The 103,227-nt window shown below is 38.9% G+C and overlaps 11 protein-coding genes across 16 annotated transcripts; 5 read left to right on the top strand and 6 right to left on the bottom strand.

Moving 5' to 3' along the window:
• Positions 1-5,386: 5,386 nt before the first annotated feature.
• On the top strand, positions 5,387-9,073 carry cox6a2 (cytochrome c oxidase subunit 6A2). Its single transcript, XM_081387068.1, has 5 exons — positions 5,387-5,601; positions 6,647-6,795; positions 8,239-8,316; positions 8,527-8,669; positions 8,813-9,073. Exons 1-5 carry the CDS (start codon positions 5,558-5,560, stop codon positions 8,900-8,902), a joined length of 504 nt encoding a protein of 167 aa, XP_081243194.1. The 5' UTR covers positions 5,387-5,557; the 3' UTR covers positions 8,903-9,073.
• Positions 9,074-9,294: 221 nt separating this feature from the next.
• Positions 9,295-18,783, bottom strand: armc5 (armadillo repeat containing 5). The gene is made up of 7 exons (XM_081387053.1): positions 17,820-18,783; positions 17,663-17,693; positions 15,411-15,521; positions 14,032-14,929; positions 12,480-13,276; positions 12,259-12,391; positions 9,295-11,163 (listed from the first exon to the last, which is right to left on the bottom strand). Exons 1-7 carry the CDS (start codon positions 18,240-18,242, stop codon positions 9,924-9,926), a joined length of 3,633 nt encoding a protein of 1,210 aa, XP_081243179.1. The 5' UTR covers positions 18,243-18,783; the 3' UTR covers positions 9,295-9,923.
• Positions 18,784-19,004: 221 nt separating this feature from the next.
• On the top strand, positions 19,005-21,535 carry LOC308703511 (uncharacterized protein). The gene is made up of 2 exons (XM_081387043.1): positions 19,005-19,325; positions 20,607-21,535. The coding sequence occupies exons 1-2, from the start codon at positions 19,232-19,234 to the stop codon at positions 21,239-21,241; spliced, it is 729 nt and encodes a 242-aa protein (XP_081243169.1). The 5' UTR covers positions 19,005-19,231; the 3' UTR covers positions 21,242-21,535.
• On the bottom strand, positions 21,466-25,065 carry LOC308703503 (uncharacterized protein). The gene is made up of 4 exons (XM_081387025.1): positions 24,955-25,065; positions 24,299-24,613; positions 23,595-23,835; positions 21,466-22,910 (listed from the first exon to the last, which is right to left on the bottom strand). The coding sequence occupies exons 2-4, from the start codon at positions 24,611-24,613 to the stop codon at positions 22,189-22,191; spliced, it is 1,278 nt and encodes a 425-aa protein (XP_081243151.1). The 5' UTR covers positions 24,955-25,065; the 3' UTR covers positions 21,466-22,188.
• A 929-nt stretch (positions 25,066-25,994) lies between these two features.
• On the bottom strand, positions 25,995-31,253 carry elob (elongin B). The gene is made up of 4 exons (XM_081387017.1): positions 31,113-31,253; positions 29,893-30,027; positions 27,484-27,592; positions 25,995-27,406 (listed from the first exon to the last, which is right to left on the bottom strand). The coding sequence occupies exons 1-4, from the start codon at positions 31,113-31,115 to the stop codon at positions 27,294-27,296; spliced, it is 360 nt and encodes a 119-aa protein (XP_081243143.1). The 5' UTR covers positions 31,116-31,253; the 3' UTR covers positions 25,995-27,293.
• A 596-nt stretch (positions 31,254-31,849) lies between these two features.
• Positions 31,850-37,217, bottom strand: LOC308701128 (uncharacterized protein). Of its 6 annotated transcripts, none has more exons than XM_081383233.1 (13): positions 37,006-37,217; positions 35,912-36,110; positions 35,736-35,762; positions 35,397-35,464; positions 35,219-35,315; positions 35,042-35,125; positions 34,874-34,948; positions 33,551-33,790; positions 33,303-33,409; positions 33,051-33,216; positions 32,339-32,426; positions 32,203-32,249; positions 31,850-32,100 (listed from the first exon to the last, which is right to left on the bottom strand). In XM_081383233.1, the coding sequence occupies exons 1-12, from the start codon at positions 37,092-37,094 to the stop codon at positions 32,218-32,220; spliced, it is 1,272 nt and encodes a 423-aa protein (XP_081239359.1). In that variant the 5' UTR covers positions 37,095-37,217; the 3' UTR covers positions 31,850-32,100; positions 32,203-32,217. The 6 variants fall into 6 exon arrangements, with proteins under 6 accessions (XP_081239359.1, XP_081239361.1, XP_081239363.1 ...); XM_081383235.1 differs by having other exon boundaries at positions 32,207-32,249; XM_081383237.1 differs by having other exon boundaries at positions 33,303-33,343.
• A 1,932-nt stretch (positions 37,218-39,149) lies between these two features.
• LOC308690082 (uncharacterized protein) lies at positions 39,150-42,339 on the top strand. Its single transcript, XM_081364349.1, has 2 exons — positions 39,150-39,452; positions 39,648-42,339. The coding sequence occupies exons 1-2, from the start codon at positions 39,377-39,379 to the stop codon at positions 40,859-40,861; spliced, it is 1,290 nt and encodes a 429-aa protein (XP_081220475.1). The 5' UTR covers positions 39,150-39,376; the 3' UTR covers positions 40,862-42,339.
• A 1,584-nt stretch (positions 42,340-43,923) lies between these two features.
• Positions 43,924-47,505, top strand: LOC308691315 (uncharacterized protein). Its single transcript, XM_081366390.1, has 5 exons — positions 43,924-43,974; positions 44,159-44,836; positions 46,676-46,837; positions 47,019-47,220; positions 47,340-47,505. Exons 2-5 carry the CDS (start codon positions 44,729-44,731, stop codon positions 47,450-47,452), a joined length of 585 nt encoding a protein of 194 aa, XP_081222516.1. The 5' UTR covers positions 43,924-43,974; positions 44,159-44,728; the 3' UTR covers positions 47,453-47,505.
• A 385-nt stretch (positions 47,506-47,890) lies between these two features.
• Positions 47,891-57,034, bottom strand: arl6ip1 (ARL6 interacting reticulophagy regulator 1). Its single transcript, XM_081366379.1, has 6 exons — positions 56,831-57,034; positions 55,803-55,936; positions 51,616-51,735; positions 50,868-50,985; positions 49,814-49,898; positions 47,891-48,772 (listed from the first exon to the last, which is right to left on the bottom strand). The coding sequence occupies exons 1-6, from the start codon at positions 56,864-56,866 to the stop codon at positions 48,654-48,656; spliced, it is 612 nt and encodes a 203-aa protein (XP_081222505.1). The 5' UTR covers positions 56,867-57,034; the 3' UTR covers positions 47,891-48,653.
• Positions 57,035-57,914: 880 nt separating this feature from the next.
• Positions 57,915-94,811, bottom strand: smg1 (SMG1 nonsense mediated mRNA decay associated PI3K related kinase). Its single transcript, XM_081371616.1, has 62 exons — positions 94,552-94,811; positions 92,085-92,242; positions 90,672-90,824; positions 90,405-90,541; positions 90,253-90,311; positions 89,640-89,853; positions 89,431-89,556; positions 89,273-89,345; positions 89,095-89,192; positions 88,841-89,014; positions 88,452-88,673; positions 88,197-88,298; positions 87,847-88,116; positions 87,549-87,679; positions 86,267-86,428; positions 85,606-85,724; positions 85,363-85,450; positions 85,150-85,251; positions 84,879-85,019; positions 84,426-84,625; positions 81,546-81,742; positions 81,269-81,430; positions 80,789-80,943; positions 80,548-80,684; positions 79,873-80,071; positions 79,663-79,772; positions 79,225-79,369; positions 78,983-79,139; positions 78,764-78,884; positions 78,035-78,280; positions 77,670-77,939; positions 76,816-76,960; positions 76,574-76,712; positions 75,996-76,217; positions 75,731-75,911; positions 75,463-75,624; positions 72,921-73,141; positions 72,674-72,828; positions 72,331-72,553; positions 72,003-72,249; positions 71,042-71,271; positions 70,626-70,874; positions 70,394-70,532; positions 70,209-70,318; positions 69,888-70,106; positions 68,198-68,391; positions 67,878-68,050; positions 67,501-67,780; positions 66,603-66,875; positions 66,236-66,470; positions 65,920-66,146; positions 65,675-65,831; positions 65,354-65,543; positions 64,756-65,228; positions 64,542-64,679; positions 64,129-64,461; positions 60,989-61,216; positions 60,651-60,862; positions 60,465-60,565; positions 60,205-60,381; positions 59,535-59,641; positions 57,915-59,193 (listed from the first exon to the last, which is right to left on the bottom strand). The coding sequence occupies exons 1-62, from the start codon at positions 94,626-94,628 to the stop codon at positions 59,116-59,118; spliced, it is 10,923 nt and encodes a 3,640-aa protein (XP_081227742.1). The 5' UTR covers positions 94,629-94,811; the 3' UTR covers positions 57,915-59,115.
• Positions 94,812-97,971: 3,160 nt separating this feature from the next.
• clec19a (C-type lectin domain containing 19A) lies at positions 97,972-102,050 on the top strand. The gene is made up of 5 exons (XM_081363563.1): positions 97,972-98,126; positions 99,160-99,337; positions 99,437-99,530; positions 99,986-100,118; positions 100,717-102,050. Exons 1-5 carry the CDS (start codon positions 97,973-97,975, stop codon positions 100,791-100,793), a joined length of 636 nt encoding a protein of 211 aa, XP_081219689.1. The 5' UTR covers position 97,972; the 3' UTR covers positions 100,794-102,050.
• The last annotated feature ends 1,177 nt before the right edge of the window (positions 102,051-103,227 follow it).

Here is a 103,227-nt window from a genome sequence, read left to right as displayed (position 1 = left end):
TATCGGACTACGTCAGAAATATAACGGCCGCGTCGCATCTGTCTGGGATTTGTCATGTCGCGTCAGAGCATCCAGTGTAGGTAATGGGGTCTGTGTTTTGTTGGATCGCGACGTTCGTGTCTGGCCCGGGGAAGAGACGGAATTCACTTCACCGAGAGAGAGATCAGCAAGCAAGGTAAAAAAAAAAAAAAAAAAAAAACCTTCTGTGTGTGTTGACAGGATTGTGCCCAGTTTAACCATAGACAGTAAAAGAAAGAGTTTAACCTATGATATAACGTTAACGTTAGCCTAACGTTACTCGTCGTCAACATGGCGGTAACGAACTTTACCATGGTAACGTTAAACTGAGCTAACGTTCAATTTTACACACTTTGTTAGATTGAATTGTGAATATGCCAACGAGCAACGCGTTTACATAAACAATAAATGTGAATAAACTAATGTGAAATTCTGTTTATAGCCTAATGTTGGCCTACTGATGAGAACCTTTATAGTTTTAGCATTATTTTTCAAACTATACCATATTATAGTTTTTTTTTTTTAATGGAATTTAATATTTACTTCCATTTTTGTGTTTAAAGGCAACTGCAACAAAGCGCCAATTCGCGCCAGACTTCTAGCAAGATTCCAGAGGTAAGTTAGGCCAGCCCAGATTTGTGATATATTTTGAGATAAGTTTGCTGAAATGATTAGCATACGCTATGTGAAAATTGCTTTGAGCCACTGGTGCAGACTAGGTAGCTTACAATATCTTATAAAATCTCTATAAACTTTATATCAAATAAGTGACCTTTGCATTATGTCTAATTTTATTACACAGCAAATGAACCAATCAGAAGATGGACCATTGTCTTTGTTCAGTCTCACCAGATAAATGTATCCAGGTAAACACTGCAGTAAAACTCTCACTAATTCATTCATACCAAATCTAGCATTCTAAACAACTTAAGTTTATATTTTTGCATTATTTTGATATTTTATTAGCCAGAAGACTCTACCATTGCAGTCCCACCTGACTAGGAAGGTCCTAATATCAGCGCACAGGTGGGTTATACTGGAGGAAGGAGAACGATCATCACACAGTGATTTCTTGCATGTATCTTACTGTGTATTTGTCTCAAACAGGTACTCCTTCACTGCAGACAAGCTAAAATGGGCTAAAATCATCGATTTCAGTCGTTTTTTCTATGGATCTCAGCATTTTTGGACGGAATTTAGGAATTGTAGTTCATTTATTCACAAAGGTGGACAAAAACATTGTGTTGGCTTTTTAAAGATTATTTTGATGATGATTTTTACTCCTATGCTGTAGAAAAGATGGAGTAGACAGTCAGACATTGATAATAATAAGAAATGTTTCTTGAGCATCAAAGAGACTTCTTTCAAAAACATTAAGACACTTAAATACTTCTTTTGGCCACCAGTGTACATGAATCCAACACATTTTTGGAAATAAGTGAAATTATTTTTAAGGTGGGGTTATGTGTCTTGTATTGTGAAAAGAACTGTGTTTTGTCCTGTTTTGGACATTTCCTTTTTGAATGCTTAATGTATTTATATTCTGCAGTTTTATGAATGTAATGGTTGATATTTCATTATAATACTTGTATAAGCTAAACAACCAATGAATCTACATTCATTTAGTCAAATGCTAATGTTTTGTTTATGGTTTTATGTATGTTTTCAAAAATGTTTGCAGTGAAGGACAGCACATAATGTGTTAATTTAACACGTTTACACATCTTTGTGCTAACCTCTCTGACATATTTACTTTGTTAAAATCATTAACACAATGAATGAGTTAAAATTAACACAAAAAAATGTTGTCTCTAAACTCACCCATTAATGTGTAAAAATTTCACACATCATTTCCAGCATTGGCATGTTTATTTTGTGATATATCCGAAATGTTTTAAATAAAAAAATGGTATTTTGTGATAACTTTGTCTAATTGGTTTGTATGAAAGTAGTACTTATGTAGGATAAAAATAAAATTAATCATATATCAAAATTATCAAATCTAATTTATATTTAGTACAAATAAAAATAATTACAGTAGTGTACTGATTAGCTTCGTTTTTACAGTAATGCACTGTACTGATTAGCTTCGTTTTTACAGTAATGCACTGTATTTACACAAAACTGAAATACGGTTTGGTACTGTAACTCTTAATTACAGTAACTTACTGGCAACAGTGTTGCCAGTAAGTTACTGTAAAAAACCCTTGAAAAGTCTAACAGTGTAGGAGCCAGTGTAAAGACCTGAGGACTGGTGTGATATGTTCATATTTTCTGGCAGCAGCGTTCTGTATGAGCTACAACTGTCTTATGGTCTTTTTGGGAAGACCAGTGAGGAGTCCATTACAATAATCCACCCTGCTGGTGATGAAAGCATGCACAATTCTTTTATGGAAACAAAGCAATATTTTTCAGATGATAGTAGCCTATGCTGATTTAGTTATTGCTTTGACATGACTTCTGAAACTAAGGTCTGACTTCAGAATCACACCGAGATTCCTGACGTGATTTTTAGTTGATATAGTTGATATACACACTATCATTCAAAAGTTTGCGGTAAGAAAGATTTTTTTATATTTTTGAAAGAAGTCTCTTACTCACAAAGGCTGCATTTATTTATGCAATAACGTTTTACAATTTAGAATAACCGTTTTCTATTGTAATATATTTTAAGAATTGATTCCATTGATGTCAAAGCTGTATTTTCAGCATCATTACTCCAGTCTTCAGTGTCACATGATCTTTCAGAAATCAGTCTAATCTGATGATTTGCTGCTCAAAAAAAAAAACATTTCTCATTATGATCAATGTTCAAAACAGCTGTGCTGCTTTGAGACTCTTTGATGAATAGAAAGCGTTTTTTATATCATCATAAATGTCTTTACTGTCTCTTTTGATCAATTTAATGCATGCTTGCTAAATGAAAGTATTCATTTCTTTAAAAAAAAAAAAAAACATTCCAGGACACAGCACATATCACTTTATAATCCTGACTTTCAGTATCCCTTTCCTTCCCATCCCATCATCACTTGAATGTTTTGATCCCCGTTTCTTTTCCTCTGCCAATCTGCCTGCCAGACGGTCCTATGACAATGGCCATTACACACAGGAATCCTCCATCCCACCTTAACAACTACTGACCACATAACGATGTTGATTTCCTTTATCACCGCATGTGCAGCCAAACAGACTGGAAATGAAACGTGGATGACCAGTAGGTGAAAACAGAGTGGGTGTGAAAATATTTAAAAAGAGGAGGAAGGCAGTGAAAAAGAGTCTCGTAAATACCTTTCAGAGCAGATATTAGTTACATTCACCCTCTGAAGACACTGACCACGGCCTCCTCTGAGGGTGGCAGCATGTGCCAGTGATGATATAGCGTCATGTTTCTGACCAGTTTCATGGTTAAAGATTTCTGTAGTTTTTACTGTGGATCTAGTCAAAACCAAAGAAATCTACTACTCTGTTTATACACATATTCAACTGTGTTGAGTCTACATGTCTCCTAAGACTCAAAATTGTGCCAAGTTTACAGAAACAGGTGTATGCTAGATTAACCCAGAGAATGCAAGAGAAAGAAAAGTTGTTTTCCATATGAACTTGCGAAATGGCTCTTCAAACTCGCATAGCAAATCAAATGCTGTTACTCATGCGGATATTGTGTTAAAACACGCTTTTTACAAGCTTCTCTCTGCATCTGTGTGTGCATGCAGCAAGACGGAGATTCTGCCCACAAAAACATGGGAGCAGACGCTCAGACGAATATCCTCTATCCCGGCCTGGGCTGCAGGATGACTTCATGCCTGGCACTGATGTCTGTTTGTATTGCAAACATAGAAATGGAAGTTGTGCAGACAGCGATGTGCAGACGACTCTGGAATGAGATTCACACATTTTTAAGCAAGGCAAGTTTGAAAGAAAAAATATGCACATGATTTTCAAACTTATTCATGCACATATACAAGAACATATAGGATCTACCAATAGGCTTAAATATTAAATGATTATTCTGATAGATAAACATTTCACAGCTAGTTTTCATCACAAAGCTGCCATGTTTTGATAGTTGTATTTTAGTCAGTGCCTGCATCCAAAGCGCCATCTGTATGCATGGAACATTTCTAAAGGTTACATGATGCTCTTGTTCAAACAACATGTCTTTGAGTTGAAGAGACAACATTAGGAAATGTTAAGATCCTATTCTTGGTTTATGGTGGGCAAATGCACACAAACTCCAAAAATAGCCAGAACACAATTTCAAACAGCCCTGAAATAACAAAAGAGGTGCAAAAGTACATTCGCAATTGTGAAAACACAATCAGTGAAGGTGAGTTTATTCAAGTGGGAGAAATTATCAATTGAAACTCCTATGAATGAATTCCTATGCTATGATGAGCAAGACTATCTTTAGAACAACAGAAGGGCCTTTTCCTTTTTGAAGTATAGGCTACGAGCAAGCTCACAAAGGAAAGGAACTTCTATTATTCAGATGGCAAGAGGATTTAAATCAGGGACCACTGAATAATAAAAAAAAACAATCAACACCAGTAATCCAGCTTTAAGCGCAAAAAAAAAAAAAGAGAAGGGAAGTGGTAACAAATATCAGTCACATGACTGTATACAGTCTGGCCAATGATAAACACTCAGTGTAAGCACCAATTTCCAAACTATAGAAAAAAATATATAGATAGATTATGTATGATAATATAATATATAATATTTTTAATCTTACAGTTCAAACTACAATCCGGCCTCTAGTTCATAAATGCCAGAGGAGAACTGGCCCCCGACTGAGCCTGGGTTCTCCCAAAGATTTTTTTTTTTTCTCCATTAGGTCACTTGATGGAGTTTTAGGACACCATTAGGTCACTTGATGGAGTTTTTCTCAGTTGGGGATATTTTGGGGATATTTAATTTTATTCTATCAATCAATAAATTCCACTAGAAACAAACCTTGTTGTATTATTTTAATTTAATACTGTGAAGCTGCTTTGATACAATCTGTATTGTGAAAAGCGCTATACAAATATACTTGACTTGATAATATGTTATATTACATTTGTTAATAATTCTAATAAGCTACTATAGGACAATACATCTAACAATTAGGCTTACAATATTTGTAAGATGATTCTCATTGTCGTGATACAGCTGCCAGCAATGCAAGACTTACAGCGCCACCTTGTGACATGTACGTTTTTTACATAGCTACTGGCTCATTGTTTTATGAGAACATAAAAATGATCCGAACTTAAAAGTTACATACCTGGATTAATTCGGTTCGGTAGTATAGATAAAAGCACCCCCCGCAATGACAATTGATTGGTTGGGTCCTTACATGCGCTTCGTGGGGCACACACACACACACACACACACACACACGCAAGGTATCTCGCTCCCTCTCTCTGCCGTGCGCGCGCTCTTGCTCGCTCGCTCTAGGTTCCGGGAGATTTTAACTGATTTGCGGGCATCAGGGAGCCGCTATCGACATGCGGGAGACTCCCGGAACTTCCGGGAGACTTGGGATGTCTGCATTACGATGTGTTTACGACGTGGTTGCCAATCCAAAATAATTAAGGAGTTGTGAGTTGTTACATGAACATACATGATCAGTTTCCTCCATAGCCTACTCTCCTTTGCGATTCATTGCTGTATGGTATTAGGCTTAACTTACTTAACTTGCCGTGTTTTGGTCTGAGGTCAGTATTGTCAAAGACTGTTTCTGTCGTTTTTTTTTTTAATTAAAAGCTGCTATATTAGTTAACTTTTAAGTTGATATAATCTACATAAGGGAAATAATCCCTTCAATGTTGTTTACAGAAGACAATAAGGAACATAATATGCATTTCTGCCTAGACTATCTGCACTTACATGAAGAAAGAACTACAAACAAGTCTAGGGAAACGTTATAGACTAGACACTAGACTCGAGTATTTCAAACTGACAATGGCCTTTTCTACGCATGCGTAGAAGGACGGATCGTGCAGGTGGAACGGATCGTGTACCGACAATGCTTTTGATCAGTTTTTTGACATACGTACGTCAGCATGACATCAGAGCAAGTCGGACCGCACTCGGACACATTTTTAACCGGCATGCATCTCGCGGTGATCGGTTCTGATTTTGCTCATCTCAAACAAGCCTATTCATATTTATAATTAAGCAGTCACTACGACAGAAGTGGGACTCGTAAATTCACGCTGTGCGGTGGCTGAGGCGTCAGAACCTCGGAAGTTGAACTAAACCGTTTGTCAAGAGAGAAGTGTAGTAGGCTAATGAACATGTAGAAACAAAAAGAGAAAAACGTAAAGAGTGAGGTGACATAAGGTCACTTACGGTCACTGAGTCACGTACACACAAACATGAAGAAAGTAACCCAACTCCTCTAGCTGTCAACTGACAGCTACAATTCCTTACTTCATTAACTACTTGTGCTTGTCTTGTCTACATATTCATACGTCCAAACCTATACCTGTGAGCTGACATAGTCCTAAATACAATGAAAAACAGTTTGTGTTTTTTCTTCTGTAGCCTGTCACTTATAGGCTATACTCACAGCTCCCTCTATCTCTCCATTACTGATCTGCCCATGCACTTGACCAAATATAAACTTCATGATTCTTGGCAGACAGACAGATTTCAGCAGGGAGGAGTCTCGTGCTTTTAGGCCAGGACAGACCAAAGGACAAACAGACAGAGGTGTAGAAAGAGAAAGTGGCAAACAAGTGAGGAACAAAGAACAAAAACACCTGACCACCCTCTTTGAAAGACGAGAACGTAAGTGTCCTTTGCATTAGATGTATCGTTTTAGCTGCTTTGTAATGTTGCCATTAAATATTAACAGTATTGGAGGAGCATTTCATTCTTTTAACAGCAGTAAAGCAACACATGACCCACGGCTGAGAGCTTGTTTGTCCTTGTGCACGGGACATGAGGCTGATCGAAATAATCGAATCTAAATGTATGACATTTTTTTCATTTAATGCTACATATGAAAAGTTTTAAGGGGAGTTAAGATATCAAATAGCATTCAGTGATGAAGGACAGGAAAAACTGCAGAGGTTTTAAAAGGGACGAGATAAGCAACAGGCCGCAGCCATGTGAAACTATCTAAAAGTATTTATTTAATTAATTCACTCCTCATTAATTTTAGACAGCATTGTAGAAGAACATTTTTGTAACATTCTCTTCTAATTGTATAAAGAGACCATACAAAGTTTACATGAATGTAATGGATATTCATGTCAGGTTTGGTCATTATTTGACCTTAGACTTTTTCCATCAGCTTCGCTTTTACTGCTGTTATAAATGCGCTAACATTTTTTGCCGTGCTTCCGTTTTCAACTTTTTGATGAGGGCTCTATAAAGATTTATGTTAACAAATATCACTGAGACTGAAGCCATTTTCACACTATGATTTTGGCCACGACTGTTGACATTTCATGGTTTTGTGAACAAGTACAAAATTGTTACATTTGACTTTTGCCCAACTTCTTTAGCATAAAATAATCTTTATCACTTTTTTATCTGTAATATTGTGAATGTTTTATACTATATATAAAAAGTTAAGAAATGAATACTTCTATCCAGCAAGGATACATTAAATTGACTTACCCCAAGTGACAGTACATTCAAGACAACATTCGTTCATCATGTTACAAAAGATTTCAGTTTCAAATAAGTGCTGTTCTTTTGAACTTTCTATTTATCAAGGAATCTTGGGGGGAAAAAATGGATCACAGTTTCCAAAAGAAAAAAAATGATTAAGCAGCACAACTGTTTTCAACATTGTTAATAATAAGAAAATGTTTGCCACAATGCATATATGCATTTGAAAAATAGTGCGATCATCAACATTAAACAAACATCATATAAAGTGAAGTGCCTAATGTTACTGAATGAAACGTCGACCCAGGACGAGTTATGGGACTGTGCAAGCATTAGGGGTGTTGATAGACTTGATCTACTCCATCTATCGTTCTGAATCCAAACTAGATGGTAGTCTTTTACAAAAACGCTGGCGGGGAAAGAGTACATACAGCCTAACTAGAAAACATGCATTTTAAAGTGTAACAATATTTCAAAACATTACTGTTTTTCCTTCATTTTGAATCAAATAAGTGCAGTTTATAAGGCATAAAATACATTACCGACACCGAGATTGATATCTTCTCTGTAAGTATAAAAAAAATGAAGTCTTGCTTACTGTCTTTGCTTCAGAAATGGCGATGTCACCCACTGCTATGGTGGCCCGTCGGGCTCTCGCGGCTGCGTCGCAAGGGAGCCACGAAGGAGGAGGTTTGAGATGGCTCATGTGTTATATTAATCTTTATCTATAAATAAAAATAAAGTCATTTCAGGTCATTAAATTCCACACGGAAGTCAGAAATACTGACACAAAATCAGATCATATTATTAAAACAAAAACATTGCACAATATTCAGTGATCATTTTGTTAAATTCTGCTCATCAACAGTAAATGAGATTAATGATTTGAATCAAACACAGCAAGGACCTGGAAGATCCTGTCCTTCGTATTGGCCCTGCCAGGTGTGGGTGTCTGCATGGCAAACGCTTACATGAAGATGCAGGCCCATTCCCATGATACCCCGGAGTTTGTGCCATACCCACACCTCCGCATTCGAACCAAGGTGCCTATATTCTTGTTTTTAGTTTTTTTCAAAGTATGCATGATGTGACTTCTCTCTGATCCCTGTACTGACTAAATAAAATGTTGATGCCTTCAACGGCATATCATAATTCTTTTTCAAATAGCATCATCTTTCTTTCTCAGCCATGGCCCTGGGGTGATGGGAATCACTCCCTCTTCCACAACTCTCATACAAACGCTCTGCCCACCGGCTACGAGGAATCTCACCACTGAGTGCGACGGAACTGTCGGTCACAGATGCCAATCAACAGAGTCTCCATTCAGCAGCGACGACGGACACGCTTTTAACATTTTAAACAGAAATAAACAACTGTTTTTACATGAATTCATTGTATGCACCTCTATAAGAAAAGTATCTGGTCACTCCAAATAAATGGTAAAAAGTATTTCAGTTAGTTTTCTTTAAAACTGCTATCAGATTTGTCATTAGAGCGATCTTTTATTTGTTTCCAAAACGTTTTACTCAATGCTGCTAAGGAGAAGCTACACAGACAGCCCAAATAAAGTCTGGGACTAAAAAAAAAAAAAAAAAATGAAAAAAATGCTCAAAATCCAAATGAATGAATCAGATTTAAATTCTTGAAGAAGACATTGTAGACAACATTAATGCAGAGCTCATTTATTGAGAACCATCCTCTGCCTTCCCCAACATTTGGCCATTTCCACGATTCAATTTCTCATATATACAGAGAAAAAAAAAAAGAAAAAAGATAGCATTCCAACAAACATCATATATAATCTAGATTTCTATAAATGAATTGTACAGTGCCATATACAAAAAGAAAAAAATATAGCAAACATAAACAGCTCTTTCTCTATGACATCTTATTCACATAACATACTGTACAAAATCACGTACTATATCTGGATGCACCATGATGAATGTGGTATCAGCACTAAACCCTTTTTTGGCAAAATAAGATAAAATGCAAAAACAAAAAACAACTTCTAAATAAAAAAAGAAGTTGGTCATTCTACTCCATATACAAACATGTCTGGGGGGGGGAAAATGTGAGGACGAAAATATTAGGAATTAGAATGTTCTAAATATTTTTCAAAATATCTTGATAGCTACTTGCTACCTAAAATTTAACATATTTTTACTTATCCCAAATGCCCCAAAAATCCAATGATTCCCAATCCCTTTCTGTATGTTCTGTGTGCATTAAAGCAGCAACTAAATTTGTGTACACAATTTATTACATTCATTTCACTATACACTACTGTGTCCCCTTTAGCTGAGGGCTGTTTTGATGAGGCTTAAGATGTCCTGCCTCAGCCCTTTGGCGCAGTCCGCCTCTCGCGCCAAGCGCAGGAAGCAATCGACAGACAGAGAGGGGTGAATGGGTGCAGAATGGAGCCCCTGAGGTCGCAGTAGTATAGCTAGACAGGCTTGGCCCAGTCGCAGGTAAGAGTAGCGCTGTGAGAACCAGTACACTTGTGGCAACAGAGACCTCAGCCAAGTTCCCTTAGTGTCACAGTCTGAAGAATATGATGACGATGGAACCGGTTTGGAACTCTGAGAGGGTTTGGAATCTTGTTTGAAACACTTTGACACTTCAGTTTTAGTCAAATGTGCTGATCCTTCAGGACCCTTGCAGACTGAGCCCACATCCATTCTGCTGGTCGTTGTAGTGTTATCATTTGAACAGCAACGTTTGCTCAGGCTTCTTAGGACAGAATAGAGAAGACCAACACACAGGTCCTCAGCTGCCCTTTGTAAACCAGGTACTAAAAACCTACAAGCCCCACTCATCATTTCAGCAAATGGGGTTTTCTGGAATTCCTTCTCTTCTGCCAAGCATGAATTAAACTCGTCCTGTGGTCTACCCAGCCCACCAGAGACTAGAGAGGCCAAAACAAGACAATTTGTCTCTTGCTTTGACACGTGGTCTTTGTTTCCATCCGTCAAACGACATCCGTGCAGGTAGTGGAGAACTGGTAAGAGCATCCCACTGTTTACATCCTTGATCCGGATGGCTTCACCTTCAGCTTTCTGAGCCTCCCCAAACCCTCCCATCAAAAGGGCTCTGAAATACTCAGACCCGACGTCATTGGCTTCCTCTTCCCCAGTGACAGCCTTATGATTGGCTAGGAGAAGGGTTCCATCATCAAGAAGGAAAGATATGTCATGAGTTGCTTTTAGGTAGGGGCATGATTGGCTCTGTTGCGGTTGGGACTTATCTAGAACTTGGGTTGTTTCCATTCTGGAATCTATGTTACAATTCTTTCCGTCCTCCTTGGAAACTGACAGCAGATTGGAGAGGCAGCCAATCAGAAGAGAGACGTAAAGGAATTTAAATCTCAAAGAGGACACTTGCTCAAGAGGATGCAACCAGCCGGCAAGAAATGTCCTACATTTGTCAGACTGTCCATCTTCAATATCATCATCATCACTGTTACAGCCAATCAGTTCAAGAGCTGCAGCCAGCCCACCACTATCCAGCAACAGCTTCTTCAAAAGAACTCTGTTGCTGAAAAAGGAAAAAAGGAGGTTGTCAAATTAACAACATGGGTCAAGGGTGTAAAGATACCAAATAAACTTCATACACCTCTTACATGATGAACAGGTTTTTAATTTCTGTATTAAAATTTGGTATTCAAAATTCAGTTAAAATGTAAATTTTTCTTTTTTAAATAATAGTTCAACAATGGAATTCCTTGTTACCCAATATTACGCCAAGAATTGTCTACCGATCAGAGAAACCAAACTAGAAAATCACACCAAAAGATCCTTTAGCCTATGAAGCATGACGAGTGACTCAGAGTCAGTTGTCAGTACACCTACACGTACAACAAACATAAAATATATTTTTTCTATCTACATAGTCAACATCTTTAAATCAATATTTCTCAATCGTTGTTATTTTGACTGTCATTCACAGTGCTTCATTAAGTTCTTTCCCTCATTAAAGCTGTTAAGTACAGTCTTGTAGTTTTGTCTAACTTTCTAATGCTTCAAATGAAAGTCTGTAATCTTTTGATGCACCTTTTAGCAGTTTGGTTTGGTTTAAACTAGGGCTGTCAAAAGATTAATCGCGATTAATCGCATCCAAAATAAAAGTTTGTGTTTACATAATATATGTGTGTGTACTGTGTATAATTATTTTGTATATATAAATACACACACATGCATGTATATATTTAAGAAATATTTGCATACATATACTGTATATATTTATATATAATTTATATTATATATAAATATAATTTTTTATATAAAAATTACACATTTTTCTTAAATATATACAAGCCACAATCCTACTAGCCCTTTATTTAGACTAAAAACCCTTCTCATTAATTTGGCGAGGAACATGTCGTTTTGAGCAGCATTTGCACAACCTGTCATTCTGTAGGCTTTATGCCACTGCGGTAGACACATATTGCAGCATTTAGGCTAACGATTAATTGATCGTTAATTTAAATGACGATCGATCATGGGAGTTTGTGTAAATTGACATCCCTAGTTCTAACCTAGATTTTTGCTGATACACCTATTTGTCATTGACCCACATACATTAGACTATAAAAGGATTCAAAAAATCCTGAAAGGCAATAATAAATCATACCTGTTAATCAGAGGCAGAGAAAGGACACAGTACAGCTTGTCAGATTCGGAGCCTGACAGCATGATATGTGTGAGAACTCCAGAGCCGAATCCAGACTCACTCTGAACCCTCAGGTTACTGAGCAGACACAAACCTGAGGAGCCAGAAAACACATTAGCCTTAAATGAACAGCAGTTTTAAATATAATATGCATCAATACTCTATATTAAAAAGTCTCAAACCTAGTTGTGTGATTTTGCCTCTGACTTTTTCTGATTGTCTGTCTATTCCTCCGTTGCATCCCCCGATCTCCTCTCCTCTCACACACAGTCTTTGTCTGATCAGAGCCACGGCTCCAGTTCTAACCAAAGCCTGCAAGCAGTTTGGGTTGCAGCTGAGCCGCCCTAGCATCCGAAAGCACCGCCCGCTGGGGTCATGGTGCTGGGTGAGGTAGTACAACAGCCCGGAGAAAACGTTTGTGTTGATGAGCGCTGTGCTGGGGTCTGAGGCATGGGAGAAGCGTGACAGGAGCAGAAAAATGGGGGATTCTGGAGCCCAGGCCTCGGGGTGATATGGGTGATGGTAGACTGGGGTTTTAGACATCACAGGGGGGCTCTCCAGGGCGACCACACCATAGCAAGTGGAGGATGCAGAAGAGGTCGAAGACGCACGGAGTCTCTTTCTGGGGGGAGAGGAGATTTGGAGGGGAGATGAGGGGGTGATGGAAGGTTTTGTCACTGAAGACTGTTGCTCAGATTGAGGGGTGGAGGTACAGGAGGGCTGTAAAGAGGAAGGTGACCCTGGTATGTTTCGTGGAGATACTGGAGTGGAGGTGGAGGACAGTCGGACGGGTTTAGAGCGGGTGGAGGGAGAGAAGTGGGGCGGACGCAAGGTCGGGGTTTGGGAGAGCTCGGAGCAAGGTGTAAGTGGTGACGATGAGACGGAGGATTGAGGGCTTCCACCAAAGACATCAGATCCAGCAGGAGATTCAGTCAGCTCACCCTCAGACGAGATCAGACCCTCAGATACCAGCCAAGACCTGGAGGAAGGAAAACACACAGATGAAACTGTATAGCAACATACAAGCTATACATTTCATATAACACAAATATCAATGTGAATAACAGACATTTATCATATCACTTAGGGTCAAACTGCCAAGTGTAAAAATTATATGGTGGGCATGTTCATAGTTGCAAAATTGCTTCTATCATTTTGTACTCCCTGATTTTGTTAACATGACTTCTTATATTAAACTAACACTTTTAAACTACAATTGTGTTAATAATATGGCTAGAAGAAAAAAAACACAACAAGATAACAATCCACTAACAAAGTTTTTGAAGAAGAAAAATGCTCAAATCTAGAATATATAAAAAGTTTGGCCTGATTGTGCCCTCTCATCAACTAAAATATGTTCATTTAATAATTTTGTAAACTAAAATAAGATGCCATTTTATTCAGAAAAGAATAACTAATATTAACTGAAAAATTTGCCCGAGTCGTCACAATGCCAATTGTGAAAATATGGTATGATTGGGATGTTCATGTGTAAAATTTCAATCAACATTGCATCCATGATTTCACACTCTCTGATTTTGGTCATCCAGTAGTCAATGAAATCACTGACAAAAATGTTTGATGATCACAGTAATGATCATACGCTTTTAAATTTTGTTGATGCCTCATAGGAAAGTGAGGTATGAAGGGCATTTTCATTTGCGCAAAACTTTCATCATTATTACATCCATGATTTTGTGCTCTCTGCTTTTGGTAAAGTTATGAAGAACTGACCTGAGGCTGAGGAAGCTGGAGGATCCTGACGTCTGATCTTTACTCACATCTTCCTTCTTGTTCCCTTCAAGGGCTGAGAAGTCAAACGAGTCAAAACACGTGGTCATCAGTTCAGAGCATGGAAAGCTAGAAGACAGGCTGGTGTCCATCTTTCCTGCGGTCAGTTCTTCTCCTTGAGCAAGCTCCACCAACCGTTTGATCAGCAGCGGCACCAACCCAAGCTCCTGCAGCTGTTCAAGAGCCGATTCATCGTAGACGAAGTCCACACAAGCTAGAAAGGCGAAACGAGTGAGCGGATGGTTTTGATGGGTGGATAAAAAGCTGATCAGCACCTCCAGTCCCCCGCTCTCCTTTATTTTAGCCCTGTTCACAGCCTCTCTGCAGCACAGGCACAGGGCCTTGAAGAACACACCCGATTTCAGAGGATCCTTCTTCACCTCCTCTGCGAACTTCTGAATGACTCCCAGTGAACCGACCAGTGGCCTCAGGCAGCCTTGAGAGCACAAGTTAGCCAGAATCTTCAAAGCTAGCTCTTCCAAAGGCCGACCACATTCTCCTGAGGCGAGGACTCCCAGCTGAGTCAACGCGCCGGACCTGGAAATCTCCCTGGCGCACTCCGCACTGCAACCTCTGGTGAGCTCATGAAGGGCACGAAGAGAAGCTCGTCTCAGGCCTAAAGGGTACTCTGGAGCAATGAACAAAGCAAGAGATGGAAGAGCCCCTTGTGAAAGCAGCAGGAGTCGGTTTGCCGGCGTGTCCGAAAGGTAGATGAGCGCCCGGGCGGCAGATTGGAGACATTCCACCTTAGGAGCGCAGAGTTCAGGGGTTGGAGGAAGTGAAGAGGGAGAGGATGGAGGTGGAGAGAGAGACAGACAGAGCAGGAGAAGTGGAACACCACCTAAGAGAGAGAGAGAGAGAAATATAATGATTATATGGCTCAGAGAAGTTCTTGGAAACAGTTCTAAGAAATAACAGTTAAAAACCATGCATGCTCTGTTGCACATAACACAGGAAACATTAATGCATATATAAGAAAGAATATTTGGCTCAGCTTGAAAGAAGCTGTTTGTGGCCTAAATATCCTTTCAGACATGAAAAACCGACTTTAAATTTAAAGGGAAAAACTATGCAAAGCTTAATACTGCATATCAGATTACTGATCAGCACTGTTTGCCTGTTGTGAGAGAGACAGAACATATAATGATTTCATGGCTCAGAATGCTTTACAATCTGTGACTATATAATAATGGAGTAAAATATATATATATATATATATATATATATATATATATATATATATATATATATATATATATATATATATATATATATATATTTACTATTATATTTGTATAACCTCAGGAGATTCTGGGACTAACCTGCAGAGTGGACCTCAGCAGAACCCTCCGGGTCCATGGCGAGATTTCCCAGAGCTCGTGCTGCTCGATTTTGCAACGTCTCCACAGAGACATTCCTCTTGAGAACATCCACTACAAAAATAAAACATGAGTGAGCAGACCACAAAAAAAAATGTACACTCACAATGACAGTGATCTACAGAAACAAAGTGACCTGAAGTCACATGACATGAGAGAGAGTGACCCCTGGCAACAGGACTTGGGCGTGTCCAGTGACACAATTACGATGAGAAAAGTAAAATTTCAGTGAAAGGTTCTTAAAAGAACCATTTTTTAGTGTGAAGAACTTTTTAATTAATATCATATTAATAATGTATTTTTTCTATTGTGTTATATATCTGAGTGAAACAGCTTTGTGGCATTTGATTCTGTCCATTGGGAATTGATTGGATCGATTAAAGAGTTCATATGATGCTATTATACCATGGGCTGTTTAAATACTCGATTCTGATTGGCTGGAAGGTGTGCAGTAAAACCGTTTAATGCACAGGTAGTTCCAGTCAGTTTGATTACAGTTCGAAATTAATCCGCTACATTGGTAACCATAGTAACACAGATACACTTGCAAGCAGAGTGAGAGACGCATATGAAAACGTTTAGGTAGGCTAAATGGATGATTTTTGAATATCGTTTAATTTGTATCAGTGTTGCCTGTCATTCATAAATAATTGTAATAAATCCATTAAAGAATCATTAAGTTAGCTATATGCTTAAGCAACGAGGGGACTGTAGCTGCTAGACTTTAAAGAAGAGATCGACGCACACAGGTAGGCTAACGTTAACTCGCGCACGCATCTCTCTCTCTCTCTGTTCCTTCTCCTTCAGTTCTCTGTCTCTCTCTTTTAATAATGAATTTAAATAAATGTGAATTCATTCAAATAAAAGCAATCTGATGGCTCTACTTTATTTAAAGCGGACGGAGTGCAAGAACTGACGAGCCTTAACTTAAGAAATAACCGTCATTTTTACACGTCTGTTAAAAATATACACTGTAAACATCAGTTACAGCTTTAACTTATTTTTAACTTGGCAAATAACCAAGGTATAAGCGGGATAATCCACGGCTAGCCATGCATTAAAGAATTTTAATGCACTTCGTAGAGGCAACCACCCTCCGCTTCGCGTCGGGTGGTTCTTCGCCTCTACGTCGTGCATTAAAATCCTTTAATGCATGGCTAGCCGTGGATTATCCCTTACTTATAAAAGTTCATTATTTTGATTAACTAGAAATAGAATAGGTTAACATACTTTCAAAAAACACATTATTGCAGCTCCTCTATTCCCCATCTGTCTGAAACACGCTGATTTCTACAAAGCTCAGAGTGATCTGATTGGCCAGCTGACCCACTGCGCTGTGACTGGCCAAACACCTCAAGCGTGTGTCAGAAGTGTAACGCCCTATACCATAATCGCGAGCTTCAGCCTCCAAGGCTTCTAAAGCATTTGCAAACAAACAGTTATTAACAATGTTGTCGGTTTTACCGTATCAGAACCAACTTTGCAAGCACAACTTGATCTGAATGTTTCACAGTGGTAAGTAGTCTTTGTATATAAGACTTTTGGTTTATACTGCTAAGAAACAGCTTTATGAATTAATCTTAAACCCTGATTAACCTCTGAATACGGTTTTGCTTTCTCATCTAAACACACAGCGTCTCCACGACATGACAACAATTAGCTGAAACCTCGCCTTCTTTCTTAGTGTAAGCCTTTGGGCGGGCATTATGCTATCATTTCACATTGTGACGTGGACATTTGAGGAAGTAATATCCGGACTTCGACAGAGGCGTTTAAGGCAGGTCTGGATCAGTGTTCTCTTTTAGATGGAATAAATCGCTTTGTGGGAGACTATGAGCTTTGTAACTTTGCAGGTCTTACATTACACACTAAAAGCATCATATGACCCCTTTAAAGATTACGAGGGCAAGTGAATTTAAATAAATAAATAATGATTTGCACAGATAAATCTTTTATAATAAATACTGACTGAAATAAAAAAAATGTAAATTTTTATTTTATGGCCACTTTAAGAAGTTAATGTTCCTGAGGGATTTCACCAACCCATATGTTCCCCCTGAATATATAAAAAAATATGAGTGGAAAATCTTGTCAGATGGTGGTGTGTAACAGGGCACACAAAAAAAAAATCATTTTAGAGATGTAGTTTAACAAATTAACAGAACTGATCTTTAAGAAGCCTTTGGGTGACTTACCAACAACAGATACGCCATCAAGCTTTCTTACCTATTAAAAGAATAAAAAAAAAACATTAATCAGAAAACATTAAACAAAAAATAGAAGCAGTATATAAAATCAATGCATGCTTTAAACATTAGAGCAAAATTCTGTCAATGTCAGCATGTTTCTTACTTCTACCCGTGTGCCTTTTTCAGTGCAGCAGTTGGCCAGTATGCTAAGTGCCAGGTCCAGAAACTTTCTGGAGCTTTCTGGTCTCTTGAGGAGATCCAACAAAGGAGGGAGTCCTCCTCGTGATTGGTAGCGGGCTATCCTGCCGCCACCTCCCTTGATGTGCTGTGTCCGAATGGCCACCAGTGCCCTCCATTGACCAGCTCTGAGTCTCTTATCTGCATCCCTGGCTTTGTCTCCTCCAGTGATGAACTTATTGTCTGCTCCTGTTAGTCCACTGCTGGGACTGTCTGCTAATGTGCTTGTTTTAGACAGCTGAGACAAACACCATGTCAGAGAGGATTCTGGGAGAGTGGCGGCTGCCTCAGAGATGCCGTTTAAACTTTTTGAATTTAGTTTAATTCCTTGTTCTGAGGATGTAGACATGATGAACCAGGAGTCCAGAACCACCTCCCCACCGCCACCCCTCTTTTGAAACTCAATTATTTAATCTTCTCAATATTTAAGGTAAAATATTTGAGTGCCTTTAAATAAGTTTGCTACGATGCCAAACACATTTCTAGAATAAAATAAATAAATAAAAATTAACTAAAACAACACAGAAACTAATACAAAATGATTCTATGACCAGAACATTTCATCAACAGAGAAACAAACATTTGAAAACTACAACTACCATGTTCACCAATCAAAGCAAGCCCAAAGCAATGACTTCTGGGAAAAGAAGTCTTTTAACCGTGCGATATATTTCATAACGGCCTACAGTGGGTGGTAGGCCACAAAAAAATAAAAAACATTGACAGTGCTGCCTGAGAGTAATCTATTTGGGTGTATTTTGATGTTTCGATGAAGAGTGAGAAGGCTTCGTTAACTGTTCATCTTACTCACGTCAAGTTTCCTACGCGCTACAAAGCGCAATCTCCTCAGATTTGCACAGGCGCCATCTTTTAGCAGAGCGACAAACAGGAGGGTTTTCAGAAAGGGAGGGGCATTTGCAGACTCGACCTAATGAAAGCATTTGGGAGTTGTAGTTTCAGAACATCTCAATTAATGTCTTTTTTTAATAATACTTGAGATAACGGAAAAATAAAAACGGTATAAATTCATAAATGCAGATACTAGTTTGTTTTTGATAAGGAACAAAACAGGCCGTGCGTTTTGACGTTCTAGCTTGCGGGAGAAAGACTTGGCATGAAAAACAATAGCATGCATTTCCCACAAATCCTGCATCACACGCGATGTTCATTTCCGGAAAAAAATACAACAACACCCTGTCCAGCGCTGTCTGGTGCAAACGAGGTCGTTGTTATTATCATCGCTGTTGTCGACGCTCGAAAAAAACGCATCGCTGGAGTTGTTAAAATCCACGATTAGTCGCCATAACGTTTGACGATTTAAATACAAATAAATGCAACATGGAGGTCATTGAGTCAATTGTCACAGACGCCATTGAGGTGGAGGATTTAACAACTACGGTTACGACTTTGGAGAGCGAAAAGTCAAAAGCAGGTGAGATATGTAAGTCGGTCAATGAAGTAGTGTGCAGTCTGTGCATCGCCACAGCGAGGAGGACACGATGAGCCTGATGGAGGAGAGGCTGATTGGCCCTCACGCAAGTTTAAGTTTCTTAGGAGAGTTTCAGACCTTCGAAACAATAGATTTATTATGGTATATTTTAAACTAACAACCTCGTTTTCTAGAATGTAATATTGTAATTGATTATTTTTGTAATATGAATAAAAATCTCTGAACATGCAGTAATGTACATTTAATAAAATTATATATGTATATATGTTTTATTTGATCACATATATTGTGATATGTCCTCATTCTTTAATTATTCAAAATAATTTTATGCACACATCTAGAAACTTTAAGCAGAAGCTCGATCAGATAAATGTATTGAATACTCTTTCCCCAAAAGGTCTTAATTCATAGTTTGATCTCAAACCTTTTTTTTTTAATTGCTATTTTTTTGTGTATACTGGTGACATTTTGTAGTCTGTTTTTCTGTTCATTGTTGTTTTTTTGTTTTTGTTGAAGTTATTCCCCCGGTTTCACAGACAAGGCTTAAGCTAGGCCCCAACTAAAATGCATGTTTGAGCTGTTTTAACTAAAAGCAATTTGCACTGGCATATCTTAACATGTCAGTGCCATCGTTCGGTCTCAAGATGTCAGTAATGTTTTTTAATTTTTTTATAAGGCACATTTAAAAAGCTACTTAAACGCTCTAATTGAACTAAGGCCTAATCCTGGCTTAATCTAAGAACTGTACTGTGAAACCAGGAAAAAAAATTCCGCTTACTGGATGATTGGGTAATTAGTTGAATTATTATTAGGCCAGGTGTGATGCTCATGCTGATATAAATTGTACATTTCAATTCACTTTTATGTGTATAACGCTTATCACAATACAATATAATACATATTGTTTCAAAGCAGCTTTACAGAAGGTGCATGTGTCTACATTACGATTTAAAAGTGATCTGTTATCAGAGATGTACATATACAAATCATGCAGTTAGCTAACAATGTATTAATTTACACAATGTATTAATTTAAGACAGAAACGGTGAGCTCATTAAAGTAAAGAATACATGTTGTTAACAAATTATTAGGACTTTACTATGTGTACCTTTCTGTGTACTTGTTGTTTGCCAGACGAAGACCTTTGGGTCGAAACCTTGTATATTTGATAAATTAATTTGAATAAATTACATTTCCTTCCAATCCTAAATATTTGGTTCAATTCTTGTTCTGAAATAACTGTAACATTTTTGTTTTATTCAGAGTTTGTGTGGACAATACAAGCCACATGGCATCTGGTCCACGTTCGTTTGGACATGGACCCAGAGTTTGATCAGCCTGTGTGCAAAAAGAAGAAGCTGTGGGAGACTGTGGCCGAGAGGGTGACCGCAAAGCTACGAGCCGAAGAAAGCACAGATGTTTCAGTCAAAGCCTTCGAATGTGACCTGAAGTGGAGAAACATGCTAGCGACGTACCGCAAAAATGCGGAGCGAGCCAAAAGACTGGGAACCAGTAGTGTTCACTGGGAGTTCTTCAAGGAGATGCATGAAGTGCTGGGAAGGAGCTACGAGGAGGTTGAGGCTCAGCGCAAGGCAAAGCTTAACGGCACTAAACTGGGCAAGGCCATAGCCAGTAAACGATTTACCCCAATTCTGCCCACACCCACAGCTACAGCATCACAGTTACCCAACGCCAGGCCTCCTCAGGATTTGCTGCAGTTGTACCTGGAGCTGCAGGAGAGGAAACTGAACATGTGGGCTCAGCAGAAAGCTCTGGAAGAGAGGAAGATTGAGGCCATCAATAATCTGGCACGGGCCATTACTTGTCTGTCCCAGAACAATTCCATGCAAATACCCAAAGAGTGTGTTGCGTCGGGCACCCCTTCTACCCAGCAATAGGAATTAATCATGTTTTTGTTATCGTCTTTTCATATAAACAATTAGATTTTTATTTTTAGAGAAATGCCTGATATGTTGAACCTTTTTCAGAGAAATTAGTGACTTGAATTGAAGAGTAACTTGTTAAAAGTGTGCTTGGTTTTCCTTTCCTCCAATAATTGTAAAATATTACAGAGCAGTTTAAATTGTTGCATTCATGTAAAAAAAAAGTAAAGACAAGTTGTACATTGTATTTATGTGTTTTAATAAAAATCATACATCATGTGTTTATCAAAATGTTTCTGCAAGCCTTTTTTTAAACCACCAAATATCCATTAATTACATATTTACAGAGTTCCAGTATGAAATTTTGCAGGTCTATATCAGAGCTTTAAAGGGTTAGTTCACCCCAAAATGAAAGTTCTGTAATTTACTAACCCTCAAGTCATTCCAAACTTATGAGACTCTCGTTCATGTTGAAAACACAAATAAAGAGATTTCCGTCCCCCATTGAAATTCCAGGTAACCAAAACTTTGATGGTTCAAAAAGTTTATAAAGACACCAGAAAAGAAATCTATATTAATTTAGCGATTTATCCCACATATTCTGAAGAAACAAGATCACTTTATGATGAACAGGTTTAGTTCAGGTTTTTATGTATTTTATTTGTTAGCCTTAAATGAATTATGTTATGTCTCGTGTCTCTTCAGAAAACTTTAAGTCTTCTAGGTCTCTTTGGATTAGGTTTACAATTGTTACGTTGGACATCTGATGCATGGTTGCATATACTTTTTTAATGCATAGACAAAAATTAAGAGAGAATATTAAAAATATCTTCATATGTGTTCTGATGGTGAATTAAAGTCACAGGTTTGAAATGAAATAACGGTGAGTAAATTATGATAGATTTTATTTTTGGATGAACTATCCCTTTAAATATGCAAATTTTGACAACAAGGTCAAAATCTTATTGTGTTCCCGCTTCCAATGCACTGTAAAGAAGATTCACTACAGTCTCCCTCATTTTCACCCCTGCAGCATCTTCGTTTACCTCCTCCACATCTTCCGCCGTGCTTCTCTCTACCAGTCCCTTTGTCACGTCCCCCATGTCCAGAAAAACATTGTGTAATATACAAGCGGTCAGAACCACAGCTTTTGCCCTATCGTAGTTCCCCATATCCAAATATCTCAATTTCTGGAATCGCTCTTTAAGGTCCGCCACAACCTGGTTGAATCGGCTTAAATGGGTTCCCACAGATCTGTTGTAGAGGTTTTCCTGTGGGCTTCGACCTGTTGAAAAAGGAGTGAGTATTTGTTCTGTGAGCGGGTATCCAACTCCGGCTATCAGGCAGGTCCCTGGAGGCACCGTCTCGGGGTGTTGCTGAAGCCTTTCAGCTAAAGCACTTCCTCTGCCTCTTTCCGAGCCCTTGCTGATGTGGCAGTAAATGAAGCGGCCCTTGTCATTGCAGACCAACTCCAAGTTCAGCCATGAATCTGGATGTGGTTCGTTCTTAAGTCTCTTGGCTTCTGGAGCCTCACTCTCGCTGTCCGGTTTGCCAGCGGGAAGGCGGATGGGGATGCGTGTGTCGCCCAGCACCCCGAGGACTTGAGGAAGACCTCTCTCTTCCAGACCCTCATTGCGACTCAGCCAGCTGGAGAAAGGAAGCAGATGCTGTAGGGCCTCCTGTCCTACACAGGGAAGCAGAAAACAGCTGTAAACCTGCTGATCCTGAAATATTGATATTATTGGTTTTTTCTCATGGACGACAAATCTTGCTTAACTGGAAGGATTTGGCTGATTAATGCTGTTCCACCCCAGCCAGTATATTTCACATCTACATCATCATCATAATCAAGATTTATAATACTACTACTTTGTCTGTCTATACTTGTACTTTTCAGTGTTCTATTGCCATGTGTTAATTAGTATGTATTTATGCATTTAATTACTTTAATCATTACCCTTCGTAATGTTTATCCCTTTTTCTGCCCCCTAAATGCATCATAAAAAAAAATGTTTCTAGTTTACATTCTAGTACTTAAACTTAAACTTAAAAATGAGAAATGCTGCCTTGGCAACTAGCTTTAAGTTTTTCGTATTTTATTTCTTTCATTTCTACTATGTTCATGATGACTATGATGAATTAATGCTTCTGGATGGTATTTTGTGTATTTTCATTTAAAATTAAGTAAAAAGCCACTATGTGTACTACCCTAAAAAAAAATCTAAATAAATGCTATCCTTCTGTATGTAAATTATTTATCAATAATTTCCTATTCATGTATCTTTTTTTAAACAGATTTTACCCTGTTCTTGCCATGAAAACAGCTGTAGATTCTGAAATGAACTCATCAACTCTTATTAACTCATACCTGTGGGCCACTGAATGAGCCGATCCTTTTGTGCAATCACTTGATCACAGAAAGAAAAGAAGATCCTGTGAATATTTCCCTTCTCTAGGTGGAAACTAGAGGACACACTGCGATAGCTGATGCGTTTGGACAGGAGGGTGAGGGACAGGAGGACAGTGTGAGACAGGGACAGTCGAGCTCTTCCAGACAATCGGTTCTTGCTGTAGCTCTTGTTGGAGCTTTGCAGAAAATTTGTTACATACTGCAAGAAATAACAAGACAACATAATATATAAACCTTTTTTAAATTCCAAGTCCCCATTATTTTTGCAGTTGTTCATGATTTACAGAATAAGGATTAATGATATTGAAATGTTTTAACTCACAATTCTACCCGATAAACTATTTTAGAGCTTGTTAAAATAAAATACCCATGGATCTAAAATACTTGATTAATTTGCATTACTTTTCCAGGTCTTTACAATTAGGCTACCAATATATTCAGGTTTAGGAAGCGACAGGAATCCTGGTTCTTCAATGAAACAAAAAATAAAATAAAATAATAACTTGATTTTAGTTGTTTTGCCTTATTTTATCCATCTAGTCATCTCGACGCCTCCTTGGAAGTTGCTGAGGCCCCCCTGGTTGGGAACCACTGATGGAAATTAAGCATTACAACTGCTCTGTGATATAATATGATGAAAGTGCATGAGACACTTGACCTACCTGTATGGCAGGATTTGCCTCCATCGCTTCAGTAATATGTGAACGCTGCAATGCGCAAACAGACTCTGTCAACCGAGGAGGAGTCTCTGTTTGCGCCTGATCAGGAGGCGCTGAATCCTCCTGTTGAGAGGCTTGCATGGTCTCAGAGGCTGACTGCTCCTGGACCTGGGCCACCAGGTCAGCCTCTATCATTTCTTCCACGGCACGGTCCAGTCGCTGGTCAAGCTCCCAGTGAGACAGTGGCTCCCACTCAGCCTGGATGACGTCCATTATCACCCGTCCTGCGGCTGCCACCTTCTTTTTACGAGCCTCCATCTGAATGCAAGTTTAATCGGATTAATGTGGGAGAAAACGGATGATTTCGGTCAAAGCTAGCCTAGCCAAATAAGTTTGTCTCTTAAACGTTGCTATTACAACAGATTCAATTGAGTAACCGGAGTAAATATCTAAGTTTAAGCAATAATGAGGGTAAAACCAGTTAGATATGCAAGTAGCTAACTTCACCGTGCAGAATTAGCACTAATGTAACGTTAAATTACTAACTGAAGTGGTGGATAGCTTAACTTGCGATTTAGTTAACAGAGAGATTCGACTTTGAAATTCTTAAAACCTAAATTCTTAAATTACTTAGTGGTAAGAATTTGATAAATTACAACCTGAAACCAAAACACGCGGAAGATATTTAAACAGAAAGGTCTTTAAAACAGACGATCCTATATCCATTAGCTTCTGTTGCTGCTACACAGATGGATCTACTGCGCATGCGCAGTCAACGGTGTTTGGTCCTACTTGATATCCCCTTTGGTATTGTTTTTTTTTTTTTTTTTTTTACTTAATGAGTAAATTAAGAATGAGCTACATTCATAAAACAAAATTCTGAATTTGACACTGGTGATCGGAGATTCTATCCATTTCTCTCATGACGCAAACTTGGTCTCTGACATCCCACTATGATTGTGATGTTCTTTATTGTTAAGGATCAGAATTTCATGCGTCAACTGGTTTAAAAAATTAATGGGCAACCTATAAATATAATAAATACGAATCTCTCAGCTGAATGTTTAATACACATTTTAGCCTAATATATAAACCACCGCTATTCCAATTTCCATATGCTTTTTGATAAAATTGCCACACAATCAAGTAGTCAAGTCCTCGATACATTTCAAATACTATGGTTCATTGCTTATCAGACAATACGAAAACCACTGGAACCGAGCACGCCTGAATCGCTCAGGTTTTGTGAACCGGTTCAACTGATTCACCCAGCTATTTAAAAGTATTTGGGAAAGTTTTTGCATGTACGTGAACTTTCCGTTGTCTTTATTTTTGAAATAGGTGTTGTTTGGTTTAATTTCTACATATAAAGACATTTTAAGAGTTTAGTATTTGTATGACAATAAGTTTCGGATAAGTTTCACATACATGCACAAAGGACAATTCTCCAGTCATAACCCACAATTGAATGCATTTCTCAACAAATTTCAACGCTTTGTATCTGAAAACACACAAGCAAGGAAAATACAGTTTTTTCTTCCAATTTCCTTTTTTTTTGTCATTTACTTGTAATATTATTTCTTATTTTTCTTCCCCTTGCCTTTTGTTCCTTTACTTGTTATATTGCAATTGTATCTGCATGTTATAAAAAAATTACAAATAAAACAATACTATCAATAAGCAGACATTGAACATTAAACAAGGAGTGGAAAAGGGCTGATTTTAATTCATTTAAACGCAGTTACAGACACTGCAGCATGATTTTCTTTTCAGTTTCTATTTTTTGTTTTTGTTTTGTTTTGCAAGAGCACTGAGAAGGATAAAGGTGAGTTCGCAAAAACATTAGGAGCGCCTGTTTTTTTGGGATGAACACAATGTCAGTGTTTGTGTTAAATTTAAAACATTCACTTGTTCAAGCAACTATGCCCAACTTCTTTCTTATTGATCTTTACATTTTAGTTGATTCTTTCCACCATTTTAAAATGCCACACACACACACACACAAAAGAAAAAGAAAAAAAACTCACTAGCATTTACACTCCCCTTTGATTTAAATACAAAATCAGGGAATTAAATGTCAATACTTAAGCTTCCAAACAAAAACAAGCAGACACTAACTCCAACACAAAAATTGTAAAGAAATGCAAAACACTTCAAGAAGCAACAATGTATGTGGAAAAATGTATTTACAATGAAACCACTGTATGTCAGAATTCACCATAACCATGTGCTGGGAATTAATCTGCAGGTATAACCTGATGGCATCCATGCCCATTCTGATGTTCAGTCAGTTCCATGTGCATTTACACTAAGTTGGTAACATAAAACGCCTATGGCCTTTAGCGCCCCAATAAAATTATGAAGGATCTAAATAAGAATAATTATAATATCAAGTCATTAACACACAACAGCGTACTGTAAATGCGATCAGTAAAGTGGGCATTTGTAAAACCTCACAACCACTTACACAAACCCTACCCCGGCCCTAACAGATCATAACACACAGAAAAGCACAAATTGTTTAACTCTCCAAACATAACATTTGCATGAATTAAATAAGGAGCACAGGTTTAAACACTCTGATATCTAACCACCTTTGACGGGTGACTAACAAATGAGCAATTCATTCAGAAATGAAGGGAAACATTACCAAATCAAAATGTGCCTGCGCCAAAAAGGGTGTAAATGGTGGATTAACCAGTAGATGAGCACTGAGCAGACACTGAATATTGGAAGGGTTTGCGACGATACAGTGAGAGTAAGCTGCTAGTGCTTGATGGGATGTGAGGCGTAACAGGGAGAGCGGTTCAAATTCTCAGCAAAGTTACAATATCACACAAGATCACTCTCACTCATGCTTCCCCCTTCTTTATGTAACTCGATACACACCACCATCCTAATACACACACGTTTTGCTTGTCCGCTGTTTTGGACACTCTTTGCCTCTGCCTTACCCCCCCTCCCCCCCTCCCAACCCCTTTTCTCGTCGGCTCCTCCTTCACTGCACGGCTTGTTCGTTGGCGGTGCTGCCCGAGTCTTGAGGCTTCATAACATCAGGAAGCTCAGGAGGGCTGGAGAAGGCCTCTATTCTTAGAGGCTCAAAAGCATCATCTGTGACAAAAACAGACACAGTAAGCAAATCCGAATCACCAAAATACCACAGGCAAGTGTTGGAAACGGGAACTCACCACTGATGCGAAAAGCCAGCCCTACTGTGGCCGGAGCCTGAGGCCTGGCTGTCTGGTTTGTGAAGCCACAGTCTCCAAGAGTCTTACTATCTTCAAGCAGCATGTCCTCCTGTGGGACATGGACAGATTGTTTACTAAAGTGCACCACTTCAACTCAAAGGTCATTGATAAATTGGTAATTCCTGATTACTATTAAATGCAATTTAAAAAGAAAGAAATACTATTAGTTTGTTGTATTCATGTACAGATGTTGCCATTTTCTCCCCATGCTGCCAGATATGCCTTCGTTTTTTCCTTTCTATAATGTTCAATGTACAATGCGTTCAAAACAAAACACGTTTTCTTGGAAATGCTGTTCAAATTAATTCAAAGGTACACTATGTAACAAGTGCAAATACATTACCAACCAAATATAAAAATCTTAATTCACAGATTTTTCCATGAGCAAATGATAACTGGGCTACGCAAGGTGACATAAGCCCCTTTCACACAGCGTGCTGATCTCGGGAAATTGCCGTAAAATTGCTAGAGTGCCTTCTGTGTGAACGCAAACACGTCCCGGATTGATGCCGGGATGGGGACCTAGTAACATTGCCGGGATCAGTCCCTGAACGCCCTGAGTGAACAAAAGCCAGGACCAATGCTGTAAGGGGTGTGTCGTAGTGATGACGCACGTGCCATCGCACGACTCTGTTGCTCTTTGAAGAAAGTTTGTGTTCGTCATCAACAAAGAAAGAACGAAAAAATGTCTGCAAACTGGAATGAAGCCGAGACCAGGAGCTCCTTACTATCTGCGCTGAATGTGAGGTCATTCGCCAGCTTTGTGGAACAGTACGCGATGCGATGCGTTAGTATATATGTTTTCGACGCGTACGTTACACGTCACATCCTGACGTCACGTGTCTTTACGGGATGCGTGTGAACGCACACACAGTTTCCGGAAAATCACAGGCAGCGTGAATGAACCAAAATCAAACGATCCCGGGCAAATCCTGGGACACATTATCTGTGTATTTTCCAGAATCTCTGTGAAAGGGGCTATATATGTACGCAACAAATGCCCCTTAAAACATTTTACATGCTCGTTAATTAATTATAATTGACGCTAGTCAAGAGTAATATCTTTTTCTGTACTTTATGAATTCATTACACAAAAGTTATTAGTACATCGCAAATAGAAACAAATGGACAGCAAATACATTACCGACCAAACAAAAACACATTCTTTTCACGAGTGCTATTGCGAGTTGCTCTCTCGCTAATATACCTGATAATTTTGGAGTTAATTATGTAAAATACAATTTATCATCATGCAAAAAAACAAAACAAAACAAAGCACAAGATTTTGTGTCAGTTTATGTTGTAGCGCTAAATATAACGGTAGAGTTGTGTGTATTACGACCCGCCGGGACATGATATGAGATCCACCAATGAGAGAGGTTTCTGAATCTCAAACGATTTTTTGACTGGATAAAATGAATGGAGAATCTCTCATTTTTTCGTGGGGATCAGCGCCTATGTCCTGAAACACTATGGTACGTGTTTATATTCTGACTATTTTAGACCGGTGGGACGACAAGCGCTGTGGAGTAGCCCAGTACCCATGTGACTCATCATATACATAAATAAAACCGCATGCGTCTTGCGGAAGAACTTTGTAGCTGGAGCTACTTCTCTGTTTATTAACTGCAAGGCTCCAAAAGTTACATAGTGTACCTTTAAGTCTTTCACTTTCTATTCTGTTAATCTTGTAAAAAAAAAAAAAAAAAAAAAAGAAGAAGAAAAAAAAAAAGACAGCAGCCACTCACATTTATAAAACCCTGTTTTAATTTGAGAGTATTTATTTTATTTTATATAGCTGACAGAAGGGGTTTTAGCTATTATTAGCAATGGATTTGATTAATTCTGTGATAGTTTGTGGTATTAGTTGGCTACACACTCTACCATTCAAAAGTAAAAAAATATTATTGCAATTTAAAACAACTGTTTTCTATGTTGTTATGTATTTAAAATGTAATTTATTCCTGTGATGGTAAAGCTGAATTTTCAGCATCATGACTCCAGTCTTCAGCGTCACATGATCCTTCAGAGATCATTCTAATATGACGATTTGCTGCTTAAGAAACATTTATTATTATTATCAATGCTGAAAACAGTTGTGCTGCTTAATGTTTTTTTTTTTTTTTTTGTGGAAACAAGGATTCATTTTTTCAGGATTCTTTGATGAATAGAAAGTTCAAAAGAACAATTTATTTGAAATAGAAATCTTTTGTAACATTAAATGTCACTTTTGATAAATTTAATGCCTCCTTGCTGAATAAAAGTACTATTCCTTTAAAAAATAAATAATTATAAAACGATTTGACATATACATCAATGAATAATAATATTAAAAACTTTTTTGTTGACCTTATAAAGCCTCTGATCCTCCGGTGCTCGCTTTAGGATGCCCTCCACAATCCGCTTCAGCTCGTAGACTGTGGTAGACTCCTTAGCATCTGTGAAGATGGTTGTCTTGTGACGTCTGATCATCAAAAAGACATCCTGAAGAGAAAGAAAAGCAAGCCACTTTCAATCCCATCTCATTATTACAACTTATCTTTGAGATGTGAGTCTATACTGTGTATCCACTCAAGGCTCACAAAACATAGGGAAGCATCAATTATTTTAGGAAAATAATCCTGAACATCGAAACGGGGACAAAATAACAAACAACTAACGTCGATATATCTTAACCCTAAAGCGGTGTTTGCAACTTACAACTAAAACAACCACTGGTTTATTAAATAATGAAAAGAAAAGCAGATGGTGAACAGCTGAAACATGTCAACTGCACACATGAAACGCCGACAGCTGCAGTTGTGTTAAGTTGTTGTTGACTTAGTTACTGGCAACACCTAGGAAATGTAGCGCGTTGTTGTGCGTTTTGTTTAACTTATACTGCAAACCCCTAACCAGCATTATGGAGAGCTGAATTATCGGCGAGACTAATGTTGAAGCGGCTGAACAGAGTGTATATATATATATATATATATATATATATATAATCAGCTGACGCCAGTTATCTTTTAGAAATGGACGTGCAAACTGGAGCAAGAGCTAGTAACGACGGCAGGCTAGAAACATGTAGCAACCGATCTGCTCTCGAAAATCCCTTTACTGTTCATCTACTTCAGTATATGTGGCTAGATTAAATCTCTAGATGACCATCTGAAAGGCACAGCCCAGAATGATCAATGACAGGACCAGGACCAGGACCACGAAATCAACACCGCGATTAACAGCCCCGTTTCGGCCACAGGGACTGCGCAGCGCTTATACGAATAAACAATACAAAACGGATTGTACATCGATTCTCCATATTGGCTGACCATGTCCGTCGTCGAGCGCAATTTAGTGTCAAACTAACGTTACCAAGTTACACAATACATCGGGCGGATTTAGCAGGGAACGTTAGCCGGGCTGCTAAAAATATTGCGAAACAAAGAGGTCTGTGAAAAAGGCTACCTTTACACAAGCTAGCCTACTTCATCCAGCAGCTAGTATGGTTAAAACATTTATAGTTACGTTTTCAAACGACAAAACGAATAAATACATTTGATCTAGCTTTCGTTTGCTTGCTCACTCACCATTTCTCTACGGCTGTTTCGCTGACTTCTTCCACTATCCCACGCTGCACTGCGGAAATCAAAGCGCCCGAGCCAGTCCTCCACAATCCCAGATGTCTTTGCGCGAGAAGCGTGAACTCTTTTCTGTCCCGGAGACGGTCGCGCTCTAGTGGCCTCACATAACTCATTACATTTATTTTTAACTAACACTTGTTGCTTAGGCACAAACCATTTACATTTTCCAACTATTTAGTGTACTGTTTTTGGCGATTCCAGTGAGAACAAATCTTAATGCATTTAATATTCGTATGAGTATGAAATGTATGATGTAGCATTAACATTTGTTTTTACTGGGATTACTGGAATAGTCAAATGTGTTAATAAGAAAAGGATATCATATTACTTTTGGCTATTTAGTGTATGTTCTAGAAAGTACTTGGGACTGTGTGGCTTGGGATTACAAATGGGCATGAAATACACAATGATCGACATCAAAAGAAGTATAAACCGTTTATTCTGAATAAGACTTTGCTGGAATAAACTGTTGAGTCAACAGTATAAAAAGGTTTAAGTCAGGCCCCCACAATATCCTTTAGGATTGCCTGCAACTCACAGGAATATTTGTGGCATCATTAGTTTATAATGGCATCACGGTAAACATAGCTGTAGGTTATTAACATTAGATTATCTTTTGCTGGCTCAGTCTGGTGGAATCAGTTATTTATAAACCGTTAAAAATGACCAAAGAAAATTCCCACTCCTTTCAAAGCAGTTTATTTTACAGTTAATACTATTCTCTTATACCTTTAACGGTATTTATTCACAATGCTGCATAACATTTCAATATGAAAAAAAAATTTTGAACAAAAAATTCACAAATAAACAACACCTTAGTCTAAATGGACTTTAACGTCATTATTTTCCATCCCTTCATCAATGTGGTCCGTACGGAGCTTCCTCACTCGACCTTCAGTTTGAAGTCACACACCAGTTACGATATTCAGGCGCACTAGCAACAGAGGAAACAAAGTAAAACAGCTGAATATGCAGTAGTAGTTTATAAATTTATAAAATTTCATGGTAAGAAATAAAAATTTTAGAAAACAAATACTTGCTGTTTTTTGCCTTATGAAACGACAATGCAGTCTGCTGATTCTCCTGTGTTAACAAAAGTTAATTGATAATGAGCACTGATGTGAAGGAAAGGTAAACTGATAGAGATTTGGACATGAGGTGATCATACTCACGGAATATTTGTTTCAGTGCCTCAATTTCTTTGAAAGGGTTTGGTTTCTGTATTTTGAAAGTGTACTTTGCAAGGTCATCTTCACTAAGCTTGATTGAAAAACAAAATACATACTCAAACTTACTAATATACTATGTATACAGTACCATTCGAAAGTTTGAGGTCAGTAGAATTTGTTTAGAAAGAAATTAATACTTTTATTCAGTAAGGATACATGAAATTGATCAAAAGTGCCAGTAAAGACATTTATAATGGCTTCAAATTGCTGTTCTTTTGAACTTGAAAAAAATATATCACGGTTTCTACTGTTGAAAACTCTTGTGCTGTACTTAAAGGGATAGTTCACCCAAAAATGAAAATTCTGTCAGTAATTACTCTCCCTCATGTTGTTCCAACCGCGTAAGACCTTTGTTTGTACTGTAGTTTGTACTGTAGTTGAGCACAAGACACTTCTTATAAAAAATATTTCTGACCCCAAAGTTTTGAACGGTGTATATCAATTATTTTGTTGTGCATGCATGTGTAGAATCACAAAACTTAACTTTACTAACCACCGCATTTGTCCATGTCTAAACAAAATGACTAAAATAGCAGTGTAATTCTGCTCATGATTCTTGACATAATCATAACCAATAATCAATTGCATTTGGGCTGCCAGTGTGGACAAAGCTGTTGCAATGTCACAGTAACATTTCAGTAAATACAATACATACGGGCTGATCTCTGGGTGACGTATAAGGTTTAGTTCCCGCACTGCGATGAAGAGACAGAGGTCTGTGTTTGGTTTCTGGGTGCACACTGCAGTTGAAGCGCAGCACGCTGACAGGCAAATGAACGTGCCAACTTTCTGGATGCTTCTTCACCAGATTTTCTACCATACTGTAGACAAACAGCACCACAAACGTTTCAAAATAACTCCAGGCTCTGGAACACGGTGATTCACATCCAAACAATTCCAAACTCACTTGACGATGTGGTATTGTGTGTGAGGCTCAAGCTGTGAAGCCTGATGATGCCGAGAGACAAGGGAAATATCCTTTATCATCAGAATGTTATTGAGCGCTCTGTTAACCTTGACAAAAATAAGCAAAATGTGAGATGATCACAAACTAAACTGCACTGAGACATTTTAGAAACTTTTCAGCACATTTGAAAACATAAAAATACAATTCACAATTATAAATAAATAGCCAAATCATAATGTAGGGCTTACCGTTCTGACCTGAATCCCTCTGGCACCCCAAGGTGTGAGAAATCCCAGAGGAAAACCATACCGGGAAATGGCATCACACATAAGCAGGGCAATGGAATCAGAATTAGGCTTTTCCGATGGAAAGATTTCAATCCACTTGGTGTAATAGTCACAGATGACCACAATGTGGCTATAGGCGCCTTTGCTTTCTTGAAATGGCCCCGTTACATCTATACTCAGCCATTGCCATCTCTCAGTCACCTGAAAAATAGAGACATTAAGGTAATAGGGGTTAAACGTAAAAATGATTTCAAGGCCATGACACACCAAGCTGACATTAAAGATTAAGCGGCGACGAAAGCTAACTGTGTTGTCACCTTGCGTCAGCTTCATCTGGGACAAAAAGCTGTGTTTGAACACACCAAAAGGACTAAAGGCGACTGTCAACTTGCACGTGCGTTCTGAGTCTGCGTGTAAGTAAATATCTGTCCATATCAGCAGACATCAATAGTCTATATTCGTCATTCAAAAAAGTTTAACCGAAACTTGGACCTCAGATTTACAAACCGTAAACAAAGTTTTGAATATCAATCATGCTGATCACTTTACAATCACAGTGTTCGCTCGTCGGCTAGAGGGGGATTGGCCCCCAGACTGAGCCTGTTTTTTTTTCTTCTTCTTCTCTCACTGTCGCCTCCAGCTTGCTTAGTTGGGGACACTTATATTCAGCAATATTATTGATTTGACTGCACTGATACTATCAGATGAGAACTGAACTGAGCTGGACGATGACATCGCTGTTTTCTGCAGAACTGCTTTATAGATGAAATGAACTAATAACTGATGATCTGAATCAACACTGAACTGACTTGACTTGAGCTGAACAATGACACTATTTGAATCATTTTTCTGTTATTACTGTAAAGCTGCTTTGAAACAATCTGTATTGTATAAAGCACTGTATAAACATACGTGACTTGACTTGACTTTCTTCATTCCAGACGGCTGAAAATAATGAAAATATTTACATATTGGAATGCTCAGGAAAGATGCCGTAAAATTAAAACAGCCTTCTGTCTACGTCATCTTGACTTGGCTCGCTTTTGCTTTTATTCTCATACTCGTTTGCTAAACTGAATCAGTCACACTGCCACCGCAAAAACCAGCCCAACGGACGCTCACTGACGGCCCAAAGTCCGACCGTCGGCTTGGCATGTCATGGCCTTCACAGAAAGTAACCATAACATTTCCCTTTCATAACTATATTATGACTACACTGTCAAATCTTCATGCAAAACAATAACAGTAACAGAGAACTTAAATACAAATCTGTAAGAGGCATACCCTGATATACTGAGTGTTTGGATTATCAGGCGTGTCAAGAGGTGCATCATCATAAGCGACATCATTTCCAGGATCCTGTGTGTAAAAAAATAATTCAAGAGATTTCCAGATCTGTCAGGCTGTCAAGTTTTACTTTTACAACCTGAAAGACTGTAAAGGTCTACATACACTAGTGTCATTGCCATCATCAACATCATCATCCTCCTCCTCCTCCTCATCATCACCCTCTGATAGCTTCATCCATTGAAAGCTCTGTGAAAACACATTGTGTGGCATACAGTGCACAAGTGTATAAGGTGCTCGACAATCAGAAGCCTAAAAATAAAAAAATCAACAGTTATGAACCTGCGGTTTGCAGTAGTCGTCGTGAAAGCTGCCAGCATGAAAGGGGCCACTGGAACCATCAGAATCCACAGTCACGCGAACAAACTTTCCCTGAAGCCTACCAAACCATGACCGAGAGATGTTCAATTAGATAGAATAATTTATATGAGAAAAATTAAATCAATTGCAAATACCCTACCGTGGTGTTACTGGCGCTGACACTGGGGTCGGTTTTGGTTTGATAGGCACTTCAACTGGCTTACGATTCTGGTTTAAAACATGATAATGAAAGGTAAAAGACTTCCTTAAAACAGTGGTTCTCAACTGGTTATGATTTGAGGTGTGGTGTCCCAAAATACCCCCTTAGATTAAGGCCATTTTTAATAATTTAACAACATTGGATGTTTGCTAATGGTCTCATTACATGTGTAAGTGTTTATTTGTATTGTTTTTATTTTGAAATTATTTATTGTTATTTTACATGTTTATGATATCATTAATGATTAGCTTTTCATCAACTCGAACCTCCAATACATACCAGAGATCGTCTCTTGACAGCTGGTACCTGGGTGTAAACATTCACAAAGAAAGGTACAAATTAAAAAGAGTTTATGAAAGGAAAATCTGCAGTATGTAGCAGCGACACAAGAATACGCACATGTGCATGATAACAACCACAACATTTACAGACAATCAAAAACTGTTTTGACTTGCCTTCCACTGGAGATGTTTAGGGAAATTAAAGATGGTCGGGACAGCGTTTTTTCGCAATCGTTTGTGGCTGCCCATTTGTTCAAAGCAGTCCTTCTCGAAATGATCCGAGCACAGGACTGAATTTCCAGTTGGCCACCAGTTCTGCCATCTCATCCGACGGAGCCACTCTCTCACTCTCAAGCCATCAGCTAATGGGAATCTGCATGTTTTACACATGAATGAACAAACAGACACATATAGAAATGCATAAGCGTTAATGGAACTGAATCAGCATTGAATTTACTGAAGTGCATGATCCTCCTGTTATCACTGTAAACCTGTATTGTATAAGCACTATATTATTAATACAGTTGACTTGACTAATGCATGCGTGACAAAACTGTACAAATATTGGACAAATGTGCGTGTAAATTTAAATATGAGATACGTTTTTGTATGGTTGTTCGAAACTACGAATATGAGATATTAAACTTACTTGTGAAAGGAAAACTCGCCCCTGTTGTATGCCTCTTTATACTCTCTATCTGAACGCTTCTTGCACTTATACGCTGAACACACAGGCATTTTTTATTTTATTTTTACGGAAAGACAGAATTTATTGAACTTCAATGCAATTTTACACGTTGTACATTACAGACATCATTGAAAGCGTATTTAGTATTTCCGGAAACTGTCCTTCGAGTGGGATTTTAAGACAGATTGAACACTGATAGTACTGCCACCTACCGGGTACTTCTAATAATAATCCCACTTTTCCTTCTTGCAGAACGCTGTCTGTTCTGCTCTTGACTCACTTATTTTTCAGCTCTGAATTAAACAAAACAGACTACCTTTACCCTCCACCTTCACGGGATTCGAGTCACTGGAACACATTATGTTCCCCATCGCGACCTAACAGAACGCAACACACACGCCAACGTTGTGATGACAACAGTCCCTTAAGATGGTTACCATTACAATACTTTGTCAAAACTGTGGCATGTCTGATTGGCAACTAAGTTACACAATATTGAAACAGTTGTCATGTGTGTGTAAATTTTGATTAGTGGACTTTCCATTTGAGGTTGACCTGGAACTTGCAAAAAAAAACTTACGTGTGAAAAGAAAACTCGCCCCTTTTGTATGCCTCTTTATATGATCCATCGGAGCGTTTCTTGCATTTATAAGCTGAACAAACGGGCATTTTTTCTATCCGAATATGTTACTGCTCCTCTCAGTTTCACCAGTTACCGTCGCACAGGGCAACAGCCGAAAACGGCTCTGTCTGCTGTTGTATTTCCGGATGCTGTTGATCACAGAGAGACGCATTACCGCCGTCTACCGTACACTGTATGTAGTGTCAGTTTTGACACGCGGTGATCTGGAAAGACATTGGCTTTAATTGTGTTTTTTGAAAAAGAGGGAAACGAGATCATTGTCCATTTATTTTATGTGGCTTTTTTATATATATAAATACAAACTTTGAAATGCAACTTGTTTTAATTTTCTTTGATAAAATGTTGAATTTAAAATATGGCATAAATGCACTTATTATTTATGGAAAATCACCAAAAAACTACCTTTACTCATTTTAAAATATAAATAGGTCACTACTTTCATACTTCAACAGCTAAGAAATAACAGCAAAAATAGCCTACTGTAAATCACTGTAAAGCCTTAGTCTTCAATTAATTCTTATTAAATCTTAGGCTATTATTAATTTATCTTAACTTCTATTCATTTTCTCTTACAGTAACATTCTTATGTTTATCTCAGTATTTGATTTGTTATGATTGATAGGTAACACTTTACAATAAGGTCTCAATTGTTAACATTTGTTAATGTATTAACATTAACATGTAGGCTTAACAATGAGCAATACATTTGTTACAGTATTTATTATGTTAGTTAATACAAATAGTTGTTCATTGTTTGTTCATGTTAGCTAATAGTGCATTAAAGGTCCCGTATTATGCCCCTTTTCACAAGATGTAAAATAAGTCTCTGATGTCCCCAGAGTGTGTATGTGAAGTTTCAGCTCAAAATACCCAACAGATAATTTTTTACAGCATGTTTAAATTGTCATTTTTGGGGGCTCAGAAAAACGACCTGTTTTAGTGTGTGCCCTTTAAATGCAAATGAGCAGCTGCTGGACGACACAGGGGGCGGAGCTTCATGAGCTCGCGCTCAGTCTGTCAGGACAATTTCATCTCACGGAATGTGATGATAAAGTGTTCATTTCGAGTCGGACAATAATATCTACAGAGTCAGAGTGCTGTATAGAGATGGAACAGGTATAGTTTAGTAGTTTAATTACGGTTATTATAACGTATTTGTCATCTGCTTGTATGTATCCATTATTTATTAATAGCCTACAAGTCTGCTGTCTGAATGATGATCAATTATACTGATGAGTTTAATAAAGTTTATTGTACAACACACAAAAGATGAAGCGTCAGTTTTACTTCAGAAAATCACCGTAAAGAGCTGAGTAAACACAGTAAGTTATTAGAAGTACATAAACGAATTTCGGTAGAGTTGAGGGGGCATTCCTGTGGGCGGAGGTTAGTCAAAAAACGGTTTTAATGACGTCACTAAAGAAGGAAGTAGAGGGGTGTAGTCCAAACGAGCCGTTCGTTGTAGTCAACTTCTGTTAAATAAAATATCTCGCTTGGCATTGAACTTTGAGCTTTATAATTTTACAGATATTATTTATACTCTAACAACAACATTACACACTAACTAAAGTTTGAAACATGGGATCACGAAGAACGGGACCTTTAACTAATGTTAACAAATAAAACCTTTGATTTTAATTACGTTTTAGTAAATGTTCAAATTAACATTACGATTAATAAATTCTGTAGAAGTATTGTTCATTCATGTTAACTAAAGTAGTTAGCTAATATTAACTAATGAAACGTTTTTGATAATATATAGCCTATGTATCATTTTGTTTTTCATGTTTTGTGTGTGTGTGTGTGTGTGTGTGGGGGGGGGGGGGGGGGGTTGGGGGCGCACGTGAAACTGTTGACTATGAATTGTATATAAATTTATGGATTTATGAAAAGGCTGCCTGCATTGTTTAAATATGGTTTACATTATAGTTAAAGTATTGTTTAAATAACAAGTCAGTAGAAACAGACTTTCTTACGAGTAAATACATAAATAAATGAAGCTGCAGAAAAGTTTGTAGTCCTCTCATGTCCGCACTCCGGTCCAGTTAGTGGCAGTAATGCGCCAAAAGGTGCTTTTTCTTGACAACCAAGAAGACGATGACAACAACGCAACCCAGTAAATGACAGGTTACATCTGACTACAAACTTGAAACACATATTTTTACATTCAAACGTCTTTTAAGTCCATAGTAGAAAGACACGAATGAATATTAAATACAATAAAACGCTTGCAATATTACCGTCGTCTCAGACGGATCGACGTTTCCAAACAAGACGAAATATCTCGAGGTGATATGCAACTTTAAAGATGATGTTTATTAAAGAGGAGAGAAAGGACACGTGTGATCCTGAAACCTGCATCATACAAAATGAGCAACAAGGAGGTTTGTATCGATTCTTGATTGTTTTAAAATAAATGTTGACAAAACTCGCTATAGACAGCATCAGATTCAGTGTCTAGTTATAAAAGTCTTAACAGCCACTTAGACAATCAAATATACAGATGAAGCAAATAAATGACAACAAAATGATTTTGTTCAGTTTTCTATTTTCTTATTTGTCCCGTGTTGTCATTTCAGGCCAGATGAAACTGAAAGAGGAAGATCTGAATGAAGTGGACGAGAAACATCTGCATCAGAAAGCTCTTGATTTCCTCTCTGGAGAAAAATCTTTGAGTTGCTCCCAAACAGAAACATTTTTTCCACAAAAAACAGACAAAAAGCCGAATTTCACATGCTCTCTGTGTGGAAAGCGCTGTGCCCATAGAGGCCACCTCAACGATCACATGATAACTCACACTGGAGAGAAGCCGTTCTCATGCCCTCAGTGTGGAAGGAGATTCTCACGCAGAAGAAACCTCAATGATCACATACTAGTTCACAACGAGGAGAAGCCTTTCATCTGTCCTCAGTGTGGGAAGAGTTACAAGCGTAACGAACACTTTAAGAGTCACTTACTGAATCACAATGGAGGCAAGCCCTTCACCTGCTCTCAGTGTGGAAAGAGTTTCAGTTATAAAAGGAGCCTTAATGACCACGTCAAAATCCACACTGGAGAGAGTCTTTACACGTGCCTTCAGTGCGGAAAGAGTTTCGTCAATAACGGACACCTCAAGGAACACACAAAAATCCACACCGGAGAGAGACCTTTCACCTGCCCTCAGTGTGGAAAGCGCTTCATGAGTAAACGAGACGTCACGTGTCACATGAGAATTCACACAGAGGAGAAGCCTTTCAAATGCCATCAGTGCGGGAAGGGTTTTGCATGGGCAAGCTGTCTGAAAATTCACATGCGCCACTCTCACTCTGAAGAAAGGGAGTTTACCTGTGAGTACTGCAGTAAAAGATTCGTTTTGGAGTCGTACCTAAAGAGACACCTGAAAATTCATCAAAACGAGAAACCGTATGTCTGTTCTGTTTGTGGGAAAGGGTTTTTATGGCATTCCTATTTCAAAGCGCACCAGAAAATACACGAGAGTGTGAAAACCCACGTGTGCTCAGAGTGCGGGAGAGCCTTTACTAGAGCCGACTATTTGTTAAAACACCAAAAAGTCCATACGGGAGAGCGACCGTACACGTGCTCATATTGTGGAAAGACTTTCAGTAAGAAAGCAAACCTGAGGGAACATGTACGACTGCACACTGGAGAGAAGCCGTACGCTTGCGCTCAATGTGGAAGCAGTTTCACCTCAGCTAAAGGTCTGAGCTATCACAGAGAAAAGCAGTGTTCTCAAAGCACACCCAGTTCATGTTCTGCTGAAATCAAAAAAGTGTCAGAATATGCCAAAGATTGAGTTTTCTGCCAAAAGATCTGCTGCGTCTAGAACCTTTAGTGGGGAATAATCTGTCATTCAGTCAAATGGTAATGGAAGCAGAATGTTTGTGCATTCAAAAGTCGTTTATCAAAGAAAATGTAAAGATGGACAATTATTGTTATTTTATGGTATATTGCAGGATTGATTATAAATGATTGATTTCTTTAATAAAAATAACTTATCGTGCAGATGATGTGTTTACTGGCGTGAGGGCGGGATCAACCTGTCACTCACATGAGATCGACCATTAGCAAACCACAACCATCCAATCAATTCCGGGTGGACAAAATCAAGACCCGTCCTACATTTTTTCCTGTTCGAGAAGCACGTCACAATAGGGAAGTAAAGACTATCACAACTTCGGTTTCATGCCGACTTTAAAGGTGCTCTAAGTGATGTTGGGTGACGTCACTTCTTGTTGACGTTTAAAGTATTGTCAAACAAAACGGAGGCTGGCTAGACCCTCCCTCCTCCTCATCCGCGCACTAACCCCCCAAACCCCACCCCCAAATCCTTCTTGTCGGTTATTGGCTGGAACACTTTGTCATGTTTCGTGGTGCAGGTTGGCCCAGTTTGTTTTTGTTGCCGTTTGTGGAGCCTGGGCTGTCTACAGAGACGTTTTTTTACAGTGTGTTCAGGGGACAGGCAGCTAGCGGATGGTGAGGAGATGTTTGCTGTATGTGACAAAAAAATGTTTGGCCTAAAAAACGCGTGACATCGCTTAGAGCACCTTTAAGGGAAAAAAATAAAACCAAGGTAGTCAGATTGGGGTCTGAAACACTGACTGTACAGTTTTTATAATGTGTCTATACTTTAAAAGGCCAATATAGCTACCTGGAGGACACTAAAAGTCGTTTTTTTTTTAAAAAATTATGAATTTTATTCCTGGTCAAAAATATATATTATCCATTAAACAAATCAAATTAAAAGACCCAACTGTATTGAAAATAATATACTATGAATATACTATGCATTACAGTGAGATTCTAAAGCATGTAAGAAACCAAAAACCTAAACAAACACGTTTAATATGACTTTCTTTTTCTATACTTTCATTTTATTCCCCTGACTTGATTTTTGTTGTTGTTGTTGTTGTTGTTGTTGTTGTTGTTGTTGTTGTTGTTCTTTTGGTGTTTATTTTTTACGAAGCTAAATATAAATCAATGTAATGTATGTACAAAGTATGATTACTCATACTCTTGGCATGTTACACATATGTATATTTTAATTACTCATTGTGTTTGTCATAAAAACAATAGAATGAAATGTATAGCGTGTCTGGTCCATGCTAACAGGTGGCGGTAACGCGCTAATTTAAGTTTGCGTGCCGCTGTTAAACGAAAGAAAAGAAGAGTGTCTTGCGACTGGAGGGGAGCTGCATATCTCAAGTGTGTGATATGTTACTGTAAAATGATTTTTGTCAAAAAGGAGAATGAGGTAATGTGGGATCTAGGCATAATAAAAAAATTAGAAACAAGCAGGTTGGTGTCCATTCTTAGTTTTTCTTTATTCATTTTTTTGTAATAGCCTACCTAAGCTTCAGTCAGCTCACCAGATGCAGCGTCTGTTGGTATTAGAAGAACAAAACAGATAAAGTAAATGACTTCAACATGCATCCAAACCATCATAATCTCTTCTGGGGTTCAGTTTTATTTCCTTTTATTTTTTTTAGATATCCCAAATGATTTTCATCATTTTAATGTTGTCATTTCAGACCTGATGGAAGAGAAAGGGGAAAGTCGAGATCTGGATGAAGTTAAGGAGAAACATCAGCATCAGAAAGCTAATGCCATAAATAGAGAAAAATCACTGAGTTGCTCCCAAACTGAAAACTATTTCTTACAAAGCAGCACCCAAAGAGCAGAAGTCAAAGGGCCTTACACAAGTGGAAATAATTGTGGAAAAGCTTTTACACATAAAAGCAACCTCACTGAACATAAGATAGTTTACTCTGGAGACAGTCCTTACACATTAAAACGCACCAGAAAAAACATGGGAGTGTAAAAACTCATGTGTGCTGAGAGTGTGCGTGGAAAAGCCTTTAGTAGAGCTGACTATCTGATAAAACACAAAAGAATCCATACTGGAGAACGGCTCATATTGTGGAAAAGGTTTCACACAATCAGGAATCCTGGAAACACATGTAAAACTGCACACCAGAGAGCTGCTCAATGTCACACTAGAAAAAGAGCGTTTTACCTGCCCTCAGTGTGGAAAGAGTTACACACGTAAAAGACAACTAATGAACATATGATAATTCACACTGAAGAAAACCCTCACACGTGTCCTCAATGTGGAAAGACATTTGCGTGAAAAGGAAACCTACATGAGAACTCACACTGGTGAGAGACCTTTCACCTGCCCTCAATGCGGAAAGAGATTCCCACACAAAGGAAATTTTAAGAGGCACATATTAAGTCACAAAGAAGAGAAACGTTTCTTTTGCTCTCAGTGTGGAAAAAGATTCAGATGTAAAGATAATCTTAGTAAACACACATTTATTCACACTGAAGCCGTACACTTGCGCTCAATGCGGAAGCAGTTTCACCTCAGCTCAGAGAAAAGCAGTGTTCTCAAAGCACACCCAATTCATGTTCTGTTTAAATGGAAATTGTGTCCGATGAGCTCAATGACTCGTACTGTGAGTGAATATATAAAAGGAATATGGCCATTTTGGCTATTCTGGAATTGTTTCAGTGTGGGGGCAAATTCAGTCAACTTTGATCATGGGGTCTTTCATTTTTTAAATATTGTTTTATTCTAAATTTGTTTATTGAATAGGCTACAACTGTCTCTTTAAGCAAGGCCAACAATGTCTGTATGCTGATTGTGCATTATATATATATATATATATATATATATATATATAAGTTTTGTCAAAATTATGTGTGATCAATTAATACAAACAGGAAACACCAATACTTATGCTCACATAAAATAGGATTGGAACACAGCAAAACGTGTGGGTTGGCTGACAGCAGATAAAGCCTTTTATCTGCTGTTTTTCGAAGTTAATGTAGAATGTGATAAGTACTAGTATCAGAGTTATCATGAGTGTGGTGTGAGAGTCAGCTGAGAAACAACCATGTCGAGTGAGCAGTGTTGTAAAACGGTTACTTTGAGAAATAAACCATCTTAATATTTTTTTTTTGTTATATATATATATATATATATATATATATATATATATATATATATATATATTGGGACATACTGTTTGTAATTCTGCCTAAATGTACTTGTTGATGTCTAAACCTCTCTTTTCTGTTATTTTAGAAATAATTTGGGTCTGATCATAATTTGGTCACCAAATCCACCAACACAACATTAAAGGTTACTGGAAACTTGCCTCCCTTTATTTCTCACAGAATGGATTTAATGTTACCCAATTTCACTCAGGTGATGTATAGCCCCCTCCATTTTATTTTCTAGAAAATATATTGTTCTGATGTGAACAGCTGCAGAGAAACAGCAGGGTCAGTCCGACAGCACAGCATTAGAGGTTAGCGAAATGTTACCCCTCTATTTCACTAAGACCCATTGGTGATGTCTCTATCCTCTATTTTAGATTCCAATACGACTTTTGTAATATTTAGAAAAGTACTACATAAATGCGTTTTCACGCTTGCATTTTCAGATAAAAATTATTTTGTTTGGACGTTGCTATTAGCGCCCGTTGTGACCAATAATCAACAACAACAAACGATCTGTAGGCTATATGAGAAAGTAGAGGCGGAAAGCCGAGAGGAGAATATATCATATTGTGTTTCTCAGATTTGATCAAGTCGTGTCATCATCACTGAAGAGGAGAACTTCAACTGCAGTGGTGTCTTTGAAAATCATCCGATGAGTTCAATCAAAGAGAGTCCAGTAATGTGCAAGCGGCCAATGCATCAAAGCACACTGACTCTCGGCGATCAGACCAAATCTATTTATTCTACAACACACTCAGAGGTAAGAGCACACTATGAGCGCAATTGAATATTTGTATTATTATTATTGTTGTTGTTGGTTACCATGGATACAACAGTACAAGTTAAGATCATGCCATAGCTACCTGTCAACATTTGGGTACCAAAATACGGGAGTGGGGGTGGTTCAGTTCAACCACATGCGGTTTCATGCCATCTGCATTACACACCCCATCGCCAAATCATAGAAAAAATCAGTTGTTTAGACAGTTGTATTCATCTTAACAATACACAACAAATCAAGAAAAACAGATTTCTAAAATAAGGCCACAAATCTGTGAGTACAGTTTGCAAAACTGAACAGGTGATGTTGTGTAATATTCAGTTACTGTAAGAAACTGTTCCAGCGGGTGGAGTTTACTGGTACTGAATATTACACATCACCTGTGTATAGCCTACTCCATTAACTGGAACAGGTTTTCACTGGAACTGAATATTACATCCAAATATTGTGTAATCAATCCACATATTGTTGTGTAACTTCACCTATTGGAACAGTATTTCACAATTTTTCACAGGAACTGAATATTACAAACAACTATTGTGAAAGAACGATTTACAAAACAACGATTGCGAAAGCGTGCACGGATTATGAATTTGTTCACTGTTACCGTTGTACGTAGTTTTTTTTTTCTTTTCTGTATTGTTAATAAATTTTGCATTCTATTTTGGCTTTCTCGGGTGTCCCTATTTTTGTTGTGTCTCTTTTGAGCCAACCCAGCAAACATTGTTCCGACGGCAACGTCGTGTCCCTGGCCAAAAATAGTCGCGGTATACCGACGTAAACCGGTAAAAATATGTAACAAGGAACATTCCCTAAAAATGCATTCAGATACATTTGTACATGTCTACAGTTATCTGGGGTTGTATGTAGGCTATAATTGTTGTTTTGACTTTTAGCTACGTGTAGTTCGTGTATCGGGTGAGAGGGCATCACCTGGTGACATCTTTGCTTAGTCCATCATGACCCTCTATGAAATCTTTCATAGAGAAATCATGGTTAATACTGCAATAATTAATTTAATTGCCCAAGTAGTTTTTAAGAGGTTGTGAAAACGTCCACTGACGTCCTTTAGCCTACACGTCTAGTCAAGGCTGTGAATAGACGTCCACTCACTGACGTCTTTTACACGTCTAGTCAAGCAAGACAGAAAAAACAAAACAAAACAGGAATTATCTTTATGAAATACACGATTTGTATACAAAGTAAATATACTTACTTTATCTTGTTTAAATAAATTATAATCACAAAGTGCCCAGTGTGGTTAAGTGATTGCAAAGCTGGGAAAATGGGAGTGTTGACACAGGTAGTCTATGTGCTATAGCCTACACATTATTCAGAAGAAGCCATGGTGTATGAAAACGAGGCTGTGAGAGAATTTGCCGTGTTTTCAATGGCATCCGCTGTAAAAAGCTGTATAAAGTTCCTAAATCACTTATAATTTTCCACAGGTCATGTTGTCTAGAGTTTTTTGTGTAGGCCTACTGAAATTTCTTGGAAAGACATTTTTGCTGTGTTTTGTAAGCAGAACAACGCTGGCTTGTTGTTTTTGGCTGCATTTGAGCCAAATTCTGAGCTCAGAGTCCTCGGACAGCATGCCAAATACGCACACTCTCCACTTTATCCAAATTACACGCAGGCCTATTCTATGTGTAAACTCGTGAAGTGAGTTTTATTCATACAAGTCTGCAGAGATACATGTGGCCTTAAGACGGATGACAGAAAATGGCACGGTTAATTTTTTATCACTCATAAAGCCAGCTTTGAATCTAAATTAATAATATTGGTGACAGTAACTAGTTCCAGTTCTGTTTCTTAAAGAGTTTTTCAGGGAGAGGACGCGACGGTCAAGAACTGGTCTTTCTCCCCCGAGATTCACGTTATCCCTCTCAGCATAATAGAAGTGACCTCAGTAACATGCCTGTGACACAACAAGCACAGACACACTCCAGAGATCTACATGGCCCAAAGGACATCGTACCAGTAAGTCTAAAGTGTTTATTCAGACAGAGTGTTTTTGTCTATTTGTAGTGAATCTTGAAAGTAGATGGCAATATTGAACCTACAGAGTATGTAAAAAGGTTTGAATCTGCTTAAAACACATTGTTCAACCGCGCAATGCATCTAATTATTATAAAGGGTGCTGTGTCGTGTATGTGTACAGCATCATGTCCTACACAGAGTGGGGGTACAGAACAGGACACAGAACCGTGATGGTTTTGTGATGAAGGAGGTCACCAACCCCACTGAGGGCACACTGTACCAGACCACATATCAAACAGTGCACTGCTCCACTTCCAGCAGATATCAAACAAATGAATCAAGCGGGCAACCTGTCTCCTGGCACAGGCATAATATTATCACAGGTATGGGGCTTTTAGCGAAACTCATTTCTACAGAAGTGGATGATGTTTGTGTACTGCAGTAGGCAAGCAACTCATAAATGACCACGCAAAGAGCCATATTGCTATTTTTTGGGCAACAGGAGAGGAGAAGGCTGCAGCGGGGCCTGGGCGGACCAGAAGACAGTCTGGGGAGAGCATACTGTGGGCAGCACGGCGCTGGGAGACACATTGCGACTCTTTTCGTTTGTACTGAATCTCACAGCTAAAAAGTCACAACACAACACCAATAAATTCTCAGAATTGGACAAATCATTGTCAAGTCACCTTTATTTTTTATAGCACTTTATATAATAGAAAGAGTTTCAAAGCAGCTTCACATAAACAAGAAAGTATCAGAACTTTCCTGATATGAGACAGTGGAGAACAATAAGAGTTTTTAAACAACGAGGGTGAGTAAATATTTGTAATGCTATATTTTATATTATATCATATTTGGGCTTATTTATATACAATAGAATTTATTAAGATTTTGAATTAGTTTTTATTTTCATTGTGGTTTAAGTTTTAGTAATTGGTATGTGCTTTTGCCACTTTTTTTGTTTCTAGCTTTATCATTTCAGTACTAATAACTTATTCATTAGTTTTTCATCAACTTTTTTAGTTTACAATTAGACTGATTTGGGAAACAGAATTAGTTTTGAATAAGTTTATTGTTGTAATGAACACACTCAAACACAAAATGACAATTAAAAGAACAAGTAGAGAAGACAAACTTAAAACAAGCCAAAGAAATACAAAGAAAAAGAATGAACATATATATATACACACAGCCCAGAAACAGGTGTTGGATTGGGAAGTGGCTAGAGCCTGAGGACAGTAATGAGGTCCACACAGCACTAGTACAGCAGTAAGGGTCTAAAAATCCCCTACACAAATACTCCAGTTCTGTTTTCCAGTGCAATTTTCAGAACAGTGCAGAAATGCATGTTTCCAAGCCATCCAAAGAAGAAAAGGCTGCATTTCAAGACTTCTGATGATGCGTTCTGTGCATCTAATTGGTTAAAGTAAAGTAAATGTTCGGTGGTTGCTTCACTGATTGGAAGAAATTAAGCGGTCTTTACATTTTGCACAGACTTAACATTTACTATGACATGCAAATAATCATAGGTGCGAGACAATGAAAATTTCAGTGTTGAAAAAAAAAAAAATACTTCTGATGGCAAACAAATGTATAATTCGAAATTAGACCTAAAACCAGAAAAAATTACATATGAACCTCAAGAGATTTCAGCATACATTTAAGCTGTTTACTAGATGTTACTTTTCACTATCAGCTCAGCATCTGCAAATGCTTCACGTTGGTCTTCAGAGATTTGACTGTAAGCATGGGGGGAGAGGACCATGTTTAACTCTTAAATTTGTCAGAATTCAACTTTTCACTTGAGCCTTTTCTTTTACTCATTCTTCTTCTCTTTCTGCTTGAGAAGTTTGTTGATCTCTCTCTTCACCATGCCAGCATACTTGGTGATGATGCCATGCTGGTTGAGGCCAGGCAGAAGCAGAAGGAAACTCACTGTTGGTACAAAACAGAAAATGAGTGTACAACCACTAATTGGATGGCCCTGTGAAGGACTAAAGCGGTCTACGCAACTCATCTGTGCCACAGACATTTTAAAATGAAAAAGTAATTTCATTGAATTTTGTGTAGTGTGTCATATTTACACATTTACAAACGATTTTAAACGCAGCAGAAGCGAAAATCTGCTGAAAAAAAAAAATATCTCACAGTTATCGGTGAGAGAGAGAGAGAGACACACGTTTCAGACAGCGCTCAAACACCGAATTGATTTCTCCTTCTCGTTTACTTGCGCTTGAAAGACACATACACACAAAATTACGTCAAAATACCCATTTCCTCAAAGTATTCTCTCGGTTATGTCATAAGTGAACAGTTGAGGAAGAAACCGGATGCGTGTCAGTATATTCGGTCCATCCATGCATTCGGTCTCAGACAACAGCAGGAACATTAGGCTGCTGTCACTTTGTGTCATTAATGGTAATAAAATAAAATAAAAATACAGCTTTAACAAAGATGAACTTATATTTAATTTTTACAGTGAACAAATAGTGTTATCTTACATTTAGGCAGCTTGTAGGATAAGTGTGTCGCGTAAAGTGTGAGTACCAAGCAGCATCTCAAGGTGCTTCCTTGAGAACCAGGCCGAAAAAAGGTATGTGCACCCCTGTATATAGTGCTATTATTTCATAAAGAGTAACACTTTTATAACAAATGATAAATGAGTGCACAAGAATATTTCACCTAATTGGTACAAACAGATTGAATAAATCTTATGTGCAGGGAGGGTAAGAGGCAGCATATTTTTGGATTGGAACTTTGGCTTTCCATGACCTAAATACAATGGCCTCTTTGTCGCACAGCCTAGTCAATCGTTTGCATGAGCTAGGCTTTGATAAAGGACCGTGACTTCTCTACAGTTTGCAGGCTGGTGTGTGTCAGTGCATTGCTCTAATGTAATACGACAGCCTTTCAACACAGGGGATTTTCTTCCATGTGGTTTGCTTAATTTTTAGCCCAGATAAACAGAATACGTACCGATCAGGTAAGTAAGGAAGAGGTTATGCACTTGTTGTCCGATCCAGGCCACAGCCACAAGACTGCTGATCACAGAGAGGAAATACTGTAGAGAAGTACAACAAATGCGTTACATGGAGTACACTGAGAAGGAGCCTATTTTCTGAAGAAGTTAAAACAATATTACAGAAATGCTACAAAGTTTTCACTTGCACAAACAACTTGTGTGAGCAACATCTGACAACCAATCAATACATTTGTGTAATATCAAATGTAAGCCTTAGTTAAGGTTTCTGAGAGAAATCTTTTATGGTCACCAACGCTGAACTTATTTGCAAATATAGAGTTAAAAACAGCAATACTGTGAAATATTATAATTTAACCTGTTCTAAATTTTAGTATATTTTAAAATGTAATTTATTCATGTGATGGCAAAGCAGTCTCCATTACTCCAGTCTGAAAACCATGATAGATGTTTTTTTTTTTTTCTCAGTATTCTTTGATGAACAAAATTCACAAGAACAGCATTAATTTCAAATAGAAATGTTTTGTAACATTATAAATGTCTTTATGGTCCCAAATTGATCATTTTAATGCATCCTTACTAAATAAATGTATTAATCCCTTCTCCCAGAAACACTCTTACTGACCCCAAATGTATATATTTGAATGCTCAAGAACTGTTAATGTGTTAAGAATTATATTCTGATTGTTACTGACTAATAAATGAATCAGGGCTGCTGTTTGTATTTATGTTTCTGACTTCCATAATCATTATTAATGCATGCTTGCTTGTGCAAATGTCTGTTGTATTTGCAAGACACAATAATACTGAATATCGACTGTGCCCTTAAATATGTTCTCCTAACGGCACCAAGTGCTCTTTAATTATGTATGGGTAGAGCCATGCACTCAGGCTCATGTTTGTTTGTTCTTACTGCTGGGTAACAGGGTGAAAGCCAAATTAGTGGTGTGAAATGGTGGTTTACAGTGTGAAATGCTTATGAGTCACTAGTGAGTTCTAACAGAGACATGAAACAAGGAAGATGTTGTTCAACAAGTCAAAGGAGCGTACCATTTTTGGCTTTTCTTCCTTCAGGGCAAACAGACGTTTCCACCAGCCAAGCACACGGCGCTGAGTTTTCACAAGGTTCCCACAGATTTCATGGAAACGCTGCTGCTGTTCTGTGGTCCTGTGCAGGAACAAAACAACACTCCTCAAAAAACATACATGATAAACAATATCTTAATTCTTCAATGAACGCGCCTTTATGGGTAATACACGCATCCAGTGATGAGGAAATCTGCTTCCATTTCTGCTTGGCCAATGCATTTTATTTCTGGGCATAAACATGACCATATTGAAGACTTAAAACTTAGAGCCACAGGAAGCTGCCAGACACTAAAATAAACACCAGGGCTCTGATCTCACATTGCAAGACCTCTCACTGCAGAGAGAACAGGCGGAATCAGCACAGTGAAGATCTGCTGAGTCAAACCAACACTGCCTGACACTGGATACTCGACAGCAACTGCAACTTGTCAATCAAAGACACCAGAGACCCAGGGTCCTGAACTAGAGCAAGGGAAGTTGCCAGGTGTGACAGACTAAAATGGAATCAGAGGATGCAAGAACATACATGCTGTGCAAATACCTGCATGTGTTCTCAGGGGATCTGAAGTTTTTGCCGTTTATTACATGGAGAAATAAACACTTGAGTTCTAAAGAGAAACATGTTATTTGATATTAACCTTGCTATTAGATGAAGGGATTGCGATGTGAGCCTGTGGTTAAGAGCGGGGCTTGTTGTCCATTCACTCACCATTTGTTAGAACCAAAGACACGGGGGGCAAGAGTGGGCACCAGGTAATCAGCCAGGCACAGGATCATGACACTGCAGGACAGACCAGTAAGCACAGAGGGGTCCAAGTAGTAGATCAGCCTGCCAACGAAGAGAGAGGAAACTAAACTCTTGCATTTATTTCATGATTTGATGACTGTACACAAATAACCACAACAGAAAACACAGAGTGACACACGATTGCTTGAAAGTAAAAGGGGGAAGGGGGAAGGGAAAGGGCATCACTATTTAGAACTTTCTAATTCTCTTAACTGTTGTGGCATGCTACACTTAAAAAAAAAAAAAAAAAAAAAGTAAAAAAAGCAAACATGCAAAATATCAGCTTAAAGTTAAAGCTTAAACAGGTTAAATTTTAAAGCTAAAGAGTGTAATTGTTTATTTGCTTTCCGAGACTGTTGGCCTGTGTTTTAGTGGTGGGTGATTCTTTCAGCAGGTTACATGGTTGAGCCAGTAGGTAGAGACCAGTGAAAAGACTTAATCAGTGATTCTATGACTCACTCAAATTCATTCAGCAACAAAATAATTGACTGGCTGCATCTGAAATCACATACTTCCCTTCTATATAGCAAGCAAACAGGAGTAAATCAACAACTACTAAATGAATATCATGAATGATAAAGGAATTAAGTGCATAAGATGCATAAAATACAAGTGATAAAGGCGGGTGCGGCTATGACAGTTATATTACCTTATGGAAAGATAAAACTAATAAAGGCAAAGACCACTGACCTATATGACTGGATTGCTCATGACATTATAAAAAGTGAACCCACTGCGCCACCATATTGGTAATCCCTCGTACTCCCTCACATTCTACTGAATAATGAGAAAACATTACCTAACTCAGCGTTTTAATATCTTAAGTCTCCCTGTACATTCTTACAAAGCAAACATCCTAAACATTTAAATGGTTATTTGTTTAAAGTCAGGAAATTCCCCCACTTATTTAAAGTTACATTCATCTTCATTATAAAAGCAAATATCAGATCAGATGGCCGACAAGACACCTTAGCATATATATTACATTATGTCAAAATGATTCTTCTGAAATGAATACAGATTTACGATTGTAAGTCAAGAAATAATATACATGCTTCAAACTTATTCAGAGAAATAATGCTGACTGCGTATGGATTTAAAGACATGAAGCTTTATTTCCAAACATACTGTCGCTCCAAGCAAGATGATGCATGGTAAACCTTGGATTTTTAATACAACATTGTAATAGGGGCTCGTATGCAGTATAACATTTATTGTATATTCGAATAAATTTCTGCTAATAATCCCAGATATACGTTCATGCGTAATATGTTCGGCATAATTATGTACAAGAAATCCATTTTGTGTTGGCTCAGTTGTCAGCGTGCAGTAGACACCCATCTCAACAATTTCTATATACCACTTAAAGACCACCATAAACATAGCAGATAATGTCCAAAACAATTAATTTACATACAAATCATTGGGACAGGATTAGTTCTTAGCATATATATCATACATATATGCTAGGAGCTAATCCTGTCCCAATGATTGTGACAACGAGTGTCTTTTGAAACGGTACATTTATCCCTTTCCGATGAGGAGAAGATCGTAATTTGGCTCTTCTCCATTCCAGTGCTGCGATTGGCTGCTGGCATCCGAGGGGGCACACAAAGTGTGGCCCACCCTTCTTTCCCCATGAAACTCATTAGCATGGTCTAACACACAGTTAGACTAATCTCTTTAAAGTTTTATCAATGCATTTCTCGCTTTCCAAACCAGCACCAGATTACCTTTGGCAATGTTCTAAACAAATAGAGTCAAAGCATGATGGGAAGAGGTTGAACTGTCATATAGGCATTCATTTGTACATTAAAGGTCCCATGACATGAAATTTTCACTTTCTGGCTTCTTACACGTAGAATGTGGCTGTAACATTAGGGATTGGTCTCAAGATGAGTGCAGTGCAGAAACTGCATGTGAACCAATGAGAAGTCCGGTCTTTCCCACGCTTGAGGAGTCTGTCAATTTCGATTAATCGTGCAGAGCCCTATTTCCGACTACATAGGAGACGAAAAACAGTCCATGAAAAGTATAGTAAGTCTGAATTCACTGTATTTTTAAAACAATAGGCAAACAGTACTCAGATGACTTAGGTTACTACTTCTAACAAGATTCTAAAGTCTGCATCCAATGGACACTTTACCATCTCACAAGGCCACGGGAGAGGACTTGAAAATGGCAGTGAAATGATGCAACTGACTCTGGTAGGTCACATGACAATGACAACATGAAAAATGAAGTACGTCCGGAAAAAAGTGTTACGACACTCGCATAGGAACTGATGAATGTGGAAGTAACATGTTGTGGGGCAACCAATAGTTTCAAACACTGAATAGTTCCAGCATTGAACCCCATTAATGTCAGTGTTTCTCAAGCACACACACACACACACACACACACACACACACACACACACACACACACACACACACACAGACAGGTAAGTTGAAGAAATTACTGCATTGTTTGACAATTTAACACCTCTCAGGAATCTAGCCAGTAGTATTTCATGTAGCGTTAAACATTTGACATTAACGAGTGCTGTTAGACTGCTGAGACAGAGCAGCCTAAAACTTTAACTTTTAAAACCTAAAACAACACTAAAATGATAAGATAAGAAAAAAATATTAATTCTACTACTTTTATAAATAGCACAAAATCACAATTGGCTCTGGTCTGAGGGAGCAGGCACCAAGAATTGCTGCAAATATAGTGAAACTGCGGTCTATCCTGCTTAAACACATCCAAAGAGATTAAATGTTTGGAGTTGTTTTGAACTATTGAGCTCCGTGAACCACGTAGCCACAAAATCAAAGCATGTCGCAACTCTGTTTTTCAACGGCTCTGGTCTGGATTACATTTATACCCCAATCAGAGAGTATGCAATTTCAGACACAGCCACTGTCTTTACAAGCGAGTCAGTGAATCATTTACTCAAATGATTAGTTCAAATATACCAATTCATTCATCAACACCACTGTGTGTTGCAAGGAAATGTGCAACGGTTAATTTGGCTGTGGCTTCCTTTGGAAATACAAAAATAGACAATGCAATTGGCAATATTTTTTTTTATTTAAAATATTATTCTAAAATTACTCAAAACTTGTTTATTGCACAATTGTATAAAAGCAATAATTACACTGGTAATCGTGATTTTGTTCTGAATATCAGATAGATTGCAATATATAGGCAAATACTTTATTTACAGAAAGACAGTGCACTCTTATAAATAAGAGAAAGTGCAATGTGCAATATTGCAGAGTAAGTCCCGCCTTCTAAAGAAAAGAGCCAATCGTTGATTAGTGAAGTCATAGCAGCTGCCTTTAAAAGCTCCGGTTTCTATAGAAACAGTCAGTGCTCTGAGATGCACGCTTAGGACTGCGCATGAGCTTGGTCCAGCCCTTTTTTTTGTTTTGTCATGATATGAATGTTTAGACAATTGTCAGATTTCTTTGGTGATTTCAAATATGAAATTTAATTGTAAGCTTGAACAGTTTTGGAGAATTTAATGTTTCCTCATTCACAGAGATAGGCCCTGTCCCAAATGGCACACTTCATATGCACTTTCGGTCTTGTGGACTTACAATGGCTGCTGCGTGAGCATGTCTGTTAAGTCTATGAGACCATAGGGTGTCCCATTTGTCACTTTAGGTTTCAGAAGGGTGCTCGCGAGTGCCCCCTTTGCGGTTGATATGCGCGCCCTCGATGCACACTTCTGCCGAGCCCGCACTGATGCGAGCTCCACAGCAGACTTCTTCCTGACAGTCAAAGCGGCGTTACGTCACGAAAGTGCAGACTCGTAGGAAGACCGCGAGTGCTCAGGGTGCCATTTGGGACCGGGCCATAGAAGCTGCACTTGCATGCCCGAGAGGCATTTCAAAGATGGCCACCGAGGGAAATGACTTGTCTTAAAGGGACTTTGATATAAGTTAAGAATGCATAACAACCCATATATATCTGAGGCACAAGATAGAAAGTGATGATTGTAAAAATCATTAAATACTTTAAGGACTTCTAGTGTGTGACCTTCTCTGATTAATTTAAGTGAAAGATTAGGCCTTAAGTCAAGAAGTAGAACTAATGCACACTATGAACCGCAGACTCACGTGAATAGGATTGTGGTGGCGGCCACTAATGCTGCAGGGTACCACGGCTTCTCCCAGCGCAGGAACTGATCTCCAGCCAGGATGACCTCTCCCCATCCTTGCAGCTGCTCTTCCAGCTGACTGGTCTCCTGAGCCTAGAGAAATGCCTCTAGTCAATATTACTGTTTAAACAATGAGTTCTCTTCTGTCATGTGACATGGCATTATCGGGATTGTTTTAAAAAGGGAGTGCCATGAAGTCTTGGGATGGGCACATCCAGCTGGAATGTTAACATATATGCAAACAAAAAATAGTCACTTATGAGAGATAAATGAAATGGTAAATGTATATAAAAACAAAAAAGGAGCACGTGTTTTTTTTTAAGACAGGGACTGTGAAATGTTCCGTTTAAACCAGCAGGTAAAGTTTAAATGGTCACTTCCTCTCTGTGATATATTACTTAAAAATAGAAGTTAGTGTAATTTTTTTTAATGTATTTTAAAAGGCTAAAGCATAAACTTCAACCAGAGTTCTTGGTGGCTTTACAACTAACGTTAACTGTTAATCTTGAAACCATTTAGACACGCATGTGGATAATTTCGTCTCGCTTATCTAAGCTCCTTGCTTTCTAACGTTACAGGTAACTTAACGTTAACGTCACAACTTAAAAATATCCATCAGTTAATATATTAAACGTATAAATCCAAGATTTGTGTGAGAAAACCATTTAGTAAGATGCTAGATATAGAGTGATCCTTCTTGTTAGCACTGAATTAACGTTAGCTTGCTAACATCTTATCGCGCACTTCATTTCCGTGGCGTATTTAGAGAACGATTATTCGCTGCGTTAGCACGTCTAAAAAATTACAAATAAGAGACAGATTAAGCTTTATGGTACCCTGTCGCGTACCTTTATAATCTGGTTAAAATGGTGTCAGCAGTGACTGTTAGATGTCCGCGTAGCATATTGCTAAAAAGATTACCACGATAGGAAAGGTTTCGACAGCAGGCGAACTGCTTGTAAGAAGGAACATTAACAGCCCACTTACCAACAGATTTGCACTTTTATTATCGCCCTCAGCCATGGTTTATTGTGGGGAATTTCAGAATCTGTATTCCTCGGAGAGAACGATTATATATTAACCCGCTTCCCCTCTACTGCCGCAGTCTGTCAACCGACCGTTATTTTCAGGATGTTTTTATCTGAAACTCGGAATACAAGGAGTCATGGGAAATGTAGTTCACATTAAAAACAAAATGGCAATGGTACAAAATGGGACTTAAGCTTAAGAACAAATTATCAACGAAAGGTGCTTTAAATCTGCTGATCGTCAATTAGTTGTTGAAAAACAATCGGTAACTGTAAAATGTAACCTGCCAAATTAAATGGTGTAAGACCAAATGTTATTTTTTAAATTACTGATAAAATTACATTTCCCCCGAACTGTAGTTACACAGCTGAGCTGGACAAACTAAAATCTGTTTTGGGGAATGGGGGAAATCATGCTTCAACTAGGGTTGGACTCAAAAACATAAGACAGAGCTAAATATTAGTTTTGGTAAATAGGTACAATCTTCAATACAATTGAATACCAATGCTATTAATGCTACTGTTTGGGGTCAGTAAGATTGTTTTTAAGTCTATTGTGCTCACCAAAGCTACATTTACTTGATTAAAAGTACAAAAATAAAGTGTAAATATACATACACCACCAGTATATGAATAAACAAATATTCAGTCACATTTTCAGTTTAATGTATTTGCTGTATAACAATTATCTTTAAAAACAAACAAACATATTGATCCAAAACATTTGAACACGAACAGTAGTGTAACTAGCCAAAATATGTAATGCTCAAAAAACATTCAACATTAGGTTAACCCCAGGCTAAGGTTACTAATAAACCTGGGTTGAGCGACACACCGCCACTTGTAATTATGAAAGGGGTAATGAAGCATTGTTCCTGAACAGGGTGAAATTATAGTATGAGTTGTAGACGTCTAAACAGTGTGGAACAAGTTCGCTCAAGTTAAAATTAACCTGAGTAAACAACTCAAAGTATGAAAATGCCAAAAGCATAAAAATCAGACAAACACAACGAAATACAGCAAACACTCAAATGAAGACCAAAGAGGTTTAATTATAATTTTATTTGACCAACAAAATGAAGTAAAACCACTGAGACAACAATTATAACCATCACCACATCACTATTCCATTACTTATTTCTCCCACTAAAAATGTAAAACTAGGTCAAGTTCAGTAAAACGCAAGCTTTAACGGGGAACATGTATCAGCGATGATACACTACCACAGGCAAGTCAAAAAAAAAAAAAAGGAGCAATCAAGACTAACTAAATTTATAGTAGAGAAGGACAGGGAGAAAAATCTACAATACACAAACAAGATCAGATATGCATACTAAGAAAAAAAGCATTTAGAAACTGATTTGCACATCTCACCACACTGAGCCTGGGTCATATTCAAAGATCAAATCAAATAGAGACCTCAGACTGAGCACTTACCAACTCCAAGCATATCATTCATTGAGCCAAACATTGAGAAACTCATGACAGTGAATGTTCCCAAAGCCACTTTGCGATTCACCTTTTAATCGTGAAATCTGTGCAATACATTAGAGAAGGTGTAAAACAAGTTTTTGCAATGTTTCCTATATACGCTTGAGGGGAAAAGGTCTTTTTGTGGTTAAGAACAAACTCTAAGGTCTGTCAAAGGCCTTCTGGCTTTGAATGGAGTCCCTTGAGCCTTCCGGTTACACAGCCCTCCACACCCGCTCCAGCAGGAGACAGCTCAGCCTAAGTCAAGCATGACCCCGAGCCATCCAAAAACAGAGGCCAGAGGATCCCTCGAAGAACGGATCACCCTTTCCTTCCACTCTCGCACAAATGTAGTCTAGAAACTCGCTAATTACCGCAGACCTCTGCTCTAAGAGTGGATAAACTGTCTCCTGCCAATTTTCCCTGTGGCAAATCCTATTTGTTTTGATAGTTGACAGACGTTTATTTGTTGTTGTTGATACAGGGGTTGGTTGGGGGGGTAGTTCAAGCCATGTGCCTTATCCCCCCCACCCCGCCTCCCCATCTTGGTGAGCTCCCACACATCCCGGGGAGACAGATGCAGACCCATTTCGTTGTGTTAGCTGGATCGCCGGATGTAGCTATGCTACGGGGATCCGGTGTGGGCCTGAGGGAGGGTTTCTACACCCCACCTCCTTTTCCTGCATGGTGCTCTGTGGCTCCATTGCCCCAGACCCAGTGGATTTTGGTGGATTTCTACCCTCGCTGGACCAAAGTGATCTACAAGGATCCCGTTCACACCCATGCCGTCCATCCCTCGTACAACTGTGCAAGGTTGTCCACGTTCGTCGCCTCTTTGATGACATAATCCACCTGAGAGAGAGAGAGAGAGAGAGAGAGAGAGAGAGACAGAGAGAGAGAGAGAGAGAGAGAGAGAGAGAGAGAGAGAGAGAGAGAGAGAGAGAGAGAGAGAGAGAGAGAGAGAGAGAGAGAGAGAGAGAGAGAGAGAGAGAGAGAGAGAGAGAGAGAGAGAGAGAGAGAGAGAGAGAGAGAGAGAGAGAGAGAGAAACAAATATGCATTAAGAAACAGAGAGAGAGAGAATATGCATTAAGAAACAGAGAGAGAGAATATGCATTAAGAAACAGAGAGAGAGAATATGCATTAAGAAACATTCACAACAGTGAGGTCATAGGTGTAAAGGAGGAATGCTCACCTGCTCAGTGACACTCATTCTCCTGTTAGGGTCTACATCTCTCCCTTCCAGTTTGGCTTTTACCCTCTTCCACACACTAACAGCGTAGGAATTCCTCTCTTGCACAGCTGTAGGAAAAACTGCTGATCAGTGATCTTGGCAAAGCTTCAAGTTGATAAAGCATTTCATAGCTACAAATACTTTAATAAAAAGGCACTATTTTCATATAGAAGATCATATACAAACAATCCATTGTAATTTAAAAAATGTTGAAACTGGCTGAACATAAGCATACTTGAGTATAAAAAAAGCACTTCAATGATGATTGTCTATCGTAGTTCACACACACAGATCTAAGGTTTCTACACTACAGACTTTTCAGGAAGGACAGATTAAATTGATCAGAAGGGACAGTAATGACATTTTTAATGTTACAAAACTTTTCTATTTTATATAAATGGAGTTCTTTTAAACTTCCCATTCATCAAACAATCTTGATAAAATGTATCAAACTGTGTTCAAACTGGCTCAACGCATGAGCAGAGTTGATGAGAGAGAACTTGATTATGAAAAAGCACTCGACTGATCTATCTGTTAAAGTAATTGGTCAAACATGCAGATGTAAAGTCACATTTGAGAGATTTTAAAATGGAGTGATAAATGAGATTAAGGCATTTGCTTTATGACTAACCTCTCCCAGTTTTGGGATCCCGCACAGCTCTTTTGGGGCTCGGGGCCAGTCCTTTACTGTTGATCATCAAAGTACTCGGGGGAGTGTCCGTCGGGGTTCCAAAGTTTCGAGGAATTGCTTTGCGGGCATTCTGAGACATGCTGTCCGGCTGGGTCTTCACTCCACTGCAGCGCACTGCTATAGGGACAGAGAGATCAAGTTCAGTGACTGAACAGAAATCACCTTAAAAAAAAACAAAAAACAGTAAAACACAAACTTACCTGCAGCAAAGCTGGTCTGGACTGTGGAAGTGGGACTCGCACAGTCACTCCCTCTCTCAGTGACAAGGGGAGAAGCGAAGCCCACCAAGCCATTGTAGATGCTAAGGGGGGAAAAACACCAGTTTGAACTACAAAAGCCACTTCAAAACATACAAGTTACGTTCTGAAACCAGCGTAAGCACTCACCCCTGGCTCTGAACCTTTAGCTCCTTCAGGGTGGCAGGAATCTCCTGCAGCAGGTCAACCTGCTCTTGGCTGCGTGGTTGACCTGTGGCTTGCACTACTGTGAACAGCACTATCTGCACATTATCTTGCCATGCCTTGTATTCTGACAGGAACTGACGCACACTGCCCTCATAAGTCACTTCCTCTCCCTCTACAAGGGCATTTTCCTCATCCTGCCAAATTGAAAAGCAGCTAACATTAGAGCATACACAAAAGCTGACACACTTAAAACAAATTTTTGGCAGCAGATAGGCACCCAATAAACTTAAATCAACCATTTTGCATGGGATATTAAATACCTTTGCCATTGCACGCAGTAGGTGCTTAACATCAGCAAGTTGGCGGTTGTGATTGGACAGGATGCCTTTAATGGAGTCCACCAGCAGCTGTAATGTCTCTGTCACGCTCTCCAGCAGCTGCTCTCGGTCCTCCTGCATGGCTCTCTGACTGGACATCTCCTGGGTGAGGTGATTCTGCGCATACACTAGCCACTCAGGCCCACCAATAGACAGATCCATGGCAGGACTCTGCAAAGACACAATCCAGTGGTTTTCAATTAGAAACGGACAATGATAACAGATTACAGAGAAATAGATTTAGTACTTATTAATCTTAAGTACTTAAGGTGAGACACTACAGGTGAATAGGGTAAAATTGTTAACTTACAGATATCACCATCAAACTTTACCAGTTGATTACTCACATGAATAGGAGAAAAAAATGCATTCCAAGTTTTCTGTAATTTTATTTTTAAATATGCTAATGAGGTTATATCTAATTAAATATGTGCTAATTTGCATATATTTTGAAGTGACAAATCTGACCATTGAAAAAAACTAGGTTCAAAATTATTTTTGCATTTTGTTGATATATTCAATGTAAAGACATGTTCAGAGGGGATTATGAATATCCCCTTTTTTTATATTACAAATAATTTCGATCGGATTGAAAGAGGTGGTTTATCGAGAGAACATGTAAACACTTGGTCGATTGAGAACCGAAACTGAAAGGACGACTTACGGCTCTCCTACTGACTTTGTCCTATCAGCGCGGCTCTCATGAAAAAAATGTGAAGACCCATATGGCATTTCATCATCTTTTGTATTTGTTCGTAATCCCTTGTGTCTTCTAGCTAATGACAACTGTTTTCGACTTCTCTGAGAGAATTTTACACGCATATCTTTCGACATTTTGAACTACCGCGGAAATGTCAGAGCGCGTCACGTGACGATTCTGGACGAATCATGTTGTCAGAAATAGGCATCAGCCGCATTTCGAGTTAAATCACCTGTTTTACTTTCATGATTGGTTGCTGATAGACAGGAAATTACCATATTTGAATCCAACAGCATTGTACGTAAGAGAGAGAGCTTTCCAACGGTATACGAGATGAAGGGGAACAGAGTGCGATCGCGGAGTAGCAGGATGATTTAGAACGCCAACTTTTGATGAATTTAGGTGAAATCTGCACACTCAAACAGACAAAGTGTAGTAAAATAAAGACCTAAATGTGTATTTTGGGCTTTTTTTCAGCACAAATCTGAAAGAATACATGTTATTGAAGACAAATAACCCAAAATCTCAAAATTGACCAGTGAAAAAAAAACGATGTTTTTGCCTGCCGTGTCTCGCCTTAAATAGATTAACAAATACTTAAGTAGATGGATAAAATATGTATTGTACAAACAGAAATGTGTATGGTTCAGCTTTTAGAGCCACTGTCAAATACATTTCAAAGTGAAACTTAGTAAGGTAGTGATATGTTGGGATGCACCAAAATTAACATTATACACTTTCTTATGTAAAAAAAAAAAAGCAAAAAAACTAAAATCAATTCATTTTGAGATTTGCAAGAATTAAGTGTTATTAAATTACTAGTGTTTTTAAAGATTATTTTCAAGTGAGAGTGTACGAATTTAAAAATAAGGGAAATGAGACTGGATAATTAAATAATAGCAATACACCAATGTACAGTACTGTTCAAAAGTAAGATTTTTTTACATTGAAAGAAATGTATGCTTTTATTCAGGAAGGATGCATTAAAGGGATACTCCACTTTTTTTGGAAATAGGCTCATTTTACAACTCCCCCAGAGTTAAATGATATGAAAATGATATGATAATGATATGACGCAGCGCCTGAAAATAGTCGACCCTAGTCTACCGAGCTGGGGACTATTTCCCGGCGCTGCATCATATCATTACGCCTGCTGGAGCCATGGTACAGCAGCAAAGTTTCTTGATTATTACGCAGGAATGAGAGTAGAGTTCCTAGCCATAGAAAATCGCAACTTTTAATTTTCCGTCGGTCTTAGTACATGATGTAACAACAGAAGAGTCAAGTTTTAAATAAGATTTTTTTTGAGAGAGATGCTAATAGGCCTATGTCACACTTCCTGCTTCCGGAACGCGGAGTAGGGATTCAGAACTTCTGGTCAAAAGTATTTCTCCATAAGGATTTAGATTATCAGCCATAATGTCTAAACCATCCAAGGTAGACTGAAACGAAGGTTTTTGCTCCTGTAGAAGCTATAAGTTCGTATGAAATCAACCTTGCTTTAAGAAAAACATGTTTTATCCGCGATCTTATGAAAAAAAAACCTACACTACCCACAATCCTAAGCGTAGCAGCAACGTCTGCTGATTGGTCCAACTCGCTGTTACCATAGAAACGTTTACCTTACTGGCGAACGGCTAGAGCTATAACAACAATGGTTCTCACAGAAGAACTTGTACCCTTTTCCTCAGTTTTGACATTTCCACTTGAGAGTTTTCATTTACCATCCGAACCACATAGTCATATGTGACTTCAGGCAGGTTGTGGAGAGATTTGGTCCAGCGGTATCTATCGGACTCCGCCATTGTAAAAAGCTAACCGGAAGAGCCGTATCCCTACTAAAAGTCGTACTTCCGGTCTTCAATTTTTTCGTGACATACGCCTATCATGGTCTTGTCCGATTCAATGATCTATGCTAAGCTATGCTAAAAGTGGTACCGCCAGACCCGGAGTTCGGCTGAATGGATATGAAAACGGTAAAACTCAACTGTTTAACTCTGGGGGAGTTGTAAAATGAGCCTATTTCCAAAAAAAGTGGGGTATCCCTTTAAATCAATCCAACATTACAGTAAATACATTTACACTATTTCAAAAGACTTAAATTTCAAATAAATACTGTTCTTTAGAACATTCTATTAAAAGAATCCTTAATTTTGAATCCTTAATCCTTAATTACGGTTTCCTTTTCTGAAGGATCATGTGACACTGAAGACTAAAGAAATGGCCGCTGAAAATTCACCTTTGCCATCACAGGAGTAAATTACATTTTAAAATGCAAAACAGTTATTTTAAATTGTAGAATATTCAATGTGTATATTGGTGTATATTCAGTATAGATGGATGGTGATGTATGTGAAAATCAAGTAACAAAAGCAACACCCACCAGTCTATGAAGCAGCTGAAGTTCCAGAGGGGAAACAGATGTGCTGAACTGGGCAGCATAGGAGCAGGTGGCCTGGCATCGTTTCACAAGTTCAAAAAGTGTGGCATCCATGTTCAAGGCTTCAGCAGTACGGGTACGCAAACCTTCAAAGTTGAGGATGGTGCTGCAGAGAAAAGTAACCTGGTTGGCACGCTGACTCTCCTTCATCACCAAGGCACGGCGTTCTGCTATAGTGGCCTCAAAGTCCTGTAGCACTGGGGCGAGTGCGGGGTTTGCACCACCGGCCCACTTCAGCCTCTGCTCTATGCTGCCCTCTAGGCCTGCCAACTTCTCCTGCAACACAAACCCCAACACGGTTTAGATTAAAAGGTTTCTATTACACATTGTTCTCCAAAACAAGCAAAGGCTTTAACCTGGACGCTGCCAATAGAAGCTTCATCCTGACTGAGTTTGTAGAGCTTCTTCTTCATATTGCTGAGGATGATGGAACGAGGTGGGGGACTGACCGTCATGGGCTGCGTCCTTGCACCAAGAATGTCCTCATGCTGCCACTGATGAGACAGATCGGAGGGTTACAACCAAAACCGCTGTCAATTATTCAATAAATGAAAGAGAACTGGTTCTTACCTGGAACATTGTGATGTGAAGCTGAGTCCTCTGAAGGCTGACCTTACAAGCGTCGATGCTGACCTCCAGACGTCGCACCAGGTCCAGTTTTTTCCAGGCCGTGTCGTAGGAGCTGGCCAGCACTGTGGCCCTGTTGAGCAGAAGCTGGGATATCCGCCCTGCCTGCACACCTTGCTCTACTGCTTTCTTGCACAGGTCATCTAGAGAAACTTTCCCCTCAGCGCCAAAGTCCTTGGCCTCCACTTGGGCGATGAGGTCCATGCCGAGCGCACTGAGTGTGCTGCAGATGGCTAGGCCCAGAGCCTGGGTGGGGAGCCCCATTAGCATCTGTCTCACAAAGTCTGCCGTGAAGGCTTTGATGGGCCGCATCATCTGGTCCTCGCTCACTACAGTGGAGCCTCGATACAAGGGCTTCACTATGGGTACTGGGCCATTAGAGGGTGGAGGCTCATCTGTGGGTGTAGGGCATGTTCCTGTTGAAAAAAGTGAGAAGGGTGCCAAATCAAGAACATTCTAAAGTTGTGTGCTACTTTATATTACTTAATTCATGCTTCACTCTTAATATATTGAGGAAATAAAAAATTAATTAGTCATTTACCAGATAGCGTCTGTGCAAATGATCCACACAGACGGAAGAAGTCTCGGATGGTCTGGAGTCTCTTCAGAAAGAAAATCTCTTCCAAGACCTGCCTGGTCAGAACATTATCAAAGAAATGGAGCTGTGTAGCTCTGGACTCCCGGATCACATCGACCTTTCTCCAGGCAGCAGGCACATCCATAGAGTTCAGCTGGATGAAAGAACAGGATTCATTCAGACACAACTCTAATCTAAATAAGCTACAGTCAGCTAAGGACAAAAAAGACATTACACCTCTATCCAAAAGGGACTTTCCTTAAGGTAACTATCAGGTTTTTTTACCTTGTCAATCAGAAGTCCAAAAGCAGTCTCCAGCTGTGCAAACATGCCATCAAAAGCTACCAACAGCATCTGACCAGCACTCATCTTGGGCGTTTCCTGCACAGAGCTCTCCATGCTGCGTGGCTGGATCAGTTCTGAGTACTGGGCTCGCAGAACCCTGACAAGACAACACATAAAGATAAGTCTGTCCTAAAAGTAATGCAGCTTTAACACAGTATGGTAAACATTTCTTTTTTCCATGTTACCTAGTGACATCCAGATAGTGGTCATCCGGATCGTCCTCCAGGCCCATGGTGGTGTTACGAAGGTGAGCCTGCAGGACTTCCCCCAACCCCTGCAGCGATACTCCATCTGCGCACTGATCAATAAGTGCATCAAGCTCTGCTAGCATGGTCTCTAATGTGCTTTCCCCCTTCAGCATGCATCGCAGAGCCTCTGGGAAGATGATCTGACGGAAGTTTGTGTTGAGCTCCTTCAAATATTAATAAAAAATGTTTGAGAGGGGAAAAACAAAAATCACTGAAACCACAGATTACCATTTAACACCGAGAACAGCCTTACCTGTAGACAGGTGTACACGCCATTGGCCAGGTAGACAACTTGCGAGGACTCGGCAGGACTGAGGATATCCAGGTCATGTGACAGAAGCTGGCACTGCTGCAACAGTTGCACAAGGCATGTGATGTTCCCACTCATACTGCAGAGCTCCTCCAGGAACCAAGCACCATCACGGGATGTCAGTTCCACCAGTTGCTCTCCGGCACTGGCTGCCGCTCCCTCCATCACCAGGTTACGCCTGCAAAGCACAGAAACAATGTATCCTTTAATCCTTTAAGGACAAATTAGGGCATGGAGAACCAGAAAAAATCTTAACAAATGTGGTTTTAACAATTCTTATAAGTTTTTTTTTTAAATCACAGATTCAGACCTGGTAAGGGCACAGAGTGCAGAGACGATGATGCCGGCAAGGCTGAAGGAGCCGAGCTCGGCATCCTCATGCAGGAAGACTTTGATACATCGCTCAATCTCCTGCAGCTGCTCCTCACACACAGGCACGCCAGCGCCCTCTGCCTTCAGACGCTCTACCTGCCGCATCAGCCGAGTGTTGGTTTCTGCTGCATGGTGCTGCAGCGCCATCTCGATACTTGATAGAATCTGACATGTGGCAGGAGGGGGCTGGGGTGCAAACTGCATTTCATACCTAAAAAGAAAAGACAACTTTAATTTATATTTGATTAATCATTAAATATCATGAACATGAAATGGGAAGAGTCACAGAAACCTTTGTGATTGAAAATTTTAAAATGATTACAATTATTTAAATGTATTTGATATTTCCAGGACATGGGTATCCTGATATACATGACCGAGTGTATACATTTGGGGTCAGTAAGATTTTTATTAATTAATAACAAATTGATCAAAAGTGAAACTATTTTAAATGGTTACAAAAGATTTCTATTTCAGATTAAAAGCTTTTAAGATTATACTGAAGGAGAATTTTTTTTTTCCTGAGCAGCAAATCAGCATATTAGAATGCTTTCTGAAGGATCATGTGACAATGAAAACTTGAGTAATGACAATGAAAATTCAGTTTTGCATCACAGGAATAAACTGCAATTCAATAGATATTAAACTACTAAATAATAGTAGCTGAAATAACATTTCAAAATATTTATGTTTTCTTTTTGCTTTGTTGAGCCTTAGAGACTTCTTTCAAAAACATTTAAAAAAAATGTTAACCGACCTCAAAGGGAACGAAAAGCAGCCAACAAGTGTCCAGCATGTCTTTTGACTGATAGGGAACAGTTAGTAAATGCACTTACTGATGATAGACGGTCTGGCAGTGATCGACAGTCATGTCACACACCAGCTCCTCCATCCACTGTTTCCATGTGTGAACTCTGTGCCTGTGCAGCACTGCACGGGGGTACAGCAGGGCCACAGTGGCGTAGCTGTGCAGGTGCTCAAGACAGCCACGCAGCTGAGAGCGCCGCTGCTGTAACAGAGCGCTCACCTCCGCCTCCAGTGCTTCACACTGGCTGATCAGATGTGCTTGGCCTGCATTCTGCAAGAAAGATGTTGCTGGCACATAGCTGGGTGGACCTGCAGTTTAAAAGGACCAAAAGAACAAATTGGAAGTTTGCTGCTTATCAAATTTCAGTTCATATTCAGTAAAAGAAGCCCAAAACAAATTCTGTACCTAAATCAATAGGGCTACTGATCTCCTGGAGGAGGCTGGCAAGCTGGGTGGCCTCTAAACTGGCAAAGGCAGCTTGATACTGTGAAATCCACTGATCCAGATCCGACAACTTCCCCTGAATGGCATCCTGTACAGTCCTCTGCCTGGACTGCAACTGAGTGTGCTCAGAGTATCTGAAAAGGGACAGGAGAAAGAATAAGAATGAGAACCTTTAATCCATCCCGTCAAATCTACAATAATGATTAATTAATCAAGCAATAATCATGAAAAGCTCAACACGATTCCTTCCAAAAAACTCTTTGGCTGTCTCATCTGCTGACCTGTGCTCCAGGGAGTGGATGGGATGATCTGCTCTGGTGTCGGCATCCTCCAGGAACTCCATCTCCTCCAGCACCTTGCCCTGCACTTTCTCTACCTGTGTGAGCTGCTCCTGCAGGCTCAGGTACTCCTCCACGGCCTCTTCAACCTGCGGCAGTACACCAGTCATCTCATCACGGTTCTTAAACCAATTCACCTGAGAAACAAGAAGAAAATTTTGCTTAGCAAACCAAGTCAAGTCAAACACATTGTTTTCAAAGCAGCTTTATAGAAATTCATAAGGTTAATGTTGATAACATCTTAATATCTTCATGCCTTATAGCCACATTTAGCAGATTAGAGCTGGGTGATATAACAGTTAACATTTTGTGACGATACAAGGAATCAAGCAGTCGCGATTTGCTATATATCACACTACACAAGTATACTGTACTTATATATGCAACTTTATATAAAGAGCTGGCCTTTTGTGAAAAAAAAAAAAAAAAAAAATCAGGCAGTTGAGATTTCCTATATAGCATATAAGTATAGAATTTCTATCCAACTTTATATATAGAGCTGTGTGATAAATTTTATTATTTGACATTTTGTGACGATATAAACCAGTACGAGTAATTTTTATGTCTATAATCAGGGCTCAACACTAAGGATTTTTTCTACTGGCCCGATTAGGCATGTGGCTCAAATTTCTACTTGCCCTGCCAAAAGTTTCACTGGCCCTGCCTCAAAAATAAAAAATAAATAAATCAAAAAAATAAAAGTACAAATAAATACAACAGAACAAACATCTAGAAAACAGTTCTTTTCAGGTTTTTCATGTAGGTCTAAACTTGAATTTCAGGTACAGAAATAGTAATCAAATGTAAAATATCACTGCATAGTCTTCACTGTATAAATATAGATTAACCCTTATTAAAAGAGCAGTGAGCATTTTCCCCGTCTTTTGTTTGATTAACATATAAAAACAGACAGCAGAAGGAATATAAGGCTGCTGTCACTTTGAGAGCTACATGGACAGTACACATGCCTTTCTCACATTTAAGTTCACTAAAAAGACAAAACCGATAATGTTTACGATGATACTCAAAACAGGCAATTTGACATAATTTTGCGTGAATATGTCCGTGCAAGCTGAGCTCAGGAAGACGTGAAAGAGATTCGCGTGCTGTGAGACACGGCGTTCCGGGCGCGCGTTTTGAATGTGTGTTGGGTCACGCACAAAACTTAGTTTTCACACAGCACGCGAGTACCAAACTGAGAAAAGTGGGTACTTTCGCATCTATGTGCGCTTGAATATTTAAATAGGCAAGGCTTAATGCTCAAATGATCAACTTCCGTGAAGATGCAGCACTGGCCCGATTGGGCAAGTGACAGTTCCGTCAACTGGCCCAAGTGTCTTTCATGCTGGCCTTATTGTACCCCTTATCCTTATTGTTGAGCCCTGAATAATTCATCTATAATAACTATAATCAATTAGTAGGTTGATTCCCCCTTTAAAAAGTGATACAGAAACATGGCTCAACCAGTGGCAACAATGTAATTGGACTAAGTCCGACCAATGAAAGAAATTCATTATTTTAGCAATTCCATGTGTTGCAAGCAGCAAAAAAAACTAAACAAAAAAAACTGCATTCCTCACATGTAAGTGGTCAATGTGCATTTCTGTACAATTTGCACTTGCAAAATTCTTACCTTAATCTCAGCCACACGGGAAGAGAAGAGGCTACGTGTGATGTCCCTCTCCATTTCTCTCTTGCTCTGCTTGTTCTCTGCCTGCTGGCCACCTCCTCCGTACACAGCTCCTGCAAAGCCCACCTCACCACCTGCTGTCCAGTCCACCAGGGGGTCATACACAAATGCCTCTAAAAGAGTCAAGAGGGTCTCCCTACCACGCCGCATTATCTGGATCACCTGAAAGGGAAAGACATCATTCAAATTTGTATGCACTTTCTAAATGAGATATTACATTAATCGATCAAAAAAAAAAAAAAAGAAGAAAAAAAAAAACCTCACCTGTTCACAGGACAGCTTAAAGATACCCTCCACTCCTGTGACCCCCAAAGCGGTCTCAATATTGTGGGTCATACGGAAAGGAACCTTTTCTGGTACTCTCAAGCTCTTTCCTGTCAGGATAATGAAGTATTTAAATGTCTGTGCAAATGAAATGTTTGGACATTCACAAATGAACAAGCACTCACCCTTCTCAAAACAGACATTGTAGTCAATATGCACCACCTCGCCTGTCGTCATATCAATCAGCACATTGTCAAGGTGACGATCCCCCAATCCAATGATATATCCCACCATCGACATCACAGCAGTGGATCTGGCATAAGACTAAATGAGACACCCAAGATTGTGTCATTGTATGATGAGTTTGGTCTAACACTGTGAACAGTGGTAGGACATGTGAATAGTGGTTCCTCTAACCTGAGTCACGCTCCACCACTCACTGGGGGTGGTACAGGAGCACCAGAGCTCCTTTGCCAAGAGGTTAGGGGGCGTGGCCTCCATCAGTTCCCGTAGAACGTCTCTCATGACACTCAATGGCCAATCACGGCGCGACACATCCAAACTAAGCCCGACAGCCTTCAAGGCAGGACCGATCTTACTGTAGTAGAGCTCACTAGGGCGTGGGACCATGGGAAGATTCTGAGGCTGCTGGAAGGAGTCCTGTGCCTAAATTTAAGAAAAGGTACTACAGTTTAAATGTTTAAATTTACACATAAATGTCCATAGCATATAGTCAGGTGCAGTAACATAAAAATAAGTGACTGAAATAAGTGACTGAAAAACAACATTATGTAAACAAATATCAGAAGCGCATTATGTTAATTTTCTCTCACCTTCTGGGCTTGGACCACAGCCTCGCGCTGCTGCCAACGTTTGTACAGGCCAAAGAGTGGAGTGGCTCCATCCACCCACTGAATGAGGCCTGATCTAGTGCCTAGCGGTGTGACGGAATAATGACGGGCATGAAACCTCGGGCTCTCCTGCTGATTCACCTTAGTGAACATGGTGTTGACGATAGACAAGAACTGCATGATCCTCTCATCCAAATGCAAATCCTCTAATCCTAAAACACATCAAAATAGACATGCATTAAAGGGATAGTTCAAGCAAAAATAAAAATTCTGTCATCATTTACTCATGCTCATGTCGTTCCAAACCATCATCATATAAAGCGACTTGGATTAAACCACTGGATTCACAAGAATTGCTTTTTAAGCATCAAAGTGTTAGTGGAATGGATTTTAAATGGAGGGATAGAAATCACTCAGGTTTCATTAATAGTATCATTAGAGGCTTTCGCACCGGAGGAACCTCTTCACAGTTCCAAGAACTACTGGCGGAAGTTCCCGGATTTTGGCGTGTTACGCAGAGGAGAAAATCCAATGCAACTTTTGAGAGGACCAAGCGAAACATGTATTTCTGCTCAGTTAGTAACACTGGATATCAACCACACGGCATACGCTAAATACCTTTTCACATACTGTCTTTCTATGTATATGTATCTACAGTTCTAACTAATAACGTATTAGACAGGACTGTTAGACAGATTGCAAACTAATGAACACGCAGAATCGAGCACTGTTTGTTTGCTCAGGCTCAAAATAAAGGTCCGCTGCGCCATCAAAATAAAAGTCACAACAACAAACGCTAAAACTATCCGGTGCAAAAGCCCCTTTTATTTGTGTTTGAAAGATGAACATAAGTCTTGTGGGTTTGGAACAACAAAAGGGTAAATTAAATGATGAATTTTCATTTTTGAGTGATGTTCTTACCCATGTTCTTACTTATTCATACCTTTGAACAGGTAAGGATAGGTTCTGCCATCAGAGCCTAAGAAGTAGAGCTTCTTGGGTTTGGTTTTAGTTGGCAGGATTGTGATGGTGTTGCCTACACTCTGGATGGTGACTGTATCTGTAGCAGACACCTCCCCTGGTAGCGCCATCTCAGTGTTGGCCATGGCAGTCAGGCGCGGGCTGATTTCATCCAGCTTTAGAAGGTAACTGGCTCTTTTCTGCGCCCTCTGCTGCAAACTCAGCATGATCTGTGACAGGACGGGTAGAATTACAAAATGTGAAAATGCAGAGCATGCATATCAGCCTCTTGATCACACAGCTGTCCTAACCTGTTTGAAGGGCACCCAACTGCTGGCAGGATTGGCTGGATTAAGAGGGTTCCTAAGTCTCTCTAGAGCATTGTGGATGGACTCTCCGTACGTCTCCTGAAACCACGCCTCGTGAGGCGTCTCTGCTGGAGCAGCCGTGATGCTGCGTACGTGATCCAGTGCAAAAACCACAGGTTTCATCAGAGCAGAATGCTTCTCTCTCATAATAGCCACCTTCTCATCCCTAAAACAAACAACCACAAGAAAGAAAAAGGAATTAAGAATTTAAATGATTTTCAAAGAGGCAAGAGTCACGCTCAGTAACGAAGTTTCTTCTATATCGATTTTCAGGGTCATGACTCACTTGCGCAGAGTGTTGTTGTTCTGAACTCTTTTCACCTCGTCCTCCAGCTGTTGAATCCTGCGCAAAACATGCATGTGTTGCTGCTGCAAGACCCCCAGCCAGAGCTCGTCCCAGAGCAGAGTGACCCTCCTCAGCTCACCCACCAACATCTGCACCTGCACACACAAGAACCAACATAACAACTCTTACACAATGGCCTTTAACACAATCACACACTTACAGAACAGTAAAGTCCTTTCTGTAATACCTGCAGCACCATGGTGGGGTTGGCAGAGGACAGCTTGTCTACGATCTTGCTGTAGCAGTCCTGCATCATGGCTTGGTCCTCGCTAGAATACATCACCATCTCCTCCCCGCGGTTGCTCTCCTGAGAAGTCGGCCCACTGCCCGCCTCACTCCCACCTCCACAAAGAGCCTCTCCCTGCATGTTCCCCAGAAGGGTTGGCAGGGATGATGGGAGCTTATTACCTGGCAAAGGTAAAAACATTTTTTTTTTCAAAGAGGCTAAACTTGAATATACAAGTTTGATTGGATGTTTAAGACTGCGTTCAGAGGTGGAAAGTAACTAATACTTTCGTTACAGAACTTGAGTAGATTTTTTTTTTTCTACTTTGAGTATAAATAAATTGTGGTACTTTTCACTTTTCAAACTACTGCGGTGGAGCCCTGCGCTTCAGCCAACAACAGACAGGTCTGAAGCGCTTCAGCCAATAACAGACAGGTCTGACTCGGGTGCAAAACCAATCAAAACTTCCAGTTCAGCTGGGGGGCGGGGCGTTCAATCAGCGCTTTGACAGTCAATCACTAGCGCTCGCGTTTTGAATCAGTATCGCTAACGTTTCAATATTTTAGTGAATGTAAGAACGAACACAATTACATGGAAGGAGCAAGAACAATGTACTTTTTTTTTTTTTTTTAATAATGTAAGTTAAGTGTCTAAAATCCATGCACACAATTCAGTTGAGTGGTAAAGCTTGCCCTCTTTAACAATGCAGTTAAACATAATGAAGCATTAAGCATACGAAGCAAACTTTGTACAAAGCTGAAATAAACTCAACATTAGAAACAACAGTGAAATTAATTATCTGTCAATCAGATACAATTAAAAGTGTAGCTCGTTGCTATAGCAACAGTGGGCTCTTTTCACGGTAGAAAGAAAGAAAAAAAAGCATTTTATTTAACATGCTAAACCATACCACACTATTTTTTTACTGGCACTTTTCTATTCATCCCTTTTTTTCAAAATCAGTAATGAAACAATCGCTCTTAGCAACAGGGATAGCTAGTATGTTTGCTTAGCATAGTGTCAAACACAACAATTTATGAGATTAAAATAATGTTTAGCTCCAAAATCATTACATAAGTATATACATGTCCAATATAGTGATTTTGGTTGCTTTCATCATTTGCTTGCTTTCATCACTAGTTTTTCTTTTTGTGCATTGGTTTAAGCTGAACAACCAATCAGAGTGATCTCTCTCACCGACTGCTTGACACAGATTCAATTCTCAATCGGCAAAAACTGGACTGATAGACATTCAATGACTGTTAATTAGACTAACGGTCGACCAGAAGAGAAACAAAAGAGCAGCGCTCAGTGCCTCTTCATTCTCCAGGCTTTTTTTTTTTTTAAACACACAGCACTTCTATTGTAGACAATTTAAAAAAATGTGCTGACTTTAAGACAAAACGCTTCGGTGGACACACAGCCAGTGGTGGAAAGAGTACTTATATATACTTAAAGAGTATACACACACACACACATCAATAAATGTTCCCATGTTGCTTCTTAACACAGAGTCAGAGAGAAAATATAATTTCATAAAAATTCTATAATTCTCTGATACAGGCTATGTCGATTAGCATTGCATTATAGATATACATCATTCTTACAAAAATAATTTCCTGGCTTGAAGAACACAGATCATTGCAATCATGTTTGTCTTCATTTTTCATTTGTCAAAACATCTCTATCTGCATGTTATGTTTTGCGCTCCATATGGCTGACATCGCCTCATTTTGGATAAAAATAGAAAAATATACAGAAATACTTTGCTGAAAAACTACTCAAGTTACTACGTTACAAACTACTTATTTACTCTTACTTGGGTCATACTATTTTCCAGTACTTCTACTTGTACTTAAGTAAAAGTATTGCTACTTAAGAAATAATTTACTTGAGTACAAGTAAATACTTTTTAGTACTCTTTCCACCACTAACTGTGTGTCCACCAAAGCGTTTTGTCTTAAAGTCAGCGCATTTTTTTAACTGTCTACAATAGGAGTTTTGCGCGTTTAAAAAAAAAGCCTGGAGAATGAAGAGGCACTGAGGGCTGCTCTTTTTTTTCTCTTCTGGTCGACCGTTAGTCTAATTAACAGTCATTGAATGTCTATCAGTCCAGTTTTTGCCGATTGAGAATTGAATCTGTGTCAAGCAGTCGGTGAGAGAGATCACTCTGATTGGTTGTTCAGCTTAAACCAATGCACAAAAAGAAAAACTAGTGATGAAAGCAAGCAAAAGACAAAGTGTCAAAAGGGCACACACAAAAAGTTCTCCTAATTTTACATCACTCACCTGAGCATTCCAATATGCAAATATTTTCATAACGACATGGCTGATATAGCTGGTCTCTGAGTATCCATGTCTGTACCAGAAGACATTCCCAGACTATCACAATATTAATATGAAAAATAGTGCTTGGAGGAACATTTCGTTCCCCATGGAGACATTTGGTGGACACATAGCCCAAGGGAATCAGGATGCCCCTGCCAGGAAGTACAGTACATACCTGCCGCCTGAGCCTCTCCACCGAGAGATATAGATCCCACAATGGCAGGGTAGAGAATGAGGTGGGGCGAATCTTGGGCCACTCTGCAAAGCAGGCTGCAGATGCTCTGTCGGATGTAGGCCTCAGGGTGATTTAATCTGGAGAATAACTGAGGAATGATACCTAGCGAAAAAACAGACAGCTTAATCCATCGGATGCTAATATAAATATCTACATGATGTATAAAAAAAAAGGTGTTTATTACTGTATTGAATATCCATATTCTTACCTCTCCAGGGCGCAGTGGGGGTGGATGCCAGGCCGTGCTCAAGGCCCTCTCTCAATTCCCCAGCGTGCTTTACCAGCAAGCGCAGCAGACGGAGGGTTGCCATGACAATGACATCATCGCTGCTTTGTTTGCTGCTCTGGTTGTTCAGGAGCAGCTTAGGATCGTCTTCATCTATGGGCACCTGATGACGCCAAGAAATTTATGATCAATTTCTGGTTTAGAAATGTGTCCAATCACTGCATAAATATTGGAGGAATCCTCTGACCTGTCCAGCGTTGAGTTTGAGGAAGGTGAAGTATGCCCTGCATGAGACCCGGTACAGGCTGAAGATTCGATCAACCACTCTCCTCCACACTCCGATCAGCCCGTCAGTCACAGTGTCCTCCACCTCAGACAGCCACGGACAGGCACTCAACAGCTGTCGGCCGATCACATCCACCATGTCGTCCTCCTCATCCTCTTCATTCTGCAAGGCCATGTCTTCATCCTGCAGGAATACAACACATGAATACACAAAGCAAGTGTGTTTCCACACAGTTTCCAAAGCAGCACAAATGTTTTAAACAATGATAATAATAGGAAATGTTTCTTGAGCATCAAATCATCATATCAGAATGATTTCTGAGGGATCATGTGACACTGAAGACTGGAGTAATGATGCTTAAATTTAAATTACATTTTAAAATATATTAAATTAGAAAACAGTCATTCTGAAAGGTATTGCGTAAAAAAAAAAAAAAAAAAAAAAATCTTTTTAGCATTGTATTTCCATAGTGTGTAGTGTTACCACAGTTTGACTACCACTGATCTAGACAAATTTGTACAAACTGTGAACTCCATAACCTGAATTCCTGCTGGGCGACACATGGCTTGACCCAAAATGCCGAAAATGGTTTCCTTGTCTTCATCACTGGTGCCTGCTGGGAGTAACTCCTCTATTTCTTTCTTCTCTCCAAGGAGCAGAGGAACCCCCTCTCCCTGACTATGAACAAACAAAATAATAATAAATAAAAATAAAATAGCAGTATGAGCACATCCATTTTTTTCTTTCTACTAATATTAACACTTTTCATTGTTAAAAATACCTGGCGTTGTCCACAACCTTCCTGCCCCATCTGTACGCCCAGCTGGCTAGAGCTGCCCATGATTTCGCAACTTCAGGAGCCTGAGTAGTTGACAGCTGGTACAGCTGCCCAAGGACAAAGTCTGGCTCCCCAACGCCAACACTGACTGTAGACAAAACAAACAAACCTTTGTGATCATGAAACAGAAACAAAGCCAATTAAATACTACTACACACCAACAGTCACACTGTAAAACGCAATGCTATCATCATATGTCCTTAACCATCCATGACGCAAATAAAATTGCCTTAATATTATTCTTATATCTTGGTTAGGGGTGGAACGGATCGCAGTTGATTCGTACGGACCAGGCCCCACGGTTCGGCACGCACGTGATTCGTGGATTAACTGCAACGTTTAACCATCATAGAGTGAAAGTTTATAATTTGGATGTGTTTTGTCTTGCCAATTTACACATTCAAACAATTTTAAATGCGGAAGAGGAGGCGAAAATCGGGACTTGCGCATTATCTACACACTCAAAGCAGAGAGAGAGAGAGAGAGAGAGACAGACAGAGAGAGAGAGAGAGAGAGAGAGAGAGAGAGAGAGAGAGAGAGACACACGTTTCAGACAGCGTTCAAATTCAGAATTGATTCCTCTTTCGCGTTTCCTTGCCCTTGAACGGACCCATTCACACAAAATTATGCCGAAATACACATCTTGGCAAGTACTCTCTCGGCTATGTAATAAGTGAACAGTTGAAAAAGAAACCAGATATTTGTCAGAGTTTTTTTTACCGTTATTTTTGTGATCCGTTTCACCACTAATCTTGGTACCCTATGTGGGCCGAAAGATAAAGTCTGATCTGTTTTACCTGTAGTCTCAGTAGTAATGTGTGGCATTCCCTGATCTTCCAGTGGCAGCTCCAACAGGCCAGAGATGCTTTTGGAGAGAGCCGAGAGGCTAGTAGAGCCAGAGTTCCTCTTCACCACCATTTTAAGTTGTGGAGTCAGATCTTTCCAGTCGGCCAAAAGCCATTTGCACAGAGTGAGCACAGAGCGACATGCCGCACGTTCGCACTTCCCTGAGTGACAGTACGAAAGTGCATAGGAGCTCAGCATTTCCATAGCTGATACGGACTGACCTAAACGGGGAACAGGGAGTGTTTAAACATTCAGACTGAAATACACCACAACCAAGTAAACTGGCCCAAATCAGATACAACTCAAAAACACTTACCAGCAGCAAACAGAACTTTAGCCTTCTCGATCTCCAGCTCTGGTCCCCACTTCTCACCAACAGTGCCTTCTAGTGACAGCTGCCTGAAGCTTTGCACAAGGTCCTGACCTTCTGAGTCATCCACTGATGGCTTGCTGCACAGGCTCAGCAGACGAGTGGCCAGAGCGATATTTCCTTGCTTACGAGCAAATTTCACCGCAGTCAAACAAAGTTCCATCAGATGAGAGTCCACTGGAGCAGAGGAACCTGGAGGAATCATTGAAGAGTTAAAGGGGTACTTCATCACTGGCAAATTGGGCTTTCAATAAAACTTGGCTGCCTATACAGTAGAAAGACATTTTGTTTTTTGTTTTACATCAGTGCTACCTGACTAGAGCAGTGGTACTCAAACTTTTTTGGTCACGCCCCCCTTTAAACCTTTAAAAAAAAAATCTAACAAAAATTTTGTGTTTGTAGTCAATTTCAAAGAGGATGACCACAAACACAGTGTTTTAGGCCAAACGGAGAGGGAAAAAAATAAAAGAAACTGCCGTTCTACCAGTTCCGCCCAACCCCCGAAGCAAAACGCCGTCACATACAGGTGAGAAACTTTTTTTTTTACCATAATACGGTTTAAAGAGTAGATATAATACGATACAATTTTCAGTGCTAAACACACCCTTACAATAACTATTATGCTTTAAATGAGACAAATTCATAATACTTATACACAAGAGATGCAGATCTTACCTTTGAGTTTCTGGAAGAGCTGCCGCTGGAAAGTGGTGTATCGGAGAGCATGCAGCCATGGCTGAACATCCTGCTGCTTGCAGGTGGTCAAAGCTTCACTAAAGAGTGGAATAAGACAGTCCTATAGAAAGAAAAACAAAGAACAGGGATTTTTTAAAAGGGACATTAGCAAGCGATAATGTTTTTGCAAATTGATGAGGTTGTGGAGGCGGCTCAAACCTCTGGGTGCTGGTTACAGAGGGAGTTCTCTAGAGAGTTGGCACAGTGCAGCTGCAGGGTGCTGAGGGTGGGCAAAGAGTCAGACAGGGTGAGAGTGGAGAGACGAAGCGGACCCAGAGAGATGCGACCAGTCTGCTTCAGGTACTTCACCAGGGTGCTGAAAATTAATACCAAAAAGTAGAACTGCCATCAATAAACGCTCAAAACATGTAGGAAAACTTACAGTAGAAATATGTACTTACTCAGATGACGCAAGAACCTTCTGGTCCTGTTCGTGATTGGTTGCAGTGATTGTTCCCACAGCGCTTCTGAGGAGCTGTACCTCAATGGCCTTCTGGAGTTCTGATGGGTCTGGACTCAACACAGCAGGAAGAAGCCTCTTCAGGTCTGTCAAAACAAAAGACCATTAATTCATACAGCACCAAAATGTTGAGTGAAGCTAATCATAATTTACTGTACGTGTTCTGACCAATGGAAAACAAATGGATCACGATTAAAAGGTTCATGACTAAGGGATATGGATTTTTTTCATCTTCATAAATTTTATGAAGATCATCCTTACAAACAGCAATTTCTAGTCGAAAAATATATTTGAGCTGAGAATAACTAAGGAATGATTATGATAACAACAACAACAACGATAACGACATGACTATGGATAGTATAAGCTGTGATCATACCAATCTTGTCTTTAGTTGTAGAGTTGAGAAGGCCATAATCCTCCCCGGGGAGCAGCTCCAGTTGGGCACGGCACTCTGCAAAATCCCCCTCCTCAAACCGGCTCAGAGCTCTAGAGGACATACAGACCAAAACAATCATTTAAATGAACAACTTGCATACCTAAAGTCAGGAGAAGTTAATTCAGAGTCAACAGTTCTGCTGCTTCAAACCTGATATAGTTAAAGTCTGTCTTGAGATTGACACTGGAACTGCTGTTCTTTTTGAGGTTCATCATGCTGGCCTGCCACTCCTGCACAGACTCCCAGTCGCTCAAGGCTACGTAACACGCACAAGCCTTATTAGCCAGGAAGTTCAGCACCTCTGGAGAACACTCACTGGACTTTAACAACACTGTTTTTCTTCCCTCTCCTATTAAAACAGCCAGGACAGATACAATCAGAAACATCTTAAAATGGATAAGGGGTCAACAACTTCTGATATCAATAAAGATTAGGAATGGGAAGCTTTTGGAATCTCCTGATTCGATTCAATATAGTAAAAATACATTGTACAAAAATGTCTAGAAGTTTGTTTCACATCTTTCATTTCTGGATGATAGCGATTCATTTTTATAATCTTATTATATGTATTCATTCATACGGCTCATTCATTTAGAAACAAAGCAAGTCATCACCTTCATGAATGGCTCATTAAATCATTCACTCACACGTTTCATTCAAAAACAGATTCATTCAGCAATGAAACACCGCTGCTTGGAGATGTGCAATGGTTCAACTCAAATCGGTAGAAGATATAATTGTGATCCATATGTGAATCATTTCCTTCCTACCCCTATTAAGTTAACTTGTGTGAGGGATTTAGTGTGATTTGTGTAAACTCCTCACCACTGGTGGTGTGTTTAGGGCTGGAGGTGTTGGTGCCAGTGAGTTTTAACAGGGAGCGATCAAAGCCTTTAATGGAGCAGTCCATCCCTGTGACAGCACACAGCTGCTCTTGGTACTCTAATGCTGCCTTTTCAAACCTTGAGAACAAAGCAACATCAACATTTGATGAGAACAGAGCAACTAGACAAGTTTGTATGGTATAAACTGGGTTAATTATTTTTTTAGAAGACAAAACACTTACTTTCCCTCTGCCTGCAATGCCACTGAGCCCAGCCAGCCCAGACTCTTGCCAGTGTTGGCCAGACTCCAGGCTGCCAGACCTTGTATGGCCTCAGGGCATTTCAGCTCACACAACGCCTCCACCAGCATGGTGATTGGCACCTCCATTTCTGGACCCTACAGGGCAAAACACAGAGCAAAGACTATGAAGTAAGGCTTTTGGTTATTAAAGTCCAAAAGGTCAAGATCTGGTGGCTCACAGTGATTGACACCTCAAAAAGGAGCAGTGTTGGGAAGATATACGGTAATAGTTTAAAGTCTGGGACCTTCAACATTTCACTCATACATTTGAAAAAATTTTAAATGCGTTACATGAAGTTAAATGTGTGAAGGACAATGAAACATCTAAAAGTTAACTTAAGATTGTATTTAATTCATATTTTCATTTGTTCACAGTTTTTTTTTTTTACCCTCTGTTGAACAACACTGGTTTAAGTCTTACCTGTGCACTGCTGTTCTTGATCTCAGTGAGCAGGTCAAAGCCATGACGGACCGTGACTGCTGGCTGACCTGAGAGAAGGCCCACTCTCATCAGTGCCAAACGAATTCTGGTAAGCCAGTCCTGGCACGTCTGTCTGTTTGTGTAGAAAAACGTTCTGATGCCCTAAATAAGGAGAGAGAAAAACATTTAACAGATAAACATGAAATGTCAGTGAAAAAATAAAGCTAGCAATCCACAGTGTTAACATCAAGGCTATCTGTCTATACAGAAGACAGACCTTTGGTGGTGCAGTGAGAGCACTGGCGCAGCCTTCATAAGCATTGTACATGAGTTTCTCCAGGTTCTCTAGGAACTGCAGAAGTAGAGCCAGGCGGAGCTGATTGGTGTGGTGACCCTCATCACTCTCTCCTCCACTCCAATGACTCAACTCCTGCTCTGTGTTCAGACTGTGAGCCGCCAGGCTGCGGATCATACCTACACCAGCACAGGGGACAAAATGTTGATTCTCACATGACACACAACACAGTTTATAAGTTTAAGGTCAGTAAGACTTTAAAGAAATTATCACTTTTATTTCAGCAAGGACAATAAATTATTTTAAATTATAAGTGACAGTAAAGACATTTACAAATGTTACAAAAATTTCTATTTCAAATAAAATGCTGTTCTTTTGAATTTTCTATTCATAAATTGAATCCTAAAAATGTGTCATGGTACACAAATGTATTAGGCAGCACAACCGTTTTCAACATTGATAAGAAATGTTTCCTGAGCATCAAATGAGCATATTAAAATGATTTCTGAAGAATCATGGGACACTGAAGACTGGAGTAATGATGCTAAAAACCCAGCTTTGCCATCACAGGAATAAATTACATTAAGATAAAACATTTATTTTCAATTATAAGTATTACTGAACTTTGATGAAATAAATGCAGCCTTGGAGAACTTTTCAAACACTATAATGATGCTGAGCACTCATAACCCAAATGAAAAATTAATAAATAAATAAATCAAGTATCAGGTCACAAACTAACTAGTTACCCATAATGTATTCCAGATTTAATACTTTACAATCATTTTAAATAATTTTTTGGGGGAGACTGGTCATTGCCAGGGTTTTTCCTGGCCCAAAATGAGGCGGAGGTGGTAAAATCCTAATAATGTAGTTTAATAATACGGTAATTAAATGTTATTTTTCATAGATCATCATATAGCCTAATGTGTTTTCGGCATATTTTTGTGGGCGGAGGTTGGTACCTCTAGGGGGGTCCGGGGGCATGCCCCCCCGTAAGAAATTTTTGTACATTTTAAAGATAAATTCATTAATCTGGTGCACTTTGAGTCACCCAAATCCACTGTTAAAAATAAAAAATCCACCCGCAAACCACCCATATTCTTTGATTTAGATATCTGCATCTGATCACATTACAATTATTCAAATTCTCAGTGTTAAGCATGATAATATGGTAACATATCACACTGAAGTTGGCTAATTAAAAATTAACATTTATTCAAAATAAAAGTTCTTCTTTTGGCAAAATTACATTTCCTTAATAGCCTAAACAGAGGCTTTTCTCCCTTCAAACTTAAATTGTCAATGTTTCATTACATCGCTGTTTGAAAACAGAATAATTTTTTGTACCATTTATAAGGTTTTATTTTATTAAATGTTTGCTCCATCTTTCATTTCAAATTCTTAAATTTGATCAATATATTCAATTAAAATAATAAGACATTAGGCTGTTTCCAATCAAATTAAATAATTTACATTGAAAAATTATAACTGTATTAAATTAGATTATTTTAAATATTTTTGAAAATACAAATAAGGAATGTTAAAAATGTTTGAAACTAAACCGCCAGTAGGAGGCGGCAGGCGACCGTCTTAATGAGCGAGTCATTGAGTCATTCATTCAAACGATTCGTTCAAAAGGCTGATTCATTCCGAATGAGGCAGTTTATGAATAGGTAATTGAATCTTTGATTCAATCGATTCGTTCAAAACGCTAAATCATTCAGTAATGAAACACGGCTGAGTGTTGCTGTCAGATTCGCGGTGGTTCTGCTATGATCTTTGTTTGGAACTATTTTCGCTGCTGAAACAGAACAAAAACAGTCATTGCGTCTCAAATGTAAGTGACTTAATTTTAACTATTTGTTTATTGAACTGTTATGATTATGAAATCAGTCTGGGTTTCAATCTTGATGGCATTCAGGAAAACGGCTCTCTGGTCGTGTGTAGCCAAGGCTATTGTTTCTTAACTATAATATGTTATAAATAACAGCACGAGCCTCAACAGCGCAACTTTGTTACCGTCAGTACAGTAGGCCTATATTATTATCAACTATAGGCTATCAATCGCCACTTACATTAAATTAAATAAACAGAATCATCCTCACGTTTTCGGTGATTCGGAATATTTTTATATTAAATGTTTTTTTTTTTAATCAGGGCATTTGTCCGGATGGGCTACAATTCTCTCTCACTTTTCCCTTCAAAAAAGAAAGAAAGAAAAAAACACACGTGTCCCGGACAAAGTATATGGTCCCAGACAAGCGTTATTGTCGAGTCCTCCTGATGTGTTTTCCTTGATTAGTTTTCCATGAAGAGAATTACGTTGTTGAAAACGAAAGTAAAGTGACGCACGTTCATTGCGTTTTACCGTGATGAGAGTTCCGTGTCTTTATTAAACTCAACACAAAATTATTTATCTGTCATCCACCCTCGATTAATTGGAAATTGAATGTTTTATTACTTATTCACGCACTGCGCGCAGCAGCAGCACTATACGGTTTGAGAATGGACACAAGCGGTAACCGCAACAAAACCATCACGGTGGAAAAAGTGTATCTGACATGACTGTCTGTCCGAGTTTTGTCGAGAGCCGGAGGCGGCACGAAATTTGACGGAGGCGGCCGCCTCATAATTCTCTATGCAGGAAAAACCCTGATTGCACTCATTGCAATTAAAATCACAAGTACATGGAATTGAGTGATGAGCACGGTCTTCAAAACATACTGTCATACAGATTATGAATGACATATGGTGAGTGAATAGTGTCAGAATTTCAACAAGATGAACTATTCCTTTAATAAATCTTGGAATGCTTTTGGGATTAGTTCATACAAATTTCTAAAGTGACAGTTCACTAACCCTCTATGGTCTGGAAAGTATCCTGGGCTCGTCCCAGAGGGGTACGGAGTTTAGAGAGAACAGTGAACTGAGCGGCCTCCCACACCGCCCACTGCCACAGCACTGCTTCAGTCTTCAGCAGGGCACGAGGCACCATGGCAGAGTCTTTCTTCTCCAGCCGCTGACAGCTGTGGTACAGTCTCTCCAACCAGGGCTCCTTACTGCGAATTAAAGGATGAATATTTCTAAAACAATTCAGAATAAGACGACTCCCAGCACCTGCACAAACTGATTTTATTTTAGCTGTGAATAATCTTACAGGGTTTAATAAGTTCCAATAACAAATATAAAATATATTCAAACAAACAAACAAACAAACAAACATGTACCCATGTGTTCTCAAAAAAGGTGAGAATTAAGAAATCAAATCATGCCACCAGTGGCTGCACGCTGACATCCTGGCTGCCTACTCACCCTCCACGGTGGACCGTTCCATACAGAATAAACCCAATGAGGTCAGAGAAGTCCTGTGGGTGGAATGTGTTGCTAGGCACTTTGCTCATGTGTCGGCGGATGGCCAGAGAAATCTCCTTAATCTCAGAGTGACTACGGGCACTGCTGGGAGACAAGCCGACAATTACCATCATATCAACTACAGCTGCCTGGAGATAAAACTACAAGGTAGGTTTTATTTCTCCTCCCCCAGGTTTCTATTGTGTGGATTAGAGGCAGAAGTCTGACGAACCTGAAGGCGATGTGCATGGGAACAGATCGAAGCAATTTCCCAAAGGCCTGCCGGACTCGGACTGCTGAGTGGACAAGCTGCACTCGGCACACGTCCACACACCTGCACAGAAAGAGGGGACAGAACCAGTGCTGATCAGACAAGAGCAACAGGAAATGTTGCAGCACTAATTAATGTTCCTCCAGGAAGACAGTGCAGAGAATGTTTGATTACCTCTGGAGAAGCTCTGTGGTCATGGAAGACGACAGAACCTGGAGACTGTTACATGTCTGAAGACATATGGTGGGGTCTTCATTCAAGGCTACACAGAGGAATAGCAACATGTAAATGTACATTCACTTGGTCAGCAGATTATTATTTTCTTAAACCATTATTTGTTTCCCCCCTACTGTTCACAACATTGTTTTGCCTCTGTGAACTCAAAATGCAGACTTAATAATAGGGATATTAACTCACAATTTGCCAGTAACCCTTTGCAGAATTTGAGGAAGGATGGGAGTGAGAACAGAGGGGAGTAAGTTTCAGATTTCTTCATCATCAAAGACACCTCTAAAGACCAGGTGAGTAACAGCCGCCTAAAAATGGGTGGTAAAAAAAGACAAATAATCATTATGGTCTTATGGTAATACAAGGAAATTACATAGAGTGGGGTCCAAGACCATACTGAAAATCTGTGATTAAAAATCTAATTAAAGTTTAAGGAATCAGAAAAACATCATAATACAGAGTAAAATAAATAAGAAATTCGCTAGCAAAAGGAGATTAAGGACGATACATCCCAAATACAAAGAAATTTTCCAATTCATGTAAAGGTTTTCACTGAAATTATGATTTAAAACAAAATTAAGAACAATTGTTTTATTGAATTTGAATATTGAAAACACTTCCGTTTAGCATTTTTGGACCCCACTGTATATTCTTAGAGTTTCTTACAATTCTAAACTAAAATACTAAACTGTTGCCATATGCAGACAAGGAATTTATTTTTAAAATAATAAAAATGAAAAAGAAAGGTGCAAATCACTGTACAAGTGATTATAACAGCTGTGAGAGCCAGTGGTTCAAATAAATTAATCACAACAAGGCTCATTATAGCTAGGCATTGTGAGCTCTGTACCTCGCCTCAGGGTTGAGATGATCCTTACTGAGCAGCATACCCAGCAAATTAAGGAGTGTGCTGAAATGCCTTTTGGTTGCCGTGGTAACTGTGCTGATGACAGCACCGTCGAAAAGGGATGGAGATGAGGTGCTCAGGCTGCTGGAGATGAAGTGATCATGTCTTGGGAGAAATAGAGAGGAAGGGAGCAGTCTATCAGTAATCACGCCTGTAGTGTGTGAGGCTCATTTCAAGCTTATGTGTGAGTCTAATGACAAAGTGTTCTTTCTTACACTGTGAGGGGGGGGAAAAACCACACTGCCACTTGCTAAACACTTTTTGCTTTTTGACCAGTAAATTTGTGATTAATAATTTAAGGTTTTTAAAAAATATTTTCAATTCAGACCGATTTACTAGTGAACTGACTTGTGATGTATGGTTAAGAGTATAAAAAAATAAATGATTGATCCCCGATCTGGAATCAGATACTTTTTCTTATCGATTTTCGAATTTGCTTATCAATTCCTGTATGCATTTTAATTAGCGCTTCTCCGATGGCACATTTTGCCTGCATTCAGCGTCTATTTCGTGCACACAACATGGATAAGCTACATCAGTTAAACGTGTCAGCTGAGTGGACACCAGCTCTGGATTGACTTATTTTAAGCTGTAATGATATGGTTTCTTACATCAAAAATCTTTTAGTCGGTGCTGTTTTCTGTTGATGCACAGCATGAACATCACTAAACATTTGCAGAGAGCCATCCATTCAATAATCGCAAAGGCTTCAATAAATGCCATAAAACAGCTTGTAGGCTATGCAATGTCAATTAATGTTACATTTACCTCAATAAAGCTATTCAATGTTCAACAACTAAAGAAGAGCATTTTGCTAAATAAATATATGTATTTATTATATTTTCTGCCCACTTTCGATCAAGAGTTTGGGGTCGTTTTTATTTTATTTTATTAAAGACTTATGTTTTTGAAATACGTTTATTTTAAGCATTTATTTGACTATCTTACAGTAAGAAAAGTAATATTGTAAAATATTGCAAAGAAATCATGGAAATCATTTGCAGCAATATAAAAGTCATTACAATTTCATGCATCATTGCTGAATGAAATTAATTATTTCTTTCAAAAATCTTACTGAACCCAAAACAGCAGTGCATAATTATATTATATTATATAATAAGAATAATATGTATAGTCATGAATTTTCTCGTCTGGAAACCATGACTGTGGGAACTCTGTAAATTTTTCAGGAAGCATCATCTAGAAGTAAATGTTTCATTGTTACCTGGTGCAGTGAGAGTAGAGAGTGTAGAGCACTGCATACTGGACAGCAGGGTGATGAAACGCCAAATCAGAGTGAACTATAACCAGATTCTGACTGAGCAGGGCAAACACAGTAGGGGACAAAGCCCACATCTGTAACACATAAAAGATAAGTGCCATTACTCTTTGTATGGCTGCAAAAAACTGCTTTCACAGAACTGATAATAATAGTGCCAAAGTTACAGACAGCATCTCAAAACAGAACTGACAATAAAGGACTGTTTAAGAACTGAAGAAAAACAGTTTGAATTCATGCTGACCCCGATGAGTGAGTTCTTGGTGTTGCCAATGGTGGTGAGAGCACTGAGGTTGAAGATGAGGATAAACTCGGCTCTCTCTGTGCTGAACTGCAGCTGGCTGAAAGCAGGATGTTGTATGTGAGGACAGGCGGCAGACAAACCCAGAGGGCTCAGCAAACTGTTCAGCGCACAGCCCATCTCGCCCAGGACCAGTTTATATGCTGCCTCCAGGATAGGGATGTTTTTCAGGCTCAGCACAGCATGATAGACTCCATGGGCTGCTGCCATCACCTGTGACACAAAACCCATTTAAGATGCGTTAACTCAATGCAGTTTGACGAATTTATACAACCGTATACAACTGATCCTACCTCTCTCTCTCTGTGGAAGCGCAGCTCTAATAGTTGAGAATTTGGGGCCAACAACTTTTCCACAAAAGCAGCTGGGAGTTTGGTGTTTATCTGGTCAACAATCTACAACCACCCGAACAAAAATATATTAAATGTGTGATCATTTTAAAATCACAGAAAAACAACTGTAGAGAGGCCAAAGTGTGGTTAGTGAACAATATTTACATGAAGCCCATCAATTCTATTGATTATTGGATTAATCGAGTCAAGTCCTACCAGTGTAAGCAGCGTGAGGACGGACATGCTGTATTCTGGTCCGCAGCAGTGGCAGCTGTCCAGCTGGTCTAGGCCATAAGTGATTACAGCATCAATCAGCAGGCTGCCCAAGTCCACGCTCACCAGCAGGACAGACACACACTCGTTTCCTGCTGTCAGCACCGCCTCCGAGAAGAACACCTGCTTGGCTGTGGTGACACAAGCCAAAACACGGTTCAAAACCTGTGAGCGAGAAAACACAACACAATTTATGTCAGATCAGTAAAAGATTGTGCGTGTACTCTCAAAAATAGATTATTTACAATTGTCAGCAATTTATCTTAGATGATCTATTTGTATTGCAGTAACACAGATAGTTGAAACGGAGTTAATGCGTGTTGAACACTAACATCAGTGACATATGCTTCTGTGATAGGAGGCCCTCGGATGGGGTTGAATCGTTCTCCGATACTGTGCACAACAGTGCTAAAAACTCTCAACAGGGCTGCCAGTTTTGGCAGGGATACTGTGGGAGGGGGAATGTCCTCGTCTCCTGATTCTCCAGATACAACATGACTCAAATCCTATGAAGAAAATAGTATTAGAACATCAGACATCTCATAATTAAGGGACAGTGGGAAATCAATTGAAAAGTTTACTTTACCTCAGCATATGCCTCCATATCTTCCAAAAACTGACCCAACAGTGTGGTTGAGAAGGCCAAATCTGCCACCCAAAACTGCTCCAGACTCTGTAACCAGCCTAGAAAGATAGATTGAGACAGGTTAGACAGGTTATTTCCCAAAAAGGGGAAATGAAACTAAATCTAAAAGAAATCTTACCAGACACTTGTTGAGTAAGAGACTGCTTCTGTGTGTGATCTATATGCCAACCAACCAGGATATCCACTGTGTCCTGGAAAACAAAAAACAGCCGTTCATTTACAAATTTGTTCCTTTCATATTTTAGGACTAAAGTTAAGACTGCTTGTCCTTCTTACTCTGAAGTTGGTGCTGAATATGTGTGGATAACAACGGGCCACCAGCAAAATACACTTAACACTTTGGCACAACAGTTCCGGTGTGTCCAAGTTCTCCAAGATAGACTGAAGGCTGCTCATCACCAGCTGAACGACAGAACGGTAAAACTTTTCAGTCACAGAAATAGATTTTAAGTGTAATAGAAGAGAAAAATAAGCTGCATAAATACCTGCATTACAGCTGAAAAAGCCTTCTTCTCCCCTGCGGTTTCAAGTGCTTTGTGCACTGCCACCAGGAACAGCAGCTTCACCTCATCCTTTGTGGACACACTGAGCTTGAGGAACATCCACTTGAAGATTCTCTCGGCTTCATAACTGAGGGCGCCACAAAGCAATCCCAGACAGCACGCAGCCTCTTGCCTGAGCTCCTGCAGGAGCTTACTACTGTAAGGCCAAACAGAAACACACAGAATCTTGTGATAAGGTATTGTAGGGGTTTATTTTTCAATAATGACTAGCTGACTGTACATTATATTGCAATACCCCAAGTTTAAATTACTTTATTATGTGCCAAACCCAGTGCAAGAGATTCATGGCTGCTGGGGACAATAGCCAAATATACATTTTATCGGTCAGTTTACAAAAATAGCAGAATGAAGTGATGAAGAGAAATGAGAATCAAGTATGTCCTGTAGTAATGGCCAGCTAAATGCTTTACGACTAGGATTCAGCACGGTGTTCATAACACTTCATGAACAATGAAGTGCTAAATATACCCTCAAGAGAGTGAATTCTGATAACCCTCCTCTCCCATTTTGTTAAAAATAGGCTGTGCAGTCGAACCTTTCATTCAAAATGTCATTCAGGGTGCTCAAAATGGAATCCAACTGTTTCACTAGGACCTGTAAAGCACGGATACAAACAATACATATTAAAAACGGTTTAATTCCAGGTACACATTCAAATCTATTTGTGCATGTCAGCTCAGATCATACCACTTTATTTTCAGAGTGCACAATGAACTCCCTCATTTGCTTCACAGTGGCCAGTCTGCGTTCTCGGTCATCTTCCCGTGATGCTCTCCGCAGAAGATTGGCCAGACGAGACTCCTCAGAGTGAGCCAACGGTCGGTCTGGAACATAACAGAGAATGTGATGCTAGTAAATAAACAAATTCATCAGCCTTAGTTAATCTGCAAGCAATGAATGAGCACATAAGAGGCTGTTCACTCATTGTTCACACAATGAATGAGGTGAACGTACCCTGTGATTTCCTCATGTCCTTTGTAGCTAAAGCACGGTTTCCATGCTGAAAAGTGGTTATATCAGAAGTCACATCATTGATTCTCAACTCTTGCCCCAGCGACTTCCTACCATAAGTATTTTCTGAGAGGCCTCCATCAGCATCATATTCCCCTAGAAAGCAAACATACTGTCAGTTCCCTTTACTGAAAGCATAACATTTGTTTGTGAAAAAAACCCCAACAAAATATGTAACATTGTGCCAATAGCAAAGTAGGTGCTATGCTTTCATCAGGGCTCCAGACTGCAACCAAATGGTCGCATTTTGCTACCTTTTCTCTTGCTGGTGCGCAAGTAAATTTTGTTAGAGTTGCCCACCATGTTGCCTAGCTGATAAGAGCTGCCATTTTCTGTGGAATATGAAAAACGTCATAAAAAAAACAGCTCGGACCAATATTAGACGAAGATAGCTATAATACGATAGATAATATTAGATAAAGATAGCTCAGAAGGTTTACTAGTTTACTAGTGAGAAGCATTCAAATTCGGCACAGAATTCTAGTATAAACAATGATAGATCTCAGATCAATACCACTGATGTGGAAACCAGGAGAAACATTATGCCACGAACAAACAATTTATAGAAGGCTTTTCAGTACACAAATCACCAACATTAATCATGGATTTAATGTGGTAATGCTAACTGTAACCACAATAGTATTGTGTATAAGTACTGAGTGAGGAAAGTTAAAGTTTATGGCATTTCAGTGACATTACTACATTAAACAACTATATATAATGTTGAATATAATGTACAATAATGCAATGGGGGAATATTTGTGGGTTCTGGTAATCATCAAATAATTTTAGCGTAATATAATTATTTGAATAAAAAAAAAACACTACTTTGGCTTAAAATAATACGATAGTATCGTGAGTTCAGTATCGTGAGTTCAGTATCGTGAAGTGTATCACCCCTAATTATGTTAGATGTTTTTTTTTTTTTTTATTAAAAATAAGTAAAATGCAAATAAACAACAGGACAAATATATTGATACTATACACTATTTAAATCTCTATCAATAGACAATTTATTTCATCACCACAATATAAATCATCATACTTCCTAGCTCTAGATAAAAAAAAGATCCCAACAATCTACTTTAAGTAAATATGAACTTATTTGCACAAGGAAACTCTGGGACCTTCCAAAAGAGAAACAAACACACTTGCTGAGGTTACTTTCTCTTTCCATTTCTATAAACAGAAACCCTAACCAGGGAAAGACACAAAAGATGAATCAAACCCCCAGATACTGGACTAGCAGAATGAAACTGATGTTGAAAACCACAATAATGCAGGTGAAAAACACTGGGGGCATGTAATCCAGCTGATTAAAGCCAGGCTAAACAAAGGGCCAGATGAAGCACGCACCTCCTTCTTCGAGTACGTCTGTGGCAGTGAAGGCATCATTGTGCAGTGGTGGGGTGCCAGGCTGGTCAGAGGGCAGAATGTTGAAAAGAACTTCTGAACCGCGATCTCTAGAGACACTGCACTTCACACCGTCCTGGCTGGCAGACAGACTGTTGCCTCTGTAAAGCATTCAATATACCAGTGACTTCACAGACTAAACTTTCCGTGTCTTTGCAGCTTTAAGCTTTGAAGCCAATGACAGACATATCAGTTGAGCACGTGAACGTGATTGGCCAATTGGACGTGTTTTAGTTAGTCAGAAACCAGTGGAGTTTTTGTTCAGCGCAAGTTCTGCACACTCACAAATTCTTTCATTAAAACACTATATAAAGTATGAACACAATGTCAATAAGAGATTCATTCCACAGTGTGGACAGTTTCATTGATTATAACGAGAGTCTTTGCAAGAGTGCAGCTTGGTGCACCTCAAGTTAAGCTGAAACTGATTTTTGCTTGCTTTCTGTAGCCTTATATTATATAGCCTACATTTTTCATACTACTAGCCTACACTTTGCAAAGTTTCTGGATTGACAATCCTATTTAAATGCACAACTGAATTCGAATGACAGTCATAACCATAGTAATGAATGTCACAAAACAGAATCTGATACTGTATGTCAACTGATATGTGAATAAAGTCTTGAAGCATAAATGCAATAAAATAGACCTGCCACTTTTTCTATGTAATGCGTTACTTTGTTGTTCATTTTATTACTTACTTTTTACATATACATTTGCATATTTTTAAATATAAAATAGTTCTAAGCACTTTAAGTTCTACCCTGATAGTGATTTTTTATTTCATGAAATAATAGGACAAGTTAATATTACAAACTTTGCATTTAACCCATACATCTTTCTTCTGTGGAACACAAAAGGCTAAATTGCACCAGTGCACTTCACGAAATGAACGGATCATTCAGGTTTAGCGAACTGGATCAGTTGATTCACTGAAAAGACCAATAAAAAGAATGCTGATCACTAGTCTCTAATTAACATTTTTTTCCCCTCCCATTTTGGAACTTGAGTTAAATGAAATTTGGGGCTGTCACTGTGGTGTGGCTGAGAACAATTCATATTTTGTGTTCCAATGAAGATTGAAGAAAGAAGATCATGCAGGTTTGAAACGTGTCTACGGAAGTGAATGAGTAGATGACTGAACCTTCCTTTTTGGGTGAACAATTCCTTTAATAATCAATATAAATTTACCAACATTTTGATTCTAACATTTTATAAAAATGTAATGTTGACTATTTGCAGCAGCTGCCAAACATGTAATGAAAAACAAAACCTTTTTACTATGGCAAAAAGTATTAGCAACAGTACTCACAATCTGAACCACTCATTTGATAAAGATACAAAGACAGTATAAGCGAAATTAATAAACCTTACAGACTATTCATAAAATTGCATCTGCATCTGGGACTTATGGTCAAGACAAGAGGTCATTTGACACTCCAGTTAAGATTAAAATTTTCCACATGGTTTCAAATAATGTAACTCAACTAAACCAAACTGTGAATGAACTTTCAAAATAAATACAGTAAATCGGTTTTTCAATTCTCATGTTCTGACAGGACAATTTGATTTTAAGACAAGCTGAAGACTGAACTCAAACAATAAACCAGTTTAAAGCTCAAAGTTCAATCCACTCACTGCCAATTCATAAGCTTTCCAGATAAACAAAGGTAGCACAGAACTTAATGACATTGAGTCAACGCTTCAGGCGGATTGTCCGATTTAATCTACGCAAATATCCAAATTAAAACGGTTTAATGTAAACTTTCAAGGTTATACGCTTGAAATCAGCTGCACAGTCAGGGGTATAACAAATAATGGTTAGTAAAGTGGCATGAGGAGTTGAAAAAGCGTCAAATAAGTACGAGACGAAAATGATCCCATACGGACGCAATATACCTTCTACAACATGAGTCGACTTGGTAATTGCTGAAACACCAACGTTATACAGCTTGTGGCTAAACGTGTCAGACCAGGCGCGTGTTTCCACACACAAACCACAAATGAAAGCCACGACACGCTGGGAACATCAGCTTGTCCGTCGAAAACACAAATCCCTGCCGTTATAGTCACATTTATGCTCAGTCTACAAACCAATGCTGGCAAACAAACACTAACATGATAAACATAGCCAGTGTTCACCGATTGTTTGTGAGTTAGCTTATGCTAACGTCTGCTAACCAACCTGAACATTTGAGCATGAGCGATTGACATTTGTCGGTTTAGCTGTGAGGCGTTGTTTTTCCCACAGGCTAGAGCTCAACTATAGTATCATGAGATGAATGCTTAGAAAAGTCTCCTCACGTGGAGAGAGAGGCTGCTGTGTTTGATAAAGGGGTGAACGAAAGCAAGGCCTAGCTGAAGCGTCGGCCTGTAGTGCGAGCGCTCGGCCGTGTGGTGCGCTACTGACCTGGGCTGCCAGTCATTCCAGTTTCGCTGCAGTTTGTGGGCGCTGCTCAGCCGAGACCCAAGGGCTTTGCGGCTCATTACCTTTCCGAAGACAGCATGACCCGTCTAACACGGGAAGAGTCTGCAAACAAACCCTGATTTCACCGTTCACTTTATGTCCATGCACAGGTTTGAAATGCTCTGAGCGTGTTTGAAACTGAGAGGCAGCGGCCTGACCCTCCCATCTATTTCTCTACACTTTCCTTTACCGCTGTAGTGTTCACACGGCGGCAGCTCCATCTATCGGTGCATAGAAATAACTGCAGCTCTATTGTTATTAGTAACGTTACAGATACAGAGGGAAAACACGGACTTAAAATAACTCCTGGGGTTTTTGTTCACTTGTAGCTTAAAATAAACGAGTGGCAAGTGTAGGCTAAGCAAAAAAAATAAAAAAAATAATTAATTAAATGTGAGATTCCACCTTTTCACTCGAAGCAGAAAATAGCAACATCTTGGTGTAGCCAAATTCACTGTGGTTGCCTAGTGACAACAGGATGTGTGTGAAATGGAGGGAAAAAGAAAAAAAAAGAGAGTTAAACAGAAGAAGAAAACAATGCAAACTAGAATTGTAGTTCTGAAACGCATCTTGTAAAAGTTTTCCATTCACCACAGAGGTTCAGGTTCTATCCTCTGTCCTCCTTAAAGGGATAGCTCACCCAAAAATTAACATTCTGTCATCATTTATTCACCACCAAGACAGACAGTTGACTGTAGCCAACGACTTCCATAGTATTTTGTTCCTACTATGGAAGTCAGTGGGTGCCGTCAACTGTCTGGTTACCAACATTCTTCAAAATATCTTCTTTTGTGTTCAACAGAACAAAGAAACTCATACAGGTTTGGAACAACATGAGAGTAAGTAAATGATGACTGATTTTTTTAGGTGCATTGTTCTTGGTAGTTATGCTCATAAAATAGTTTCTCCAATTCTCCTGAGTTAAAGTTTTTGTAGTGTGCAGCATGAAATGCCTTCGGTACTGTAGATTTTGTGAACTAATAGTTTACAGCTTATGGCAACAGATGGGACTTTAAAGAAGTATGATAATTATTTCACAATATCAACATATTAATAAGAAGCAAATATGTTTGGTGACTGTGTTATGCATATCCATTCACCACACCCAGGTTGCATAATTATACCACAAGATGGTAGCAAGGAGCTAAAGCAGAATTCATCAGACCAATTTTTTTTCTCTCCTACTTTTCTCTCACGTCTTGCAGTGAAATCCAGTAACACTCAAACCATCGCTCTTGTTCCAGTAATTAGAAAGAGATGGTCTACTGAGAGCTGCCCGTTCTCTCTCACAGAGCATTGCTGTGATAGGTTTTGTGGCACCCAGCTCAATGCATGGATTGAAGTTGCTAAGCAACAATGTGCACAATAAACACTGTGTCAGTACATGGGGATGACAGCTGGTAACTTATGGAGATTATCTGGCTCACAGTGTGTTATTGCACCCTTTGAGTTAACTACGACTATTAATTAAGACTTTAACTATACTGCAACTCATTACTGGCCATGTTTTTGTGTTTTGTAAGCACTACAGAAAGCAATGGGAATTGCACATTTGAGGTGAGAAAGCTCTCATAATTAACAATATGTGCAGCTGTTCGATTGTGCTGCAACAGAAAGTGCTGAATGTCACAGCTGTTGCTTATCTAATGTGCACTACCTTCTGCACTACACCTGAGGGATTACAAGCAATGTAGGGACCTGCTGCAAAAGGTAATCGGAAAAATGTTCCTGAAAAGAATCATCCTTTTTCAGTGTAAACTGTAGTCTATAAGAACATTTTTGTTGTGAATTCTGCCAATAAAACAAGGGGTGATATGTTTTATCTCATGTCTGCACATCAGTTGGCTTTGAACTGACTCAAAATCAATACCAGACTCAAAAAGGATATTTTTAGCTAGCACACACATCATAGTTCATCTTCCTCAAAAAGATCATGGGTACGCCCAATGATGGAAATGTCTGAACTACTTTCTCATTGTTGGCTTGGTCGAATGCTTGGTGATCCAGGGAATGAATTTAGTGTGATTATGAAGAACCCTGATCAATGTATTGCCAGTGTTTACAGTGAAGGTGTACATGTATGATGCTGAAAGCTCCACCACCAATCATTTAGAGACCGTATTTAGCAGCAATCCCATCTGAAAGTCTTAAACGGAGGTCTTCTTCAGTATAAGAATGAGTCATATCTCCACGCTCCTGCCCTAAGCAATTATAGACGGCAGCCCTCACAAAGATAAGACGAATTCTGGGCCTTTAATAGCATGTGCTCTGTAGGCCCTGAGATAAAGCAGACATGCCATCAACCGCAAGACGGTGTCAGGGGACACTAATGGAACTAAGCAAGTAGTGTGAAGTGGGTGTTCAATAACTCTGCAGACAAGCTGGACATCATGATACTTTCAACAAATTATTACAGTGTAAAATGTTTCCATGGATTTGAAGGTTAACCAGCCGTTGGATATTTTCTGGCTTTATTCTAGGACCAAACATTTTCTGAAGCATCATTAATCTTTACTCACTCCAGGAGGTTGCTGCGTGGACACTCTTACATCATCTTCTCCCATTCATGCCATAATGGCGTTTGCGGATTGAATTTGTGTTTAATGTTTCTGCAACAGTGCTAATTAGATGCAGGTTATGATCTGGTTATGTAAAACGGTGTAAAACTTGAAAAGTTCAGAGCAATTCATAATCCTTTAACAGACGTTATATTGACAGAATTTCACCAATAAAAATAATATTGATTGATATTGATTAATAATATTGATTAATATTGAATAATAAATGAAATTATACAATTAAATGAAATTTAATTAAATTAAATCTGAACCAAATCAACAATTTCAAACAATAAAAAAGCTTGCATTTGTTTATATGTATTTATTTACATACAAATCTCTTTATGTGAAAATAATTTAGAGTACTGTCAGAAATCATTCTAATATGCTGATTAACTGCTCAATAAATATTTATTTATTATTATCAATGTTGAAAAGAGTTGTGCTGCTTAATTTTTTTTTGGAATCCGTGATACATTTTTTCTTTCCAGAAATATTTGAGGAATTTATTTGACATATTTGTAACATTATAAATATCTTTAATGCCCTTGCTGAATACAAGTAAATATTTCTCTAAAAACAGAATGCTGAACCCAAACATTTGAAAGCCCAGGGAGAATTACAATGGGTTAATGAGGACCCAAAATATTCTCTCTTCCTCTTTTTACACAGTCTGATGTCAGTGTTCTGGACTTGACCAAGTAGGAAGAGTCCAAAAAAAAAAAAAAAAAAAAAAAAGGCAGGGGCTGAGAAAGGCTCACACACCCTCTAATCTCCCCAAAACTCCACATAGTTCTGCAGCACACATGCTCACAAAACACACATACACACACACACACACACACTCACACGTCTCATCTCTTGCACTAAACATGCTCTGTTGGGAATTGAGTTTAGTCCTACTGTTCACCGGCTTCCCAGCGTGGGCTCTGCCTTCAACTAACATCAAGATCACACAAGGTGAGTGCCACCAGAACCAAAGACAAGGACACAACGCAGACACAGATAATATGCTTTAATTTGTTTCTTTAAATAGGGAATAGACAGTCTCAAGTTAAACCAGAGCTGTTTGCCAAGTTATAGATGCATCTGTTTGTAATGTACAGTTTTCACCTCTATTTTGCAGTCAGTTGTTCCATTGAATGAATGTGACAGTATACAGTAAAATCTATGCTTGAAATGTTTTATTGATTTACAAGAGCTTGGACTAACAGTGAAAGCATCTTTAAAGGTTAAGTATGACTCATAGTACAGGCAAGAAAAGTTTTCGTGAAAAATATTGCCACAATATTAAGTAATGCAGGTAACACTTTACAATAAGGTAGAAAAATACGTTGAAAGCATTTATTAATTAATGTTCATTTCAACATCTACTAGATTATTAAAATCAAATGTTTTAATTGTTACAATTATTTGATGGACCTGAGCTATACATGAACAGTTAACAACATGTTAACAACGTTGTATAACATTAACAATTGTTAATTGACAGTTGTATTTCTATAACATTAACAAAGATTAATCCATGCTGTATCAAATGTATCGCTCATTGTTAGTTAATGTTAGTTAATGTGTTAGGACCTTATTATAAAGTGCTTTCCGTATCCACAAATGCATTAACATTGGAATTAATTGATCAATTATTTATTTAGGAAGCTTTTTCTGACATTAAGCTGACTTAAATCATTGTAATGTAATATTTAAATAGTGTAATAATCAACATTTTCATGGTTACATTAGTTTTTGTTGCATAACAGACTTTCTTTAACTCTTGCACAGCTCAAACTAAATTGAATGCAGGCTGTTGCTGAGAAAAGAAAACAATGACAATATAGCCTATTTTGTAATCAGTTAGATACTTTCCAGATGATGTTTCAAATAACGTAACGGTGTTTTCAAGTGTATGACCTATTAAACGTTCATGCACCGAACTGCTGATTTAAATCTAAATAAACACTGCAAAATGATTTAATGTCATTACCATTTCCTCTAGCACTGCCCCTGCAACTGTCAGACTCAAACCAGCCAGTGACATGTCCGCTCTTCTGGACTGAATTTGAGGGTTACTGTTACCGCTTCTTCCCCTTGAACCGCACCTGGGCCGAGGCAGATCTGTACTGCGCTGAATTCTCAAACGGACACAAATCAGCCAAACTCACCTCCATCCACAGGTATGATTCCTTACCGACTGAGTGCTGAGATGCCATGATTTGTTTTAGAGCACAGGATTTTTGCTGGAAAATCTGACTTCCTGATAACTTTTTTCATAGCTGGGAAGAAAATGTGTTTGTCTATGATCTTGTGAACAGCCGTGTACCAGGAATTCCAACAGATATTTGGATTGGCCTTCACGACAGAAGACAGGTAAACATGATAACAAGTACAACACAAAACATTTCCACACAGTGCATTTTATGAATGATTGATGTTATATTTACTAGGTTGCAATGGGAAGCAGTTCTTACGCATGAAAAACACTAACAGCTACATGACTTACATATGTGTTGTAAAAGGCAAGCCCAGTCTGTCACTAATAATCTCATTTACGGAAAATATAGATTCTTTGAGTGACGTTTAATCATTTCCAGACACTGGTGAACCAACATTTTGGTCTAACCCAAGTTGAGGTAGATAGTTTACGGATGATGTAACAAACCCTCTGATTGGTAAAGCAAAGGTTCTCAGAGATCCTGGATCAAATGATGCAAAGCTCCTAATCTGTGAATTCATGCCTGGCATGACAACTTCAATTATCACTTCAGGGTCAAAGGGCAAGAAACAAGCACGTGATAGCGTTGTTAATCAAGGTTTGTTGGTAGGAGGGCACTATGGAATGGACAGATGGGTCACCATATGAATACAATTACTGGGATGGAAATCAGCCAGATGATGGCATCCATCGCATCCCTGAGGAGGAGGACTGTGTGGAGATCTGGTACAGACAAAACAGTGGTGAGTGTTGCAATGGACTGAAGCACTAATTATTATGGCAATTTTGTATACAACAGTGAATAATTTAGTTCATTTAGTACAGTTAATATAACAACAACAACAACAACTAATTGTAACCTACCATTCAAAAGTTTGTGGCCATTAAGGTTTTTTTTTAAAATATCTCTTTTGCTTCTCAAGGCTACATTTATTTGACAAAACAGGCCTACACTAAAACAATAACATTGTGAATTATTATTACAACTTCTATTTTAATATATTTCGAAATGTAATTTTGGCAAAGTTAAATTTTCAGCATCAGCATCTTGATCCTTCAGAAATCATTATAATATGCTGATTTGCATTTTTTTTTTTGTGGAAACCGTGATACATTTTTTTTTTCCAGGATTCTTTGATGAATAGAAAAATATTACTTACCATAACAATTTGAACAGTAGTGTATATTTACAAAAATATTAGTTTGGTGAATCAGCATATGTTGCAATTCATTCTATTTTTATTTATTTTTTCATAAGTTGATTGACAGCCCCACTAATTATGTAACATTAAAATGCATTACAAAATGGAGAAACTGTTTGCATCTTTCCATCTTTTGCAGCTCTGAGGTCTTGGAATGACAACAACTGTGATAAGGCCTTTCCATTCGTCTGTAAGATTCCTACACTGGAAAGCTAAGCTCAGATCTAAGATTGTTTTCCAGTTCTTTATCATCATTCATCATCAGCACTGACACCCCAACATCCCTCGATCACAGTGCGGCACCAAGATGTCAGCTCGTCTGCATCCCTGCAGTGATGATGTTCTCTCTCTAGCCTGTTATAGGCACTTCACAAGCGTTTCTCTCCCCTTCCCTCCAGTTCCCTGCCCCCATCGTCCCTCCATCACTGTTGCTGTTTTCTTGTTCCTCTGGGGCCATGACTCATGATGTACACATTCCTCAGTTCAACACTTATGGAAATGAACCTTTTCTTTTCTCACCAGAGGAGCTGTTGCTTATATGTTGATATTGACTTGGTGATGTTGTTGGGAATTAGCTAGTACTGGTCTCCACCGAAATAGTAAGCTGCAGTATTGTTGTAATAGACTGAACACTTAGTTCACAAGGAAAACTGAGGTCCCCACCCTTAATCATCTGGCTGTTAAAGGTGGTATCAGTGATTTCAGGCCCAAAAATATTTTATCACATTCATCTAATCTTTCCTAACGATCCGCTAGCTGCCCGCCCCATAAGCATGCCGTCAAAAAAACGCGTCTCTGTAGGCAGCCTAGGCTCTGAGATCTGCACACAAAAACAAATGGTTTCACCAAACACTCAAAACCAAAACAAAATTGTTCCAACCAATCACCGACAGGGGGAGGGTGTTGTGAGGTTTTAAATCACTGATACCACCTTTAATATTTGGTGGACTTAAATTTTTTTTCTTTTATATAACCCCCAAACTTCTGTTATTTTTGTAAGAGGATGGTCTTATTTTTAACGTGTGTCCATTTAATGACCCCTGACTGAGTCTGGATCTGGCATCCATAAATGCTGCCATAATGTCCAGCCATGCACATTTATCTATCACTGACCTAGAAGGTGAGATTCTGAAAGAGAAGGGATTTGAGTCTCTGTTGACTGCAAAGCTTCAAACGACAGAAAGAGCTTAACCTCAGCCAGGCTGTTGACCTTTTCTGCTTTTCTCTCCAATTAGTGACCAAAAAATCCCTGTTCTCGTCCACACAGCTGTTGGTAAAACAACCTTGCGCACCTAAATGTTTGCCACAGACAGAGATGAGCAAAATTCAGAATTTTAAAGACTGTCTTCTTTTCAAAAGAGCCGATTTGTAGTTTCACTTTTTGAGTCATGAGCTGATTTCAATTTTCAGTTTGAATTACAATGAAATAGAGGTTTTACTACATTACAATTCAAATAAATTCTACATTCACACAATAGAGGAGTTTGGTGATTAAATAAATACACAATTTTCACAAATTTTCCATAATTTTTGGGGGACATCATTGTCCAAAATGGACCTCATTGACCATTGCACTGGCGTCTTTGCAACGTCTTGCCATTGCAGTGTCTTGCACGTGTCACTAAAAGTGAGTTCTAAAAGTGCGGCGCTAAAGTTAAAATAAGTTGTACTACGTCTAAAAAATGCATCTCTATTGCCATGAGTCTCGTGATTTTAAACGCATAAACACATTCTGTACAAAGCCCCTAAAGGCTCTGGTGATATGGGAGTCATATATGTCAATGCTCTTGCATAAGCTCTTGGGGAACGCAAAACATTTTGCAAGCAAACAAAAAGTATTTTGGGGGAACGCAAAATATTTTTGAAAGAACGCAAAATCATTACCATACAATCTCTTTTTTTTTTTTTAATCACCATGTCCGTTTAGGCACATTCTGTGTGACTGACAGCCATAAAAACTAATTTTAACTCTGCCATAGAATCAGTTCACCACACCACAGATAGAAAAGTAATACTGAAATTGGGGTAAATCCTGGGAAATAAAGTATTCTTCTTTCAACATGGTTCAATACAGTACAGCAGAGATACATTTTAAAGTTGTCAAGTGAAAATCTCAGCTGGGGGCCTTTAATTGCTGTTTTGTAATAGACGCCCATGACATATCCTAAAATGTATGTCAAGAGCAATGTTCAAGTTTGATGATATGATTTCATGTGTAATCATGCTATTTTTTGTGCCTGACACAGACCCAGGACTCATGTGCACAGTGGGGTTAAGCTGTTCCCTTGTTGTTGAAGACCAGTAATTAAGTGACCCTCTTCTAGCCCTCGACAGTAATTATCTCCCTGCAGAGGGAACATTTTTACACAAACAAGCCTGAATCATTTTTTGTGGTTTAATTAGTGTATTGTCAGTGTCATCACTGCAATTGCAAAATATTATGGTTTAAACAAATTATTCAAATGAATAACAAAGGGTTCACACATAAAAAAAAAAACTTCCAATGATGTTATGTTACCAATGTCCAATCTGCACCATAGTGCAGGTGTATGAAATAGGACTACAAGTATAAGAAGATTCAATAAAAAAAACTATAAATATTACAAAACATACTGAAACAAGGTAGAAGCCCAGTAACAAACATCACTTT

Source organism: Scardinius erythrophthalmus, assembly GCF_964197995.2.
Source record: "Scardinius erythrophthalmus genome assembly, chromosome: 1".
Lineage (NCBI taxonomy): Eukaryota > Metazoa > Chordata > Actinopteri > Cypriniformes > Leuciscidae > Scardinius > Scardinius erythrophthalmus.
This window is presented reverse-complemented; position numbering and strand designations above follow the sequence as displayed.

Bases quoted from the DNA above. Each gene is read 5' to 3' on its own strand.
- cox6a2 (XM_081387068.1), top strand. From the start codon at position 5,558: ATGTGTTTACGACGTGGTTGCCAATCCAAAATAATTAAGGAGTT. The intron at 6,796-8,238 runs GTAAGTGTCCTT...TCTTTGCTTCAG, and splicing joins CCTCTTTGAAAGACGAGAAC to AAATGGCGATGTCACCCACT. The intron at 8,670-8,812 runs GTGCCTATATTC...TTTCTTTCTCAG, and splicing joins ACCTCCGCATTCGAACCAAG to CCATGGCCCTGGGGTGATGG.
- armc5 (XM_081387053.1), bottom strand. From the start codon at position 18,242: ATGTCTACATCCTCAGAACAAGGAATTAAACTAAATTCAAAAAGTTTA. The intron at 13,277-14,031 runs GTCAGTTCTTCA...TCCTTCCTCCAG, and splicing joins TCCAGCTTCCTCAGCCTCAG to GTCTTGGCTGGTATCTGAGG. The intron at 12,392-12,479 runs GTTTGAGACTTT...CTGGCTCCTCAG, and splicing joins AGGCAAAATCACACAACTAG to GTTTGTGTCTGCTCAGTAAC.
- LOC308703511 (XM_081387043.1), top strand. From the start codon at position 19,232: ATGGAGGTCATTGAGTCAATTGTCACAGACGCCATTGAGGTGGAGGAT. The intron at 19,326-20,606 runs GTGAGATATGTA...TGTTTTATTCAG, and splicing joins GAGCGAAAAGTCAAAAGCAG to AGTTTGTGTGGACAATACAA.
- LOC308703503 (XM_081387025.1), bottom strand. From the start codon at position 24,613: ATGGAGGCTCGTAAAAAGAAGGTGGCAGCCGCAGGACGGGTGATAATG. The intron at 23,836-24,298 runs GTAGGTCAAGTG...TATTTCTTGCAG, and splicing joins AGGCAAATCCTGCCATACAG to TATGTAACAAATTTTCTGCA. The intron at 22,911-23,594 runs GTATGAGTTAAT...TTCCCTGTGTAG, and splicing joins GCTCATTCAGTGGCCCACAG to GACAGGAGGCCCTACAGCAT.
- elob (XM_081387017.1), bottom strand. The intron at 27,593-29,892 runs GTCAACAAAAAA...CATGTCCCACAG, and splicing joins AGGATCAGAGGCTTTATAAG to GAGGACATGCTGCTTGAAGA. The intron at 27,407-27,483 runs GTGAGTTCCCGT...TTTTTGTCACAG, and splicing joins GCTGGCTTTTCGCATCAGTG to ATGATGCTTTTGAGCCTCTA.
- LOC308701128 (XM_081383233.1), bottom strand. From the start codon at position 37,094: ATGCCCGTTTGTTCAGCTTATAAATGCAAGAAACGCTCCGATGGATCA. The intron at 33,410-33,550 runs GTAAGCCCTACA...ATTTTTGTCAAG, and splicing joins GAGGGATTCAGGTCAGAACG to GTTAACAGAGCGCTCAATAA. The intron at 33,217-33,302 runs GTGAGTTTGGAA...GTTTGTCTACAG, and splicing joins ACACAATACCACATCGTCAA to TATGGTAGAAAATCTGGTGA.
- LOC308690082 (XM_081364349.1), top strand. From the start codon at position 39,377: ATGATGTTTATTAAAGAGGAGAGAAAGGACACGTGTGATCCTGAAACC. The intron at 39,453-39,647 runs GTTTGTATCGAT...TTGTCATTTCAG, and splicing joins ACAAAATGAGCAACAAGGAG to GCCAGATGAAACTGAAAGAG.
- LOC308691315 (XM_081366390.1), top strand. From the start codon at position 44,729: ATGAGTTCAATCAAAGAGAGTCCAGTAATGTGCAAGCGGCCAATGCAT. The intron at 44,837-46,675 runs GTAAGAGCACAC...TGTTTCTTAAAG, and splicing joins ATTCTACAACACACTCAGAG to AGTTTTTCAGGGAGAGGACG. The intron at 47,221-47,339 runs GTATGGGGCTTT...TTTGGGCAACAG, and splicing joins CAGGCATAATATTATCACAG to GAGAGGAGAAGGCTGCAGCG.
- arl6ip1 (XM_081366379.1), bottom strand. From the start codon at position 56,866: ATGGCTGAGGGCGATAATAAAAGTGCAAATCTGTTG. The intron at 55,937-56,830 runs GTAAGTGGGCTG...GCATTTCTCTAG, and splicing joins ATAAAAGTGCAAATCTGTTG to GCTCAGGAGACCAGTCAGCT. The intron at 48,773-49,813 runs GTACGTATTCTG...TTGTACCAACAG, and splicing joins CTTCCTTACTTACCTGATCG to TGAGTTTCCTTCTGCTTCTG.
- smg1 (XM_081371616.1), bottom strand. From the start codon at position 94,628: ATGAGCCGCAAAGCCCTTGGGTCTCGGCTGAGCAGCGCCCACAAACTG. The intron at 80,944-81,268 runs GTAAGACTTAAA...TTTGCCCTGTAG, and splicing joins TCAAGAACAGCAGTGCACAG to GGTCCAGAAATGGAGGTGCC. The intron at 65,832-65,919 runs GTAACATGGAAA...TTGTCTTGTCAG, and splicing joins CACTATCTGGATGTCACTAG to GGTTCTGCGAGCCCAGTACT.
- clec19a (XM_081363563.1), top strand. From the start codon at position 97,973: ATGCTCACAAAACACACATACACACACACACACACACACTCACACGTC. The intron at 99,531-99,985 runs GTAAACATGATA...GTTTGTTGGTAG, and splicing joins GCCTTCACGACAGAAGACAG to GAGGGCACTATGGAATGGAC. The intron at 100,119-100,716 runs GTGAGTGTTGCA...CATCTTTTGCAG, and splicing joins CTGGTACAGACAAAACAGTG to CTCTGAGGTCTTGGAATGAC.